This window comes from Saimiri boliviensis, chromosome 20 (genome assembly GCF_048565385.1).
Source record: "Saimiri boliviensis isolate mSaiBol1 chromosome 20, mSaiBol1.pri, whole genome shotgun sequence".
Lineage (NCBI taxonomy): Eukaryota > Metazoa > Chordata > Mammalia > Primates > Cebidae > Saimiri > Saimiri boliviensis.
In genome coordinates this window covers 35,119,332-35,260,702 of record NC_133468.1, presented here as the reverse complement: position 1 = coordinate 35,260,702, position 141,371 = coordinate 35,119,332, and the positions used below count along the sequence as shown (strand labels likewise).

Below are 141,371 nucleotides of genomic sequence, written 5' to 3'. Positions count from 1 at the left end.
CTATCTCTCTTCAGCTTCTCACACTCTTCCTGGGCACCCCCATGAGGGCAGAGTTCTGGTCTGTCTTGTTCTCCACTCTGTCTTGCATCTAAAACACTGACTGAAGAAGCTCAATAGATTTTTCAATCTTTTTTTTTTTTTTTTTTTTTTTTTTGAGACGGAGTTTCGCTCTTGATACCCAGGCTGGAGTGCAATGGCGCGATCTCGGCTCACCGCAACCTCCGCTTCCTGGGCTCAGGCAATTCTCCTGCCTCAGCCTCCCGAGTAGCTGGGATTACAGGCACGCGCCACCATGGCCAGCTAATTTTTTGTATTTTTAGTAGAGATGGAGTTTCACTATGTTGACCAGGATGGTCTCGATCTCTTGACCTTGTGATCCACCCGCCTCAGCCTCCCACAGTGCTGGGATTACAGGCTTGAGCCACTGTGCCCCGTCAATAGTTTGTTTTTTTTTTTAAAGACAGCCTCGCTCCGTTGCCCAGGCTGGAGTGCAGTGGCAGGATCTCAGCTCACTGCAACCTCTGCCTCCTGGGTTCAAGCAACTCTCAGCCTCAGCCTCCCAAGTAGCTGGGATTACAGGTGCATGCCACCACGCCTGGCTAACTTTTTGTATTTTTAGTATAGAGGGGGTTTCACCATGTTGTCCAGGCTGGTCTCAAATTCCTGACCCCAAGTAATCCACCTACCTCAGCCTCCCAAAGTGCTGGGATTACAGGTGTGGGCCACCACGCCCAGCCAAATTTAAAAGATTTGTATTGATTAAATGAGGGGTCGTGTGTGGGCCTGTCTATGGCCTTGCTATGGTTTGAATGATGGTATCACCTCCAAAATACATGTTTAACATCTCCGTTGCAGTGGTATTGGGAGGTGGGGCCTTTTGGGGTAAGTGATTGAGGGCTTTACCCTTATGAACCATGAGGGCTCTAACCTTGTGAATGAATTAGTGCTTTACAAAAGGGCTGGAAAGAATGAGCTTAGGTCGCTTATTGCCGGTCCAGCCCTCCTGCCACGTGAGGACATGGTGTGCAAGGTGCCATCTTGGAAGCAAAACAGCGGCCCTCCCCAGGCACTGAACTTGTTGGCACTTTGATCTTTGCATTCCCAGCTTAGAGATTGTTAGAAATAAATTTCTATTATTGATGTAGATTACCCAGTTTCAGGTATTTTATTATAGGAGCACAAACAGACTGAGACCAAAACTGGTACCAGGAGTGGGGTGTTTGTCTAACCAACACCTAACGATGTGAAACTTGGAAACTGGCCAATAGGTAGAGGCTGGGCTGTAAAGGGTTATTCTGGTGAAGGCTCAGAAGAAAAGGAAAGCTGCAGGGACAGCCTTAATGTTCTGAGAGATTACTTACGTGCTCATAATCAGAACGGTGGTGAAAATACGGATGGTAAAGGCAATTCCGATGAGGTCTTAAACAGAAATGAGAAATTTTTTATTGGAAACCAGAGAAAAGGTTATCCTTTTTACAAAAATGGCAAAGAACGTGGCCGAATTTTGTCCATGCTCTAATACTTTGTGGAAAGTAGAATTTAAGATTAAGAATTTAAGAAACTAGGATATTTGTTGGATGAAATCTCTGAGCAAAGTGTTCTGGGTACTACATGGTTTCTCTTAACTGCTGATAGTAAAATACAAGAAGAGAGGAATTAACGAAAGACAGAATTTATAATCAAAAGGGAGGCAGAATAAAGATTTGAAAAATTCTCAGGCTGGCCAGGTTGTAAAAGTGTGTTTAAGAGAAAATACCAAAGGTAATAAAAGAAGATTCGTATGAGGCTGAGCACAGTGGCTCATGACTATAATCTCAGCACTTTGGGAGGCCGAGGTGGGCGAATCACTTGAGCCCAGGAGTTCGAGACCAGTCTTGAAACTGGCAACATGACAAAACTCTGTCTCTACTAAAAATAGAAAAATTAGCAGGGTGGGGTGGCTCATGCCTGTAATCCCAGCTACTCGGGAGGCTGAGGCACCAACCGAGATCACACCACTGCACTCCAGCCTGGATGACAGAGACTCTGTCTCAAAAAAAAAAAAAAAAAAAAAATCCAGGTGTGGTGGTGCATGCCTACAGTGCCAGCTGCTCTGGAGGCTGAGCAGGGAGGATTGCTTGAGCCCAGGATTTTGAAACCAGCTTGGGCAACGTACCAAAAAATTTTTTAAAATGTAGTTGGGTATGGTGGCATCTTCTTGTGATTTCAGTCACTCGAGGCAGGAGGATTACTTGAGTCCAGGAGTTTGAGGCTGCAGTGAGCTGTGATAGCACCATTGCACTCCAGCCTGGGTGACAGAGCAGGAAAATGTCATGTCGTTTGTCCTGTTGGGTTTGGGATTCACTTAGGATCTATTATCCTTTCCTTCTTTCGTTGTTCTGTTTTTTTTTTTTTCAATCCTTTCCTTCCGAGGTGGATAATATTTAGATGAGACTTTGGACTTGGACTTTCAAGTTGATGCTAGAATCAGTGAAGGCTTCTCAGGGCTACTGGGATAACCCGAGTAGTCTGTTTCATTTTGTGACAGGGTCTCACTCTGTCGCCCAGGTTGGAGCCATCATGGCTCACGGCAGCCTCAACTTCCTGGGCTTAGGTGATCCTCCCACCTTGGTATCCCCAAGTGCTGGGATTGCAGGTGTGAGCCATCGTGCCCAGATGGAATCAACGTGTAGATGGGTTGTTGTTGTGTTTGTTTTGGGGACGAAGTTTTGCTCTTGCTGCCCAGGCTGGAGTGCAATGGCGCAATCTCGGCTCACTGCAAACTCTGCCTCCCAGGTTCCAAGCGAGTCTCCTGCCTCAGTCTCCTGAGTAGCTGGGATTACAGGCGCACACCATCACACCCGGCTAATATTTTGTATTTTTAGTAAAGATGGGGTCTCACCACGTTAGTCAGGCTGGTCTCAAACTCCTGACCTCCTGATCCACCTGCCTTGGTCTCCCAAAGTGCTGGGATTGCAGGCACAAGCCACCACGCCCTGCGGTATTTTGTCTTTTTTTTTTTTTGCTCACCTTCTACTGTCTTCATTGAGTTATATATTTTGTCTTTTAAAATATTATTTATTTTGTGTTTTTATTTTTATTTTTTTCAATATAATTTTTATTTTTTTATTTTTTTGAGATGGGCTCTCACTCTGTCGCCCAGGCTCGAGTGCAGTGCTATGATCTCAGCTCCTTGCAACCTCCCGCTCCCAGGTTCAAGGGACCCTCCCACCTCAGCCTCCCAAGTAGCTAGGACTACAAGCATGCACCACCACGCAGGGCTAATTTTTGTATTTCGGTAGAGACAGTTTTCGCCATGTTGCCCAGGCTGCTCTCAAACACCTGGGCTCAAGGGATCTGCCCACCTTGGCCTCCCAAAGTGCTGAGATTACAGGCATGAGCCACTGTGCCCAGCCTCAGGCATTTTGTTACAGCAGCACAAACAGCCTGAACCCAGAGCACTGGGGAGGCTCTTCCATGGCTCACCTGGGGCTTGTCCTGCAGAAGCTTTGGGCAAGTATACACGTCAGCGCCGGCCAGCGCTCAGAGAACCCTGAGGGTCCTACACAGTGGCCACCTGGGTAGGTGTCTTCCCTGCCTTCTTGTCTGCCCGGCAATGCTCTGTTCACCTCTGAGGGCTCAGCTCCCAGGTCACTGCCTCCAGGAAGGAGGCCCTGATCTCAGGCTGGTCGGTGCCTGTCTGAGCCTCCCAAGCCCACAGTGCTTTGAAACCATCTGCCTTCCCTACTGGAGCATGAGGTTCTCGCCAGCAGGGGCCCTGTCTGAGGGTTCTCAGAGTCCCTGCACTCAGCAGTCCGCCTGACCCAGAGTCTGAGGCTGCCAGGGCTTTGCTGAAGCAAGTGACTGAGGAGAGGAAGGCGAAGTGTCTGGGGGCTCGGGAGGGACACCCAGGGCTGGGCTCTGACTCTCCACTCCTGGTGTCCACTCAGGAGAAACAACCCAGAAGGCCGGGAGGGAGACTGCTGTCCAGAAGCTGTCTCCACCGCCGGCCGGCTCAGCTTCCTCCCCGGAACACCGTAGTAAGAGTCAGTGTTCTCCCCGTCTCTATTTAAAACATAAAAAAAAAAAACAAAAAACAAAAAACAAAAAAAAAAAACCACCACAAGACCAGAACGAGGTTTCTCTGTCAAGAGAACAGAGCCCCTCCTCCTCAGCCAGCCCGGACTCTGCCGCCCACACGGCTGGATTCCCTGGTGCCCAGGATCCCAGCCTGCCCCAAATATAGCAGAAATTTTGCCGCCTCTTCACTACAAGCCCTAGGACGGGGTGGGTCTGGGGGCAGGAGGCCCCTCCTTATTCTAGTTTGCCAAGAACTGAATAAGGAAAACCACCCAGCTGGTGGAGACTCACGCCTGTAATCCCAGCACTTTGGGAGGTCGAGGCAGGTGGATCACTTGAAGTGAGGAGTTAAAGACCAGCCTGACCAACATGGCAAAACCCCATCTCTGTTAAAATACACAAATTAGCCAGGTGTGCTGGCAGGCACCGGTAATCCCAGCTTCTCAAGAGTCTGAGGCAGGAGAATAGCTTGAACCCGGGATCTGAGCTGAGATCGTGCCACTGAACTCCAGCCTGGGTGACAGAGCAAGACTCTGTCTCAAAAAAAAGAAGAAAAAGAGACTGGTGCGGTGGCTCACGCCTGTAATCCCAGCACTTTAGGAGGCCAGGGTGGGTGGATCAGGAGGTCAGAAGTTCGATACCAGCCTAACCAACATGATGAAACCCACATCTCTACTAAAATTCCAAAAATTAGCTGGGCGTGGTGGTGCGTGCCTGTAATCCCAGCTACTCAGGAGGCTGAGGCAGGAGAATCACTTGAACCTGGGAGGCAGAGGTTGCAGTGAGCCCAGGTTGTGCTACTGCATTCCAGCCTGGGCAACAGAGCGAGACTCTGTCTTAAAAAAAGAAGAAAAAGAAGGAGGAGGAGGGGGAGGAGGGGGGGAGGAGGAGGGGGAGGAGGGGGGGAGGAGGAGGGGGAGGAGGGGAGGGAGGAGGAGGGGGAGGAGGGGGGGAGGAGGAGGGGGAGGAGGGGGGGAGGAGGAGGGGGAGGGGGGGAGGAGGAGGGGGAGGAGGGGGGGAGGAGGAGGGGGAGGAGGGGGGGAGGAGGAGGGGGAGGAGGGGGGGAGGAGGAGGGGGAGGAGGGGGAGGAGGAAGATCACTGAAAACATGCTTCTCCCTTCCTATCCTGAATGGTGCAGGCCCAGGGCCAGGGCTGGCTACATCACCACAAGAGGAAAGAAAAGCTGGGCATAGTGGCTCATGCCTGTAATGTCAACACTTTGGGAGGCTGAGGTGGGCAGATCACCAGGTCAGTAGCTTGAGACCAGCCTGGCTAACACAGTGTAACCCCGAATCTATTAAAAATACAAAAAAGGCCAGGAGCAGTGGCTCCCGCCTAGAATCCCAGTATTTTGGGAGGCTGAGGTGGGTGGATCACGAGGTCAAGAGTTCAAGACCAGCCTGACCAATAAGGTGAAACCCCGTCTTTACTAAAAACACAAAAATTAGCTGGGCGTGGTGGTGCGTGCCTATAGTCCCAGCTACTCGGGATGCTGAGGCAGGAGAATACTTTGAATCTGGGAGGCAGAGGTTGCAGTGAGCCAAGATCACGCCACTGCACTCCAGCCTGGGTGACAGAGCAAGCCTCCATCTCAAAAAAAAAAAAAAAAAAAAAAAAAGGCAGGTCAAACATGGCCTTGAAGGTACTGAAAAACAAAACTTTTTCCTTTCATCCTTGGGCTGACTCTCTCTTGACATCATGGTTTTGAAAATGTTTGCTATTTAATGTAGTTCTTCGTGAGGAAGCATTAAAATGCCCATTTATCTTTATACCGTTCAATGCTGGCTTTAAGTGTAGCTATAAGAGCATTTTACTCGTGAGCAGAATTGCCAAATCTATGCAATTCATATTGTGTCTCGCGTGCAAATAATGTATTTCATTCCTTTTTTTTTTTTTTTTTTTGAGATGGAGTCTGGCTCTGTCGCCCAGGCTCCCTCCGCCTCCCAGGTTCAAGTGATTCTCTGCCTCAGCCTCCCAAGTAGCTGGGATTACAGGCACCTGCCACCACGGTCGGCTAATTTTTTGTATTTTTAGTAGAGACGGGGTTTTGCTGTGTCCCAAACTCCTGACCTCAGGTGATCCATCCCCTCAGCCTCCCAAAGTGCTGAGATTACAGGTGTGAGCCACCGAGGCCGGCCTCACTCTTACTATTTTACAACACGGTGCAAAACGAACTCAACTGTTTTTATTTCACTTTTTTTTTTTTTTTTTTTCTTTTTTAGAGAGAGGGCTTTGCTCTATCTCCCAGACCGGAGCTCAGTGGTGCAATCACAACTCACTGCAGCCTCAACTTCCTGGGCTCAAGCAGATCCTCCCACCTCAGCCTCCATGCCCAGTTAATTTCTGCATGTTTTGTAGAGACAGGGTTTCACCATGTTGCCCAGGCTGGTCTTGAACTGCTGGGCTCAAGCAATCTGCCTGCCTTGGCCTCCCAAAGTGCTGGGGTTACAGGCATGAGCCACCGCGCCTGGCCAATTTCACGTCTTGATATGCAAACGTTTAACACTTCTCTATCTTTTGCCTGTGATGCAAAAGGAGGGAATGAAGGTAAAAGAACTGAGACCTGCCCCGTCTTTTCTTTCCTTCTGCGCCATCATTTTCTGTGTGTTTGGCTGATATGGAAGTAACCAGTAAGAAAGAACATGATGGGGTCCCGTGGCCCTTTGGGTTTCTGAGAGCACCACTGCTTTCTGTATTCCAAGCAAGTTCTGGTTTGTTTTATTTTCTTATTTTATTTTATTTTTTGAGACGGAGTTTCGCTCTTGTTGCCCAGGCTGGAGTGCAATGACACAATCTCGGCTCACCGCAACCTCCGCCTCCTGGGTTCAAGCGATTCTGCTGCCTCAGCCTCCTGAGTAGCTGGGATTACAGGCGTGTGCCACCATGCCTGGCTAATTTTTGGTATTTTTAGTAGAAACGGGGTTTCACCATGTTGGCCAGGCTGGTCTTGAACTCCTGACCTCAGGTCGTCCACCCGCCTCTGCCTTCCAAAGTGCTGGGATTATAGGCGTGAGCCACCGCACCTGCCCCAGTTTTATTTTTAGCGTGTTTTAAGACTGAGCCTCACTCTGTGGCCCAGGCTGGAATGCAGTGGCATGCTCTCAGCTCACTGTAACCTCCTCCTCCCAGGTTCAAGCAATTTTTGTGCCTCAGCTTCCTGAGTAGTTGGGATTACAGGTGTGCGCCACTGTGCCAGGATAATTTTTTTGTATTGAATAGAGACAGGGTTTTACCATGGTGGCCAGGCTGGTCTCCAGCTCCTGACCTCAGGTGATCTGCCTTCCTCAGCCACGGCGACTGGCCTGAGGGCCCTAACTTTCTGTTCAAGCCAGAGCTTGGCTGGGTGCAGTGGCTCACGCCTGTAATCCCAGCACTTTGGGAGGCCAAGGTATGAGGGTCACTTCAGGCCAGGAGTTTGAGACCAGCCTGGGCACCACAGAGAGACCTTGTCTCTACAAAAAATACAAAACATTAGCTGGGTGTGGCGGCATGTGCCTACAGTACCAGCTGCTCAGGAGGCTGAGATTCGAGGGTCACTTGACCCCAGGAGTCCGAGGCTGCAGTACTGCACTCCAGCCTGGCTGACAGAGCAAGACCCTATCTCAAAAAAAAAGGTCTTCAAGGTTCTCAGTGGCCTCTTTTTTTTTTTTTTTTTTTTGAGACAGAGTTTCGCTCTTGTTACCCAGGCCAGAGTGCAATGGCGCGATCTCGGCTCACCGCAACCTCCGCTTCCTGGGTTCAGGCAATTCTCCTGCCTCAGCCTCCTGAGTAGCTCGGATTACAGGCACGCACCACCATGCCCAGCTAATTTTTTGTATTTTTAGTGGAGATGGGGTTTCACCATGTTGACCAGGATGGTCTCGGTCTCTTGACCTCATGATCCACCTGCCTCGGCCTCCCAAAGTGCTGGGATTACAGGCTTGAGCCACCGCGCCCGGCCCTGTTGGTTTTTTTTGAGACAGTGTCTCATCCTGTAGTGCAGTGGCGTGACCTCAGCTCGCTGCAACCTCCACCTCCCGGGTTCAAGCAATTCCTGTGCCTCAGCCTCCCAAGTAGCTGGGATGCCATGCGTGCACCACCATGCCTGGCTAATTTTTGTATTTTTAGTAGAGACGGGGTTTCGTCATGTTGGCCAGGCTGGTCCTGAACTCCTGACCTCCAGTGATCCCCCACCTCGGCCTCCCAAGGTGCTGGGATTACAGGCATGAATGGCCTCTTGACAGAATGTGTTTACCTAATACCTATTTTGAGTCACAGGCTCAAGTTTCTGCGTGAGGAGCCCGTTTGCTGTCCTTCTCTTCTGCCTGGAAATGAACAGCCTGCTCCACTCCTGCTGTTTATAAACTGTGCCACCCCAGGTGGCCACCCCCCTCTCGGAGCCTCAGTTTCCCCAGAGCGCCAGCAGAGGTGACCGAGGGCTGCCTGATCCTCTTGTGAGCTCGCCGTCTGCCAGGCCACAGAAGCAGAGTCCTTTTCTCTCGTCCGCCCCTTTGCCACACTCGGGGACCTTTAGGGAACTGCGGGTGCTCACAGTCCCGTAGGTGGCCCTGGCTGGGGGCAGCCCGGCCCCTTTCCTGGCGTGGGGGGATGGCGTTAATCCCAAAGTGCAATTTCTCTCCCACCCAGTTGGAGTTTCCGCTGACACAGCCGTGTTTTCAGCACCGGCATTGTGCTTTTCTATTTAGGTCAGGCCTATTTTAATGCCACTGGGGACTCGTGCCGGGCTGAGAGCGCCTTCCAGGCTTGACACACAGGAGGGCTGGGTCGGTCCCGCCCAGGTGGGCTGCTGAGGGTTTGGAGAGGTTGGAGGGATGAGGGTGGAGGGAGGCAGGAAGTGGCAGGTGGCCTTGACCCCCAAATCCTGGCCCGTCTGGGGCCCCTACGCCCCGTCCCTTTCTTTTTTTCTTTTATTTTGAGACACAGTTTCGCTCTGTCCCCCAGGCTGGAGTACAGTGGTACGATCTCGGCTCACTGCAACCTCCGCCTCCTGGGTTCAAGCGATTCTCCTGCCTCAGCCTCCCGAGTACCTGGGATTACAGGCGCCCGCCACCACGCCTGGCTAATTTTTGTATTTTTTGTAGAGACGGGGTTGCACCACGTTGGTCAGGCTGGTCTTGAACTCCTGACCTCAGGTGATTCACCCGCCTCGGCTTCCCTAAGTGCTGGGATTTCAGGCGTGAGCCACCATGCCTGGCCACACCCCTCCCTTTCTGGCAAGGATCCCCACGCCCACATACACACACTTAGTCTGGTGAGGAGGAGAGAGAGGCCTGCACTGGGCCTCAGAGGACATGGTCGACATTCCTCCAATGTGGGGTATGATTTTGGCAAGCGATGCCCTCTCCTGCCTCAGTTTCCCCATTTGTCCATGGAAGGGTTCCTTTGATGAGGCAGCCCAGCTCCTCTGGGACCTTGAGAGCACAGACTGACAGACACGGTGACTCACACCTGTAATTCCAGCGCTTTGGGAGGCTGAGGTGGGAGGATCACTTGGGGCCAGGAGTTTGAGACCAGCCTGGGCAACATAGCAAGATCCCCATCTCCGGCCGGGCGCGGTGGCTCAAGCCTGTAATCCCAGCACTTTGGGAGGCCGAGGCGGGTGGATCACGAGGTCAAGAGATCGAGACCATCCTGGTCAACATGGTGAAACCCCGTCTCTACCAAAAATACAAAACATTAGCTGGGCATGGTGGCGCGTGCCTGTAATCCCAGCTACTCAGGAGGCTGAGGCAGGAGAATTGCCTGAACCCAGGAAGCGGAGGTTGCGGTGAGCCGAGATCGCGCCATTGCACTCCAGCCTGGGTAACAAGAGCGAAACTCCCTCTCATAAAAAAAAAAAAAAAAAAAAGATCCCCATCTCTACTAAAAAATGAGCTGGGCATGATGGCATGTCCTTGTAGTCCCAGATACTCAGGAGGCGGAGACAGAAGAATCGCTTGAGCCCAGGAGTTCGAGGCTGCAGTGAGCTGTGGTCACGCCACTGCACTCCAGCGTGGGTGTCAGAGCAAGATCCTGTCCTAAAAATAAATAAATAAAAATAACAAAAATTAAAAAGAGCCCAGGCTGGTATCCCAGCACTGCCCCCTGCCAGCTGTGTGACCCCATCAAATTACAAAACCTCTCTGTGCCCGAATGTCCTTAGCTGCAAAGAGGGGGTAAAAATAGAACCTGTTTGTCAAGGCTTTTGGGAGTGAGATGACATCAGGCGTGTAGCCGTGGCATGTGGCTCCCTGCCTGGAACTCGGGAAGCGCTGGGCGGGAGGCGTCTAGTAGCGTCGATGTTATTTTCATCACGATTTGTCCTCCCAAGGTGCCCCACGTCTGCCCAGCCCGTGCTCAGCCCAGGGCCCCGAGCCGAGGACCCCGGGTGTTCATTGATATTCTGGCCACCAGGATCCTTACCGGGCCTGAGTAAACCTAACCCAAGCCTATCTCCAGATCTGGTAATTAATACCCTTGGCGGTTTTTATTGGAATGAAGCAGGATCCGTGCATGACTTGCTTTTTAATGAATAACCAGCCTCCCTCCACATGCCCCTCCCATCCCCCAAGCGCCCTTGAGGACAGGATGAGGTTGGGGTGTGGGGGGAGGCCCAAGTCACCAGGGCCCGGTTCAGCTGTCTCTGAAGGGAAGGTGCAGGGCAGGGCACAAGGACGCAGCCCTGGGATCATCAGGATGGAGGAGCTGGCTGGCGGCTGGGCCAGGCCCAGGCGATGTCCTGGACACCGCTTCTGATCGCAGGGAACATGGAGTCTAAGACATCCAAACCCATGGACACCTCAATCCCAAGAGCATGTACTACAGGAGAAGCCTCTGGAAGGTGCTGGAGAAAGGCCAGGCATGGTGATTCACATCTATAATCCCCACACTTTGGGAGGCCAAGGTGGGCAGATCACTTGAGGCTGGGAGTTCAAGACCAGAACTGGCCAACCTGGTGAAGCCCGGTCTCTTCTACTGAAAATACCAAAAAAAAAAAAAAAAAAAAAAAAAAAATTAGCCAGGCGTAGGGGTGCATGCATATGATCCCAGCTACTCCGGAGGCTGAGGCAGGAGAATCCAGGAGGCGGAAATTGCAGTGAGCCAAGATATCACCACTGTACTGCAGTCTAGGTGACAGAGCGAGACTCCATCTCAAAAAAAAAAAAAAAAAAAAAAAAAAAAAAAAAAAACAACTTAGCCAGGTATAGTGGTGTACACCTGTAATCCCAGCCTCTTGGGAGGCTGAGGTAGGAGAATCGCTTGAACCCGGGAGGCAGAGGTTGCCGTGAGCTGAGATCCCTGTACTCCAGAACTGGGTGACAGAGCAAGACTGTGTCCCAAAAACAACAGCCAAAAAAGGCCAGGTGCAGTGGCTCACGCCTGTAATCCCAACATGGTGGGGTGCTGAGGCAGGCAGATCATGCAGTCAGGAGTTTGAGATCAGCCTGGCCAATATCATGAAACCCGTCTCTACTAAAAAGTACAAAAATTGGCCAGGCACAGTGGCTCACACCTATAATCCCAGGAGTTTGGGAGGCCAAGATGGGCGGATCACCTGAGGTCGGGAGTTCGAGACCAACATGGAAAAAAACCATCTCTATTAAAAAAAAAAAATATATATATATATATATATATATATACCAAAAAAAAAAAAAAATTAGCCGGGTGTGGTGGCCCACACCTGCAGTCCCAGCTACTTGGAAGGCTGAGGTAAGAAAATCACTTGAACCTGGGAGGCGGAGATTGCAGTGAGCCAAGACCACCCACTGCACGTCAGCCTGGGTGACAGAATGACCATGTCAAAAAAAACGAAAAAACAAAAAAACAGTAAAGCCAGAAGCAACCAGCGTGGCCTGGAGGCACCAGAAAGTGCCTTTGAACCAGGGCCTGAGAGACGATGTCACTGTCATGGTGACAAAGGGGAGCTGCTGTTCCAGGCAGGCAGCAGGAATGGCCTGTGCTAAGGCTCAGAGTCAGGGCGAGGCCAGGGGATCGGAAGGGAAGTGCTGGCAGATGGAGCTCCTGGTGGGGCTGAGATGTGTGGGGAGACAGGCTAAGAGACCAGGCAGGACGGGCCTGAGGGCAGGACTGAGAGCCTGGCTTTATCCTGAGGGCAATGGGGAGCCTTAGCAGCTTATATACAGAGGACTGACAGAGTCAGGTCTGACTGAAAAAACAATTTTTTAAAATATTTTCATATGAGACAGGGTCTTGCTCTGTCACCCAGGCTGGAGTGCAGTGGTGTCATCTCAACTCACTGAAGCCTCAGCCTCCTGGGCTCAGGTGATCCTCTGGCCTCAGACTCTCGAGGAGCTGAGAATACACATACTGACTATCACACCCGGCTAATTTTCATATTTTATTTTGCAGAGATGGGGTCTCTGTTGCTCAGGCTGGTCTTGAATTCCTGGTCTCAAGCGGTCCTCCCAGAGTGCTGGGATGACAGGTATCAGCTCCCGATCTGATCTTTCTATTTGTTGCTTGGGTGCCCAGCGTGAGCCAGGGCTGTACTGCAGGAACCAGGGGCACAGGGCGGCCGGGGGCGCTGCAGGCTGCCAGAGCCAGGGTCCACGCTCAGCCTCCGAGGCCTGACACGACCCTCCCGGGCCCCATGGACCCGGACCTCTTAGGACACAGCGCCTGGCATCCTCCCTCTAATCCCAAACTGAGCTCCTTCCTCTTGATATATATATTTGAGACAGAGTCTCGCTCTGTGGCCCAGGCTGGAGTGGAGTGGCACAATCTCGGCACAATTCACCCTGTTGCCCAGGCTGGTCTCAGACTCCCGGGTTCCAGCGATTCACCCACCTTGGCCCCCCAGAGTGCTGGGATTACAGGCGAGAGCCACCACACCAGTCCCGCCTTGCTATTTTTAATGCAGCCACCTTGTTGAGATTCAAATGAGCATTTCCAATCTGGGCCCCTTCGCATAATTTACCTCAATGAAATGTTAAATCCCAGGTGCCATAGAAGACAGCAACTCTCCCCTCCCCAAGTTGGGACCCCGGTCCCCCACTTCACCACCCCGCCCCTGCGCCTCCCGCCACCAACTCTGGGAGGAACCCAGCTTCCCAGGAGACGCGCGCACTCCCTTCGTCCCAAAGGCCCAGCCACAGGTACTGCTTGTGGAGCCTGATTGAGCCCAGGAGAATCGCTTGAACCTGGGAGGCGGAGGTTGCAGTGAGCTGAGATCTTGCCATTGCACTCCAGCTTGAGCAAAAGAGTGAGACTGTCTCAAAAAAAACAAAAAAAACAGCAAAGCCAGAAGCAACCAGCATGGCTGGGAGACACCAGAAAATGCCTTTGAGCCGGGGCTTGAAAGATGCTGGGGCCGGGCACGGTGTCTCAAGCCTGTAATCCCAGCACTTTGGGAGGCTGAGGGGGGTGGATCACAAGGTCGAGAGATCGAGACCAACCTGGTCAACATGGTGAAACCCCGTCTCTACTAAAAATACAAAAAATTAGCTGGGCATGGTGGCGCGTGCCTGTAATCCCAGCTACTCAGGAGGCTGAGGCAGGAGAATTGCCTGAACCCAGGAGGCGGAGGTTGCGGTGAGCCGAGATCGCGCCATTGCACTCCAGCCTGGGTAACAAGAGCGAAACTCCGTCTCAAAAAAAAAAAAAAAAAGAAAGAAAGAAAGAAAGAAAGAAAGATGCTGTAGCCGTCCCCGTGATCTCTGCCTCTCTGGGCCTCTGTTCCCTGATCAGTGAATTAGGGGGGCTGGATGGTGTGATCGCTGCTCACCTCTGACTCAGAAACGACACACCATCTCCCTAGCCTCGCAACAAATGTGTAAGTTTAAGGTGCACGTGGAGCCCGTTTAACAGATACGGACACGGAGACAGCCGGGCGCGGTGGCTCACGCCTGTAATCTCAGCACTTTGGGAGGCCGAGGCGGGAGGGTCACGAGGTGAAGAAATCAAGACCAGCCTGGCCAACATGGTGAAACTCCGTCTCTACTGCAAATACGAAAATTAGCCAGGTGTGGTGGTGCTTGCTTGTAGTCCCAGCTACTCGGGAGGCTAGGGAGGGAGAATCCCTTGAACCAGGAGGTGGAGGTTGCAGTGAGCTGAGATTGTGCCACTGCACTCCAGCCTGGCGACAGAGTGAGACTCCATCTCACAAAAAAAAAAAAAAAAAAAAAAAAAAAAAAAAAAAAAAAAAAAAATTACAGTAATTTTTTTTCAAAAAATAAATAGTAAGACTGGGGTCTCACTATGTCTCGCAGGCTAGCTTTGAACTCCTGGGCTCAAATGACCCTCCCTCTCTCAGAGGGAGTCTGGCTGAATGCCAGGGGGATACCCTCAACCACTGTGGGGTGGGAGCTGACAACCACATACACCCCTACAAGCCTGAGGCATCCCGTCCCCAGCCTCATGGAGGGTTCCCAGCAAGACCAAGCCCCAGCTGCCCCCAAAGGTCACCTGCTCATAAACACACTCTTTTTATTTATTTATTTTGAGACAGAGTTTTGCCCTGTTGCCCAGGCTGAAGTGCAGTGGCACGTCTTCGGCTCACAGCAGCCTCTGTCTCCTGGGTTCAAGCGATTCTCCTGCCTCAGCCTCCTGAGTAGCTGGAATTACAGGCATTCGCCACCTCACCCGGCTAAATTTTTTTGTATTTTTAGTAGAGATGGGGTTTCGCCATGTTGGCCAGGATGGTCTCAAGATGCTGCTGACCTAAGATGACCTGCCCACCTCGGCCTCCCAATGTGCTGGGATTACAGGCATGAGCCACTGCCTGTAAATTAAATTAAAATTTTAATGTTTAAATTGTATTTATTACTATTACTATTTTTTGAGACAGGGTCTCACTGTGCCACCCAGGCTGGAGGGCAGTGGTGCAGTCACAGCTCACTGCAGCCTCAACCTCCTGGGCTCAGGTGATCCTCCTACCTCAGCCTCCTGAGTGGCTGGGACCACAGGCATGAGCCACCACTCCCAGGAAAGTTTTAAAATTTTTAATAGAGATGGGTTCTCACTGTGTTGCCTCGGCTGGTCTTGAACTTCTGAGCTCAAGTGATTCCCCCGCCTCGGCCTCCCAAAGTCCTGGGATGACAGGTGTGAACCGCTGTGCTCAGTCACAAATGCCCCCGTTAGCGGCTTCCCTGTCCCACCCCTCACAGGTATCCAGGATCACCTTCCAAACCGCTGCACCCACATTCGCTGGCTCTGCTTTTGGGGAATCCAAACCAAGACAGCGGAATTTCCTATTTCTCTGAGAACAGGGTTCTGGAGAGGTGGATTTGTCACACTTCACCGTGGCATGTCGCACTTCTCCTTGAAGAGGGAGCCGAGCAGCCGCTCCGAGCCCTTCTCTCCCTTAGCTCTGCCCTTTCTTCTCCAAAGCATGCCCTCAGCCGGGCGCAGTGGCTCATGCCTCTAATCCGGGCGTCCCCAAACTACGGCCCGCGGGCCACATGCGGCCCCCTGAGGCCATTTATCCGGCCCCCCGCCGCACTTCGGGAAGGGGCACCTCTTTCATTGGTGGTCAGTGAGAGGAGCACAGTATGTGGCGGCCCTCCAACGGTCTGAGGGACAGTGAACTGGCCCCCTGTGTAGAAAGTTTGGGGATGCCTGCTAATCCCAGCTTCCAGGGAGGCCGAGGTGGGGCCCGGCATTTGAGACCAGCCTGGACAACAGAACGAGGCCCTATCTCTACAGAAAGTTAAAAACTTACAAAGTTGGGCGTGGTGGCTCACGCCTGTAATCCAGCACTTTGGGAGGCCGAGGCGGGTGGATCACGAGGTTAAGAGATCCAGACCATCCTTGCCAACATGGTGAAACCCCGTCTCTACTAAAAATACAAAAATTAGGGGGGTTTAGCAGCACACGCCTGTAGTCCCAGCTACTTGCGGGGCTGAGGCAGGAGAATCGCTTGAATCCAGGAGGCGGAGGTTGCAGTGAGCCGAGATCGCGCCACTGCACTCCAGCCTGGGCAAAAGTGAGACTCCATCTCAAAAAAAAAAAAAAAATCACATATAAAATAAAAATAAAATGAAATAATTATATCTATTTATATCTATAATTTTATATATTTATATATATTTAATATTTTAAAAAATATTTATTTTTTGGTAGAGGCTGGGGTCTCGGTATGTCTCCCAGGCTGGCTTTGAACTCCTGGGCTCAAATGATCCTCCCACCTCGGCCTCCCAAAGTGCTGGGATTACAGGCATAAGCCACTGCACGTGGCCAAAAAATTTAAAAATCAGCTGTGGGTGGTGGTGCGTGCCTATAGTCCCAACTACTCGAGAGGCTGAGGCAGGAGAGAGCCGAGATCGCACCATTGCACTCCAGCCTGGGTGACAGAGCAGGACTCTATCTCAAAATAAAGAAGGAAAAAGAAAAAGGAGAGAAAAAATAAAGAAAAAGAAGGAAGAAGGAAGGAAGAGAGGGAGGGAGGGAGGGAGAGAGGGAGGGAGGGAAGGGGAAAGAGAGAGAAAAAGAAAGAAGGGAGGGAGGGAGGGAGGGAGAAAGGAAGGAAGGAAGCAGTATCAGTTAACAGAGTTACTCAACAAAATTAACTACGTAAATGAAGAAAACAATAGCCGAAGCTTGAAGACTTCAGATCAAGATGGTCTTAAGAAACTCAAATTACACACATTAAAAAAAAAAACCAAAATGAGGACAGTGAGGTGACTTGGGAAGGGAACAGAAAGAGGACAGTTTGTCAGGATGTGAGTGCGCCTTGGCGGCGTGTGCGCTCTGGGACGGTGGTTAAGGAGGATATGGGGGTGGCAGGGGTGGCACATGTGGGCAATCCCAGCACAGTGGAGGCGGAGGCAGGCCAATTGTTTGAGCCCAAGAGTTCGAGACCAGCCTGGGCAACAGGGCGAAACCCTGTCTCTCTAAAAATACAATTAGCTGGGCACGGTGGTGCACACCTGTAGTCCCAGCTACTCGGGAGGCTGAGGAGGGAGGATGGCTTGAGCCCGGAGGTGAAGGCTGCCGTGAGCTGATTGCACCACTGCACTCCAGCCTGGGCAGCAGAATGAGACCCTGTCACGCACACGCAGGGAAAAAAAGACACAACGTTTCAGTTAGGAGGAGTAAGTCCAAGAGATAAATGTACAACACAAGTCCAAGAGATAAATGTACAACACGGTGGCTGTCCTTGATAGCAACGTGTTCTAAACTCGTACAGCACCAGCAGAGTGGATTTGAAGCGTTCTCAGCACACTCCCCACAAAAAGATAAATGAGGTAATGCATATGCTAATTAGCGTGCTGCAGCCTGTCCACACTTTGTACGTACTTCGAAACATCACGTTGCATACCATAAATAGATACAATTTTTGTCAATCTAAACAAAGAGGTTAGCTCTACGGTGCACAGCGCTCCCCTCTAGAGAGACAGGTGTGAAACAAGTCCCCAGTGGGCGCGACTCTGCAGGCTGTGGAGGACAATTGGGTGTGTGTGCAGTGTGTGTGTGCACAGGTGTGGATGTATAGGCATGTATCTGTGTGTATGCATGTGTGTCTATGTGTGTCTATATATGTATGTGTGTGTATACATATGTGTGCATGCGTATTGTTTCTGTGTATATAGGTGTATGTGTCTACATCTCTTTGTACGTAACTTGTGTGTACGTGTGTGTCTCTGTGTTTGCATCTGCATGTTTGCATGTGTATATATTTGTGTGTGTCTGTGTACATGTGTCTGTATTGTTTGCATATGTGTCTATGTGTTTGTGTGTATATGCGTATTTTGTGTGTATGTGTGTACATATGTTGGGTGTGTTCGTGTCTATGTGTGTTTGTGTATGTGCATGTATTTGTGTGTGTGCACGTGTCTGTACTGTTTGTGTATGTGTTTATGTGTATGTGTGTATGTTGTGTATGTGTTTGTATGTATGTGTATATGTGTGTATGTGTTGTGTTTCTGTATGTGTATGTGTGTGTAATACATGCAGATGTATGTACATGTGTACATGTGCATATATGTACAAGTATGTGTGTGTAGTTTTGTGTGTCTGTGTACATGTCTGTAGTGCTTCTGCATGTGTATGTATTTGTGTGTCTGTGTACATGTCTGTAGTGTGTATATGTCTATGTTTGTGTGTATAGTGTCTGTGTATAACACCTGCATATGTATGTATGTATATGTGTGTGTACACGTGTCTGTAGTTTGTGTATGTTTGTGTGTATATGTGTATGTATGTATGTGTGTGTACACGTGTGTGTATATATTATGTGTACGTCTCTGTGTATGTGTATATGTGTGTCTGTGTATGTATGTGTCTGTATGTGTGTATGTGTGTATATGTGGATGTGTGGATGTGTCTCTATGTGTGTTTCTGTGTGTGTATGTGTGTATCTGTGTCTGTGTGTCTCTGTATAGGTGTGTACACGTGTCTCTGTGTGTGTCTCTGTGTATGTGTGTATGTGTCTCTATGTATGTCTGTGTGTGTACATGTGTCTGTGTACATGTGTCTCTATGTATGTGTGTCTGTGCATGTGTGTGTGCCTCTGTGTATGTGTGTACATGTGTCTCTGTGTATGTGTGTCGCTGTGTGTGTGTGTGTGTGCGTGCATACGTGTGGTCACTTGGAAAGGCCTGAGGGTGTGGGGTTGGAGGCAGGATCGGAGGCCTGAGCTGGGGACAAGAGACAGAGCCCAGAGTACGATAAACATGAGCCGTGAAGGAGCTCCTGGTGAACTCCAGGCTCAGGGCTGCTGGAAACTGAGGCACGGCTGTGCGTGGGGCCAGCCAGAAGGGGCAGCTGTGGCATCGGGAGAGGGCGGCCGCAAGGGGGTCTAGATGGGGCTGGAGTTGCTCTGAAGGCAGCAAGTCCTTCCCTCTGCTGGTAGCTCCAGAGAAAGGGCCCACAGCCTTGCCCAAGGTTCCAGAGAAGCTTCTCGAACTAAGCGTCCTTGTTATTCGTCCTATACGCTGTTCCTCCTGAGTCTACACTGGACCCCACCTTCAGTCCCAGACACTCCCCAGCCTCTCTTGGGCAGTGGGAGCGGGCCCAGGGTGAGTGCCCAGCTGAGATCGGCCAGGGGGACGGGATGGGGAAGGTTGAGGACAGAGAGGGCAGGCCGGGGCAGCTCTGCGGAGGGAGCCCAGCCTGCGGGCAGGGGAGGCAGCGCTGTGTGCGAGGAGGGAGGCCGGCGTGGTCCGGGAGAGGGAGTCAGTGTCCACGTCCTGGCCGGCCACGTCCCACGGATGCAAGTGTGGACACACACGGTTACTCACAGAGAGGCCTGAACCAAGCCTGGGAGGCCACGGGGACAGGGAGCTGTGGGGCCAGGAGGCGGGACACCTGGGTCCCCGTTCTTGCTCCCGTGTGCAAACCTGGCCTGTGTCTCCCTCTGCAGCTCTAAGGCCCAGCTTGGACCGGAGGGTGCAATGGACAAGCTGCTGTGAGAGGGCCGAGGGTGACACCTGGTGGTGGATGGGAGGCATCGCAGGCGAGACTTGGCTGCTGGGTGTCTAGCCGCCCTGGGGTGCGCGGTATCACCCCCTCTCCAGCCTCTCCTCCCGTTCTTCACCCCAGGGCCCCAGAAAAGGAGAAGGCCAATGTCCCCCCATCGGACCTGGAGAGTTTGATCAGTGTCTCCCCAGCAGACAGAGCAAAGAGAAGAAGTGGGGCAAGAGAAGTCCCCGTTTTGATTTTTTTGAGACGGAGTCTCGCCCTGTCACCAGGCTGGAGTGCAGTGGTGCGATCTCGGCTCACTTCAGCCTTCGCCTCCTGGGCTCAAGCCATTCTCCTGCCACAGCCTCCCGAGTAGTTGGGACTGCAAGCGCCTGCCACCACCTGACTAATTTTTGTATTTTTAGTGGAGACAGGTTTTTTTACCCTGTTGGCCAAGCTGGTCTTGAACTCCTGACCTCAGGTCATCCACCTGCCCCGGTCTCCCAAAGTTAGCTTGGCATGGTGGCAGACACCTAGAATCTCAGCTACTCAGGAGGCTGAGACAGGAGAATCGCTTGAACCTGGGAGACTGAGGTTACGGTGAGCCGAGTTCACACCACTGTACTCCAGCTTGGGCAACAGGAGCAAAACTCTGTCTATCGTCTATCTATCTATCTAATTATTATTATTATTTTTGTAGAGGTGGGAATCTCACTATGTTGCCCAGGCTGGTCTCGAACTCCTGGCCTCATTCGATCTTCCCGCCTCGGCCTCCCAAAGTGCTAGGCTGACAGGCATGAGCCACCACACCTGGCTGGCGCTGCCTCTTGATCACAAATCCATGGCCCTGTGAGTCGTAAGGCAGTAGTGGGCATTTCCCCTACATCAGTGGGTATCAAAGGAGGCCCCAGCTGCTGGCAATGAGAAAAAATTAGTGAGGAGGATTGCTTTAGAGCAGGCGTCCCCAGACTTGTTACACAGGGGGCCAGTTCACTGTCCCTCAGACCGTTGCAGGGCCGCCACATACTGTGCTCCTCTCACTGACCACCAATGAAAGAGGTGCCCCTTCCTGAAGTGCGGCGGGGGGCCGGATAAATGGCCTCAGGGGGCCGCATGAGGGCTGTAGTTTGGGGACGCCTGCAGACGTTGCCAAATGTCCTCTAGAGGGCAAGAGAACCCCCGGTTGAGAATTACAGACTGGGACAGAGCAGCGTGGTGAACCCCACCTTCCAGGTGAGGGTGGGGTTGCTAGCTCCCAGCTGAAGCCTCATAGGCGGGGTGGGCTGTAGAAAGACCCCGTGGAGAGCTTGCTACCCCTCCCTGGTGGTGGGCGAGTGCCTAAGATTTTAGGTCCTGAATTGAGGCTGTGTTGCAATTCATTTTCTTTCTTTCTTTTCTTTTTCTTTCTTTCCTTTCTTTCTCTCTCTCTCTTTTTTTTTTCTTTGTTAAGAGGGTCTTGCTCTGTTGCTCAGGCTGGGGTGCAACGGGGTGGTTATAACTCACTGCAGCTGGCCAGGCACCGTGGCTCATGCCTGTAATCCCAGCACTTTGGGAGGCCGAGACGGGAAGATCACCTGAGGTCAGGAGTTCGAGACCAGCTTGGCCAACATGATGAAATGCTGTTTCTACTAAAAATACAAAAATTAGCTGGGCATGGTGGCTTGTGCCTGTAATCCCAGCTACCCAGGAGGCTGAGGCAGGAGAATCGCTGGAATCCGGGAGGCAGAGGCTGCAGAGAGCCAAGATCACGCCACTGCACTCCAGCTTGGGCAACAAGAGCAAGAATCTGTCTCAAAAACAAAAACAAAACAAAAAACCTCACTGCAGCTTTGAACTCCTGGCCTCAAGTGATCCTCCTGTCTCAGCTTCCCTAGAATCTGGGACCACAGGCATGCAGCACCATGCCCAGCTAACTTTTGTCTTTCTTTTTTTTGTTGTTTTGTTTTGTTTTAGATTTTAGGGACTGGCTATGCTGCCCAGGCTGGTCTCGAACTCCTGGCCTCAAGCGATCCCTCCACCTCTGCCTCCCAGAGTGCTGGGATTACAGGCACGAGCCATCGCATCTAGCCTCGCCTACTTTTTGAGAGCCTGGTGAAGTGGAAGGAAGGGCCTGTCCAAGCCTTTCTCCAGAAACAGGGGCAGGACAAACCCGACTTGCAGAGGTTTAAGGACAAATTGGGAGAGAAAAAGGGAGTTGCTGTTCAGATTCTGCCCCACGAATCCTGCTTGGATCTTTGTCTTTGGCATTCTGCCAAATATATTTCATATAATGCACCTATGTGTAGATTGCTTTTTATTTTCATTTATTTCTTTCTTTATTTTTGAGACAGAGTCTAGCTCTGTCACCCAGGTTGGAGTGCCATGGCACGATCTCGGCTCACTGCGACCTCTGCCTCCCGGGTTCAAGCAATTCTCCTGCCTCAACTTCCTGAGTAGCTGGGATTACAGGCATGCACCCCCACACCCGGCTAATTTTTGTATTTTTAGCAGAGACCGGGCTTCATCATGTTGATCAGGCTGGTCTCGAACTCCTGACCTCAAGTGATCCGCCCACCTCGGCCTCCCAAAGTGCTGGGATTACAGGTGTGAACCACCACACCTAGCCTGGATTTCTTTCTATTTATAATGTTTGGAGTTCTTTGTACTTCGCATTCACATCTTTCATTAATTCTGGAAGTTTCTCAGCTGTTTCCTCTTGAAATAATGCTTTTCTCCAATTCTGTCTACTTTCTTTGCAACCCGATTAGATATATGCTAGACTTCTTATTTTCTTTGTGTCTTATTTATTCAACAAAAATCTGTTGAGCATGATTCTAGGCACAAGTCTAGGCGTTTGGAATACATAAGCTCCCTGTGGGGCTTACATTCTAGAGTCTTTTGTTTTTAATATTTTTATTTAGAGACAGGGCTTCACCCTGTTGCCCAGGCTGGAGTGAGGTGGCATGATCACAGCTCACTGCAGCCTCCATTTCCTGGGCTCAAAAGATCCTCCTACCTCAGCTTCCAGAGTAGCTGGGACTGTAGGCATCTGCCACCATGCCTGGCTAATTCAAAACAAAAATTTGTTTATAGAGATGGGATCTTGCTATGGTGCCCAGGCTGGTCTGTAACTCCTGTGCTCAGGTGGTCCTCCCATCTCAGCTTCCCAAAGTGCTGGGATCACGGGCATGAGCCACTGCGCCCAGCCATCATGTCACTTTTTTGCATAGCTCACACTAAATAAAGATGATCCCCACACCTGGGTTTCTTCCATACATAATGCTTACAATTTTCAAATGTCTGAGATGCCACATCTTCTAGATTTTCCTGGGAAAGTATTTTCTTTTTTCAAAAAAGATGTTTTTATAGAGATAAAGTTTTGTTCCGCCACCTAGGCTGGCGTGCAGTAACACGATCATAACTCACTGTAGCCTCCAATTCCTGGGCTCAAGTGATCCTCCTGCCTCAGCCTCTCTAGTAGCAGGGACTACAGGTGCACACCACCGTCCCCAGCTCATTGTTTTTTTGTAGAGATAGGATCTCATCAGGTTTCACAGGCTGGCCTCAAACTCCTGGGCTCAAGTGATCTTCCCACTTTGACCTCTCAAAGTGCTGAGATTACAGGCGTGAGTCACCACACCCAACCTCTGGGACAATATTTCATAAGAGGCTGCTTTATCTGGGTATTTTTCACTGTGGAATCTCAAGCAGGGTCTGGGCCATCTTTTCATTTTCTTTTTCTTTTTTTTCGAGACACAGTTTCACTCTGTCACCCAGGCCAGGGTACAGTGGCTAGATCTTAGCTCACTGCAACCTCGCCTCTCGGGTTCAAGCAATTCTCGTACCTCAGCCTCTCGAGTAGCTGGGACTACAGAGGTGCACCACTGCGCCCAGCTAATGTTTGTGTTTTGAGAGGGAGTTTCACTATGTTGGCCGGGCTGATCTCAAACTCCTGACCTCAAATGATCTGCCTGCCTCAGCCTCCCAAAGTGCTGGGATCACGGGCATGAGCTGTCCCGCCTGGCTAGTCTTACCATTTTCTTCTGCCTCAGATGTCAGCATTACGGTGAAGGCGAGGGATAAGAGCAGATAGGAGCACTCTGCAAGGCTTCTCTCATCCCTTCATTAACACCCTACTGCACAGTGAAACTGCGGGTGAGAAAACAAAACAGATTGGAGCCCGGCCCCAATCCAGGCTGATCTTGCTGAACCACAGACCCAGCTAGCTGCTGCCTGCCCCCAGATCCGCATTCAATCCCCTACTATTTTTTTTTTTTAACAGTTTCACTTTTTTTTTTTTTTTTTTTTTTTTGAGACAGAGTCTCACTCTGTCACTCAGGCTGAAGTGCAGTGGCCTGACTTTGGCTCAATGCAACCTCCACCCCTGGGTTCGAGCGATTCTCGTGCCTCAGCCTCCAGAGCAGCTGGGATTACAGTTGCCTACCACCACGCCCAGCTAATTTTTTTGTATGTTTAGTAAAGACGGGGTTTTGCCATGTTGGCCAGGCTGGTCTCGAACTCCTGACCTCAAGTGATTCACCCACCTTGGCCACCCAAAGTGCTAGAATTACAAGCATGAGCCACCGTGCCCAGCCTCCCCGTACAACTTTTATTTATTTATTTATTTATTTATTTATTTATTTATTTATTTATTGAGACGGAGTTTCACTCTTGTTACCCAGGCTGGAGTGCAATGGTGCGATCTCGGCTCACTGCAACCTCCGCCTCCTGGGTTCAGGCAATTCTCCTGCCTCAGCCTCCTGAGTAGCTGGGATTACAGGCACGCGCCACCATGCCCAGCTAATTTTTTGTATTTTTAGTAGAGACGGGGTTTCACCATGTTGACCAGGATGGTCTCGATCTCTTGACCTCGTGATCCGTCCGCCTCGGCCTCCCAAAGTGCTGGGATTACAGGCTTGAGCCACCGCGCCCGGCCCTCTGTACAACTTTTAAATCAAGTGACATCAAACGGAGTCATTCGCCCCCTGCCTGCCCCCCACCACCCTTCAGTCTAACGCAGCCGCTCCAACGGTTCTTGGTGGGTTTTTCCTACTTTATTCGGTTAACATGATAAATTGCACCAATCAAAGTTTTTCCCTGAAATTGTTTGAACCATTAAAAATATCCACATATCACTATTCCTGTGTTCCTAATACACTCTAGTGTTCATATTAACAAATCACACCCCTCCTAATCATACTGGTACACGTGTGAAACCATGGCAACTCTCTAATGCAAGGTGATTTTTGTTTTCTTTCTTTTTTGAGACAGGGTCTCGATCTCTTGCCCGTGCTGGAGTGCAGTGATGAAATCATGGCTCACTGCAGACTTGAACTCCTGGGCTCAAGCCACCCTCTCATTTTCGCCTCCCAAAGTGCTGGGATTACAGATGTGAGCCACCACACCTGGCTAGATTTTCCCTCCCTTCCTCCCTGCCTCCTTTCCTTTTTGTTCTTTTTCTCTCCTTTCCTCTTTCTCTTAGACAAGGTCTCCCTCTTGCCCAGGCTGGAGTACAGTGGTACAATCACAGCTCACTGCAGCCTCAGTCTCCCGTGCTCAGGTGATCCTCCCATCTCAGCCTCCAAAGTAGCTGGGACCACAGGCATACACCACCACACATGGCTCCTTTTTTTTTTTTTTTTTTTTTTTTTGAGGTGGAATCTTGCTCTGTTGCCCAGGCTTGAGTGCAGTGGTGTGATCTCAGCTCACTGCAACCTCTGCCTCCTGGTTCAAGTGACTGTCATGCCTCAGCCTCCCAAGTAGCTGGGATTACAGGTACCCGCCACCATGCCCCGCTAATTTTTAAAAATATTTTCATATAGAGATGAAGTTTCACCATGTTGCCCAGGCTGGTCTCAAACCACTAAGCTCAAGTGATCCACCTGCCTCCGCCTCCCGAAGTGCTGGGATTACAGGCATGAGCCACCACGCCTGACCCAGTTAATTTTTAATATTTTGTAAAGAGAGGTCTCATTATGTTGCCCAGACTGGTCTTGAATTCCTGGGTTCAAGCAGTCCTCCCGCCTCAGTCTCCCAAACTGCTGGGATTACAAGCATGAGCCGCCATGCCCAGCCTTTTCTTCTTCTAAATTTCCTTGTTAGTAGGCAAGGACAGATTTCTTTTTCAAAAAGTAAGTTAGGTGAAGTGCACATAATGTTAATTTAATCATTGCAGAGCGGCACCAGGACAATCACAGTGTCATACAACCGCACCTCTACCATTTCCTTCCTTTGTGGTGTTGTTTGAGATGGAGCCTCGCTCTGTCACCCAGGCTGGAGTGCAGTGGCACGATCTCGGCTCACTGCGGCCTCCACCTCCTGAGTTCAAGCGATTCTCCTGCCTCAGCCTCCCGAACAGCTGGGATTACAGGCACCCGCCACCAAACCCGGCTAATTTTTGTGTTTTTAGTAGAGACGGGGTTTCACCATGTTGGCCAGGCTGGTCTCGAACTCCTGACCTCATGATCCATCCTCCTTGATCTCCCAAGGCTGGAGTGCAATAGCTTGATTACTACAATCTCCACCTCCCAGGTTCAAGCGATTCTCTTGCATCAGCCTCCTGAGTAGCTGCAATGACTGCAGGCAGCCGCCACCACACCTGGCTAGTTTCTGTGTTTTTAGTAAAGATGGGGTTTCACCACGTTGGTCAGTCTGCTCTTGAACTCCTCACCTCCTCATCAGCTAACCTCCGCCTCTCAAAGTGCTGGGATTACAGGCCTGAGCCGCCGCACCCCGACCCAAATGTTCATTTGCTAGTTTGGGTCATTGCGCTGCAGTTACGTGGGATGTTAATGTCATGGAGAACTGGGAAAGAATGTACGGGAATGCCACTGTGTTTTGCAATTATTCTGTAAGCCTAAAATGACCTCAGAATGAAAGAGTTAAAAAAGTTGGGCAGGCGCAATGTCTCACGCCTATAAACCTAACACGTTGGGAGGCTGAGGTGAGAGGGCTACCGGAGCCCAGGAGTTGGAGGCTGCAGTGAGCCTGTAAAATCAAGACTTTGCCTTCCAGCCTGGTGACAGAGCAAGGCCCTATCTCAAAACAAAAAACAAAAAACAAACAAACAAACAAAAAAGGCTGGTGCTGTAGCTCATGCCTGTACCACCACCACTGTGGGAGACTGAGGTGGGCAGATCACTTGAGTTCAGGAGTTTGAGACCATCCTGGCCAACATGGTAAAACTCTGTCTCCACTAAACAAACACACACACACACACACACACACACACACACACACACACACACACACACACACAAATTAGCCGGGCGTGGTGGCTGGCGCCTGTAGTCCCAGCATGAGAACCCAGGAGTCAGAGGTTGAAGTGAGCCAAGATCGCGCCACTGCACTCCAGCCTGGGAAAGAGAGTGAAACCCTTGTCTCTACGAAAAATTTAAAAAACATATTTTGAGGAACGGATGCAGTGGCTCACGCCTGTAATCCCAGCACTTCGGGAGCCTAAGGCAGGGGGATCACTTGAGGTCAGGAGTTTGAGACCAGCCTGGCCAACATGGTGAAACCTCGTCTCTACTAAAAATACAAAAATTATTTTGTATTTTTAGTGGCTCCCGCCTGTAGTCTCAGCGACTTGGGAGGCTGAGGCAGAATTGCTCCGGGAGGCGGAGGTTAAAGTGAGCCAAGGTCGTGCTACTGCACTCCAGCCTGGGCGACAGAGCGAAACTCCATCTTGGGGTTAAAAAAAAAAAAAAAAAAAGAAAAAACACACCTTTGTTCCATCTCCCAGGGAGGCAACCTCCACTCCAAAGCCTGTTTGACTACAAAGTTTGCAACTCGTTGTGCTGGTGATCTGATCTGCAGAGATCCTGCTGCGGGAACCAGAATTTGCCTACTGAGGCTGGAAACCTCATCAGACGCAGCGTCACACGTGCGTGAGCGTCACACGTGCGTGAGCGGGTCCGTCGCTGATTCCGTCGATTTCCTTGCAGGCCCTACTTACTCCTCCAGAAGTCCAAACGCGAAACAGGCACCGGCCCTCTCCGGCGGCCTCCCTGGGCCTGCCCTTGCTAAGGTGCCTCTCCTGGGACAAGGACAGCCCCAGATATCTTCAGCTCCTGCCCCTCTGAGGCCGTGCCTACCTGGGAAGGAACGAGCTGGCAGAGGGCAGGAGTGGGGGCACCAAATTGGGAGAGACTGAGGAACCCAGGGTCCCCACGGAGAGGAGCAGATGAGCCAACTGCAGGGGACCTGGACCTGTCACAAGCTTTATTGTCCCGAGCACAGACTCGCCACACTTCAACAATTCCACTGTGGGGAGGGGCGGGGCGTGGGACGGACCTGGGGAAGGGACATGGGTCAGTGGCTGAGCCCCGCCTCCGGGCAGCCACACCGGGTGGCTGCAGCGGCCCATGGAGGAAGAGACTCCCAGGGAAACCCACCACCTCCTCCCGGTGCCCTGCGGGGTGGATCTCTGGCTGTTAGTACACTAATCGGTGCCCCTTCGGGTGGGGCAGAGCTGCCTGACTTGGCTGGAAAGAGCTGTATCTGACCCTGGGTTAGGCCACCAAAGCATGGCTTCTAGACAGCTGTTAATAGGACTGCATGCGAGCTACCGAAAGCCGACGGGGACTGGCGGGGGGCCCGGAGGACTGACTCTGACTCCCACTTGGGCTGCACGTGGGCAGGAGCGTGAGCGCCAGCTACCTGTGCCGGGCGGAGCTCACGAGGGCGACCTGGGCCGTTCCTATGAATTGCACACGCATCCTGTGCGTTAAGGGCAAGCCGGAATGGGGCACTGGGCTTCTCCCTCTGGTCCCCTGGTGGAGGAGGCCTCACAAGAAAACTCCCTGAGCTGCCGGAGCGTGAGGAGGACCCCCTGTGCTGATGCCGGGTGGTGGGGGGCAAAGCTGTAAGCAACCCGTCCGTCCCCAGCGGAGAGGTGGCGGCTGCAGGGCCGAGGCTGGCTTCTTCCAGCACGCACAGGCCTGGGATAACTTAGCAGGCTTGAGGGGAAGATGGGCTGGGGGTCAGGGGGCACGGGACAGTTAGATTTGTCTTTCCCCCAGCCCCCGCGAGGAGATGGGGCTGGAGGCGTGCTGTGCAGGTGACTGGTGAGACCAGGAAGGGCTGTTCCGTGTGGCACACACACCCCCAAACGCCCGGCTGCGTGTACCTGGTATGTGCGCACCTCTCAGCGGTAGGAATGTCTGTAGTGTGTGTGGGTACCGTCCTGCCAGGCCTGGGTCTCAGTCCCAGAAGCCAGTATGTGTCTCTTGTGTGGCCTGAGCGTGGTTCACGGCGCCACCCACATGATGGTACGCACCCGAGGTCCCTCTGAGTGTGTGTGTGTGTGTGTGTGTGTGTATGAATGCGGTGTGTACATAAGGGCCCGCTCAGATGCATTTGCAGGTGGATACAGATGATTTCGAAGATCTGGTCAGCCCCAGGGGACGCCGTATTACTGACATCTGTCAAACCTGCCTAGAGCCTCCAGCCTGGGCTCCCCCTGCCCCGGGCTCCGAGCCAGGGTTTGCCCAAGGTCATGGTGGGAAGTGAGGAGAGGGACTTTCAAAGCTTCGTAATACTGTGGCTCTGGCCTTGGTGACATCCTCCGCCAGCAGCTTAGAGGGGTGTGTGTGTGTGTGTGTGTGTGTGTGTGTGTGTGTGTGTGTTGGTGTTGATGGCGGGGGAGGATCCTGTCCCCCACCCACCAACACCTTGAACCTGGAGGCCTCGCTGGGCAGGCAGGCAGGCTGAGCGGAACCGGTACCACTGTTTGAAGATTCAGAAGGTAGGGACAAGAAGCCTTGGGGACTGCCTTGGCCTGGAAGTGGCTTCAGAAAAGGGGCTCCCACTGGACTCTTAAAGACTGGACTTTCCTCCTTGGTGCCTGTAGGGACAAACTGATTCCCCCTCCCTGGTGCCAGGGAGACCCGAGGGAGAACAGGCGGAAAAAGAGCACAGGGGCGCTCAGATGGTCATCAGGGCAGCTCCTTCTGGGCCTGGCTGGACCCCTCTGCCTTCACCGACAAACTCCAGGAGCTGCCAGGCATCCGGGCTGAAGGTCCCCGGGTCAGGCCAGAGCTGCGCTGCTCTCACTCTCTGTGGAAGGCCGGGCTTGAGGAAGCTTCCTGTTCTGGCAGGGGATCGGGGTGGGGGATTGTCCACGGCGGTGAGTACGTTATTGTTTCAAACACTGTTTTGTCTCCAAAGTGAGAGTCCCAGCTCCTGCCTGGAGGAGGTGCCACCGGGCAGCTTCAGGGGGCTCTGGTGTGGACTGGGCCGCTCCACAGGATCCCTTCGGGGTCAGTGCTTGTCCTAGAGAGAGAGAGGGAGGACATGGTCAGCAAGGGTCTCTGGGAGCCTGGAGGGACAGGTCAGGGAGGAAAGGAGGTGGGGCCGGGGTGGGGGAGGAGGGAACAGCAGCATAGAGAGAACAGCACGTGCCGCGACCCCGAGGCAGGAAGAGCCTCCCTGCTGTGCATCTGGGGCTGAGAAAGAAAGTGGCAGGTGGGAGGAGCTGATGGGAAGCTGAGCAGAAGCAGCAGATTTTACGGAGCCCTGAGTGCCTGTGCAGCGCTGGAGCAGATGACATCAAACTGGGGACGCCAAGCTTCAGCTTCACATCTCTGTCTCTCTCTTTTTTTTTTTTTTTTTGGAGATAAAGTCTTGCTCTGTTGCCCAGGCTGCAGTGCAGTGGGGCGATCTTGGCTCACTGCAACCTCTGCCTCCCCGGTTCAAGCGATTCTCCTGCATCGGCTTCCCATGTAGCTGGGATTACAGGCATGTGCCACCATACCCGGCATCTCTGAATATGTGTGTGTGTGTGTGTGTGTGTGTGTATATATATATATATATAATTTTTTTTTTGGTAGAGAGAGGGTCTCGCGATGTTACCCAGGCTGGTCTCAAACTCCTGGGCTCAAGTGATCCCCCACCTCAGCCTCCCAAAGTGCTGGGGTTACAGATTCCCTTCTTAGAAAAGTTACAACATATAACTTTTTTAAGAAGAGAAGAAAAAGCCAAGCACGATGGCTCACGCCTGTAAACCCAGCACTTTGGGAGGCAAAGGTGGGCAGACCACCTGAGGTCAGGAGTTCGAGACCAGCCTGGCCCACATGGTGAAACCCCATCTCTACTAAAAATACAAAAGTAGCCAGGCGTGGTCGCACGACCTGTAATCCCAGCTACTTGGGAGGCTGAGGCAGGAGAATCACTTGGACCCGGGAGGTGGAGGTTGCAGTGAGCCAAGATCGCACCATTGAACTCCAGCCTGGGCAACAAAAGCGAAACTCCATCATCTCAAAGAAAAAAAATTAAGAAGGGAAGAAAACAAATCAAAAGACTAGGGTGAATCTGGAATCAAGTTTGCTGCAACCACGCCCTCCCCAGTGGCCCTACTGTAAAGCGTCTTGCAGAACGCATCTTTGTCTGGTTTTTTGGTGACGTTTCAGGGATTTTCTCTAGAGAGGCCTGCGGCACGGGAGGGATGTGAGGGGGCCGGGGCGCGCCTCACCTCTTGCTTCTGAGCTTTGTCCGGCTGGTGGATGCCGTTTGCAGAACCGGAATTTCCGATGGTCTGGAAGAGTCAGGAAAGACCCTGGAGCCGGGCGCACGAGGCAGCAGTTCCCGGTTTGCCCACTAGATGGCGGGGTCTTCCCACGGGATCTTCTCCCGCTCCAAATTCCAACCCCTTCAGCCCGGGGCTCCCAGCACCCCAAATCCCCAAGCCTGTTGGGGCAAGGCTGCATCTGCCTTCTTATTCTAAGCTCCTCAGGGCAAAGCTATGTATCCCTTCAAATAGGGCTCCCAGAGGGCAGGGCTGTCTCCCCTTTCAGACTGGGGTTCCCAGGACAGAGCTGCCTCCCCCTTCAGACTGGGGTTCCCAGGACAGAGCTGCCTCCCCCTTCAGACTGGGGTTCCCAGGACAGAGCTGCCTCCTCCTTCAGACTGAGGTTCCCGAGACAGGGCTGCCTCCCACTTCAGACTGGGGTTCCCGAGACAGAGCTGCCTCCTCCTTCAGACTGGGGCTCCCGGGACAGAGCTGCCTCCCCCTTCAGACTTGGGGCTCCTGGGACAGAGCTGCCTCCTCCTTCAGACTTGGGGCTCCCGAGACAGAGCTGCCTCCCCCTTCAGACTGGGGTTCCCAGGACAGAGCTGCCTCCTCCTTCAGACTGGGGTTCCCAAGGCAGAGCTGCCTCCCCCTTCAGACTGGGGTTCCCAAGGCAGAGCTGCCTTCCCCTTCAGACTGGGGCTCCTGGGACAGAGCTGCCTCCTCCTTCAGACTGGGGTTCCTAAGACAGAGTTGCCTCCCCCTTCAGACCAGGGTTCCTGGCACAGAACTGCCTCTCCCTTCAGACTTGGGTTCCTGGGACAGAGCCACCTCCACCCTCAGATCGGGGTTCCTGGGAGAGGACTGCCTCTGCCTTCAGACAGGAGTTCCCAACACAGAGCTGCCTCCTGCTTCAGACCAGGTTTCCTGGGACAGGGCTGCCTCCCCTTTCAGATTGGCATTCCCAGGGCAGGGCAGCCTCCCTCCTCAGAGTAGGGTTTTAAAGATAAGGCTGCCTCCCCCTTCAGACGGAGGCTCCGAGGACGCTGCCCTGTGGCTGGTCTCCTGGTGGGCCCTGCCGGCCACGGCTCACCTGGGCCTTGTCGGGGCAGCACCTCATGGCCTCCATCAGCTTCTCCACCTGCTGAGCCTGGTCCAGCGCGTCCCGCAGGGCGTCCTCCGTGCTCATCAGCTGGTGCTGCAGCCGCAGGAGCTCGGGCGTGGACGACGGGTCGATCAGGGAGTAGCGCCTCTGATCCGACAGGGACTTCTCCTTGTCCTGGAAGCGGCAGGAGAAGGGAAGAGTTCATCAGTGTGTGTGTGTGTGTGTGTGTGTGTGTGTGCGTGTGCGCATGCACCTGCACATACCTGAGCGCGCGTGTGCATGCGCATGCATGTGTGTGTGTGCACGCGCGTGCGTGTGTGTGTTGGTGGGATCTCGCCTCCAGGCAGGAAAGTCTCCCAGCCTCACTTTGTCTCTGGTTTCCAAGCCTGGGCATCACCCGGAGGTCCCTCAGGCCTCTGTGAGGTGATTCATGTTCAGATCAGAAACCCAGGCCCTCCTCCCTCTTCCCTTGTATTTTTTTATATTTATTTATTTACTTTTTTTGAGACGGAGTTTCGCTCTTGTTACCCAGGCTGGAGTGCAATGGCGCGATCTCGGCTCACCGCAACCTCCGCCTCCTGGGTTCAGGCAATTCTCCTGCCTCAGCCTCCTGAGTAGCTGGGATTACAGGCACACGCCCCTGCACTCGCTGAGCCCACAGGAGGGTTGCGGGGGCTTCAGGGCAGCTTTCCCAGACTCAGCCCTGCCCTCCTGGACCCCATGCCCTCCATATCGTGACACTGACCAGGCACGGGCTTGTCCCGAGTCCTGAATGCTGATCACAGGATGGGATGGGGATGGAGATGGGTTTTTTCCCCTTTTTCTTCGTTTGAGACGGGAGTCTCACTCTGTCATCACACAGTGCAGTGGCGTGATCTCGGCTCACTGCAACCTTCGCCTCTTGGGTTCAAGCGATTCTTCTGCCTCCGCCTCCCAAGTAGCTGGGATTATAGGTGTGCACCACCATGTCCAGCGAATTTAGGTGTTTTTAGTAGAGATGGAGTTTCACCATGTTGCTCAGGCTGGTCTCGAACTCTTGATCTCAAGTGATCCGCCGCCCAAGTGTTAGGATCACAGGTGTGAGCCACGGCGCCTGGCCAAGGGATGGGGATGGTCCTGTCCTCTGCTACCAGTATACCTGCCTACCCCAACCCATCTCTGAGGACTCAGGGTCCTATTCATAACAGAAAAGAAATCTCAGCCTCTCAGAATCCCAGGCCCGCCGTAGGCTTTCAAGTTCTGGTCTGCTTCCTGAGACATGTGTGAAGCCCCACTGCAGGAGCCTGAGCAAGGAACCACTGTCCTTGGTTGATTACTCCTCTGCACGGGGAGCTCATCACTTGTATTGGCTCATCCTGCCTCTGGACAGGTCACACAGGAAGTTTTCCTTTGTACAGTGTCGCAAGGACTGCCATGTAGGCCGCCATGTCTGCAGGAGGGGCTGGCCCAGGTCCCGCCACCTGCCTGTGGTCCTAGATTTCAAATCCTCACCATGACTCAGTTGTCCCTGGGGTCACTCCAGGAGGTCTCCAGTCTCCACGGCCTGACAGCCAGGCTATCCCAGCCCCACGAAGACCACCCTGCCCCTAGGCCACCCCTACCCCACATACCAGCCCGGTCAGCTTTTCACGCAGGCCCCGGATGTCATCCTTGAGCTTCTGCTCCTTGATGCGCCATTCAGCCTTGTGCACCTCGCGGCTCAGGTCCCTCTCGGGCCCCGGGGAGTGGCGATTGGCTTCCAGCAGCAACACCCGCAGTTCGTTCAGGCTCCTGGGGGTGGGGCGGGCACAGAACCACTGCATTCAGCCCCCCAGCTCCCACATGTGCCAAGTGCCCAGGGACTGACCAGCTGGTGGGGGGGCACGGGCCACTAGATGGCGTCCGTGCCACAAGGGGCCACAATGAACACAATTCAGCCAAAGCCCAGGAGGGGCCAGGTTTCGGGGATGGGATAGTCCTGAGGACCTGACCTTTTTTTTTTTGAGACGGAGTTTCGCTCTTGTTACCCAGGCTGGAGTGCAATGGCGCGATCTCGGCTCACCGCAACCTCCGCCTCCTGGGTTCAGGCAATTCTCCTGCCTCAGCCTCCTGAGTAGCTGGGATTACAGGCACGTGCCACCATGCCCAGCTAGTTTTTTGTATTTTTAGTAGAGACGGGGTTTCACCATGTTGACCAGGATGGTCTCGATCTCTTGACCTCATGATCCACCCGCCTCGGCCTCCCAAAGTGCTGGGATTACAGGCTTGAGCCACCGCGCCCGGCCTAGAATGCTTTTTAAAGCTTCTCTTGGGGGAGGGCCAGACCCAGTGGCTCATGCCTGTAATCTCAGCACTTTGGGAGGCTGAGACGGGCAGATCATTTGAGCTCAGGAGTTTGAGACCAGCCTGGCCAACATGGTGGAAACCCCGTCTCTACTAAAAATACAAAAATTGGCTGGGCATGGTGACTCACACCTGTAATCCCAGCACTTTGGGAGGCTGAGGCGGGCAGATCACAAGGTCAGGAGATCGAAACCATCCTGGTCAACATGGTGAAACCCGTCTCTACTAAAAATACAAAAATTAGTGGGTGTGGTGGCGCGTGCCTATAATCCCAGCTACTTGGGAGGCTGAGGCATGAGAATTGCTTGAACCCAGGAGGCGAAGATGGCAGTTAGCCAAGATTGTGCCACTGTACTCCAGCCTGGTGACAGAGTGAGACTCTGTTTCAAAAATAAATAAATAAAAACACAAAAAATAGCCAGTCATGGTGGTGGGCACCTGTAATCCCGGCTACTCGGGTGGCTGAGGCATGAGAATCACTTGAACCTGGGAGGTGGAGGTCACAGTGAGCCGAGATCACGCCACTGTGCTCCATCCTGGGTAACACAGCAAGACTGTCTCAAAAGAATAAATGAATATATAATAATTGTCTTTTTAAGAAAACAATATATTTGTTTAATTTGTTTAATTAAAACACACACACACACACACACACACACACACACACACACACACACACAAAATCCCAAAACATTTACCCAAGAAATCTCATGAGACAAGACATTTTATCCTTTTTTTTAAAAAAAAGACATCCTTCTAACAGGCCCCCCCCCAAAAAAAAAAGAGAGACAGGGTCTTCCAATGTTGCCCAAGCTGGTCTCGAACTCCTGGCCTCAAGTAATCCTCCCACCTTGGCTTCCCAAATTGTATTTACTATTATTATTATTATTATTATTACTAGAGAGTCAGGTGGGTCACCTGAAGTCATTCGCTTCTTACTACTCAGGCTGGAGTGCAGTGGCGTGATCCTGGCTCACTGTAACCTCCGCCTCCTGGGTTCAAGGGATTCTCCTGCCTCAGCCTCCTGAGTAGCTGGGACCATGGGCATGTGCCATCATGCCCAGCTATTTTTCTTTTCTTTTTTTTTTTTTTTTTTTTTTTAGAGATGGGGTCTTGCTATGTTGCTTAGGCTGGTCTTGAACTCCTGAGCTCAAGTGATTATTCAATTTCTGCTTCTCAAAGTGCTGGGATTGCAGGTGCGAGCCACCATGCCTGGCCAGATCGTCCCATTTATTAAGGGAATCCAGAGAAATCTGGATTTTCTGTGACATCTTCTGATTTTTATTTAATTATTATTTTTTGAGACAGTTTCGCTCTTCTTGCCCAGGCTGGAGTGCAGTGGCACAATCTCAGCTCACCGCAACCTCCGCCTCCTGGGTTCAAGTGACTCTCCTGCCTCAGCCTCCTGAGTAGCTGGGATTACAGGTGTACTGCCATGCCTGGCTACTTTTCCTGTTTTTAGTAGAGATGGGGTTTTGCCATGTTGCCCAGGCTGGTCTCAAACTCCTTGGCTCAAGTGATCCTCCCGCCTCAGCCTCCTAAAGTTCTGGGATTACAGGCGTGAGCCACCACACCCATCCTAGCTTCTTATTTTAAGATGGATTTGTATCTTACAATTTCTGTCTTAATTCTAACATGGTAAATATAGAATAAACAAACAGCTCTTTGAGATCCTCAGTAATTTTTAGGAGTTTAAAGGGGTCCCTGAGATCAGACATTTTGGGAGGCATTAATCTTTTCTTTCTTTTTCTTTTCTTTTCTTTTTTTTTTTTTTAAAGAGACAGGGTCTTGCCTGTTGCCCCGGCTGCAGTGCAACTGTACAACACAGCTTGCTGCAGCCTCAAACTCTTGGGCTCAAGAGATCACCATGCCTCAGTCTCCCAAGCAGCTAGGACTATCGGTGTATACCACCAGGCTTGGCTAATTTAAAAAAAAAACAAACTATTATTATTTTTTTTTTTTTGAGATGGAGGCTTCCTCTGTCACCAGGCTGGAGTGCAATGGCGTGATCTCAGCTCACTGCAGCCTCCTCCTCCCCGGTTCCAAGAGATTCTCCTGCCTCAGCCTCCTGAGGAGCTGGGACTACAGGTGCCCACCACTACACCCTGCTAATTTTTGTATTTTTAGTAGAGACGGGGTTTCACCATATTGGCCGGACTGGTCTCGAACTCCCGACCTTGCGATCCACCTGCCTCGGCCTCCCAAAAAGTGCTGAGGTTTCAGGCGTGAGCACTGCGCCTGGTGGCCCTACTCTTTATAAACTCTGCTTGGAGAACCGTGTGGAGGCGCTGGAGGCGTTCTTGGAGCCTAGAGGAGAGTAGGGTGACTGCTGGTGATCAGACCCCTCCCTGTCCCGAGATCACAGAAGCTAATGTCAAGAAGCGGAGCAAGGGCCAGGGCACAGGGAGGACCCGCCGCCCACGGCCGCCTCACCGCTCCTTCCGAAGCAGCTCCTGGCTGATGAGGACCAGCTGGCCCGAGGCGTCGTGGGTCTTCCGGGACACGGCCTCCAGCTCCGCCTCCAGGCGCCTCTTCTCCTTCAGGAGGGCGTCCACCTTCTTCTCGCCGGACTTGCACTTGCTCTCCAGCGCTGGGGTGAGCCGCAGGGAAGGGAGGAAGGGGGTTGGGAACACGTGAGCCTCTGTCCCACCCAAGGGCAAAGGCCTGGGCAGGCGCTGATTCTCCAGGGCCTGAAGGTGACACACTCCGCTGCATAGTTTTGAGGGGTTTACTATTATTATTATTTCATTTTAATTTTTTTTTCTTTTTTTTGAAACGGAGTCTCGCTCTGTCGCCCAGGCTGGAGTGCAATGGCGTGATCTCAGCTCACTGCAACCTCCACCATCCGGGTTCAAGTGATTCTCCTGCCTCAGCCTCCTGAGCAGCTGGGATTACAGGCACACACCACCACGCCTGGCTATTTTTTCATATTTTTAGTAGAGATGGGGGTTCACCATGTTGGCCAGGCTGGTCTCGAACTCCTGACCTCAGATGATCCAGCCGTCTCAGCCTCCCAAAGTGTTGGGATTACAGGTGTGAGCCATGGTGCCCGGCCACATTTTTTTCTTTCTTTCTTTTTTTTTTTTTCTTTGAGACAGTCACTGTTGTCGGCCTGGGCTGGAGTGCAATGGCACGATCTCCGCTCACTGCAACCTCTGCTTTCCCAGTTCCAGTAACTCCTGCCTCAGCCTCCCGAGTAGCAGGGAATATAGGTGCCCACCACCACACCTGGCCAACTTTTTAATATATATTTTTTTCTTCTTTTTCTTTTATTCCCAGCATGCTAGCATCAAAATTTTTTATTTTTAATAGAGATGGGGTTTCACCATGTTGGCCAGGCTGGTCTTGAACTCCTGACCTTAGGTGATCCACCTGCCTCGGCCTCCCAAAGTGCTGGGATTACAGGCATGAGCCACCATACCCAGCCCTGGCCAAATTTTCATGTTTTGTAGAGAGGAGGCCTCATTGTTTCATAGGCTGGTCTCAAACTCTGGCCTCAAGCAATCCTCCCTTTTTGGCCTCCCAAAGTGCTGGGATTACAGGCATGAGCAGCTCGCCCAGCATCCACTGCATCATTTTAAAAGCACCGTGGGTCTCAACTGTCCCTACAAGGCAGGTGGCAAGGGGCCTGAGAGAATAGGTACAAGAAACAGATCAGCCCTCACCAAGCACAGTGGCCGCCTGGGCTCCCGGTGTGGGAAGCAGGACTACACATGTGTGTTTCCACTGCCGCCTGGATCGGGAAAAGCTTCATCTTCACCTTGGCCTTGGAGGAGTCTTAAGCCCACTGACCTTTCTTGGGACCAACTCTGCCTTGCACCGGGGAATGGACAGAAGAGGGGGTGGCGACCATTTCCGAGGAGCGTGGCTGTCTCATGCCCACCACCGCTGGCATTCTGGTGAACAAGAAGCAGGGCCAGGGGCCGGGCGTGGTGGCTCATGCCTGTAGTCCCAGCACTTTGGGAGGCTGAGGCAGGTGGATCACCTGAAGTCAGGAGTTCAAGACCAGCCTGGCTAACATGGGGAAACCCTGTCTCTCCTAAAAAAAAAAAAAAAAAAAAAATATATATATATATATATATATAAATTAGCCGGGCGTGGTGGCGTGCACCTGTAATTCAAGCAACTTGGGAGGCTGAGGCAGGAGAATCACTTGAGCTGGGGAAGTGGAAGTCTCAGTGAGCTGAGATTGTTCCACTGCACTCCAGCCTGGGCTGTCAACTGAGTATGACCCTGTCTCAAAAACAAAAACAAAAAAGGAAAGAGAGAGAGAGAGACTAGAAAGTCTTCAGGACCAGAAAGAGGGAACCCGAGATGGAATTTCAGGACACAGAGAACACAGAGCAGAAACTGGTGGGGAGCCACCGTAAGACAGACTGTGGGCCGGGCATGGTGGCTCATGCCTGTAATCCCAGCACTTTGTGAGGCCAAGCTGGGTGGATCACCTGAGGTCAGGAGTTGACACCAGCCTGGCCAACACATACTGCAACCCCGTGTCTACTAAAAATACACAATTAGCCGGGTGTGGTGGCTCACACCTGTCATCCCAGCTACTTGGGAAGCTGAGGCAGGAGAATCGCTTGAACCTGGGAGGCGGAGGTTGCGGTGAGCTGAGGTTGTCCCATTGCACTCCAGCCTGGGCCACAAGAGTGAGACTCGTCTCAAACAATTGACAAACAAAAAGCTGAGTGCGGTGGCTCACGCCTGTAATCCCAGCACTTTGGGAGGCTGAGGCAGGCGGATCACCTGAAGTCAGGAGTTCCAGACCAGCCTGACCAACATGGAGAAACCTAAAAATACAAAATTAGCCAGGCGTGGTGGCACATGCCTGTAATCCCAGCTACTTGGGAGACTGAGGCAGGAGAATCTCTTGAACCCCAGGAGGCAGAGGTTGTGGTGAGCCGAGATCACACCATTGCTCTCCAGCCTGGGCAACAAGAGCAGAATTCTGTCTCAAAAAAAAAAAAAAAAAGACAGCCCGCGTGTGGGCACTCAGTTCTCCCCAGGTGAATGTCTGTCTGGTGCAGGTGACCTGGCCCTGGCCCTTTTCTTCTTAAAGCAGCGTCGGGGAGGGGACCCTGAGCCAGACACTGACCCACTCGACACTCAGCTGGCAGCTGAAGCAGCTTGGCCCAGTGAAAGCCCCTGCATCTGCCCGCGGGAGGGAGACTTACCACTTACTTGGGCCCTGAGCATCTCGGTCTGGGAGGTCAAGGCTGTCACCTCTTTGTCCCTCTTGTTCAGCTTGTCCTGCAGGCCTAGGGGAGAGAGGAAAGATGAGAAGCATCAATCTCCTGGACCAAATCGGCAGTGGGCAGGGGCATGGCCCTCCCACAGGAGCGCCGCGACGGGGTCACGCTTGGCCTCCAGGGTCCAGGTTCTTCCTCATCCCAGCCATCTTGCTGGGTAATCTGCCCTGAGGAAGACCTGACACTGGCCGGGCATGGCTCACGCCTGCAATCCCAGCACTTCGGGAGGCTGAGGCTGGTGGGCCACCTGAGGTCAGAGGTTCGAGACCAACATGGTGAAACCGTCTCTGTAAAAAATACAAAAATTAGCTGGGCGTGGTGGTGTGCACCTGTAATTCCAGCTACTCAGGAGACTGAGGCAAGAGAATTGCTTGAACCCAAGAAACAGACATTGCAGTGAGCTGAGACTGCACCACTGCACTCCAGCCTGGTGACAGAGTGAGCCCCCGTTTCCAAAAAAACAAAAACAAAAACAAAAAACATTTATCTGGGCATGGTGGTAGATGCCTGTAATCCCAGTTACTAGGGAGGCTGAGGCAGGAGAATCATTTGAATCTGGGAGGCGGAGGCTGCAGTTAGCCAAGATCACACCACTGTCCTCCAGCCTGGGTGACACAGCAAGACTCGGTCTCAAAAAGAAAAAAAAAAAAGAAGAGAACGTGACACTGTGTGGTCTTAGGCAATGTGTCACAGCCTTAGTCCCCTCAAGTGAAAAACTGAGAACAACATAGTGGTGCCTGGGTCACCAATCATGAGTATTCAAGCCGGGGCGCTCCTCTTGGCCATGAAGAACAGAGGCATGGCAAGTATCTGGAAATATCTCCAGCCCCGCAAATTAATACAACTAAAAATAAATATCTCCACCTCCGCAAGTTAATACAACTAAAAATACCAAGACAATTTTTTTTTAAACACAGTGAGGGCTCGTCTCTACAAAACATAAAAAAAATTTGACAGGGGCTGGACATGGTGGCTCACATCTATAATCCCAGCCTCTGTCACCCAGGCTGGAGTACAGTGGTGTGGTCTCCGCCTTCCGGGTTCAAGTGATTCTCCTCCCTCAGCCTCCCAAGTAGCTGGGATTACAGGTGCGCGCCACCATGCCCAGGTAATTTTTGTATTTTTGGTAGGGATGGGGTTTCACTATGTTGGCCAGGCTGGTCTCGAACTCCTGACCTCATGATCTGCCCGCCCCCACCTCCCAAAGTGCTGGGATTACAGGAGTGAGCCGCTGTACCTGGCCACCAACAAGATTTTAACTTTTTTTGTGTGTGACAGCTTCTTGTTCTGTTGCTCAGGCTGGAGTGCAGCGTGAAATCTTAACTCACTGCAGCCTCGACCTCCTGGGTTCAAGTGATCCTCCTGCCTCAGCCTCCTGAGTAGCTGGGACCAGAGGCATGTACCACCACATCTGGCTAATTTTTTATTTTTATTATTTTTAATCTTTATTTTTTTGGAGATGAAGTTTCCCTCTGTCACCCAGGCTGGAGAGCAGTGGCGCCATCTCGGCTCACTGCAACCTCCGCCTCCCAGGTTCAAGAGATTGTCCTGCCTCAGCCTCCCAGGTAGCTGGGATTACAGGTGTACATCACCACACCTGGCTAGTTTTTTCTTTTTTGTGTGTATTTTTAGTAGAGACAGGGTTTCATCATGTTGGCCGACCTGGACAGGAACTCCTGGCCTCAGGTGATCCACCCACCTTGGCCTCCCAAAGTGCTGGGATTACAGACGTGAACCCCCGCCCCCAGCCTAATTGTTTAGTTTTTGAAGAGGCAGGGTCTCACTCTGTGGCCCTGGCTGGTGTTGAACTTCTGGGCTGCAGTGATCCTCTTGCCTGGGCCTCCTAAAGTCCTGGGGTTACAGCGTGAACCACTGCGCCCAGCCTGATTTTAAATTTTGGTGTAACTAGATGTGCCTGTAAAAATGAGCAAGACTAGCCAAAAGAGTCTGGCAGTTCCTCAAAAATTTAAATGTAGAATTTCCATATGAGGCCAGGCATGTTGGCTCATGCCTATAATCCCAGCACTTTGGAAGGCTGAGGCTGATGGATCGCTTGATGCTAGGAGTTCAAGACCAGTCTGGCCAGCAGGGTGAAACCCCATCTCTACTAAAAATCAAAAAATTAGTGAGGCGTGGTGGCGTGCACCTGTAATCCCAGCTACCTGGGAGGCTGAGGCAGGAGAATCACTTGAACCTGGGAGGCAGAGGTTGTAGTGAGCCAAGATCACACCACTGCACTCCAGCCTGGGTGACAAGAGTAAAACTTCACTTCAAAAAAAAAAAAAAAAAGAAGAAAAGAAAAAGAAAAATGGCTGATTGTATGTTATATTAATTTTTTTCATGTTTTAAATTTTATAACAAACCTGCACATGTCTGTTAATCTCAGCTTAATTTTTTTTAACAAGAATAGCCAAGAAAATTTTGATAAAGCAGAGAACAACAAGCCATGCCAGAAATTAAAACACAGACAAAGCTTAACTAATGAAAACATTATAGAATTGTCACATGAAGAGAATAACAAGGCACTGGAATGGAACAAAGGTCCAGAAATAGAGTCAATTATGTAAGTGAATTTGAAGACGATAAGGTTAATAATTCCAATCAGTGAGGGTTTCGGGGAGAAAATAACCATTTTCAAAAATAGTGTTGGATAAGTGGGTACTCCTTTGGGAAAAAATAAAAATGGGTCCTTACCTCACACCTTATATAAGGATGATTTCTAGATGGTCAGAGATTTCAGCATAGAAAATAAGATAAAAAAGTACCAGAAGAAACCACTGGATGCATTTTTAAGATGATTAGCCAAGAAACTAACGAAACGATTTTTTTTTTTTTTTTTTTTTTTTTTTGGTGACAGGGTCTCACTCTGTCGCTCAGGCTGGAGTGCAGTGATGTGATCATAGCTCACTGCAGCCTCCACTTCCTGGGCTCAAGTGATCCTCCCTCCTCACCCTCCCAAGTACCTGGGATGATGGCTACATGCCACCATACCTGGCTAATATTTTGGGGGGACAGGGTCATTTTTTGTAGAGACATGGTCTCACATGTTGCCCAGGCTGGTCTTGAACTCCTGAGTTTAAGCAATCCTCTTACCTCAGCCTCCCAAAGTGCTGGGATTACAAGTGTAAGCCACCATACCTGCCCTAATTTTTAAAATATCTGCATGGTCAACACCACCATAAGAAAAAAGTCAAAAAACAAACCACAAAAGGAGGGAAAATGCCTACAATGTCATACATAAAGAGCTTCTAAAAATCAGCAAAAAGGTCAATAACCAAATCAGAAAAAATGGTCAAAAGACCCAAGTAGAAATGCTAATACAAATACCTCTTAACTTCATCCACATTAAGAGAAAGATGAGTTGAAGTCACATCAGATAACACCTTTTACCTTAAAGATCCGCAAAGATCACAGAGTCTGATCAAACATTTTGTTGTTGGAGTTTGAGGGGAGACAGGCTTTCAACCACAGCTAGTGGGAGTTAAAATTGGTGTGCCCAGTGGAAGTCAAGGTAATCTGCGACAGTGGCATTTGTAATTGACCAAGACTGGAAATAACCTACCATCTTTGTAATTGACCAAGACTGGAAACAATCTGTGATTGTTACTGGAAACCAGCTAAATACACAATGGTACCTCCACACAATGGAATATTCTGTACTCTATGAAAGAATGTACTACTGATAAGGAACCGTCTCCAAGATCCGTTGTTAAATGGAATACATGAAAGAATGGAAAATATGGTACCATCTGTGTCACTCGGTTGCTCGTACCTGCACAAAATATTTCTGGAAAGGGGATATAAAACAGCTAACACCGTGCCTTCAGGGAGGGAAGAACAGAGAACAGGGAATACTTTGCTATATGCCCTTTGAATCACTTGAAGTTTAGACCTGCTTTTAAAAATAAGGTTTAAACCAAGCAAATAATAAAGTACCTGGTGCCTATCCCTCTGTAAACTGGCCTCCTTCCCTGTAGGAGTAAATGGCTCACTGCACACAGGAGGTGACTCTCACCAAATGGCAGATCATGCAAAACAAAATGTGACCCAGAAGGCAGGCAGAGCCATCCAGCCTCTCCCCAGAGCCCAGAGTCCCACCCAGCCCAGCGGCCACTCACCCTCCACGGTTTCCTTTGTGCTGATCGTCTCCTCTGAAATGTCATTCGACTCAATCATCTGCAAAAAGAGCCCCTGTGAGGGGGATGCTCACCTCGGCCCCCTCGGCCCCAGCCCTAGCCAGCCCAGCCAACACACCTGCAGTCTGCACACCCTAGGAAAAGGGACCTCAGTGATGGACTCAGGACTTGCTGTGGGCAGGGAGTGCAGACGTCCTCAGTCTCACCTCCCTGACAACAGAGGACCCCCATTCTGCCCCCAGCTCCGCTGAAGCCTGCTTGTGCTGCTTATATGTGAATACCTCCTACCCTTCCTTTGTCGAAAATGTTTGTTATATTAAACAGTTGGCTCCTTCCCTGGGACCCCTACAGAGATTCATCCTGGGAATTCATTATTTGTTTCTCTGTGTCCCAGAGACAAGACTTCTGGCCTCAGTTTCCCATCCATAAAACAAGCGTTGGTTGCTGTGGGTTAGCGTATGCGCAGCGTGCTTGGGGCCACCTCCTGGAGGGACTTGATTAAATGCTAGTTCCTTTCTCTCCAACATTTCTTTTTAAAATAAATGCAGAGGGCAAAGAAGAAAAGACTGATTAAAAAAAAAATCAGCCTGGCACACATTACTACAAGAAAAGTCAAAACACAAGCAATAGGCTCCCTGCTGCTCTTGGCGGACGTTTCCAGTCCTCTGCCCAGGCCGGCCTTCCTCAGAGCCAGCTAGAGTCTAACACCCCAGATCAGGGCAGCACAGAGTTGAGTAGGCCGTCACCTCCATCATCCTGCCCCTCATACTTCTGTTCATACATCCCAAGTCCCATTTGAGTTTCAATTAGTTGTAATGAACTAAGCTCCTTGGATCATAATTTACATATAATGCAGTAATGAGGCACACATTAAAATAATTTTTTAAATTCCCATATTTACCACGAGACCAAAAATCCAGTTGTCCTTGGACCTAAACCTCTGAACATGGGGATATATGTGTTTAGACTGAAGCCCCAGGGTGTACAGAAAATCAAGAGACGGGCTTTTTTTTTTTTTTTTTTTTTTTTTTTTTCCCATATGGAGTCTCGCTCTGTCGCCCAGGCTGGAGTGCAGTGGCATGATTTCAGCTCACTGCAACCATCACCTCCCGGTTCAAGCGATCCTCATGCCATAGCCTCCTGAGTAGCTGGGAGGCTGAGCACCACCATTCTCAGCAAAATTTTGTATTTTTTGGTAGAGATTGTACCATGTTGCCCAGGCTGGTCTCAAACTCCTGACCTCAAGTGATCCACCCGCCTCAGCCTCCCAAAGTGCTGGGATTACAGGTGTGAGCCACCGCTCCCGGCTAAGGCTGGGCTTTCTGAGGTCACTACTACTTCTTGGCCCGAAGGCACCTGTAAATGAGGGGTAAGGTGACTTCAGGCCTCTGTCCCCCAAGCTCTGTGAAGCGACAGCAGCCCCAAACCTCCCCGCTCAGGGGATCCAGGTCCTGGGCTGCAGGCTGCTTCTGCTGCCCTGAGCAGCTAATCAGGCCATGTGCACATAAGCTAATTTGGGCTTCTTCCTTTTCTTTCAGCCCAGGATCCTGGGAGGGCACTTGCTAAAAAAAAAATCCCTCCCTGGGAGAAGGGGCAGGAAGGCCATTGCAAGCGATCTCAAGGCACGATGCTGAAAGACTTCCTTTTACACAAAAAAGCACCCCAGATGTGGAAGCCTTGAGAGCTTACTGCCCATATGCTAAATTCTGTTTTTGTGTTTTCTTAAGTCAGAGTCTCACTCTGTCTCCCAGGCTGGTGCGCAGTCATAGCTCACTGCAGCCTCCAACCCCTGGGCTCAAGTGATCCTCCTGCCTCAGCCTCCACAGTAGCTGGGGACTATGGGCACACTACCACCATGCTTGACCATTTTTCATTTTTGTAGAGATGGGATCTCACTATGTTGTCCAGGCTGGTCTCAAACTCCTGGCTGGAAGCAATGCTCCTGCCTCAGCCTCTCAAAATGCTGCAATTATAGGTGTGAGCGACTACACCCAGCCCTAAATTCTGGTTTAAATATACAGGTGGCCAGGTATAGTAGCCCCTCCCTGAAATTCCAGCACTTTGGGAGGCAAAGATTGGCAGATGGCTTGAGCCCAGGAGTTCGAGTACAGCCTGGGCAACATGGCAAAACTCCCTGCCTACAAAAACTATAAAAATTAGCCAGGGGTAGTAGGGCGCACCTGTGGTCCCAGTGACTTGGGAGGCTGACATGGGAGGATCGCTCAAGCCCACAAGGTTGAGGCTGCAGTGAGCCATGATCATGCCACTGCACTCCAGCCTGGGAGAGAGAGCAAGACCCTGTCTTTAAAAAAAAAATGGGCACTGGGCATGGTGGCTCATGCCTGTAATCCCAGGACTTTGGGAGGCCGAGGCGAGCGGATCACCTGAGATCAGGAGGTCGAGACCAGCCTGACCACGTGGTGAAGCCCCGCCTCCACTAAAAATTAGCTGGGCGTGGTGGCACATGCCTGGCATCGCAGCTACTGGGGAGGCTGGCACAGAAGAATCGCTTGAGCCTGGGAGGCGGAGGTTGCAGTGAGCCAAGATCGCACCGCGGCACTCCAGCCTGGGTGACAAGAGCAAAACTCCATCTCAAGAAAACCCAAAAAACAAACAAAAAAATGTACGTGGGGAACTGAAAACTCCAGAATCCCTGAGTGCAATCCGTATCCAGGCAAGAGTCCGTTTCTAGCCATCCCTCCTGTGAATTATCCCTATTGTCCTGGGTACCCTGTTAGCCCCACAGGCAAAGGGGTTGGACACGTCTGCCACTGAGAAGCTGGGGGCCTGGGAAAGTCTCGGCTTGCTCACCTGTGAAACGGAGCCAGTATCAACCTAAGGGTGTCAAGTGAAATGGAGCCACATGGGGCCTGGCATAAGACATGATGCCCAGAGCCACTCAGAAGGCCCGTCCTGGCCCTGGTGGAGCGGGCACAGCTCACCTGGGTGTGGACGTCCTCAGAGGGGCTGGGAGGCTGGACTCAGCTGAAGGAAGAAGGGGTAGATGCTCAAGGAATTTCTAGATTTGGAGCAAAACTGACACTGGTGACAGTGACCTCTTTAGGGCCACCGCCCTCTAGCCTTCCAGGCCCCACTCTGGGAACCCCCACATTCTGGGGAAGTACTTGCTGCACCACTGCTGAAGTTTCACTAGGACTGGCAGAAAGGGGGCCGCCCCTGGCTCCCCAGGAGGGCATCTGCGTGGGAGATGGAAGCCCCCAGGGGGAGAGGCAGAGATTGCTCTCAGGTCTGTGCCAGCCCGAGGCGCAGGGTCCGAGGTCCTGGGTCGCAGGAGCCTGTACCCTAAGACACGTGTGGGCAAAGGAAGGCTTAGGGACTGGGCACCGAGCTCCCATCTCTCCAGGTGTGCTCCGCGGGGGGATGCAGCTGGGTCGGCTCAGACCAGCTCGGGTTTTCCCTGCTCACTGGGGCTCGCTGCCCCTCTAAAAGAGGGCCAGGGAGCTCCTCTTCTGAGCCAGGTGCCCCCTTCGACTGCCCCAGGCATCCTCTCGGGGACAAGGAAAATGCTTCCCGCGCTGCTAAACAGAGACCGGCAAACGCCCTCGCCCTCGCCAGCCCGACCCTCCCGCCCCAGCAGGCGGGGCAGGCGCCTACGTGGGTGTGCTGGGAGGCGCACAGGGCCTCCACCGCCTGGAGTCTGTTCTCGGCCACCAGGAGCTTCTCCCGCAGCCTCTCGGCCTCCTGCTTGCTCTGGGCCTCCGCCCGCTGCAGCCGCTCGTAGTCCAGCATCTTCTTCTCGGCCAGCGCGATCTGCTCCTTGAGGAACTCGATGGCCTGCGCCTGGCCCCGGTACTCCGCGTCCAGCTTCTCCAGCTCGTGCACGCGCAGCTCGGCGTCCCGGCGCTGCTCCTGCGCCTCCTGCAGCTCCAGCCGGTGCCGGCCGGCTTGCACCTCCAGCTGCGCCCGCCAGTGCCGCTGCAGCCCGGCCAGCTCCTCCTGGGCCTCCTGCAGCTTCTCCCGCAGGGCCTCCTTCTCCTTCACGTGCACGGCGGTCTCCAGGTCATGCTTGGCCTGCAGGTTACCCAGCTCCAGCTGGTGCTCCATCTTGATGCCCTCCATCACCGCCTTCAGCTCGCCGATCTCCTTCTGCTGGGCGCCCGGGCCCGAGTTCAGGGTGGCCTTGAGGTCCTCCAGGGACTTCTGGTGGTCCGAGGCCAGCGAGTCCAGCTTGGATTTCCAGTTGTCCATGAGCCCCATGTTCTCGCTGGTGGCCTGCTGAACCTTGTCCTTCAGGCCCGCCACCTCCTGCGCGTACTTCTCGTTGGCCGCGCGGAGCTTGTCCACCTCCGCCTGGTAGGCCTTCAGGGCCTTCTCGTATTTATCCCGCAGCACCCCACTCTCCCTCTGGTGCTCCTTGCTGGCCGACAACAGCCGCTCCCGCAGCCGCAGGGTCTCGGCGGCGTCGGGGTGGTCCGGGGGCGGGGGTCCCGAGTGCAGCAGGCACTGCTGTAGCTCCTCAATCTCACCGCGCCGCAGGGTGAGCTCCTCCTCCAGCTGCAGCACCCGAGACTTCTCGGCCACTGTGGTCAGCTGCGGGGAGAGAGGGAGACAGGGGTCAGGGGGCTGGCTGGCGGCAGCCTGGAGGGTGAGGGGGGGCACAGTGGTGGTGGGCGGGGCATCCACTTGAGGGCACCAGCCCCAGCAGGTGGAGGTCATGGGAAGGGAAAGACGCCCACTCCCTCCTGAATGCCGGAGGACCCGCCCATCCCAGCATCCAGACAGACGGGTCCCCTAGCTGTACCCCAAAGATTCACAGAGCCAGCTGTCACCACTGCCTTACCCAGGTGGCTTGGACAAATTGGTAGTTAAAATAAACCACCGATTTGAGGTTACAGCTTTTTTTTTTTTTTCTGAGACAGAGTCACACTGGAGTGCAGTGGCCTGATCTTGGCTCACTGCAACCTCTGCCTCTCAGGTTCAAGTGATTCTCCTGCTTCAGCCCCCTCAGTAGCCGGGACTAGAGGCGTGCACCACCATGCACTCGGGGAATTTTCATATTTTTAGTAGAGACGGGGTTTCACCATGGTGGCCAGGTTGGTCTCAAACTTCTGGTCTCAAGTGATCCACCCACCTCGGCCTCCCAAAGTGTTGGGATTACAGGCGTGAGCCACCTTGACCAGACTTTTTTTTTTTTTTTTTTCAAGAGACAGGAGTCTTGCTATGTTGCCCAGGCTGGAGAGCAGTCGTGCAGTAACGGCTCCGTGCACCCTCAAATTCTTGGGCTCAAGCAATCCTCCTGCCTCAGCCTCAAGTGCAGCTGGGACTCTACAGGCATGAGACACCATGCCACCACACCCAACTGAGTTGAAGTTCTTTGTACTTTTATTAAGAAATTTTTTTTTTTTTTTTGTTAACGTTCTTTGTAAAGAGCAGAGGCCACAGTGAATTTTGCATTATCCTGCCCCAGGAAGGTCTCCAGCCAAGGGGCTGGCTGCAGGCAGTGGCCAAGAAAGGTCCAGTTTAATGCTTAAAGCGGAAGAGAGTGAGTGCTCTCAGATTCATCTTTCAACAAAAACTCTCAGCGGCTTCATTCTCCAGAAAACCACCCTGATCACCTTGATGGTCATCGATTTGGAAACAACATATTTTTCAAGCTTTATATCTATTACAAGCTTTAAACATTTTGTTTCTGAAGGTATCCTTTAGTTTGATAAACCTATTTTTGTTTTTTCCGAGATGGAGTCTTGCTCTGTCGCCCAGGCTGGGGTGCAGTGGCGTGATCTTGGCTCACTGCAACCTCCGCCTCCCCGGTTCAAATGATTCCCCTGTCTCAGCCTCCGGAGTAGCTGGGATTACAGGCTCCTTCCACCACGCCTGGCTGATTTTTATATCTTTAGTAGAGACGGGGTTTCACCACATTGGCCAGGCTGGTCTGGAACTACTGACCTCAGATAACCCCAGGTGATCCACCCGCCTTGGCCTCCCAAAGTACTGGGATTACAGGTGTGAGCCACCACGCCCAGGCCTGTTTTTGTGTCTCCATCAGGTTGAACCCTAGACCAGGATGCATTTGGAGGGCTCTAGCCCGTCCGCAGTGACTAGGTCAGTTTGTGCATTCAGTCTTCATGCACGTGAGTGTGTACAAGCACGTGGTCACTGGGCAATGGCCAGTGTGTGCAGATGGACCCTGTGTGTCTCCGGACACATGCACACAGCCACCTGTGCACTGAGGCCACCGTGCAGAAACTGACCACTGCTCCTTCCAACACCTACACGCTGTTTACTATGGGTGCTTTTCCCAGCAATCGCTTGCTGCCTGTCTAAGCTTCCTCCCAGGGGAACTGCTGGGGGGGCCAGCTGGCTGTTTGGATGTGAGTGCCTGCACAGAGTGCCAGACCCCGGCAAGCATGGTAAGCCTGGACGGGACTGCTGGGCCCAGAACAGGGACTCGGAACCATGTCCTGTACTCTGGAAGCCTCACCCACAGGCACAGCTGTTCCATGGCTCCGGGATCCATCACAGTCCCCTTTCCTGGGGACACCTTCACTCCCGAAAAAGCCCCACCACTTCCTCAGCCCCAGGGCCTTCAGGCCGGCCCCACCTGCCCCCACGTTTCAGGCTCCCTGGGCCAGAGAACCCGGGAAGGGATTTGCAGCTCTCGACCTCCTTCCTCTCCCCAGCCTCCTCAGCCGGGGAGACAGGAGGCATGGATCCGTAGTTTCTGGGTCAGCCTACAGGACAGGCATTAGGGGCAGTACATTCCCAAGGGCCCCAAAACCTTGTTGTGGCGATGCGTAGCGGGCGGTCTCACAGGACATTCTCAGCTACGGGGCCATGAGCTGGGGAGCCAAGTCCCCAAAAAACAGACCACCCCCGCCCCCAGCTCCACCCCAGTGAGCAACACTTAGCCAGGGAACAGAAGCACATTTCTTTTTCTTGGTTTGTTTTTGAGGCGGAGTCTTGCTCTGTCACCGAGGCAGACCGTGCGGTGTCAGGATCTCGGCTCACCGCAACCTCCACCCCCGGGTTCAAGCTATTCTCCTGCTTCAGCCTCCCAAGTAGCTGGAATCACAGGCATGAGCCACCACGCCCGGCTACATTTTATATTTTCAGTAGAGACAGGGTTTCACCATGTTGGCCAGGCTGGTCTCGAACTCCTGACTTCAAGTGATCCACCCACCTCAGCCTCCCAAAGTGCTGGGATTACAGGCGTGAGCGCCCAGCTGCATAAGCACATTTCTAAATCTTGACTTCCTTCCTTCAAGGGGGTACAAAAGAAAAAAAAAAAGATGACAGCAGCTAAAGAAAGTCAATAATGAAACAGAGAAGCCGGAGGGGGCATCAGAGGGCAAGGTGGCTGGCAGGCCAGGCGGGCGCGGTGGCGCGGTTACCCTGTTGTCCGCTAATTCTCGGAGCAGCCGCTCGGCCTGCGCCTTCTCCAGTAGCAGGCTCTGTTCCAGCTCCCCAATGCGCGCGTGCTCCAGCTGCGTCTGGGTCTGGTCCACCCAGGGTGGACACGGTGGGGTGGGGGCGGGGACGCAGGGAGGGAGGCACAGGGAAGAAGAAGCCGGAGAAAGAGAGAAGGAGAGAGAGAAAGAGAGGAGGCGTCATCTTCCGTGAACAAGGCGAGGAGAGCAGATTCAGGAGCCAGAATTGCTCAGGGAAAGAGAGGAAGTCTGGGGAGGTGGGGCCTGACCCCACCCCTCGCTGTGTCCCGCTTGGGTCTGTGTAGGGCAGGGGGGGAGGCTGCAGCCATCCTCCCTCGCTGGCACCTGCTTGGGACAGCAATGGCCACCTGGATTCTTTTCTGTTGCCCGCTCCACCCCCAACCAGCAGCCCTTGACCTGCTCCTGGGGAGGGGCCCATCCCGTTCCCGTTCCCGTTCCCCCGCAGGCTGTCACTGGTTATAGGCAAAGCATTCTGCGCATAGGAGACTCCCCCAGGATGAGAAATAAATAAAGGACCCCAGGATTCCCGATCCACTCTCCCCAGGCCCGTGCTAAAGGTGCAAGAACCCGTAACACAAAAGATGTTTCCAAAGTGTACCCGCCCCCTCCCGATTCGCTAGGCCCCAGCCTCCTCGAGGGAGGCTGGGCTGTGCCTCCCACTGCCGGGCCCCATCGGTGCCCACCCCCCAGACCCCACAGAGGATGCCTGGTCTCCAGAAATCACAAGGGCACTTTTGTCCCAGCCTGACAATATCCGCTTCATCTGCTGACAAAGGCCAGCATTCTCAGGGTGTCAAGGCTGGCATTTCCCAGAACAGATCTTGGAAGGGAAGCCGGGGAGGGGTGAGGACTTTCAGAGCCGGCTGAACACCCAAGTTCATCTTAGGGAGACGCGAGAGGGTGCTCGTTATTCTCCAGGAGAGAAGGGGTTAATCAGCGGGCCGGGCAGTTCCGAAGGAGCGGGGCTTAGCTAAGCAGCCTCTAGTGTGAAACCTGGAGTCAGAACCCGGACCTCTCCTGTTGGTGAAGGTGTGAACAGACACCACCTGATGAGAAATCCTCCTGCGATTCACTAAGAGACACTGAGATGATGACGTCCTTTGGCCTATTTTATTTCCTGAATTTTCCTTAAGGAACAACAACAACAAAGGGTCTCTCTCCCCTCCCCTTCCCACTCTCTTCTCTCCTGTCTCCCCATCCTTGTCTCTCTCCTTCCCTCTCTCTCCCTCCCCTTTCCCTCCCTCTTTCTCTCCTGCCTCTCTCCTCCTCCTCTCTTTTTCTCTCCCCTCCCTCTCTCCCCTGTCTCCCTCCCTCTCCCTCTCTCTCTCTCTCTCTCTCTCCCTCTCTCTCTCTCTCTCTCTCCCTCCCTCCCCCACTCTTCGCCTCCCTGGCAGCGAGCTCCAGTACCAACAAAAAGACAGCCTGTCTCTTCCAGAAAATCGAAAGCTCTGTCCCAGCCTAGCAGAGTCCCAGCCTCACCTCCCCACTAGTGGGCACAGCAGCTCTGCCTGGAACCCGCGTAGATGGTGCATGATGCCCGCGGACTGGTAATCCCCACAGGCAAGAAAACGCCCGCCCGCTTCCCAGTTTCAAGGGCAACTTCATTTGGTCCCACCCCGAAGGACTCCTTCCCTCACTGTCTTCCTTTTTTCTTTTGTTTTCTTTTTTTGAGATAAGAGTTTCCCTCTGTCACCCAGGCTGGAGCGCCGTGGCGCGATCTTGGCTCACTGCAGCCTGCACCTCCTCTCTAACCTCAGCCGCCCAAGTAGCTGGGACTATAGGTACCTACCCCCATGCCAGGCTAATTTTTGTATTTTTAGTAGAGACAGGGTTTCACCACATTGGCCAGGCAGGTCTCGAACCCCTGACCTCAGGTGATTCACCTGCCTTGGCTTCCCAAAATGCTGGGATTACAGGCTTGAGCCACTACACCCAGCCCCTCAAAGAGTTTATATTCTGGAGTGGGGAGGGGATGATGGAAACCATAAAAGAATAGTGAAGAGCATTCGAGATTGTGATCTGCACTGTGAACAGAGAGCACTGGGGACAGAGTAGCTGGACTGAAGGTGAAATAGAGGAAACATGTAATTCACACAAGCCCTGAAGGATAAGGGACTCCCCGTACCAGGTGGGGGCAACCAGCGTGTACAAAAGCTCAGAGGCAGGACACAGCTTGTGGTGTTCCAGAAACAGAGAAAAGCCTGGAGAATGGTAACTTAGGGGCAGGGGTGTGAGACAGGGCTGGGACCAGGAGGGTGGTTGGGCCCTGGGGTCTTCTCTGGCTCACTCTACAGAGCCTAGGTGATATCTAGTGTAGTGGTGCTAGATGTGTGAGCAGTTAACAGGCAGGATCTGGTTTCCATTTTAATTTTTTTTTTTTTTTTTTTTTTTTTTAGACAGAGTCTCGCTCTGTTGCCCCAGGCTGGAGTGCAGTGGTGCAAGCCTGACTCACAGCAACCTCCACCTCCTGGGTTCGAGAGAGTCTCAGCCTCCCAAGTAGCTGGGATTACAGGCAGGCGCCACCACACCTGGCTAATTTTTGTATTTTTGTATTTTCACCATGTTGGCCAGACTGCTTTGGAACTCCTGACCTCAAATGATCCACCTGCTTTGGCCTCCCAAAGTGCTGGGACTACAGGTGTGAGCCGCTGTGCCTAGCCATATTGTTTAAAATTTTATTTATAACCAGGCGCAGTGGCTCACATCTGTAATCCCAGCACTTTGGGAAGCCAAGATGGGCAGATCACCTGAGGTCAGGAGTTTGAAACCAGCCTGACCAACATGGAGAAACCCCATCTCTACTAAAAATACCAAATTAGCCAGGCATGATGGAGCATGCCTGTAATCCCGGCTACTTGGGAGGCTGAGGCAGGAGAATCACTTGAACCCGGGAGGTAGAAGTTGTGGTGAGTTGAGATCGCACCATTGCACTCCAGCCTGAGCAACAAGAGCAAAACTCCATCTCAAAAAAATATATATATATATTTATTTATTTTTAGAGATAGGGGCTTGCTCTGTCACCCAGGCTGGAGTGCAATGGTGCCCTCATAGCTCACTGTAGCCTCAACCTCCTGGGCTGAAAGGATCCTCCTACCTCAGCCTCCCAAGTAGCTACAACTACAAGCATGTGTTACCATGCCTCGTGAATTTTTTTATTTTATTTATTTTGTTTCTTTGTTTCTTCTTCTTTTTTTTTTTTTTTGAGACAGAATCTCACTCTGCTGCCCAGGCTGGAGTGCAGTGGTGCGATCTTGGTTCACTGCAACCTCCATCTTCCAGGTTCAAGCGATTCTCCTGCCTCAGCCTACTGAGTAGCTGGTAGGAGTGCCTGCCACCACTCCTGGCTAATTTTTTGTATTTTTAGTAGAGATGGGGTTTGACCATGTTGGCCAGGCTGGTCTGAATCTCCTGACCTCAAGTGATCCACCCGCCTTGGCCTCCCAAAATGCTGGGATTACAGGTGTGAGCCACTGCGTCCAGCCAGAATAATTTTTGTAGAAATGGGGTCTCACTTTGCTGCCCAGTCTGGTCTCTAACTCCTGGCCTCGAGTGACCCTCCTACCTCTACCTCCCAAGTGCTGGGATTGCAGGCATGAGCCACCGCACCTGGCCTGACTTACATTTTTAAAAGATTGGGCCATTTGACGTCTGGGTGGGAGGAGGTCCTGGGTCAGGGCATGGCTGAAATAGGACTAGCAGTGTACTGACTGTTGAAGCTGAGTGATGGATAAATGGAAGTTCATTATACTGTCTTCTCTATTTTTGTATAGGCTTAAAAATTTCCAACATTAAAAATGAAAAAGATATTTTTAAAAAGACTAGATTCAGTGTGGAGAATGGGCTTTGGAGGAACAGAAGATGCAACAGAGCTGTCCACGGCTGTGGGGATGTGTGTTATTTTGAAGGCAAGGTCAAGAGGATTTTTTTTTGAGACGGAGTCTCGCCCTGTCACCCAGGCTGGAGTATACTGGCGTCATCTCAGCTCACTGCAACCTCCGCCTCCCAGGCTCAAGCGATTCTCCTGCCTCAGCCTCCCAAGTAGCTGGGATTATAGGCGCCTGCCACCACGTCCAGCTACATTTTTGTATCTTTAGTAGAGACAGGGTTTCACCACGTTGGCCAGGCTGGTCTCAAACTCCCGACCTCAGGTGATCCACCCACCTCAGCCTCCCAAAGTACTGGGATGACAGGCGTGAGCCACTGCATCTGGCTTTTTCTTTGAGACAAGGTCTTGCTCTTGTTCTGTTGCCCAGGCTGGAGTGCAGTAGCGTATTCATAGCTCACTTCAGCCTCAACTGCCCAGCCTCAAGCAATCCTCCCATCTCAGCCTCCCACGTAGCTGGCACCATAGGCATGCATTGCTATACATGGGTAACTTTTCCATTTTGGGTAGAGACAAGGTCTCCCTATATTGCCCAGGCTAGTCTTGAACTCCTGAGCTCAAGCCATCCTCCCGCCTTAGCCTCCCAAAGTGCTTGGGTTATAAGCGTGTGCCACCACCAATGCCTTATTTTTTTTTTTCGGAATGCCTTATTTTTTAATATTTTTGTAGACACAGGGTCTTGCTCCGTTGCCAGGCTGATTCTCAAATTCCTGGGCTCAAGCAATCCTCCTGTCTCAGGCTCCCAAAGCACTGGGATTACAGGCATGAGCCACCATCCCCTGAAAGCTTGTGGATTTGGGGACCAATTCCTGAGACAGGAACTGTAAGGTGGGTGGTGATAGGGAAGGCATGGATAGAGGACATGGAACCGAGAGACGTGGTTGGGACACATTCCATCTGGGATGGGGTCCCGGGTTGAATAGTGTCCTCTTAAATTTCATGCCCACTCAGAACCTCAGAATTTGACCTTAGCCAGGCATGGTGGCTGACACCTATAATCCCAGAACTTTGGGAGGCCGAGGCGGGAGATCACTTGAGCTTAGAAGTTTGAGACCAGCCTGGGCAATATAGTGAGACCCCATCTCTATAAAAATTAAACAAAATAAAGAACAAATGTGACATTTGAAATAGGGTCTGGACATGTAATTAGTCACAATGAGGTCTACTGGATTAGGATTGGATTAGAGTGGGCCCTAAATTCAGTGACTGGCGCCTGCATAAGATGGTGAAATGCCACACGGGGGAAGGTGGCAAAGGGACGCAGGCAGAGACTGGCCTGATGCAGTTATACAGGCCAGGAAGCACCAAGAACTGCAGGCAATCCTACTGGAGGCTGGGCCAGAGGCTGGAACAGATCCTCCAACTCCTGGATTTCAGACTTCTTTTTTTTTTTTTTTTTTTGAAATGGAGTCTCACTCTGCCACCCAGGCTGGAGCGCAGTGGCACGATCTCGGCTCACTGCAACCTCCACCTCCTGAGGAAGTGATTCTCCTGCCTCAGCCTCCAGAGTAGCTGGGATTACAGGCACCTGTCACCATGCCTAGCTAATTTTGTATTTTTGGTAGAGATGGGGTTTCGCCATGTTGGCCGGGCTGGTCTCAAACTCCTGACCCCAAGTGATCCGCCCGCCTCTGCCTCCCAAAATGCAGGGATTACAGGTGCGAGCCACCGCGCCTGGCCTTGACTTTAGACTCCTGGCCTCCAGAACTGCAAGGGCCTATGTCTGTGTTGTTTTAAGCCACAAATTTCTGACCGTGAGTTACTGCAGCCCCAGGAAATTGATGCAGATGCTTACTTCTTCCTCAATTGGTTGGAGATGTCAAGTGGGCATGGCAGAGGGAGCCTGGGGAGGACTGTGGAACTCAGGGGAGCTTATCCAAGGCATGGAGGCCACAGACTGGAAGCTCTCAGGGTGAACAGTCTGGGAATGAGCCCTTGGATGGGCCAACGTTCAGAGATCAGGAAGGAGGAGATGCCAGCAGAAGAGGCTGGGGAGTTGGAATGGGGCATCTCGTTGTGTAGCTAGAAGAGTGTGGACAGGAGGGAAGATCATGAGCCTGAGAAACTCCCGAGGAGTTCTGCAATGAAGACAGGCAGAGAGGTGGGGTGATAAACCTGGAGGGGACCAGGAGGTCAAGGAGGGGCTCTAGTTTTTCTTTTTGACTTTTAAGATGGAGGGGAGCAGTTGTGATGGCTCATGTATGTAATTCCAGCCTTTGGGAGGCCGAGGATTGCTTGAATCAAGAGTTTCAGTGAGTTTCACACCCACCTAGGCAATATAGCAAGACCCCGCCTCCCCCCACCCAAAAGAAATTAGCTGTATATAGTGGCACACACCTGCAGTCCCAGCTACTTGGGAGGCTGAGGCAAGAACATCACTTGAGCCCAGGACGTAGAACCCAGATCATGCCACTGTACTCCAGTCTGGGCAACAGAGTGAGATTCTGTCTCCAAAAAAAAAAAAGGGTGGTGATAAAGGGATGAGTGGGACTTTGGTCACTTTGCCTTCCGGTTGCCATAAGTATGATCACAATTCAGTTTGTTACAATAAAACGTCGTGTGGGGATTTTGCAGCCCTTTGGACTGACTTAGCTGTCTGTCAATGTCTGTCCCACCCCCTGCCTCTCTCAGCCAGGGCCGATTGGATCCCGGGTGGACGCCTACTCAGAGCCAGCCGGCCCATTGGCTACCCCTGGGACCAATCAGAGCCTCCCTTTATGACAGCTGGTAGGTAGTGGGCGGGGCTGGGAGAAGCAGTGAGCCTGGGAGACACCGTGGGAAACATCGTGTGACCCCCGGCACACATGGCACACATCGGAGGGGGGCCCTGAGCAAAGGGGATATGGATGCGCTTAGCTCCTGATGCTGTTTCTGGCTCCAGTCCTCTGAACTGCCTGCCCTCGGGGGCTGTGAACTTTCCTACAGCCCTTCAGGAAGCCCCCTTGGTGACTGGAGCTGGCACAGGGGGGTCTCTGTTCCTGTCAACCACAGGTGCTTTTCCCATAAGCACCCAACCCTGCAGGAGGGCAGCTGCCAATGGAAAAGTCAGCCAGGAGCAACCACGTGGCCTTCCCCTTGGCTAAGAGGGAAACTTAATCAGAACTTGCTGAGCTGGGCTGAGGCTCTGGCACCAGGTTGTGCCTCAACATTCTTTTTTTTTTTTTTTTTTGAGACGGTCTCAAAACAAAACAAAACAAAAACAGACACAATCGTAGCTCACTGTGGCCTCCATCTCCCAGACTCAAGCAATCCTCCAGCCTCAGCCTCCTGGGGTAGCTGGGACCACAGGTGCACACGACCACGCTCGGCTAACTTTAAAACTTTTTGTAGAGGCAGGGTCTTGCTATATTGCCCAGGCTGGTCTTGAACTCCTGGACTCAAGTGATCCTCCTGCCTTGACCTCCTGAAGTGCTGGGATTACAGGCGTGAGCCATCACACCTGGCTCCCCCGGTCTCTGAGCCTGTTTTCCTACCTGTAAATTCTGTGACTCAGCAAGCTACTTTCAGCCAAAATTTTACCTGGAACCCAAGATGAACGAAGACGCACCTTTAGGGTTACTGCCCAAGAAGGGACAGGGGACCTCAGTCACTACATCCTGGGGCCCAGCCTCCCATGGGCCCTGCCCTGGGTTCATCCTGCCAACCCCACACAGCCCCCCTGGAGGCTCCTGGGGCTGAGCCACTCACACCTCTGCCACTCCACCTTTGATCTTTCCCTATTCTTCCCCCCAGTCCCTTCCCCAGGGGGATCAGAGTTGCTGCTAGACCTCACGACCATCTGCACTAGCAAGGGCCGGCCCCGGGGCTTGAGCGCGCCCAGGGGAGGGGCCTCTGACTGTTACCTCCAGGTCTCCCTTGGTGATGGACTCCTCCTCCACGCGAAACTGCAGATCCTCCACCTTCCTGCAGGAGAGGGAAAGAGCCGGCTGACCTGGCTTTGCCCAGAGCGATGGGCTTCTCCAAGTGAGCAACAGCAGAGGGGCGAGGCCAACAGAATGGCCCAGAGTCCACCGTCAAATGATGCAGAGGGAACCGTCCCAGCAGGACAGGGACCTGCCCAGAGTCCTATGGCTGAGCCAGGCACAGCGTCCTGGAAAGCTCTAGACCTCCCAACCTGCTGACCTGCACTCAAGGAAGAACCACCAATAACTCTTCCTCCCCAGGGTGGTGGGAAATAAAATAAAGGACAGGGTGGCCTAGGGATGTGAGTGACAATACTGTTTCCTTCCCCCCGTCCCTGCCTCCCTCCCTCCCTCCCTCCCTCCTTCCTTCCTTCTCTCTCTGTTTCTTTCTTTTTTCTCTTCTTTTCTTTCTTTTGAGACAGAGTCTGGCTCTGTTGCCCAGGCTGGAGTGAAGTAGCATGATCTTAGCTCACTGCAGCCTCCGCCTCCACCTCCCGGGTTCAAGCGATCCTCCTGCCTCAGCCTCTGGAGTAGCTGGGGTTACAGGCATACACCACCATGTCCAGCTAATTTTTTTTTTTTTTTTTTAATAGAGTCTCGCTCTGTCACCCAGGCTGGAATGCAATGGCATGGTCTTGGCTCACTGCAACCCCCACCTCCCAGGTTCAAGCAAGTCTCCCGCCTCAGCATCCAGAGTAGCTGGGATTACAGGTGCCCACCACCATGCCTGGCTAATTTTTGTATTTTTAGCAGAGACGGGTTTCACTATATTGGCCAGGATGGTCTCAAACTGCTGACCTCATGATCCACCCGCCTCGGCCTCCCAAAGTGCTGGGATTACCGGTGTGAGCCACTGCACCTGGCCCTAATTTTTGTATTTTTAGTAGAGACGGGGTTTCACCATGTTGGCCAGGCTGGTCTTGAACTCCTGGCCTCAAGTGATCCACCCACCTTGGCCTCCCAAAGTGCTGGGATTACAGGCGGGAGCCTCTGTGCCCAGCCGACTGTGCTGTTTTCATCACGGAAAGGAACAGACAATGCCACAAGGACTAAGCCCTGGGGAGGAAGGAAGGGAGGGGAGGAAGGTGGGCTTCCTTCACTGTCGACCCTGTTCTCATCACGGGCCTCAAAACTGGGGGTCAGGGTCCCAATTCCCACTCCCAGGGCTGCCTCTGGATGTGGAAGGTCCAGGCCTTCAGGGCTGGCCTCAGGGAGACACACTCAGCCACACACCTGTCAGGAGGGCACGGGGGAGATGCCCAGGCCCACCCCTCTGTATGGGCACACATAAGCTCTCAAAGCTGCTCTCCCTGAGTCCTCCCAACAGCTCTCAGCCTAGCAATGAGGAATGAGGCCCAGAGAGGGCAAGTGACCTGCCCAAGGCCACACAGCAAGCACAGGGCAAGGCAGAGACTTGCACCTGAGCCCCTTCTGATCACAGCTCCACAATGCCTTCAAGATCCGCGTTTGTGGCTGAGCACAGTGTCTCATGCCTGTAATCCCAGCACTTTAGGAGGCTGAGGCGGGCAGATCACTTGAGTCCAGGAGATAGGCAACCTGAGCAACATGGCGCAACCCCGTCTCTACTAAAAATATAAAAATTGGCAGGGCATGGTGGCGAGAGCCTGTAATCCCAGCTACTCGGGAGGCTGAGGCGGAAGAATTGCTTGAACCCAGGAGGCAGAGTTGCAGTGAGCCAAGATCGTGCCACTGCACTCCAGCCTGGGTGACAGAGTGAGACTCTGTCTTAAAAAAAAAAAGAGGGGCCGGGCACAGTGGCTCAAGCCTGTAATCCCAGCACTTTGGGAGGCCGAGGTGGGTGGATCACGAGGTCAAGAGATCGAGACCATCCTGGTCAACATGGTGAAACCCCGTCTCTACTAAAAATACAAAAAACTAGCTGGGCATGGTGGCGCGTGCCTGTCATCCCAGCTACTCAGGAGGCTGAGGCAGGAGAATTGCCTGAACCCAGGAGGCGGAGGTTGCGGTGAGCCGAGATCGCGCCATTGCACTCCAGCCTGGGTAACAAGAGTGAAACTCCGTCTCAAGAAAAAAAAAAAGAAAAAGAAAAAGATCTGTGTTTGTTTGTTGGCATCAGGCACGTTGCCATGGGAACCAGATGTGTGGGCCCCTACGGCTGTCTCAGGCAGATATAAATACACCCTCATCTCCCTGAATCCGACCAGAACGACGGCTTATGGAACACAGGTGCCAGCTGAAAGCCCACAGAACAGACCCAATTGGGGGTGCTGGGGATGGGGGCTGGCTGCTGCCTGCAGACTCGGGAGGAAGATGTAGGCATCTGGGCATCGTCTAGGAGGTAAAGAGGATCCCAGGCCAAAGCAAACTCTGTCCGCTGTCAGCTTCGTGTCCTGCCAGGTGGCCCAGGGCTGAGCTGGCCCGAGTCCCCGCCTGGCATCTTTGGTTGGAAGACTGCCAGGGAGATGGGTCCTGCTTGTGTCTTTTCTTTTGAGGTGGAGCCTCACTCTGTCACCCAGGTTGGAGGGCAATGGCACAATCTTGGTTCACTGCAACCTTCGCCTCCCGGGTTCAAGTGATTCTCCTGCCTTAGCCCCCAGAGCTGCTGGGATTAGAAGTACCCACCACCAGGCCCAGCTAATTTTTGTATTTTTGATAAGAGACCAACGGGTTTCACTATACTGGCCAGGCCCGTCTCAAACTCCTCATCTCAGGTGATCCACCTGCCTTTTTGGTTTTTGAGACAGTCTCACTCTGTTACCCAGGCTGGAGTGCAATGGTGTGGTCTCGGCTCAATGCAACCTCCACCTCCCAGGTTCAAGCAATTCTCCCACTTCAGCCTCCCAAGTAGCTGGGATTGTAGGTGTGAGCCACCATGCCTGGCCAAGTTTTGTATTTTCAGTAGAGACGGAGTTTTTCCATGTTGGCCAGGCCGGTCTCAAACTCCTAACCTCAGGTGATCCACCTGCCTCGGCCTCCCAAAGTGCTGGGATGACAGGCGTGAGCCACCGCGCCGGGCCAGCTGTGACACTGAAAATGATGACGCCAGCAAGCACGCGGCACAGGGCTGACACCTGGACACAGGGCATTTCAGGAGCTCCTTGGCTGCTATTTCTCTTAGCCTCAGTTTCCTGGTATGTAAAATGGGAATGGATATAAAAAATTAGCTGGGCTTGACGGCATGTGCCTGTAGTCCCAGCTACCTGGGAGGCTGAGGTGAGAGGACTGCGTGAAGCCGGAAGGTCAAGGCCGCAGTGAGCTATGGCCGGGCTCCTGCACTCCAGCCCGGGGGACAGTGAGACCCTGTCTCAAAAAGAAAAAATAAAGAAAGGAGGCCGGGCACGGTGGCTCATGCCTGTGATCCCAGCACTTTGGGAGGCCAAGGCGGGCAGATCATCTGAGGTCGGGGGTTCAAGACCAGCCTGACCAACATGGAGAAACCCCGTCTCTACTAAAAATACAAAATTAGCTGGGTGTGCAGGCACGTGCCTGTAATCCCAGCTACTCAGCGGGGGCTGAGGCAGGAGAATCGCTTGAACCCAGGAGGCGGAGGTTTTGGTGAGCCGAGATCACGCCATTGCACTCCAGCCTGGGCGACAAGAGTGAAACTCCATCACAAAACAAAACCAAATGAGCTGGCACGGTGGCATGCGTCTGTAATCCCAGCTACTTTGGGAGGCTGAGGCAGGAGAATCGCTCAAACCCAAGAAGTGGAGATTGCAGTGAGCCGAGATCGCACCATCGTACTCCAGCCTGGGCAACAAGAGTGAGACTCCATCAAAGGGAGGGGAGGAGAGGGAAATGGAGTCCCAGGACATGGTGACATGAGTGCCACTCATGGGTTTTGGCCCAGGGTGGGGGCGGGGCGCACTGTGGGTGTGAACTGGCTCACAGCGGAGGGGTAGGGGCCTTACGCCTTCTTCCTAGCGCATGACTCTCCAGGGACACCAGCTGTGAGAACCGACCTCCCTCCCTTCCACCACCCCAGCTATTATCTTCTCAATATTCTGCTGGAGAGAGCAGGAGCAGTGACCTCTGTGCAATGAACAACTGGTGTTCCAAGGCCGGGCGCAACGCTTCATGCCTGCACTTTGGGAGGCTGAGGCGGGTGGATAGCTTGAGGTCAGGAGTTCGAGACCAGGCTGGCCAACGTGCCAAAACCCCATCTCTACAAAAAATACAAAAGTTAGCCAGGTGTGGTGGGGCACACCTGTGGTCCCAGCTACTCAGGAAGCTGAGGTGGGAGGATCCCTTGAACCCAGAGGTCAAGACTGTACTCCAGCCTGGGTGACAGAGCGAGACTGTTTCAAAAAAGTTTAAAAATGTGGTGTCCCTGTGTGCCCGGCACTGTGCTGGATCCTTTACTGTAGTTATATGACTTCTCCCAGCTGCCTGCAGAAGACAGGACCAGCATCCCACTTTACAGATGGGGGGTGACATAACCAGGCATGGGGGCGGGGGCAGGACTGGAAGCTGGGTCTGCTCTTCCCAAGCCTGCCCTCTTCCTCATCCTCCTTAAGGGGGCTCAGGGAGAACGTCCTCCCAGGGCGAGGGTGGGCCGGCACGTACCTCCTCTCCTCCTCCAGCTGGTTGGACAGGTCGACCTTCTCTTTCCGTACGCTGTCCACCAGCAGCCGAGCTCGCTGCAGCTTCTCCTCGGCTTCTGCAACATACTGGGCCCCCAGGGAAGGGCCAGGACATGGTCAGCATGCTCTGGGGTGTGGGGTCCAGGTTGGGGGTGTGGTGGGAGAAAGGTAAGGAGCCGGAGCTGGAACCCCAGTCATCCCGACTCCCCTGGTGGCCTCTGCAGGGCATGCACAGTGGGCCTGGGTATGAAGGAGGGGACCCAGCAGGAACAAGAGAGGCAGAGGCAGGACCCTCAGGCCCACATTCCTCAGCACCTGCCGCCCCCTCAACCCACAAGGGCCTAAGACCTGTTATCTTGCAAACCTGTCGTCTTGTCTGTGCCTCATCAAAGCACAGCCATGAAATTGGCCTTATTGATCCTGGCGTCCAAGGAGGGGCAAGCCAGACCCCAGATGGGGACAGAGGCCCAGGAGGGAGCTCTCCCACCGGAAACAAGTATCAGAGAAAAAAAAAACAGACACGAGACAGCGGCAGACCCAAGGCTCGGAGCAAGGAGTCACTTCCCTGAAATCCAACCCTAGAATCTGCTCAAAAGAATAATCTGAAATGTAGACAGACAGTCATGTATAAATAATTTTTTTTTTTCAGACAGAGTCTCGCTCTGTCACCCAGGCTGGAGTGTAGTGGCGTGATCTTGGTTCACTGAAACCTCTGCCTCCCGGGTTCAAGTGATTCTCCTGCCTTAGCCTCCCAGGTAGCTGGACTACAGGCATGCAACATCACACCTGGCTCATTTTTTATATTTTTAGTGGAGACAGGGTTTCACTGTGTTAGCCAGGATGGTCTCGATCTCTTAACCTCGAGATCTGTCTGCCCTGGCCTCCCAAAGTGCTAGGATTACAGGTGGGAGCCACTGCGTCCGGCCGTAAAAAAAAAAAAAAAATATTTACTACAGCAATATATAGAAAGACTGAAAGATTGGCCCGGCACAGTGCTTCATGCCTGTAATCCCAGCCTTTTGGGGGGCTGAGGTGGGCAGAGCACTCAAGGCCAGGAGTTTGAGACCAGCCTGGCCAACACGGTGAAACCCCGTCTCTATTAAGAATACAAAAATTAGATTAGCTGGGTGTCGTGGCACACACCTGTAGTCCCAGCTACTAAGGAGACTGAGACAGAATCACTTGAATCCGGGAGGCAGAGGTTGCAGTGAGCCGAGACTGCATCACTACACTCCAGCCTGAGTGACAGAGCGAGACTCCATCTCAAAAAAAAAAAAACACAAGTGAAAAATTGGAAATAATCTAAACAGCAGGGGACTAGTCACATCAGACAGCAGTAAGGACATCGCCTGTGATAGACAGCAATGCAGCCATCATGACAGGGAAGACGTGGGGCACGGTGGCTCATACCTGTAATTGCAGGGCTTTGAGAGACCAAGGTGGGAGGGTCACTTGAGGTCAGGAGTTTCAGACCAGCCTGGGCAACATAGCAAGACCCCATCTCCACAAAAAATACAAAACTTAGCTGGGCATGGTAACATGCACCTATGGTCCTAGCTACTCAGGAGGCTGAGGTGAGAGGATCGCTTGGGGCAACAAAGCAAGGCCCTGTCTATTAAAAAAAATAATAAAAAATAAGCCGGGCGCGGTGGCTCAAGCCTGTAATCCCAGCACTTTGGGAGGCCGAGACGGGTGGATCACGAGGTCAAGAGACCGAGACCATCCTGGTCAACACGGTGAAACCCCGTCTCTACTAAAAACACAAAAAATTAGCTGGGCATGGTGGCGCGTGCCTGTAATCCCAGCTACTCAGGAGGCTGAGGCAGGAGAATTGCCTGAACCCAGGAGGCGGAGGTTGCGGTGAGCCGAGATCGCGCCATTGCACTCCAGCCTGGGTAACGAGAGCGAAACTCCGTCTCAAAAAAATAAATAAATAAATAAAAATAAAAATAAAAATAAAAATAAATTAAAAAATAAAAAATAAATAAAATAACAGGATAATGAAGAATTTTCCATAACCTAGAAAATGCTTGCAGTACGGTGGTAAGTGGGAGCGGGGGTGGGGGTGGGAAGCAGGCAGCACGTTGGAAGGTCAAGCATTGCTAGAGGCCAGGAGTTCGAGACCAGCCTGACCAACATAGAAGGACCTCATCCCTACAGTTAAAATATTTTTAAAAGATTAAAAAGCAGAACTAAGCATGGTGGCTCCCCTGTAACCCTAGCACTTTGGGAGGCTGAGGCGGGCAGATCACTTGAGGTCAGGAGTTCGAGACCAGCCTGGCCAACATGGTGAAACCCTATCTACCTAAAAACACAAAAATTAGCTGGGTTTGGGGGCAGGCACCTGTAATTCCAGCTACTTGGGAGGCTCAGGCAGGACAATCACTTGAACCCGGGAGGTGGAAGTTGCAGTAAGCCAAAATTGCGCCACTGCACTCCAGCCTGGGTGACAGAGCGAGACTCCATCTAAAAATAAATAAATAAAAAATAAAATAGGGCATTGCTTATAGCCGTCATTGGAAAATAAATAAATAAATAATAAGATAGGAGAATATACAAGTTTAGAGCCAGATTCTGAAAGCAGGTGTACATATCCTTACACACAGGCAGAAAAGAGTGGAAGGAAATTCACCAGGTCACTGAGGCTTATCTCTGGAGAGTGGGGACGGGTACTGCCTGTGTTATCTTCATACTTCTCTTCGCTCATCCCCCACGGTCTCTGCTCTGGGGTGGGTGAGATGCTATGAGGCTGGCTGGAGAAGGTCCGCCCCCCAGCCCCACCTGCCACCCACCTGCTCATGCTGTGCCTTGAGCAGGGCGATCTCCTTCTCCACCTCACAGATGTGGCTCGTGGCCTTGGCCACCTCGGCCCGCTCCAGGTCCCGTTCGGCCAGCAGCTGCTCAATGTGCTGCTGCTTCTCCTTCAGCGCCTCCTGCAAGGCCGTGGTGCCCGAGATCTTTCGGGCGTAGCGTGAGGAGGTCTCCGTGAGCTGCAGGAAGGCGTGGGTGCAGGCGGGTCTCAGGGATCTGAAGCACTGCGGGGCAGGCTGGCTCTGTCCCGCCTAACCTAAAGTAACCCAGCAGGTGGGGCCCCAAGTGCCTTGACCCCCAGGGTCCCGCTCTTCCCCTCCCAGTACTCTGACATCCTGTCCCCCTGGCCTGCTGTCTCACCCCGAGGGTGGGGGGGTGGAATCCTAATGTTTGAGATTCAGGAAACTCCCCATCTCAGGAGAGTCAGCTCCTGATAGCCACAGCCTCTGACTCCCTCACTTTGGCCCCTTTTTTTCCCGAGGCAGGAAGAACCTCAAACCCTAGATTGGGTTTGGACAGAAGACAATCTGCCCATAGCCACCGAGCAGCCGCCTCTTTTCCCTTCATCCAGGGTCCAATGCCAACCTTTCTGGACCCCCTGCCCTGCATCTGTATAACCCTCCTTAACTTCCAGAGAAAGGCTCAGGCTAAATAAATTACTTATATAAAAACAACAATAAACATAAATGGCTCAATCTTCCCTATTAAAAGACACGCACTTTCATCTTTGTTCAAAAATCCGAAACTGGAACTGTAAGTCAGGGGCAGATCGGGACACCTGGATCTCTATACATCCTCACCCCTCCCAAAATGCACACCAGAGAACCCCCTTCTGCAGCCCCACCCTCACCAGGCCACTGCGGCTGGGCCGGCCCCCCACGGAGGAGGCCACAGAGCTGACAGAGCTGATGGAGGAACTGCTGGGACTGTGGGTCAGTGCGGACACACCCATGGCCATACGCTTGGTCTTCTTGGCCTTAGCTGGGCTGGTTGATGGGAAGCCAATACGGATCACCTTGTGGATGGGTGCAAAGAGACCAAATTTGGGTGGGCACTGGAAATACCTGTGGAAGCAAGAGAGACCCACACTGCTGTCACGGCCCCACAGCCTGGAGCCTCCACTCCCTCCTCTGCCTCTTCCGTGCCAGGCACAAAGAGAGAAAGACCCCTCCTTGGGGCCCATCTGGAAAGACACTCCAAGGTGGAAATCTTCCAGATGGATAGATAGGACTCTCACAAAGAGGACAGGGGTGAGTAGGGTCTCAGAGTCTCTGCAGCTATGAACAGCCAATGAGGATACTCTTGGAAGTAGGAAATAATTACTGGGACTCACTTTGTGCCGAATACTCATCTCCATTCCCCATAGTTAACTACATTCACAAATGAGAAAATTAGACTCAGAGAGGTTAAGTAACTTGCCCACAGTCACACAGCTGGTGACGTGGCTAAGCTGGGACTAGACCTCCAGTTTGCTGGGCTCCAAAACCCACAGACTGCTCAGAGACCCCAGCCACAGCTGCAGCCTTACTCTCAGGCTACCCTCAGACCACCCCCAGAATGAAAGAATCCCATCAGCTGTCTGCCCACAGAGTCCCTGTATGGAGGAGAAAAATCTTGAGACACCTTGGGGTGGGGTGGGGGCTGCTGTCCAACCAGCCCCTGAATTCTGAAAGCAAAAGTGAGTCAAGAGAAACGTTCATTTTGCTAGCAGGAAGGCAGAGCACTGCCTTGGGAACCCGGGATTCTCGTCTTCTCTCAAAACTTCTCTGGTCATGGATTCTACACTGGACCACGAGAAGTGGGATCATCCAGTTTCATTTCTTTTCTTCTCTCTCTCTCTCTCTCTCTCTCTCTCCCCCCGGCCCCCAACAGGGTCTCGCTCTGTCACCTAGGCTGGAGTGCAGTGCCACGATCATAGCTCACTGCAGCCTCCACCTTCTGGGTTCATGAAATCCTCCCACCTCAGCCTCCCGAGTAGCTGAAACCACAGGTGTGTGCCACCACACCCAGCTACTTTCTGTATCTTTTCTAGAGACAGGGTTTTGCTATGTTGCCCAGGCTAGTCCTGAACTCCTGGCTTCCAGTGATCCTCCAGCCTCAGCCTCCCACAGTGCTGGGATTACAGACGTGAGTCACCATGCCTGGCCCCCATCCAGCTTCTGATTCACCTTGAAACTGCCGCCCCATCCTCCCTTTTCCCACCGCCAGGTCTTTGTCCATCCTATCCTCTCAGCCCCTGCCTATCATCACCCCTCTCAAGCCTCTTCCAAAAGGAAACCCTACCTTCCTTCAAGGCCTGGCCCACGCCTGGCTCCTCCCCGTGCCTTGGTGACCACTCCTGCTCAGAGCAGTCACAGCCTCATCTCTACCACAGAATCCAGCCAGGGACTGCACAGGCACTCAGGTGGCCTCACCGTAGTCCACACCCGCGACAGACATGGTCCACTTGCCACAATGCTCCCCCACCCACCACAAGCCCACAGACAGCTTCAGACCCTCCTAACCCAGCAACGCCCGCAGTCAGTTCCTCTCCATCAGAGACGGCGTGAGGCCTGGAACCCGTCTGTGAGGCCTGCCTTTGGCCATACAGGGCTGAGCACTGTCTGATTATTTCATGTGTCATCCAGGGGACCCGAACGCCAGATGGCAGGGACTGCTGCCTCTTTTTGTTTGTTTTTGGAGACAGAGTCTTGCTCTGTCACCCAGGCTGGAATGACAGAGTGGGGCGGTCTTGGCTCACTGCAACCTCTGCCTCCTGGGTTCCAGCAATTCTCATGCCTCAGCCTCCCAAATAGCTGGGACTACAGGTGAGCACCACCATGCCTGGCTAATGTTTTTGAGACGGAGTCTCACTTTGTCACCCAGGCTGGAGTGTAATGGTGTGATCTTGTCTCACTGCAACCTACGCCTCCCAGTTCAAGAGATTCTCATGCCTCAGCCACCCAAGTTCTGCAATTACAGGTGTGCACCACCACGCCCAGCTAATTTTTTATATTTTTAGTAGAGACAGAGTTTCACCATGTTGGCCAGGCTGGTCTCGAATTCCTGACCTCAAGGGATCCACCTGCCTCAGTCTCTCAAAGTACTGGGATCACAGGCATGAGCCACCGCGCCCAGACGCCCTCTCCTTTTTGAGGGCTCCCACCCCACTTAGCCACGAGCGACATGAAGATGAGAGCATGGGGACAGATTCTCTTGGTGTTTGCCTGTGACTATGCGACCTTGAACAATGACCTCTCTGGCCTCCATACTCTCATCTGTAAAATGGGATGATAATCCCACTACCCACCTTAGTGGGCTGTTGGGAACGAGGGAACAGGGAAGGACGTATATTACGGACACTGGCTTCCTCCAATGTCCCATCTCTGTCCCCTGCGCCCACCCTGGGGAGAGGAGCCCCTTCCCATACTCCCCAGAAGAAACCCTCCATACCTGGTGCCTGCCACCGCCCCGTCATTCTTCCCAAGAGGCTCGTCCAGCTCCACGCCACACCACTCGCCCTTGGCAAAGTCTGTCTCCCCCACGTACCGCACCACGCCGGTCTTTGTCCCGCCGACCTGTCGGCGCACAGGGACACGCGTGTCTGGAGGATGCAGCGGCAGAGGCAGAGACGGCAGGGGCACCCAGCCCAGGCTTACCCCACCCATCCCTTCCAGGACGCAGAGGACACAGGAGACAGGAGAGGGGGAGGGGGAGACACCCAAGGATGACTGAGACGGACACAGGTTAACCAGTGCCTCCCAGGGCCGACCCATGCAAGAGCAAAGGCTTTGGAGACAGACCCGCAGACCCGCATTCAAACTCTGCCACTTAGAAGCTGTGTGCACCTAGGCAAGTTACCTAACGTCTCTGAGCCTCAGCATCTTCATCTGTAAAAAGGGTTTACGTGGCTGGGTGCAGTGGCTCACGCCTATAAGCCCAGCACTTTGGGAGGCCGAGGCGGGCGGATCAACTGAGGTCAGGCGTTCAAGACCAGCCTGGTCAATATGGCGAAACCTGTCTCTACTAAAAATACAAAAATTTGCTGGGCCTGGTGGTGGGCACCTGTAATCCCAGCTACTTAGGAAGCTGAGGCAGGAGAATCATTTGAATACGGAAGGCAGAGGTTGTAGTGGGCTGAGATTGTGCCAGTGTACTCCGGCCTGGGCAACAGAGTGAGATTCTGGCTCAAGAAAAAAAAAAAAAAGTTTTCATGAGAATTAAGTACAGTATATACGGTGTCTAGTATAGACCAGAGCTTCGATAAATGTTCACCCTAAAATCAGCCTTTCTTTTTTTCATTGTTGTTTTCTGGTGGTGGCTTTTTTTTTTTTTTTTTTTTTTTTTTTGAGATAGGGTCTTGCTCTGTCGCCCAGGCCAGAGTGCAGTGGCACACTCATAGCTCACTGCAGCCTCGAACTCTTGGGCTTAAGCAATCCTCCCACGTCAGCCTCCTCAGTAGCTGGGACTATAGGTGTGTGCCACCACACCCAGCTAAGCTTTTAGAAATTCTTTGTAGACACAGGATCTTGCTGTGTTGCCCAGGCTGGTCTCAAACTCCTGGCCTCAAGCAATCCTCAGGCCTCAGTCTCCCAAAGAGCTGGAATTGATAGTTGTGAATCACCACACCTGGTCTGTATCTAATTTTTTTTTTCACTTTTTGAGATGGAGTCTTGCTCTGCCATCCAGGCTGGAGTGCAGTGGCACGATGCATGATCTCAGATCACTGCAACATCTGCCTCCCAAGTTCAAGCAACTCTCCTGCCTCAGCCTTCTGCATAGCTGGGATTACAGGCGTCCGCCATCATGCCTGGCTAACTTTTGTACTTTTAGTAGAGACAGGGTTTCACCATGTTGGTCTTGAACTCCTGACCTCATGATCTGCCCACCTCGGCTTCCCAAAGTGCTGGGATTACAGGCATGAGCCACTGTGTCCAGCCTAATTTTTTTTTTTTCTTGAGACAGTGTTGATTCTCCTGCCTCAGCCTCCTGAGTAGCTGGGACTACAGGTGCGCACCGCCACACCCAGCTGATTTTTGTATTCCGTATCTAAATTTTGATTTGGCTCCAGGCTTATAGTACTATGACTCAGTACACAGTACTCATAGATGAGGATGAGGCATTGCAGTTACTTTTCCTTTCCAGGAAAATTTTTCCCCTATAAATATCTTTGACGATTGTCTGCCTAGTCTTTTATTTATATTTATATTTATTCATTTATTTTGAGGCGAAGACTCTCTCTGCTGCCCAGGCTGGCATATAATGGCGCTATCTCAGCTCCCTGCAACCTCCGCCTTCCAGGTTCAGGCAATTCTCCTGCCTCAGCCTCCTGAGTAGCTGGAATTACAGACACACACCACCACGTCCAGCTAATTTTTTTGTATTTTTAGTAGAGACAGGGTTTCATCATGTTGTCCAGGCTGGTCTCGAATGTTTGACCTTGTGAACGGCCCGCCTCGGCCTCCCAAAGTGCTGGGATTGCAGGTGTGAGCCACTGCATCTGGCCTCTCTTTTTTTTTAATGGAGGTATAAATTCACGTAACGTAAAATTTACCATTTTAGCCATTTTTTAAAATACAGGGCCAAACATGGTGGCTGATGTCGGTAATCGTGCCTGTTTTGGGAAGCTGAGGTGGGAGGATCACTTGAGGCCAGAACTTTGAGACCAGACTGAGCAATACAGTGAGACCCTTCATCGCTATAAAAATTAAAATGAAGCACAACAATAAAAAATAAACATATGGCCGGGCGCGGTGGCTCACGCCTGTAATCCCAGCACTTTGGGAGGCCGAGGCGGGTGGATCACGAGGTCGAGAGATCGAGACCATCCTGGTCAACATGGTGAAACCCCGTCTCTACTAAAAATACAAAAAAAAAAAATTAGCTGGGCATGGTGGCGCGTGCCTGTAATCCCAGCTACTCAGGAGGCTGAGGCAGGAGAATTGCCTGAGCCCAGGAGGCGGAGGTTGCGGTGAGCCGAGATCGCGCCATTGCACTCCAGCCTGGGTAACAAGAGCGAAACTCCGTCTCAAAAAATAAAAATAAAAATAAATAAATAAATAAATAAACATATAAGCCGGGCACAATGGCTCACGCCTTTAATCCCAGCACTTTGGGAGGCCAAGGTGGGTGGATCATCTGAGCTCAGGAATTTGACGCCAGCCTGGGCAACATGGTGAAACACCATCTCTACTAAAAATACAAAAATTAGCTGGGCACGGTAGCAGGCGCCTATAATCCCAGCTACTTGGAAGGCAGAGACAGGAGAATTGCTTGAACCCAGGAAGCGGAGGTTGCAGTGAGCTGAGATTGCACCACTGCACTCCAGCCTGGGCGGCAGAGCGAGATTCAGTCTCAAAAAATAAAAAATCATAAAAACATGTAATTCAGCAGCTTTCAGTACATTCACTGTCATTGCCACTATTTCCAGAACCATCATCCCAAAGAGAAGGCCCGTACCCAGGAGAAATCGCATCCTATTCCATCTTCCTGGCAGCCCCTGACAACCGTTAGTCTATTTCTGTCCTATCTCTACAGATTCGCCTATTCTGGACACTTCATAGAAGTGCAATCACACGGCTGGGCGAGGTGGCTTATGCCTGTAATCCCAGCACTCTGGGAGGCCGACGCAGGTGGATCACTCGAGGTCGGGAGCTCGAGACCAGCCTGGCCAACATGGTGAAATCCCGTCTCTATTAAAAATAGAAAAAATCAGCCGGGCGTGGTGGTGCATGCCTGTAATCACAGCTACTCAGGAGGCTGAGGCAGGAGGACCCGGAAGGCAGAGGCTGCAGTGAGCCGAGATCTTGCCATTGCACTCCGGCCGGATCAAAAAGTGCAAACGTAGGCTTCAAAAAATAAAAGAAAGAAAGAAACGCTCTTCCCAATTTGAGGAATTTTCTTGAATTTATTATTTGATTCTCTCCCCTCCTTTTCTCCTTCTCCCTCTCTGTAAACAGGTTCTCTAATGTTCTTCTCTTCTGGTTCCTGTTTTTTGTCTTTTTTTTTTTTTTTTTTTTGAGACGGAGTCACTCTGTCGCCCAGGCAGGAGTGCAGTGGCGTGATCTCGGCTCACTGTAACCTCCGCCTCCCGATTTTCCTGCCTCCGCTCTCAAGAAGCCGGGATTACAGGCACCCGCCACTATGCATGGCTAATTTTTGTATCTTTAGTAGAGATGGGGTTTCACCACATTGGCCAGACTGGTCTCGAACTCCTGACCTTAAGAGAGCCACCTGCCTCAGCCGCCACAAGTGCTGGGATTACAGCCGTGAGCCACCGCACCCAGCCTGTTCTCTTTTTGTTCTGGTTCCCGAGATATTTTCTTCGCTTTATCTTCTAACACTTGGTGCAGTTTCTTATTTCTGTGATATTTTTCATTTCCCAGAGTGTTTTTGTTCACTGAATATTTACACATACATGAATATTCATACTCACATATTGAGTGGTGTTTTTGTTCATATTTAATGCCTGTATCACCTTCTCTTATTTCTCAGAGGACCAGCCGTTTTCCCCAGAGAAGTCTCCTATAATCTCCACTGTGGAGGGAGTAGGCGTGGTCGCCAGGGCTCAGGGAGCCGAGTGGGGGTCGGGGTGGGGGACTTAAAATAGACATATTCACTTCACTTCCTGTTGTAGTCCCATCTGCCTGGGATCCCTCTATCCAATAATTCTCTGTGATCCAGGCTAGGGGAACAGTCGCCAGGCAAGGCAGGAATGGGGACGGGGCAGGGGATCTAAGGTTTTTTTTTTCTTTTTTGTTTTTTTTCTTTTCTGAGATGGAGTCTTGCTCTGTCACTCAGGCTGGAGTGCAATGGTGTGATCTCGGCTCACTGCAACCTCCACCTCCCAGGTTCAAGCAATTGTCCTGACTCAGCCATCCAAGTAGCTGGACTACAGGTACGCGCCACCGCGCCCGGCTAACTTTTGTATTTTTAGTAAAGATGGAGTTTCACCATGTTGCACAGGCCGGTCTTGAACTTCTGGCCTCAAGTGATTGGCCCACCTTGGCCTCTCAAAGTGCTGGGATTATAGGCATGAGCCACCGTGCCTGGCTGAATCTACAGAGTTTTAAACCAATTCTGTTCCTGGCTCCAGCGGCAACCTCATTTTTAGAGGCCGACATGTGGCCAGTTACTGAACGCCCAGGGTTTCTGAGAAGGACTTTGCTTCTCCTCTTCCCCCACCACTAGCTCTTTAAAAAAACATTTCTCTTCGTAGCTGAGTGTGGTGGCTCAAACCTGAAAATTCAACACTTTGGGAGACCTAGGCAGAAGAATGACTTGAGCCCAGGAGTCCAAGAACAGCCTGGGCAACATAGCAAGACCCTTCTCTACAAAAAATTAAGGGCAGGGCTCAGTGGCTCATGCCTGTAATTCCAGCACTTTGGGAGGCCAAGGCAGTGGATCACCTGAGGTCAGGAGTTCAAGACCAGCCTGGCCAACATGGGGAAACCCCATCTCAACTAAAAAATATAAAAATTAGCTGGGCATGGTGGCAGGCACCTGTAATCCCAGCTACTCAGGAGGCTGAGGCAGGAGAATTGCTTGAACACGGGCACTGGAGGTTGCAGTGGGCTGAGATTGCACCAGTGCGCTCCAGTCTGGGTGACAGAGTGAGACTCTGTCTAAAAAAAAATAAAAATCATGAAATGTTAACTTCTCTTGACACCTCAAGTATGCCTCAAGTGTGCCTAAGCTAATCCAGCTCCCCAATTAAAACCAGCTCCTGCCCCACCATCTCCTAGGGCCAACTAGGTGCGCCTGGCACATGAAAGACATGAATTCCAAATCTGACATTTCCGTGAGGTGGGCACTGTTACCACATTCACAGAAGAAGAGACTGAGGTTCAGAGTAGTCAGGGAGTGAAAGAGCCAGGCGGACCTCTTCTTACTAGACTCCACAGCCTTCTCAACCCCAGCTGGGCTGGATTCCAGAGCCCACCCTCCTGTGTCTCCTCCTTGGGTAGGGCCCTGGGGTCTCTGCCGTGGAGGCCTGTCTGTGAGTCTGGGTCGGTTCTCTCTGGTCTCTGGCCTTCAGGCAGGGTTGCTTTCTCAGCCCCTCTGCTCAGGCACCAGGTCTCTGCCACTGTCTCCACACAGTCAGTCTCGGATCCTGCTGCGCTGTAATTCCAGCCTGGAATGTCCTTTTCTTCCCTAACCTAAATCCTAAACCAGGCTGGGCTCAAGTGGCTCATGCCTGTAATCCCAGCACTTTGGGAGGCTAAGGCAGGAGGATTGCTTGAGGCCGGGAATTTGAGGCCAGCCTGAGGAACATAGAGAGACCCCATCTCTACAAAATAAAAATTAAAAAAATTAGCCAGGCATGGTGGTGCACGTTTGTAGTCCCCGCTTCTCAGGAGGCTGAGGCAGGAGGATCGCTTGAGCCCAAGAGTTTGAGGCTGCAGTGAGCTATGACTGCACGACTGCACTCCATCCTGAGCAACTGAGCGAGTCCTTGTCTCGAAAACAAAAAAAGTGGGCCTGGTGCGGTGGGTCACGCCTGTAATCCCAGCACTTTGAGAGGCTGAAGTGGGTGGATCACCTCAGGTCAGGAGTTCAAGACCAGCCTGACCAACATGGAGAAAGCCCGTCTCTACTAAAAATACAAAAATCACCCAGGTGTGGCGGCACATGCCTGTAGTCCCAGCTACTCGGGAGGCTGAGGCAGGAGAACTGCCTGAACCCGGGAGGTGGAGGAAGCAGCGAGCGGAGATTGCGCTACTGCACTCCAGCCTGGGCGACAGAGCGAAACTCCGTCTCAAAATAAAAAAATTAAAAAGAAAAAAAAGAGCTAGGCACGGTGCCCAGTGTGAGCTATGCCTCCCAGAAAGCAGTGTTTCAACCATAGGATGCAACCTTCCTAAAGGTTGAGAAGTCAAGGTCAAGGTGGCCCAGCCCCCTTGCTGACGCCGACCCTGCAGACAGGCTGGAGCCTGGCAGACACTTCTAGAGCCGTGGCAGTGCCCACCTGGTGCCCTGTCTTGCACACCATACTCAGAGATGGTCAGAAGTTCCCACTCCCTCCAGGGAGAGCTGGTGCAGTGGGCATCCCAGGCAGAATCAAACGGGGTCAAACCAGCTGCTCCCCAATCCAGGGACCAATTTGGGCTGGTCAGTAACCCCCAGAACCTCCACTTTCCACCCCAACAGAGTCACAGGCCCATGCCCAGGACAATTCCACGACATCAGCCAGACTCTGCACAGCCATAGCTCCTTGCAGACTACGACACATTCTCACATTCACCAGTTCTCTCTCTCTCTCTTTTTTTTTTTTTTTTTTAAGACGGAGCCTTGCTGTCGCCAGGATGGAGTGCCGTGGCACGATCTGATCTCAGCTCACTGAAACCTCCGCCTGCCAGGTTCAAATAATCCTCCTGCCTCTTCCTCCCGAGTAGCTGGGACTACAGGCACGTACCACCATGCCCAGAGAGGTTTTTTTTTTTGTATTTTTAGTAGAGACGGGGTTTCACCATGTTGGCCAGGATAGTCTCGATCTCTTGACCTCGTGATCCACCCGCCTCAGCCTCCCAAAGTGCTGGGATTACAGGCGTGAGCCGCCGCGCCCGGCCCCCTCGTGCCCCCTCCAATCCCATCTCCACCAAGCAGCAGGTATGATTTCCTTAGCCCATGAATCTGTCACGCAGCTTCTGCAGCTCCCTCGGCTCTTAGAGCAAAGCCCTGACTCCATCCCAGGTCCCTGGCCCTGTGGGGTCACCCAGGTCAGCCTCTGGGTGTGATCTTTCCCTGGCTTCCCCGACTGCCCGCTCAGCCAGCCTCCCTGCTCTTTCGAGTTTCTGGGGGGTTTTTTGTTCTTTGTTTTTTTTGAGACGGAGTCTTACTCTGTCACCCAGACGGAGGGCAGTGGTGAGATCTCGGCTCACTGCGACCGCCTCCTGGGTTCAAGTGATTCTCCTGCCTCAGCCTGCTGAGTAGCTGGGACTACAGGCGTGCACCACCACGCCCAGGTAATTTTTGTATTTTTAGTAGAGACAGGGTTTCACCCTATTGGTGAGGCTGGTCTCGAACTCCTGACTTCAGGTGATCCACCCGCCTTGGCCTGTAGGGAGACACCGATGTCTGCCACCACTGGCCTGTGGTCTATCCTGTAAGCTGGAGGCGGCTGGAGGGCAGGGACCATATCTGGCCATGCTCACCACCAGGTTACCCAGGGGAAGTTCAGGCATGGAGGCATGAGCCTGTAGTCCCAGCCTCTTGGGAGGCTGAGGCAGGAGGATCGCTTGAGTCCAAGAGTTTGAGGCTGCAGTGAGCTCTGCACCACCGCACTCCATCCTGAGTGACGGAACAAGACCCTGTCTCAAAAAAAAAAAAAGCAGAGCCCTCACCCTCGCCAGGGCAGTGAGGGACACGGCTCAGTGAACAGTAGGCAGGCACTTGCCACTTGTCACGGCAGACAAGTTATTAAACTTCCCTGAGCCTCGGTTTCCCCATCGGTAAAGTGAGGATGATAAAATCACATCACAGCACAGGCTTGAGGATTCAACGGAGCCATGGGTGTAAATACTTACTCTCGTTCCCCTGCCCGCAACCCCAAAGCTCTTCCCAGAAAGCTCCAGGAGAAACCTTCGCCAGGTCCCCAGGGCAGGGAGGGAGGACTCCAGGCAGCAATCCCCTTTTGGGGTCCCTGCTCTGGGTCCCCAGACCCCCTGCCCTTCTCCACTGGGCCTTGCAGCTCCGAGCCTGTGCTCTTCCTCTCAGGTTGGAATAACCTCCCACGTTCCCAAGGAAGCCTTGCAGACTGGACACAGGGACTCCTGTCCCCTCAACAGCTCCTCACACCCCAGGCCCAGAAGGCCCCATCAGGGACTTCCCTGTACCCTGCAAGTCACTTCCCAAGGACAGCAAGACACAGCCCTGTCCAGTCCACCTGACCACCACCAGCCCAGGTCGCTGCTGTATTCAGACTCCAGAAGACTGGGGGGTGACCGTCCCCTTTCCAACCTGGCCCCAAAAGCGGGGACTAGTGGAGAGAAGAGGGGTCTCGGCGGGAAGCTCTCAGCTTCAGTGACCCGCTTCTCTCAACCCCAACAACTCTGATCCCTCCGGTTGTAACTGATAAGGCATCTGCACCCCCTGGCCCAGCCCGGGATGTCCAGCTTGGCCATGTGGGGTGGAGCAGGGGAGGGAAGGGAGGCCGGGCCCAGAGCCCGTAGCGCCCGCACTCACCAGCACGCGGTCCCCCAGGCGCAGGTCTTTGTCACCCCGCTTCACAGAGCCGCTGTCCGAGAGGTTGGAGCCCGACTCGTTGCCCGTCTTCACGGAGCTGTTGAGGACGCTCTCCCGCAGGGGGATGACGCGGCTGGTCAGCGGGGGTGTGGCCGCGCCCGAATGCAGGGACAGGTTCTGGGCGGTCAGCGACTCCACCGAGTGGGCATCACTACCTGAGCCCTCGGCCGTGGGCTGCCGGGTCAGCTTGGAGGGCCGCGTGAAGATGCCCTGGAGAGCCGGGCACTCGAAGTAGCGCACGCCGCCCACCGCGCCGTCGTTCTTCCCCACCGGGTCGTCCAGCACCACGCCCGCCCACTGGCCCGGCGCGAACTGCGTCTCGCCCAGGTACCGCACCACGCCTGGCTTCACGCCGTTCACCCACACCCGCTCGCCCACCACAAAGTCCCCCAGGAAGTCATCGCCCACTTCGGCCGCCTTCGGGCCTGGCTTCTCGGGGGCGGCAGCTGCGGCCGGGGAGGAGGAGGGTCCCGATGACTGCTTGTGCAGGGGGGAGCCTGCAGAGGAGGAGGAGAGGGAAGAGGGTGGCTGTTAGGGCCGGCCCGGGACTGGGCCCTGGGGGGCCCCAGGAGCACAGAGTCTCGGGTTGGGAGGGGGCTGATTTGTATTTTTGGCAGAGATGGGAATTCACCATGTTGGCCAGGCTGGTCTCAAACTCCTGACCTCAAGTGATCTGCCCACCTCGGCTTCCCAAAGTGCTGGGATTATAGGCGTGAGCCACCACACCAAACCCATATTTATTTACTTTTTGAGACAGGGTCTGGGTCTGTCACCCAGGCTAGAGTGCACTGGCGCGATCATGGCTCACTGCAGCCTTTGCTTCTGGGGCTCCACAATCCTCCTACCTCAGCCTCCCGAGTAGCTGAAACCACAGACAGCTGCCACTACGCTGGGCTGAGTTTCGTATTTTTTGGAGAGATGAAGTCTCACCATGGAAACCGAGGCAGGCATGGCGGGCTGTCTTCCCCACTATTCCAGCCCTCCAGACGGTCTCCAGGAAAGGTCGCCCTCAGCAGCAGTGTTTCCAGGCTGGGTGCAGTGAGTTATGCCCATAATCCCAGTATTTGGGAGGCTGAGGCGGCCGGATCACCGGAGTTTGAGACCGGCCTGACCAACATGATTGATGAAATCCTGTCTCTACTAAAAATAAAATAATTAGCCAGGTGTGGTGGTGCGTGCCTATAACGCCAGCTACTCGGGAGGTTAAGGTGGGAGGATCACTTGAACCGGGGAGCTGGAGGTTGCAGTGAGCTGAAATCATACCACTGCACTCCGGCCTGGAGGAAAGAGAAAGACTTCATCTCAAAAAAAAAAAAAAAAAAAGCAGCAGCAGCAGCAACGGCTCAAGGAAACTCCAAGTCCCCGGCCAGGGATGAAGCCGTGCTCAAGGATTACAAGCCACCTCCCCACTGGGTGGGCTCAGGTCCTCAGCTGTTGACCTGAGACACCCCCCCCCATGGCCTCCTTGTGGGGTCCAGGTGTTGTGCAAGTGGTCAACGAGACCCCCATCCTCGTCCACAGACAGTGACAGGACCCACTGAAGGCTCCCAGCCTGTTTCCTAACAGAGGGACACAGCCACAGACTTCCCGCATGAAGACGTCCCCTTCTGTCTTTCTTGGGAAAGGAAAGAAGACCCGAGTAACTCTCTCCTGGGCCTCCCCATCTGTCCCCTCCCCAAGCTGCAGCCCAGCCTAAGGCCTCAGGGTCCACAGACCCAGGAGAGTGGAAGGGTGGCGAGGGTCAAGACCAGTGTGGGCAGCATAGCAAGACCTCGTCTCTCCAAAGAATAAAAAATATATAGAACGAGGGCCGGGCGCGGTGGCTCAAGCCTGTAATCCCAGCACTTTGGGAGGCCGAGGCGGGTGGATCACGAGGTCGAGAGATCGAGACCATCCTGGTCAACATGGTGAAACCCCGTCTCTACTAAAAATATAAAAAATTAGCTGGGCATGGTGGCGCGTGCCTGTAATCCCAGCTACTCAGGAGGCTGAGGCAGGAAAATTGCCTGAACCCAGGAGGCGGAGGTTGCGGTGAGCCGAGATCGCGCCATTGTACTCCAGCCTGGGCAACAAGAGCGAAACTCCGTCTCAAAAAAAAAAAAAAAAAAAATATATATATATATATATATATATATGTATATATATAGAACGAAATAAAAGAATTAAAACGGCAGCTGCATTTATGTAGTGCTAACTGCATGCTCCTCGATGGATGGGGCCCTTTTTTTTTTTTTTTTTTTTTGGCAACTGTCTCGCTCTGTCACCCAGGCTGCAGCACAACGGCACGATCTCGGCTCACTCCAGCCTCTGCCTCCCAAGTTCCAGCGACTCTCCTGCCTCAGCCTCCTGAGTAGCTGGGACCACACACATGTGCCACCACGCCAGGCTATTCGTTGTAAGCATACATTATATTCTTATCTTGCAGATTTGGAAACAGAGGATAAGAGACGTGCTCAGGTCACCCAGGCCGAGGAGGACCCAGCTGAACTGGCTTTGGAATCCTCCCTCTTTTTTTTTTTTTTTTTTTTTTCTTTGAGACAGTCTCACTCTGTTGCCCAGGCTGGAGTCCCCAGGCTGGAGTGCAATGGCGCGATCTCTGCTCATTGCAACCTTGGCCTTTCGGGTTCAAGCCATTCTCATGCCTCAGCTTCCTGAGTAGCTGGGATTACAGGCACGAGCCACCATACCAGGCCATTTTTTTTCTTTTTAACTTTAGTAGAGATGGGGTTTTGCCATGCTGGCCAGGCTGGTCTCAAACTCCTGGCCTCAAGCAATCCTCCGGCCTTGGCCTCCCAACGTGCTGGGATTATAGGTGTGAGCCACTGCGCCTGGCCAGAACCCCCCCCACTTGACCACTCGCACAGGGGGTGCCTGGCAGGTACCAGCTCCTACCCCATATCCATTTCTTTTTTTTGAGATGGAGTTTCACTCTTGTCGCCCAGGCTGGAGTGCAATGGCGTGTTCTCATCACTGCAACCTCCGCCTCCAGGGTTTAAGTGATTCTCCTGCCTCAGCCTCCTGAGTAGCTGGGATTGTGGGCACGTGCCTCCATGTCCAGCTAATTTTTGTACTTTTAGTAGAGACAGGGTTTTCACCATGTTGGCCAGGATGGTCTCGATCCCTTGACCTCACTATCCATCCCTATCAGTCTCCCAAAGTGCTGGGATTACAGGCGTGAGCCATCGCATCTAGCCCCCCACATCCACTTCTAGGGCCCTTTCCTGTGCAGAGAGAGCTCTATGTAGAACATGGGAGCACAGGTGAGGCCTGTTTCTACGGGGAGCCCCGAGAAGGGTCCCCAGGTGGAAGGTAACCCAGCACGGCTATTCCTGGTGAGACGCTGCCTGCTCAGCTGTCCTGTCCCCAGCTGTCCCGGCCCAGGCAGACGACTCCCACCCCTCCCAGGGGTCACAGGCCCAGGGACCAGTTGTTTCAACAGCTGCAAAAATCCAAGGCACGAGCCGATGGCAACTGCACTTGGGTATTTCGCTTCATTCTTCCTCTTAGTAGGGGGACCCTCAGCTGTCCCCGCATCACAGGGACAAAACCCTCTTCAGATTCCCTGCATGCTGAGGCGTTTTCAGCTTCCTGCAGTTGGGAAACCATGGGAAATTTCCCATCTCTCCAGGGAGTCAGCAGGGACATATTGGCTTGGCCAGGGCAAGCCAAGTTGATGGTTTTCTGTGTCAGTGGCTCAGTTTCCTCATAACATAACGAAGGACGAGGTCAGAAATAGGAAGGGTCGGCCGGGCGCGGTGGCTCACACCTGTAATTCCAGCACTTTGGGAGGCCAAGGCGGGCGGATCACCTAAGGTCAGGAGTTCAAGACCAGCCTGACCAACATGGAGAAATTGTGTCTTTAACAAAAAAATAAAAAAATAAAAATAGCTGGGCATAGTGGTGGGCGCCTATAATCCCAGCTACTCGGGAGAAGCAGGAGAATCGCTTGAACCTGGAAGGCGGAGGTTGCAGTGAGCTGACATGGCGCCATTATGTTTCAGCCTGGGTAACAAGAGCGAAACTCTATCTCAGGGAAAAAAAAAACATACACACACACAAAAAACAAACAAACAAACAAAAAAATTAAAATAAACCTCCTACATGTAGTTGATCCATGCCCAAGACAGCGATTCCCACTCAGACAAGAGGCACAAGGGAATGTACTCCAAGTTTCAAGTTCAAAGCGTGACAAGGGCCTAAGGACACCAGGGAAGGGTGGCCGCAGCTAGCAGTGTGGTCCTGCAGCTGGCGGGGACAATGAGGGCGCCCAGATGACGCAGTCTCCCCTCGGCCTTGGAGGATGCAAGTCCTGCCCTGCCTGAGGAAGACGAGACTGACCTTTTCCATTCCTGCCCAATGTCCAGGGACCCCATTTCCTGAGCATCTACTAGATCAGACCCTGTGTCAGACACTGTGAAGAGCGGGCACGGCCAGACGGGGCCCGGCAAGGGGACAGAGTGCGGATGCCAGCAGCTACAATTCAGCTCGCCATGTCACCTCTGTAAGTGAGGAAGGGACCCGAAGTGTGGGACCCAGGGGAGGTGGAGGGGGGTTCCTCCTTGAATGGAGGTGTGGGCATTTCCCATGCCCTCTTGTCTCAGAAGGACAGAGCTGGCTCCCCCATCTCCTCAGAGGAGCCTTTCGTGACTGCTTTATCTAAAACTCATCACCCCGGCCGGGCACGGTGGCTCACGCCTGTAATCCCAGCACTTTGGGAGGCCGAGGCAGGCAGATCTTGGGGGTCAGGAGATCGACGCCATCCTGGCTAACATGGTGAAACCCTGTCTCTACTAAAAATACAAAATATTAGCTGGGCATGGTGGCAGGCACCTGTAATCTCAGCTGCTCGAGAGACTGAGGCAGGAGAATTGCTTGAACCCGAAAGGCAGAGGCTGAAGAGAGCTGAGATCATGCCACTGCACTCCAGCCTGGGCGAGACAGTCTCAAAAAAAAAAGAAAGAAAAAGAAACAAACAAATTGATCCCCACTTGCTCAGCTCAGTCAAGATCGAGACCCGCCTCCTCGAGGACCTCACAGCCAACATTCTCAACCCGCAGGAGCTCCCTCCTCAGCCCTGGCCAAAGCTCCCCACCATCCTCCCCATCTCAGGAGGCCCTGCACCCACCCGTGCGCTCAGGCTGCAAACCCACTGCTCTACGGGCTCACCCTTCCCCTAGTCTAGCAATTCCACAGAAGAAATCACTCCTAATTCATTTATGCCTCCTTCTCGGGGCTCAGAGGCTCGCCTAACTTTTTTTTGTTGTTGTTGTTTTTTTAGACGGAGTCTCGCTCTGTCACTCAGGCTGGAGTGCGGTGACATGATCTCGGCTCACTGCAACCTCAGCCTCTGGGGTTCAAATGATTCTCCTGCCTCAGCCTCCTGAGTAGCTAGAATTACAGGGGCCCACTACCACACCCAACTAATTTTTTGTATTTTTGGTACAGACGGGGTTTCGCCATTTTGACCAGGCTCAGCTGGAATTCCTGACTTCAGGTGATCCGCCCACCTCAGCCTCCCAAAAGTGCTGGGATTACAGGTGTAGACCCAGCCAGAAATAAAATATTTTTGAAAGAAAAAGTAAAATAAGGGAATGCATTCTTTGGCCTATTTCCAATAATTCAGAAAGGAAAAAAACTGCCTATCTTGACCTTCACACATACACACACAAAAACCTGAATCTCAGTCCCTCCAAACTGAGGAGCAGTGACATAAATTATGTTCACGTCATTCTAATTATTAGGCAACCTTTAAAACATTATTTGTCCAGGTTCTGTGGGACAGGGTTTATGATGTGATTCTTGGGGACACAACAGAGTTCAGGAGCACCCCCACGTCTAGCACAGGGCACAGTGGCCTGGGGTGGGGAAGAGGAACAAAAAATGAATCGATTAATAAACACTGGTCGGGCACGGTGGCTCACACCTGTAATCCCAGTACTTTGGGAGGCCAAAGCAGGCGGATCACCTCAGGTCAAGAGTTCAAGACCAGCCTGACCAACATGGAGAAACACCATCGCTACTAAAAATACAAAAATTGTCTGGGTGTGGTGGTGCACACCTGGAGTGTCAGCTACTTGGGAGACTGAGAGAGGAGCTGGAGGTCGCAGCGAGCCATGATCGTGACACTGCCCTCCAGCCCAGGTGACAGAGTGAGACCCTCAAAGAGGGGAGGGGAGGGGAGGGGAGGGGAGGGGAGGGGAGGGGAGGGGAGGGGAGGGGAGGGGAGGGGAGGGGAGGGGAGGGGAGGGAAGGCACTATGTCAATACCGCAGCCATCAACCAGGCTGTGTGGGTCAAAGCTCCGTCCTTCTGCCTCGAGTACACACTCTCCTCTCGGGATCATCTAAGGAAACCCTCCTTTCTGCCCACAGCAACTCCACAACCCCTCATCTGCAGCCATCCCAAGGGGTGCACTGCGTCTCTCTCCCTTCCAACCCCACAGGGCTCTGTTCCCCCTTTAGTTTGCACGACCTGCCTCCCAGGCTAACTGGGGTGCATGTCTGCACACCCCCGGAACAGGAGCCCCAGGAGATGGACTCTCACCAATGCGCCTCTCATCCCCTGGGCCCCCTGGGCTGAAATGCAGACAGATGGCACAACCTGACTCCCCCTTCCTGGTGGCCCCAGAGGAACATGCATCAATGCCCTGAACATCTCAAACAGCTTGCTCTCCTGAGCCCCCTCTTCTCTCCAGAAGGTGCTCAAAGGCAGAGGTTACGAAGGAAGGAATGGGGTCTCCTTAGCTTCCCTCAAGGGAGCCGCTTTCCCCTCCGCCAGCCCCACGTTGGGTCCACCGCAACCTGGTTCCACCCTTCAGTCCATGCCTCCTCCAGGGAGGCAGGGAGGGGTCCCTCTGAAGCTCACCTCTCTCCTGTGGCCACCCCGGCCCCAGCCTCTGGAGCATCGCCCTAAAGAAGGGACCTCCCTCCATCAGCCCACGCCACCTGAATCCCAGGCCTTGCTCAGCATTCTTCCTGAACCAAACGGAACTCCAAACCCCGCTTCCGTGCGCCCTCCTCCCAAACCAGGAGAACAGAGCCCCTGCCCAGCAGACTCGTCTAGGGAACCCAGGGCAAGAGCGGCCCGGATGGCTTACCCCGAAAAGAACAGAGCCAGCTCCCCATGGAGAAGCCCGTGGCCAGGCCACCAGGCAGGCAGGCAGGTGCTGGCAACCAGGCCCCCGCCCCGTCAGATCGATCCTGGACCACGTCAGGGCATTAGGAGGCAGCCCTGCCCCCACCCCCCGCCGGCCACAGATCAGGCTTGGCTTCCCCGTCCGGATGCCATTTAAAAGTTTAGGATGTGGTCAGTGGAGAGCCGAGAAGCTGACCTTGAAGGGACGAGCTTGCCCAACATCTCAGACAAGTCACTTAAAGTGCGGACAATCCCACCTGCTCTCCTGGAGCTGGGGTGGCTCCTGGAAACTTATGGAAAGGAAAGAGAAAGACACCATCCTCTGGTGGGGTAGGGCCCCCGCCCCAGGCACTTCCGGCTCATGCCAAGGTCTGGAACACACACAGGGTGCGGGGAGATTGCGCTAGTGAGTTAGAACCAAAATGCTGGCGCACACCTGTTACCCCGGCACCTTGGGAGGCTGAGACAGGCAGATCACTTGAGGTCAGGAGTTCAAGACCAGCCTGGCCAACATGGTGAAACCCCAACTCTACTTTTTTTGTGGGGGCGGGGAATAGTGCTTCCTCTTGTTACCCAGGCTGGAGTGCAGTGGCATGATCTCGGCTCACCGCAACCACCGCCTCCCGGGTTCAAGAGATTCTCCTGCCTCAGCCTCCCAAGTAGCTGGGATTACAGGCATGCACCACCATGCCCAGCTAATTTTGTATTTTTAGTAGAGACGGGGTTTCTCCATGTTGGCCAGGCCAGTCTCGAACTCTTGACCTCAGGTGATCTGCCAGCCTGAGCCTCCCAAAGTGCTGGGATTACAGGCATAAGCCACCGTGCCCAGCCTCCGATTCTACTAAAAATAGAAAAATTAGCCGGGCATGGTGGCACATGCCTGTAGTCCCCACTACTTGGGAGGCTGAGGCAGGAGAATCGCTTGAACCCGGGAGGCAGTGGTTGCAGTGAGCCGAGATCACACCATTGCACTCCAGCCTGGGCGACAGAGCGAGACTCTGTCACAAATAAAAACAAAACAAGTTTTGAAGAACTGCCCAACTTTCCTGAAGCAGCTGCACCATTTTACATTGGTACCAGCAACATATGACAGTTGCTTGAACCCAGGAGGTGGAGGCTGCAGTGAGCTGAGATAGCGCCGCTGCACTCCAGCCTGGGCCACAGAGTGAGACTCCATCTCAAAAACAAAAACAAGGCCAGGTGCAGTGGCTCATACCTGTAATCCCAGCACTTTGGGAGGCTGAGGTGGGCGGATCACCTGAAGTCGGGAGTTCAAGACCAGCCTGGCCAACATGGAAAAACCCTATTTCTACTCAAAATACAAAAAAAAAAAAAAAAAAAAAAAAAAAAAAAAAAAAATAGCCAGGTGTGGTGGCCCATGCCTGTAATCCCAGCTACTTGGGAGGCTGAGGCAGGAAAATTGCTTGAACCTGGGAGGTGGAGATGAGGTGAGCCGAGATCACACCATTGCACGCCAGCCTGGGTGACGAGGGCGTAACTTCATCTCAAACAAACAGAAAACAAAAACAAAACGCCCTGGGCCCAGCCCTGTGTGCGCCCTGGAGGGGCAGCTGGGGACAGGACATAGGACCTCACCTCACATGGCCCCGCTCCCCACCTAAGGGTGGGTGACACACACACACTCACACTTGTCCCGAATCTCCTGGATCCTGAGGCAAGGCCATAGGAAAGTTAGGAGACAACGGTGACCAACCTAATGGGAACAGGGAGCTTTTCCTCCCATCCACCTGTCCGGGGCATGAGCCAGCTGTGTGGGGCTGGGACTGGACTCAGGTCCCCAGGCACCCCACCCGTGAGGCAGCAGGGGCTCAGTCTGGCATGAGGCTCAGCTCCTGGCCCTGTAGCCTGGGCAATGCAGCTGAGAGGCCAAGCCTCAGCGCTCTCATCTTTATTTTTATTTTATTTTATTTTTTAGATAGAATCTTCCTTTGTCACCCAGGCTGGAGTAGAGTGGCGTCATCTTGGCTCGCTGCAACCTCCACGTTCCGGGTTCAAGCCATTCTCCTGCCTCAGCCTCCCAAGTGGCTGGAATGACAGGTGCCTGCCAACCCGCCTGGCTAATGTTTGTTATTTTTAGTAGCGACGAGGTTTCGCCACGTTGGCCAAGCTGGTCTCGAACTCCGGACCTCAAGTGATCTACCTTCCTTGGCCTAAAGTGCTGGGATTACAGGCGTGAGCCACCACCCCCAGCCGATGGTCTCATCTTTAAAATGGAAAGAAGAGGAAGTGGAGGGAGAGAGCTTGGCAGTGGCACTTGGCTGGCCTCTGGGATCATCAGTCCCACGAGTCCTCACCCAGGACCCTTCTCACTGCAGCCCAGCGCCCCTGCTTTTTTATTTTTCTCTTTGAGATAGAGCCTCACTCTGTCATCCAGGATGGAGTGCAATGGCCTGATCATGGCTCACTGCAACCTCCGCCTCCCGAGTAGCTGGAATTTCAGGTGTGGGCCCCCACACCAGCTAATTTTTATATTTTTAGTAGACACGAGAATTCACCATGATGGCCGGGCTGGTCTTGACTTCCTGACCTCAAGTGATCTGCCCGCCTCTCTCAAAGTGCTGGGATTACAGGCATGAGCCACTGCCGGGCCTCAGGGCCTTTGTAGCCTCTGCTCCCTTTGCCTGGATGCTTTTCCCTCAACCGCAGCCAGGGTGACTCCAGCTCATCACCTGAATCCTTGCTCTCGTGCCACCCTAGGAGCCAGGCCGTCCCTAACTGCCCTGCCCGCAGCAGCCTCAGGGTTTGCTTGGTGACACGAAGCCGGGTCCCTGACCATGCTGCTCCACCCAGGACTTTGTCCCCTTGGTGGGTCCCAAACCACCCCCCTGCCCACCTGCTCCGACCACCTGCTCCACCTCTCCCGCGTAGCCCTGCGCCACCTCCTCGTGTGAGAGATGCCCTCAAATGCTGCTCCCAGTGTGGCACAGCTCTGAGGACACAGGCCCTCCCCTGTCCACTGGGTGGGCAGCAGGGGCACCAGTCCAGGCCCCGTCCCTTTGCCAGCTCCTCTGCCGGACGCTGAGCTCATGCTTTGGGAGGCAGCCACAGCCCCGTTCCCAGAGCAGACTGCAGCACGCTCCCCTCCCTGAAAACCACCACCAGCCCCGGCCTCTGCCAGACCCATCTCCAGCTGCCCACTGCCCAGGGCTCCGGCCTCTGATGGGTGTGGCCGCCTCCAGCCCCTCAGAGAACAGATGCCATTTGCAGGGGTGGGTGAAGGAGCCCAACGGGCCAACAGGACTGGGGGGACCGTCCTTCCCTGGCTCTTCCACCTGTCGCTCTTCCCGGAGGCTTTTGTATTGTTGTTTTCTGGAGAGCCTGGCACAGGAACAGAAGTGGCCCCGGCAGCAGAGCCTCTCCCTCTCCCCCTCCCAGGGTTTTGTTGCCTCGGCCAACTCAGTTTTGCTCCAGGCTGGCCGCCCCCTTCCCAGCCTGGGAGTCCGGTTCTGCCCGGTAAAGGCAGTGGCCAGGGGGGCAACACGGGGAGAGAGCGCCACGGAGGCCAGCCACAGCCGCTGCTGCCACCATCGCCAAGGTCAGGCACAAGGTGTGGCTCCCCAGGCAATCAGGCATTCTCGGAGGGACGCTTCCTCTCTCTGGGACAGCTTCGCAGGGTGGGGGCCCCAGGCAGCCCGATCACCCGGTCCTCGCCCCCACTCCCAGACCCCCGGGCAGTGTGACCAGGAAGCAAGTGGCGCGTCAGAGGCCACACTGCGGTCCGTTCCCTCCAGGGAACCACTGAAATGACAGCAGGTGATGACACCAGGACGCAGTAAGATGAGAAAAAGCAGAACGCACAATTTAGCTGTTTGAACAACAGCTTGTGGCCGGGCGCAGGGGCTCACACCCGCAATCCCAGCACTTTGGGAGGATTACTCGAGTTCAGGAGTTCAAGACCAGCCTGGCTAACATGTTGTGACCCTATCTCTACTAAAAATACAAAAAATTAGCCAGGCATGGTGGCAGGCTCCTGTAATCCCAGTTACTAGGGAGGCCGAGGCGTGGGAATCACTCGAACTTGGGAGGCGGAGGTTGCAGCGTGCCAAGATCGCGCCACTGCGCTCCAGCCTTGACAACAGAAGGAGACCCTGTCTCAAATAAACAAACAAGCAAACATAGCTAAACACAGAAAAGCTACAGTAAAAATAACGTTTAAAAGGTAGACTGGGTCAGATGGGGTGGCTGACGCCTGTAATCCTAGAATTTTGGGAGGTCAAGGCGCGAGGATTGCTTGAGGCCAGGAGGTGCGTCCTGGTCAATATAAGGAGATCCTGTCTCCTGCCTCTTTTTTTTTCAGACGAGTCTCACTCTGTTGCCCAGGCTGGAGTGCAGTGATCTTGGAGTGATGTGATCTTGGCTCACTGCAACCTCTGCCTCTCGGGTAGCTGGGATTACGGGCACCCACCACCATGCCTGGCTAATTTTTTGTATTTTTAGTAGAGATGGGGTTTCACTATGTTGCCCAGGCTGGTCCGAACTCCTGAACTCAGGTGATCTACCTGCCTCCACCTCCCAAAGTGCTGGGATGACAGGAGTGAGCCATCGCACCTGGCCAACATCCTATCTCTCTCTTTTTTTTTTTTTGAGATGGAATTTCGCTCTTGTTGCCTAGGCTGGAGTGCAATGGCGCCATCTCAGCTTGGCACAATCTTGGCTGACCACAACCCCTCACCTCCTGGTTCAAGCAATTCTCCCGCCTCAGCCTCCCGAGTAGCTGGGATTACAGGCATGAGCCACCACGCCCAGCTAATTTTGTATTTTTAGTAGAGATGGGGTTTTTCCATGTTGGTCAGGCTGGTCTCAAACTCCCGACCTCCGGTGATCCGCCCACGTCAGCCTCCCTAAGTGCTGGGATGACAGGTGCGAGCCACCGTATCTGGCCTTTTTATTTTTTATTTTAAAAAATAATAATAATTGCACTGCAACATGACAATGGCTAAAACTCAGGAACCGCCAGCGTCGGCAACAGGAAATGTTCAGCTCCGCTAGAATCTCCTGGGACTAGGGCAAACAGGGTCCACCATTAACGGAACCCTGGCTATGCTGTAAAGTGATTGGGTTAAGTGGGAAGGGGGAAGGGGGAAGGTTAGAGGCTAATGGACATTTTTTTCTCTTATCACTTGCAAATTTTCCTATAATGAGATGATGCATGGGCGAAAGGAAAAGAAATCAGAAATTAATCTTTAATGAGTTTTCTACCTGCTGGCCCTTCGGGTTCATTAACTCACTTGATTCCATCAGGGAGATGCTATTATCCCATTTGTGACTCAGAGAGGTTAAGTCCCTCTCCCAGGGTCACACAGCAGGAGCAGGGTTAGGAAGGGCGTGAGAGCTGGATCACAGCCAGCACTGGGGCCTCTCTAGATCAGGGAGGAATACAGGGGAAAGAACCACAAGGTTCACTAAGACTGTCTCGCTGCACGCCACACCCCAGCCCCAGGATTGGGCCGGGCCGGCACCCTTCTCCAGCTATTAGGCTACACAGCCCTACGTCTCACTGGACTAGGCTCGGCACACTGGGTGCATTCGCCCACGCCCTTCCCCCACTGCCTGCAGGTCCTTCCTCCTCCTCTGCTCATTTTCAAACTCCATCCACTGCCCTGCACCTATCCTCAAAGGCTGAGCTCACTCAGCCTTCTTCCAGGAAGTCTTCCCTGATTGCCCACTCATGAGCCCACCTGGGCCTCCCAGAACCCAGCTGTGAGCACAGATGTCCTCACTTGGATAGCCACAGCCTGCTCACTGGCATCCCCACCTGGCTCTTAACCCCACAATCCATCCTCTGCACGTGGCCCAGGGGAGCGAACAGGGTGCAGTCACTCCTGCTGGCGCCCTCCAGCCGCTCCCACCATCCTTTCCTTTTTGAGTCAGTCTGGTTCAGTCGCCCAGGCTGGAGTGCAGCGGTGTGATCACGGCTCCCTGCAGCCTCCACCTCCAGGGCTCAAGTGAATCTCTTACCTCAGTCTCCCGAGCAACTGGGACCCCAGGCTTGCGCCACAGTGCCAGACTAATTTTTTTTTTTTTTTTTTTAGTAGAGATGAGGTCTTGCTGTGTAGCCCAGGCTGCTCCCAAACTCTACTGCTCAAGCGATCCTCCCACCTCAGCCTCCCAAAGGGCTGGGATTACGGGCTTGAGTCACCGTGCCTGGCCCCCACCACTCTTTTTTCTTATTCTTTCTTACTTTTTTTTTTTCTTTCAAGATGGAGTCTTGCTTTGTTGCCCAGGCTGGAATACAGTGTCGCAATCTCAGTCCACTGCAACCTCTGCCTCCTGGGTTCAAGTGATTCTCCTTCCTCAGCCTCCCCAGTGGCTGCGATTACAGGCACCCGCCACCACGACCAGCTAATTTTTCTATTTTTAGTAGAGACGGGGTTTCATCCTGTTGGCCAGGCTGGTCTCCTAACTTCAAGCGATCCTCCCACCTCAGCCTCTGAAAGAGCTGGGATTATAGGCTTGAGTCACTGTGCCCGGCCCCCACCGCTCGTAAAACAAACCCAAACCCCGAGTCCTTCAGGTCTGCCTCTGCTGGCCTTCCTCGCCTCTTCACACTCCTCTCCAGCCAGAGTTTCCTTCTTTCTCTCTTTTTTTTTAGGGTCTCGCTCTGTCACTCAGGCTGGAGTGCTATGGTGTGATCACGGCTCACGGCAGCCTCCAACCCCGGGGCTCAAGCAATCCTCCCACCTCAGCCTCCCGAGTACTAGGGACTACAGTCACACACCACTATTCCTGGCTAATTTTTAAACTTTTTTTTGTAGGGATGGGGCCTCACTATGTTTCCCAGGCAGGTCTGGAACTCCTAGGCTCAAGTGTTCCTCTGGCCTCAGCCTCCCAAAGTGCTGTGCTGGGGTTACAGGTGTGAACCACCATGCTGGCTTCTCTTTCCTTTTACTATTTTTTTTTTTTTTTTTTTTGAGACAGAGTCTTGTTCTGTTGCCCAGGCTGGAGTACAGTGGCATGATCTCAGCTCACTGCAGCCTCCGCCTCCTGAGTCCAACTGATTCTCATGCCTCGGCCTCCCAAGTAGCTGGGACTACAGACACGTGCCACCACATCTGGCTAATTTTTGTATTTTTAGTATTTTTAGGGTAGAGACGGAGTTTCGTCTTGTGGGCCAGGCTGGTCTCGAACTCCTGACCTCAAATAATCCGCCAGCCTTGGCCTCCCAAAGTGCTGGGATTACAGGCATGAGCCACCGCCTCAGCCTCCAAAAAAGCTGGGATTAGAGACACGCACCACCACGTTTGGCTAATTTTTGTATTTTTAGTAAAGATGGGGTTTCACCACATTGGCCAGGCTGGCCTTGAACTCCTTACCCTAAGTGATCCTCCCACCTCGGCCTCCCAAAGTGCTGTGATTACAGGTGTGAGCTTCCATGCCCAGCTCAATCACAATTTTTTAAACCCCAGAGAATGGGTAAGAAATTGCTTCTCATTTCTTCCATCATACCGATCGTGGTTTAAAACCCTCCTGTAGCTCTCCATTATTAGGGTGAAAATGAAGCTCCCTGCACACCTCCAAGTGGCCCAGGTCCACCTGCATCACAGCAGACTGCCCCAGCCGCACCCACGTTCTCTCCCGCTTTTGTACTCATGATGCTCCTTTCTGCCTCTGAGACTTCGCACGTGCTGTTCCCTCTACCTGGAATATCCTTCCCCCTTTCTGAGATGAAGCCTCACTCTGTTCCCCAGGCTGGAGTACAATGGCGCGATCTCGGCTCACCGCAACCTCCGCCTCCCAGGTGCAAGTGATTCTCCTGCCTCAGCCTCCCGAGTAGCTGGGATGACAGGCACGTGCCACCATGCCCAGCTAATTTTTATAATTTTTGTAGAGGAGGGGTTTCACCATGTTGGCCGGGCTGGTCTCGAACTCCTGACCTCAAGTGATCCCGCCCACCTTGGCCTCTCAAAGTGCTGGGATTACAGGTGTGACCCACTGCGCCCGGCCCCTATCCTCTTCCACCAGTGAATCTGCTATTCACCCTCCAGACCTCAACTTCCATGTCCCCTCCCTGGGGAAGCCTCTGGTGACCTCCCCGGCGCTGATCAGGCCCCATTACAGGAGCTCATGATGCTCAGCGTCCCCCACCCCCACCAGACTGGTCACAGAGCGGCCCGTGCTCCTGGGGCTCTTCTGGAAGACCGCTCATCCCATGTAGCCTGTCCCGTCACCCCACCGATCCTTGGCACCACGTACCTTCCTTGGAGCCAGTGGCTGCCGCTGCCGAGGATGAAGCTGACCCGGTGGACGTCCGGCCCATAGGACTGGAGTGCTTACCCCCGCGGCCGGGGGGCTTCAGACCACTGGGCTTCTGCATGGCGGTGCCACTGGGCAGGTGGACAAGGGTGAATGTCAGTCACATCCTCTCTGCCACCTTCACTCACCTGCGGGCAGAGACAGAAGACATTGCATCATCACTTCCCAACGGCCCCCAGACCTCAAGGGCCACCGAGCAAGACACATCCCTCCTGATGTGGGCTGGCAGAGGCCACAGCCGACTGAACCTATCAGCTCACTGCTCCCTTGCCACATGAGCCATGTTCCCGTTCCCAGCCTCATCATCCCAGCACCGCCCCTCTATCCCAGGGGCTGGACAAACACAGAGAGGCTCGTGCCTTACGCCCTTACATCCTGGTGTGGGGTCATCTGCTTCAACTCCGCACCAGGACGTCATCTAGCCACGCCCTCTGTCTGCCTTTCCACCAGGAAGGCTTTGTGTCTTTATTTATTTTTGGTTGCAGAAATATATTATAATGGAAAGATGTTGTTTCATCTTCTATGCCACAAGCAACCATCAAGCTGTTTGCAACGACCACTTTTTTGAGACGGAGTTTCGCTCTTGTTGCCAAAGCTGGAGTGCAATGGCATGATCTCAGCTCATCACAACCTCCACCTCCCGGGTTCAAGTGATTCTCCTGCCTCAGCCTCCAGAGTTGCTGGGATTACAGGCATGCACCACCACGCTCAACTAATGTTGTATTTTTAGTAGAAACGGGGTTTCTCCATGTTGATCAGACTGGTCTCGAACTCCCGACCTCAGGTGATCTGCCCACCTTGGCCTCCCCCAAAGTGCTGGGATTACAGGCATGAGCCACCATGCCCAGACAAACCACTTTTAGACTGGGCACAGTGGCCTGTCATCCCAGGAGTCTGGGAGGCTGAGGCTGGAGGATCACGTGAGCCCTGGAGATTGAGGCTGCAATGAGCTCTAGTGCACACCAGCCTGGGCAACAGAGGGAAACCCTCCAAAGAGTGAGCTCCATGCTGACTATGGTCATTAGAAGACCTAAAAGGGGCCAGGCACAGTGGCTCATGCCTATAATCCCAGCACTGTGGGAGACCAAGGTGAGTGGATTAGTTGAGGTCAGGAGTTCGAGACCAGCCTGGCCAACATGGTGAAACCTCGTGTCTTCTAAGAATACAAAAATTAGCCAGGCTGGATAGCACGTGCCTGTGTTCCCAGCTACTTGGGAGGCTGACGCACAAGAATTACCTGAACCCGGGAAGTGGCGGGTGCAGTGAGCCGAGGTCCCACTACTGCTCTCCAGCCTGGATGACAGAGCGAGACTTCCCCCCCACCCCCCCCAAAAAAAGCCCTAAAAAGGCTGTGGGCAGTGACTCACATCTGTAATCCCCACACTTTGAGAGGTCGAGATGGGGGGTCGATTGAGGCCAGGAGTTCGAAACCATCCTTAGTAGCTTAGCAAGACTTTGTCTCTACAGAAAACGAAAAATAAAAAATTAGCTGGGACGGCCGGGCGCGGTGGCTCAAGCCTGTAATCCCAGCACTTTGGGAGGCCGAGGCGGGTGGATCACAAGGTCGAGAGATCGAGACCATCCTGGTCAACATGGTGAAACCCCGTCTCTACTAAAAATACAAAAAATTAGCTGGGCATGGTGGTGCGTGCCTGTAATCCCAGCTACTCAGGAGGCTGAGGCAGGAGAATTGCCTGAACCCAGGAGGCGGAGGTTGCGGTGAGCCGAGATCGCGCCATTGCACTCCAGCCTGGGTAACAAGGGAGAAACTCCGTCTCAAAAAAAAAACAAAAAAACAAAAAAACAAAAAAAAAAAACAAAAAAAAAAATTAGCTGGGCATGGTGGCACATGCCTGTAGTCCCAGCTACTTGGGGGGCAGAGGCAGGACTGCTTGAGCCTGGGAGGCTTAGGCTGCAGTGAGCTATGACGGCACCACTGCACTCCAGCCTGGGCAACAGAGCAAGACTTTGTCTCAAAAAAAAAAAAAAAAATGTTATAAAACAGAACAAGATGATGTCCTTTGCAGGGTCATGGATAGAGCTGGAAGCCATTGTCCTTAGCAAACTAATGCAGGAACGGAAAACCAAACACCGCATGTTCTCACGTAGAAGTGGGAGTTGAACAACGAGAACGCATGGACACAGGGAGGGGAACCACACCCCGGAGGGGGATGGGGGGTAGGGAGGGAGAGCATCAGGAATAATAGCTAATGCATGTTGGGCTTACTACCTAGGTGATGGGTTGATAGGTGCAGCAATCCACCATGACACACATTTACCTACGAACCTGCGCATCCTGCACATGCACCCCAGAACTTAAATTTTTTTTAAAAAAAGGCTGGGCATAGTGGCTCACACCTGTAATCCCAGCACTTTGGGAGACCGAGACAGGTGGATCACCTGAGTTCGAGACCAGCCTGACCAACATGGAGAAACCTCATCTCTACCAGAAAAAAAAAGAAAAAGAAAAGGCCAGGTGAAGTGGCTCATGCCTGTAATCCCAGCACTTTGAGAGGCTGACGTGGGTAGATCACCTGAGGTCAGGACTTCGAGACCAGCCTGACCAATATGGCAGAAACCCCATCTCTACTAAAAATACAATAATTAGCTGGGTGTGGTGGCGGGCACCTGTAGTCCCAGCTACTCGGGAGGCTGAGGCAGGAGAATCACTTGAACCCAGGAGGCAGAGGTTGCAGTGAGCCGAGATTGCACCACTGCACTCCAGCCTGGGTGACAGAGTGAGGCTCCATCTCAAAAAGGAAAGAAAGAAGAAAGGAAAAAGAAGAAAAAAAGAGCCAGGTGTGGCAGCTCATGTCTGTAATCCCAGCACTTTGTGAAGCCAAGGGAGGAGGATCACTTGAGCCTAGGAGCTCAGGAGTTCAAGATCCACCTGGGCAACACAGTGAGACCCTGTTCTCTACAAATAATAAAAATGAAGTATTTTTTTAAAGGCCTAAAAGCAAAGATTACATGTTAATCATGGCCAAAAAAAAAAAAAAAAAAAAAAAGTGTGTGTGATACTTGCTAATAGAGTAACCTCAGAAGCAAAAGAAAGTTTTATGTCTTTTTCTAAAATTTATTTATTTTTGAGACGGACTCTCACTTTCTCGCCCAGGCTGGAGTGCAGTGACACCATCTCAGCTCACTGCAACCTCCACCTCCCAGGTTCAAGTGATTCTCCTGCCGCAGCCTCCTGAGTAGCTGGGATTATAGGCACCTGTCACAATGCCTGACTAATTTTCATATTTTTAGTAAAGACGTGGTTTTGCCATGTTGGCCAGGCTGGTCTCGAACTCCTGACCTCAAGTGATCCTCCCACCTCTGCTTCCCACAATTCAGGGATTATGGGCATGAGCCACCGCACTCAGTCCCTTTTTTTTTGAGACAGAGTCTCACTTTGTCACCCACGCTGGAGTGCAGTGGCGTGATCTTGGCTCACTGCAACCTCCATCTCCTGGGTTCAAGCAATTCTCCTGCCTCGGCCTCCAAGTAGCTCAGACTACAGGTGCCTGCCACCAGGCCTGGCTAATTTTTGTATTTTAGTAGAGATGGGGTTTCTGCCATCTTGGCCAGACTGGTCTCGAACTGATGACCTCAAGCAATCCTCCTGCCTCAGCCTCCCAAAGTGCAGGGATTACAGGCCTGTGTCACTGTTCCTGGCCTTTTTTTTTCCCCCTAAACCTATTTGAGGGACACTGTCACTTGCATTTCCAAAAAGTTCTGATGAATACGGAAGCCAACCTACAATGCTCACGGCAGGAATGCGTGATGTGTTCTCAGACCATCCAATGAGTCAGCAACGCATCCGAGTGAAGGATTACCTCCTCCCTCAGGCTGGCAGCTACAGGAGCAGAGGAGAACGAGCTGCCCCCGGGCACACAGCAGTGGAGCCGACACGCCCTGGTGAGCCCACGAGAACACTGGGCATGTCTGTCAGCCCTGGCCCTCAGGGCCTGGCAAATCCAACATTCCAACGCCCCTGGTGCCCTGGGAATTCTGAGGATCGGGAGTCAATCATGCTAGAGTACGAAGCTGCTCCCTTAGTCCCCAGAACCTGGCCCTCCTGGTGGCTCGTTCACTCAGGGAGCTGGACTGTGGGCTTTGGGCACAGCTCTCTGAGAGCTTGGTTAGGCTGGGTCAGCAACTCCGATGCCAGCAAAGGTGGGTGGGAGTGGTCTCCGGTGACCATAAATGTTCCACCCTGTGGGTGACCAAACAAGCTTCCTGCTCCTGTGGCCCGGTTGGGCCACCCTCTCACCTAGGAATTCCTGATGCAGAGAAGACAGCGCGTTGCCGGGACTCACGTGAGGTGCAAGGAACTCCCTCCGCATCCTGAACCCCCCCGGGGCCTCTTCTCTGCCCAAAAATCCTTCCACAGAGAAAACAGCTATAAATCATATCTAATAACAAACTTGCACTCTTTTTTTTTGGAGATGGAGTCTCACTCTGTCACTGTGGCGTAATTTCGGCTCACTGCAACAACCTCTGTCTCCCAGGTTCAAGCCAGTAGCTGGGACGACAGGCCTGTGCCACCACATCAGCTAATTTTTCTATTTTTAGTAGAGACGGAATTTCACCGTGTTGGCCAGGCTGCTCTTGAACTCCTGACCTCAAAGGATCCACATGCCTCAGCCTCCCAGTGTGCTGGGACTACAGGTACAAGCCACCGTGCCCGGCCCAGACTTGGATTCTTTTCTTTTTCTTTCTTTTGTTTTTTATTTGTCTTGAGATGGGGTCTTGCTCTATCACCCAGGCTGGAGTGCAGTGACACAATCACAGCTCACTGCAGCCTCCAACTCCTGGGCTCAACGATCCTCCTGTCTCAGCCTCCTGAGTAGCTAGGACTACAGGTGCACACTACCGTGCCTGGACAATTGTTTTTATTTTCTGTAGAGAATGAGTCTAGCTACATTGCCCAGGCTGGTCTCAAACTCCCGGCTCAAGCAGTCCTCCTGCCTCCGCCTCTGAAAGTGCTGGGATTTCAGGTGTGAGCCACCACGCCCAGCCAGGGCTGGTATTCAGGAAACATAAGGAATTCTGCAACTCACTAAGAAGACAACAACCCCGTGAAAAATGAGCGAAAGGTCTAAATAAACATTTCACCAAAGAAGATATCCAAACAGTTTGTAAGCACATGAAAAGATCAGATCAAAACCACAAGAGCTACCACTTCCCACCAAGGGGAATGGCTAAACATTTTAAAAGCTGACAATACCAAGTGCTGATGAGGACACAGAACAACCACAATGCCTATAGTGTTATTGGAAATAAAAAATGCTTGGGAGGCCAGGGCGGGCAGATCATGAGGTCAAGAGATCGAGACCAGCCTGGCCAACATGGTGAAACCCTGTTTCTACTAAAAATACAAAACTTAGCTGGGCATGGTGATGGGCAACTGTAGTCCCAGCTACTCAGGAGGTTGAGGCAGGGGAATCACTTGAACCTGGAAGGCAGAGGTTGTGGTGAGCCAAGATCACGCCACTGCACTCCAGCCTGGGCAACAGAGCAAGACTATGTCTCAAAAAAAAAAAAAAAAAAAGTTAAAAAAAAAAAAAAAGGTACAACCACTTTGGAAAACAGTTGGGCAGTTTCTTAAAAAGTAAAAAATAGGGCCGGGTGTGGTGGCTCACGCCTGTAATCCCAGCACTTCAGGAGGCTGAGGCAGGCAGATCATGAGGTCAGGAGATGGAGACCATCATGGTCAACATGGTGACACCCTGTCTCCACTAAAGTACAAAAAAATTAGCGAGGCACGGTGGCACACACCTGTAGTCCCAGCTACTCAGGAGGCTGAGGCAGGGGAATCGCTTGAACCCAGGCAGTGGAGGATGCCACGAGCTGAGATCGTGCCACTGCGCTATAGCCTAGGTAATAGAGCAAGACTTCATCTCAAAAAAAAAGTTAAAAATAGTGGCTGGGTGCAGTGACTCACACCTGGAATCCCAGCACTCTGGGAGGCCGAGGCGGGTGGATAACCTGAGGTCAGAAGTTTGAGGCCAGCCTGGCCAACATGGTGAAAACGTAACTTTACTAAAGATACAAAAATTAGCCGGGCGTGGTGGTAGGCACCTGTATTCCCAGCTACTCGGGAAGCTGAGGTGGAAGAATCGCTTGAACCTGGGAAGCAAAGGTTACAGTGAGCCCAGATTGAGCCACTGAACTCCAGGTTAGACAACAGAGCAAGACTCTGTCTTTAAAAAAAAAAAAAAAAAAAAAGTTAAAAAAAGGAGCCTGACGCAGGCACATAGCTTGAGCTCAGCAGTTGGAGACCAGTGTGGGCAACGTGGTGAAACTCCATCTCTGCCAGAAATCCAAAAGCAATTAGCAGGGTGTGGTGGCGCACGCCTGCACTCCCAGCTACTTGGGAAGCTAAGGCATGAGAATTGCTTGAACCTGGGAGGCAGAGGTTGCAGTGAGCCAAGATTGTGCCACTGCACTCCAGCCTGGAAGACAAAGTGAGATCTTGTCTCAAAAAAAAAAAAAAAAAAAAAAAAAAGTTAAAAATAAACCTACCCAGGCGAAGTGGCTCAAACCTGTAATCCCAGCACTTTGGGAGGCTGAGGCGGGTGGATCACGAGGTCAAGAGATCGAGACCATCCTGGTCAACATGGTGAAACCCCGTCTCTACTAAAAATACAAAAAATTAGCTGGGCATGGTGGCGCGTGCCTGTAATCCAAGCTACTCAGGAGGCTGAGGCAGGAGAATTGCCTGAACCCAGGAGGCAGAGGTTGCGGTGAGCCGAGATCGCACCATTGCACTCCAGCCTGGGTAACAAGAGCGAAACTCCGTCTCAAAAAAATAAAAAATAAAAAAAATAAACCTACCGCGAGGCGAAGTGGCTCACACCTATAATCCTAGAACTTTGGGAGGCCGAGGCGGGCGGATCACCTGAGTTTGGGAGTTTGAGACCAGCCTGACCAACAGGGAGAAATCCCATCTCTACTAAAAAAAAAAATACAAAACATTAGCTGGGCGTGGTGGTGCATGCCTGTAATCCCAGCTACTGCGGAGGCTGAGGCAGGAGAATCACTTGAACCTGGGAGGCAGAGGTTGTGGTGAGCCAAGGTCATGCCATTTTACTCCAGCCTGGGTAACAAGAGCAAAACTCCATCTCAAAAAAAAATACATACATATATATATACACACACCATATAACCCAACCATGCAAGAGAAGCAAAAACATGTGTCCACAGAAAGTTTTTTAAACAAGTGTTCATGCCACCTTTATTTGTAACAGCCCAAAAGTGAAATGTGAAATGGGCATCAACCAGTGCATGTACAAACAAAAGTAGGGCAGCTATTTTATTTTATTTTATTTTTTATTTTTTGAGACAGGGTTTCACTCTGTCTCCCAGGTTGAGTATAATGGTGCAATCATGACTCACTGTAGCCTCAGAAACTCTTGGGCTTAAGTGATCCTCCCACCTCAGCCTCCAGGGTAGCTGGGACGAAAGGCGTGTGCCACCATGCCCAGCTAATTTTTTATATTTTGCAGAGACGGAGTCTCACCATGTTGCCCAAGTTGGACTCAAACTCCTGGACTCAAAGGACCCTCCTGTCTCGGTCTGCCAAAGTGCTGGGATTACGGGAGTGAGACACCACGATCAGCCTTCATTTTTATTTTAGAACGGAGACAGGTCTCTGTCACCTAGGCCGGTGTGTGGTGGCATGATCACGCTGACTGCAGCCTCGACCTCCTGGGCTCAAGCGATCCTTCCACATCAGCCTCCCCAGTAGCTGGGATTACAGGCATGTGCCATGATCTGGAACTCCCAGAAGAGCACACCTACAGCAACCCAGAGGTCAAGGGCCTTTGGGCCACAAATCCCCAGAAACACTCCTCCCAGGGGACGCTCCCATAATTGCCCTCCGGCCCTCCCGAGCGCCCAGCAGTCTCCAGGATGCAGAAGCCACTATCTACCAGGCGTGGCTCAAATGTGGCCTCAGGAGTGCCCCCCCAGCCCCCGGACAAGGCAGTGGGCATCTGATAAGTGGCTGTCCTGGAATCAGACCCGGGCCTGGCCCTTCCCTACCTCCCGTCCCGCCCAGCCCAGCCCAGCCCTGGAATAACATTTGTGAGCCCCCTGGCCTCTGGGGACAGCGTCCGCCTGCCACCGCTCACAAAGGGGACCAAAGAGCTGGCAGGGAAGGAGAACCAAGGCGGCATTCAGCCGGGCCCGGCCGCCCTTGCTGTGGAGGGGAGAAGGGCACGCGGGGGAGGCAGCCCCCTGCCCCGGGGAGCACCCGGAAGGGGAGGGGGAGAATGGTGCACAGGGAGGGGGGGAGGCCACCAGCCCTGTGTGACTCAGCTGCGCTGGTGGGACAGAGGAAGAGAGAGGGAGTCTTGCAAAACCCTGGGTCTCGATGATAAATTGGCCCCTGGCCACAGTGTGGCTGATGTGGGAGGCGGGGAAGCGTGGCGCGCCCCAGCCCCAAACCCCACACCTACCCCGAGTGGCTGTGAGCCCCTCCCTGGCCCAGAGAGAGCTTTTTCATCACCTGTAAAACGGGGTACATGTCACCACCTCCTGAGAGTGAGGCAGAGAAGACACCCCAGGAGCGTGCCCAGCTCTCCGGGAAGGGAACTGTCACTACTCTCTGGAGGCCCTGGTGCCCAGGACAGACAGGCGAGGGCGGGGTGGCATTCAGACCAACAGGACCCCTTTTGTGCCACCCCCCCCCCCCGCCGCTGTTTCCCAGAGACAAGCCCTGGTGGCATTTCAGGGTTTCCATTTCAGCTGCCCGGGGGTGGCAGGCTGCAGCCTCGGAACTGTCTGCCAATCAGAGCCCTGGCAGAGGGGGACAGGTGCCAAATAGAGCAGCGGAAAGCCCGTCTCGGTTTGGCGGGTGAGCCTCCTCCTGGGGCGAGGGAGGCGGGCGCCAGGAAGCAGGCACGCCTGCAGAGACCCCGGACGTGGCTCACTCCGGAGGGGCTGGGCTTGGCAGGGATGCGGCTGCCGGCTGGGTTAGGTCACACCCAGCCTTCACCAGAGCCCATTCTCTCCAGGGCCTTCGGGGGTCCCAGCGGCTGGGGTGCTCATGGCCACCACTTCCTGAGGTGTAACCCGCAGTCCCCACAATCGGGCCTCAGAGGTGGGCTCAGCACAGCCCCTGCCCATAGGCCACAATCCCTAAGGCACCAGGTACAACAGGACCTCGTGGAAGAGGAAGGGCCCCGTAACCAGGAGCCCAGGCAGGGAGCACCCTCGGGGCAGAGGGTCTGAGATCCGGCAAGGGAAACTGACCGCATTCTGCCAGGTGCACCCAACAGCCAAGGATCTGGTGGGGCTGGAAGGCAGCGGGGGCAGCCAGAGAGCATGAGAGACAGGCAGCGCCTCCCGGACGTGCCCCAGCGATCAGGCTGAAGGGATGGGGACCCACAGAGAGGCTCTAAGCCAGGGGTCCTCCACAATCAGACCAGCACGCCAGCAAGACCGCTCCGAGAGCTGAGGGCAGCAGTGAACTGGCAGTGGGGGCAGGGGAGGGCTGCAATTTGGGGAGACAGGCCAGCTAGGGGCTGCTGAGACGGAAGCGGACCCCAAAATCTGGCTGGGTATGGTGGCTCACATCTGTAATCCCAGCACTTTGGGAGGCTGAGGCGGGAGGATTGCCTTAACTCAGTAGTTCGAGACCAGCCTGGTTAACACGGCGAAACCCTGTCTCTACCAAAATACAAAAAATTAGCCGGGCGTGGTGGCGTGCGTCTGGTAGTCCCATCTACTTGGAAGGCTGAGGCAGGGGAATTGCGAGAACCCGGGAGGCGGAGGTTGCGGTGAGCTGAGATCACGCCACTGCACTCCAGCCTAGGCCATAGAGCAAGACTCCATCTCAAAAAACAAAAACAAAAACAAAAAACAGAAAAATTAGCCAGGCTTAGTGGCTGGTGCCTGTCATCCCAGCTACTCGGGAGGCTGAGGCCGGAGAATCACTTGAACCCGGGAGGCAGAGGCTGCTGTGAGCTGAGATGGTGCCACCGCACTCCAGCCTGGGTGACAGAGCGAGACTCCATCTCAGAAACAAACAAACAAACAAAAAACAAAACTAGACCTGATCCGGGACAGAGGACGCTGGGAGGGAGGCAGGGGGAGGCAGAGGCTGCAGAAGGGGACTCAAAGGAACCAGAGGCCACCAACCTGAGGGCAACCAGAGGAAAGGTGAGCAGGAACACAGCCAGCCTTTGCGGGGCAGGCCAGGCTGCTCGACCCACCAGCTGAGGGACAGAGAGTGGCTGGGCCTCCCCAGGAACAGGAACAGGCAACCCCACGGTGCCTCATCCGATGGGGAGGGCAAGACAAAAGGCCTGGCAAGGCCGGGTGCAGTGGCTCACGCCTGTAATCCCAGCACTTTGGAAGGTGGAGGCGGGTGGATCACGAGGTCAGGAGTTTGAGACCAGCCTGGCCAACATAGCGAAACCGTGTCTCTACCAAAAATATAAAAAATTAGCTGGGTGTGGTGGCACATGCCTATAATCCCAGCTACTCGAGAGGCTGAGGCAGGAGAATCACTTGAACCCGGGAGGCGGAGGTTGGAGTGAGCTGAGATCACACCACTGCAATCCAGCCCGGGTTACAGTGCGACACTCGTCTCAAAAAAAAAAGGGGGGGGGGCCTGGTGGCAATGCCAAGTGTTAGAGAGGGGGCAGAGTCATGGGTGGGTAGGTGCGGATGGCAGAGTGCCTGGGCTGGACAGGGGACATAAGCGTACACTGCAGGGCAGGTGGTTCCCCTAGAGCAGGCGTCCCCAAACTACGGCCCGCGGGCCACATTCGCCCCCCTGAGGCCATTTATCCGGTCCCCCGCCGCACTTCAGGAAGGGGCACCTCTTTCATTGGTGGTCAGTGAGAGGAGCACAGTATGTGGCGGCCCTCCAACGGTCTGAGGGACAGTGAACTGGCCCCCTGTGTAACAAGTTTGGGGACGCCTGCCCTAGAGGGTCCTCCCTGGGCAATTGGCCCGCCTCCCCTGGATGCACCTACAGGATGAACTCCACTGTGAGAGCAGGGAGGGGTGCTTTGGTGGGTGGAGCGGCCTGCGGTGGGGTAATTGAGGACTTGATTGATTGATTGATTGATTGATTGAGACAGGGTCACCCAGGCTGGAGTGCAGTGGCAGACTCATAGCTCACTGCAGCCTCAAACTCCTGGGCTCAAGCGATCCTCCCTTCTTAGCCTCCGGAGTGGCTGGGACCACAGGGGTATGCCACCATAGCTGGAGCATTTTTGTAGAGACAGGATCTCACTATGTTGCCCAGGCTGGATTTGAACTCCTGGCCTCAAGCAATCCTCCTGCCTCAGCCTCCCAGAGTGCTGGGATCACAGGCATCAACCACGGTGCCCAGCCTTTGCTTCTATCTCTAAGGTTCGTTTCCTAGCCCGGCGGGATGCTCATGGGTGTTCGATGTATCCTGTCTATTCCTTTGAATATCTAACAGATTTCTTTCTTTTTTTCTTTTTTTTTTTTTTTTCTGAGACAGGGCCTCACTCTGTCACCAGGATGGAGTGCAGTGGCACAAGCTTGGCTCACTGCAAACTCCACTGCCCACGTTCAAGCAATTCTGCCTCAGCCTCCCGAGTAGCTGGGACTACAGGCACCCGCCACCATGCCCAGCTAATTTTTTTGTATTTTTAGTAGAAACAGGGTTTCACCATGGTAGCCAGGATGGTCTTGATCTCTTTTTTTTTTTTTTTTTTTTGAGACAGAGTTTCGCTCTTGTTACCCAGGCTGGAATGCACGTGCCACCATGCCCAGCTAATTTTTTGTATTTTTAGTAGAGACGGGGTTTCACTTATGTTGACCGGGATGGTCTCGATCTCTCGACCTCGTGATCCACCCGCCTCGGCCTCCCAAAGTGCTGGGATTACAGGCTTGAGCCACCGCGCCTGGCCTTGATCTCTTGACCTTTTGATCCACCTGCCTTGGCCACCCAAAGTGCTTGGATTACAGGTGTGAGCCACCGTGCCCAGCCCCTAACAGATTTCTTAATCTTTTTTTTGTTGTTAGTTTTGAGAATAAAGAACTGCAACAAGGCCAGGCTCGATGTAATCACACCTGTAATCCAAGCACATTGGGAGGTAAAGGCAGGCAGATCGCTTGGGGCCAGGAGTTCGAGACCACCCTTGCCAACATTGTAAAACTCTGTCTCTACTAAAAAATATAAAAATTAGCTGGGTGTGGTGACACGTGTCTCTAATCTCAGCTGCTCAGGTGGCTGAGACACAAGAATCACTTGAATCTGGGAGGCAGAGGTTGCAGTGAGCTGAGATTGTGCTGCTGCACTCCAGCCTGGGTAAGAAAGTGAGACTCGGCCGGGCGCGATGGCTCACGCCTGTAATCCCAGCACTTTGGGAGGCTGAGGTGGGTGGATCACGAGGTCAGGAGATCGAGACCATCCTGGTCAACGTGGTGAAACCCCGTCTCTGCTAAAAATACAAAAATCAGCTGGGCATGGTGGCACGTGCCTGTAATCCCAGCTGCTCGGGAGGCTGAGGCAGGAGAATTGCCTGAACCCAGGAGGCGGAGGTTGCGGTGAGCCAAGATCGCGCCATTGCACTCCAGCCTGGGTAACGAGAGCGAAACTCCGTCTCGGGGGGAAAAAAAAAAAAAGTGAGACTGTGTCTCAAGAAAGAAAAATAAATAAATAAAATGAAAAACTGACTATACCAAGTGTTGGTAAGGATACAGAACACCCACAAGGTATAATGCCCCACTAATGGGAGTGTGAGCCAGTTTTAGCAGTTTGGAAAATAGTTTGGCATTCCATGCTAAAACTGAACAGACAAACCCTATGATCCAGCAGTTCTACTTCTAGGCATATCCCCTACAAAATGTGCACATACATGCACCAAAAGATATGGACCATTCCAAACAGTCCAACACTGAAAATAACGCATATATCCATCACCATTTGAATGAGTCAATAAGGCCAGGCATGATGGCTCACACCCATAATCTCAAGACTCTGGGAGGTAAAGGCGGGCGGATCACCTGAGGCCAGCAGTTCAAGACCATCCTGGCTGACATGGTGAAACCCCATCTCTACTAAAAATACCAGAATTAGCCTGGTGTGGTGGTGAGCACCTGCAATCTCAGCTACTAAGGAGCATGAGACGGGAGGATTGCTTGAACCCAGGGGTTGGAGGCTGCAATGAGCTGAGATCATGCCATTGCACTCCAGTCTTAGCAACAGAGCAGGACTCTGTCTCCAAAGAAAAGAAAGAGGAAAGAAAAGAAAAGAAAGGCCTGGCACAGTGGCTCATGTCTATAATCCCAGCACTCTGGGAGGATGAGGTCAGGTGTGGATCAGCTGAGGTCAGGAGTTCAAGATCAGCTTGGCCAACATGGTGAAACCCTATCTCTACCAAAAATACCAAAACACAATGAGCTGGGCGTTGTGTCGGGTGCTTGTAATCCCACCTACTCGGGAGACTGAGGCAGGAGAATCACTTGAACCCCGGAGGCAGAGATTGCAGTAAGCCGAGATCGCACCACTGCACTCCAGCCCCGGGTGACAACAGCGAGACTCTGTCTCAAAAACAAACAAACAAACAAAAAAGAATGAATAAATAAGTTGCGGTTTGTTCACACAATAGAATAACACACAGCAACGAGAAAGAATGAACGCCAACTACATGCAATGATGTGTAAGAAACCTTGCAATTACAATCCTGAGCGAAAGACATCGGACATAAAAAGCATGCATACAAAAGAAGACATACAATCGGCCAAGAATCATATAAAAAATGCTCGGCATCAGGGATCATCAGAAACATGCAAATTAAAATCACAATGAGATACCATCTTACGCCAGTCAGACTGGCTATTATTCGAAAGTCTGAAAACAATGCACGTTGGAGAGGATGTGGCGAGCAGGGAACGCTTAGACACTGTCGGTGAGAATGTAAATGAGTGGCCGGGCATGGTGGCTCACACCTGTAATCCAAGCACTTTGGAGGCCAAGGTGGGCGGATCACCTGAGGTCGGGAGTTCAAGACCAGCCTGATCAACATGGTGAAACCCCATCTTTAAAAAAAAAAAAAAATTAAAAGACAAAAAAAAGAAATTAAAGAGAATATAAATGAGTATGACCTTTATGGGAAACAGTATGCAGATTTCTCAAAGAATTGAACATAGAACAGCCCTTCCATCCAGCAATCCCACTAACTGTCATCTACCCAAAGGAAAAGAATTCATTCTATCCAAAGGATACCCACACTGCTATGTTGATCACAGCACAATTCACAAGAGCCAAGAAATGGAATCAACACACGTGTCCACCGAGAGAGGACTGGATGAGGAAAATGTGGCGTATGTCTACCATGGAATACCACTCACCCATCAGGATAAAATCATGTCTTTTTCCGCAACATGGCTGGAACCGGGAGGCATTTTCTCCAGCGTTAACAGCTCAGAAAGTCAAATACCATATGATCGCATCTATAAGTGGGAGCTAAACGATGGGTATCCATGAACACACAGAGGGGAGTAAGAGATGCTGGAAACTAGGAAAGGTGGGAAGAGGCTGGGCATGGAGGCTCACACCCATAATCCAGCACTTTGGGAGGCTGAGGTCGGGGGATCACTTGAGGTCAGGAGTTCGAAACCAGCCTGGCCAACATGGTGAAACCTCATCTCTACTAAAAATACAAAAATTATCCGGGCCTGGTGGCAGGCGCCTATAATCCCAGCTACTCAGGAGACTGAGTCATGAGAATCGCTTGAGCCAGAAAGTAGAGGTTGCAGTGAGCCAAGATCATGCCACTGCACTCCAACCCGAACAACAAGAGCAAAACTCCATCTCAAAAAAAAAACAGAAGGCCCTTGAGTCAACACCCAGGGTGCTCTCACTCCCACACCTTCTCCTGCAGGCTAGGGTTTGGGAAGAGGCTGAGCCCACTGAGGTTCAGGCCTGGTCCCTGAGTGACATAACTGGCCTCAGCCAGAGGGGATGGGGTGCAAACCAGGGTGTGGCGGCTTGGAGAAAAGATGAACCCAGCAGGCCATGAGCACCCGCTATGCCCCTCAGGGGCAGCCCAGCACTACTAGGGGTGGGGATGGTGAAGGAAGAACAGAACTTGGTGACCCAGGGAGAAGTCATCACTAATAAGTCTTCAAAGACAGGTTGTTGTTGTTGTTTTTGAGACAGGGTCTTGCTGTGTTGCCCAGGCTGGAATGCAGTGGCATGATCACAGCTCACTGCAGCCTTGAACTCCCAGAGTCAAGCAATCCTCCCACCTCAGCCTCCTGAGTAGCTGGGATTACAGACACTGTATCCGAATAATTTTTGTATTTTTTTTTTAATTTTGAGACAGAGTCTTGCTCTGTCATCTAGGCTGGAGTGTAATAGTGTAATCTCAGCCCATTGCAACCTCCACGTCCCAAGTTCAAAGGATTCTCCTGCCTCAGCCTCCCCCGTAGCTGGGATTACAGGGACCTGTCACCAGGCCATTTCTTGTATTTAGACCAGTTATTTTTTGCATTTTCAGTAGGGATGAGGTTTCAGCATGTTGGCCAGGCTGGTCTCAAACTCCTGACATTGTGATCTGCCTGCATCAGCCTCCCAAAGTGCTGGGATTACAGGCATGGGCCACTGCACTCGGCCAATTTTTGTATTGTTTATAGAGTCACGATTTTGCAAGGTGCCCAGGCTCGTCTCCAACTCCTGGGTGCAAGTGATCATCCCGCCTTGGCCTCCCAAGGTGCTGGGATTACAGGTGTGAGCCACCGCGCCCGGCCTCAGCATCAGCCTTTTTCTTTTGTTGCTTCCAGAAGGGAACTGCATGTTAGTCATCAAATTCTGGCTGAAGGCCACAGACACTCACCCACACTCTTATCCACTTGGTCACATGTCCAGGCCTTTGCACGAGCCTCGTCAGGTTCCTAGAATGCCCTTCCTCTCACTGGATGCAACTTTTTTATTTAAATATATTTTTTTAAATAGAGGTGAAGGGTGTTCCAGGCACGGTGGCTCACACCTGTAACCCAGCACTTTGGGAGGCTGATGCGGGTGAATCATGAGGTCAGGAGACTGAGACCATCCTGGCCAATATAATGAAACCCCGTCTCTACTAAAAATACAAAAATTTGGCTGGGTGCAGTGGCTCATGCCTGTAATCCCAGCACTTTGGGAGGCTGAGGCAGGCAGATCACCCGAGGTCAGGAGTCGGAGACCAGCCTGACCAACATGGAGAAACTCCATCACTACTAAAAATACAAAATTAGCTGGGCGTGGTGGTGCACACCTGTAATCCCAGCTACTCGGGAGGCTGAGGCTGGAGAATCGCTTGAACCTGGGAGCCGGAGGTTGCAGTGAGAGGACATTGCCACTGCACTCCAGCCTGGGCAACAGGAACAAAACTCCATCTTAAAAATAATAATAATACAAAAATTAGCTGGCCATGCTAGCGCGTGCCTGTAGTCTCAGCTACTCTGGAGGCTCAGGGAGGAAAATTGCTTGAACCGGGAAGTCAGAGATTGCAGTTAGCAGAGAGTGCCCCACTGCACTCCAGCCTGGCAACAAAGCAAGACTCTGTCTCAAAAAAAAAAAAAAAAAAAAAAATAGAGACAGAGGCCAGGTGCTCATGCCTGTAATCCCAGCACTTTCAGAGGCTGGGGCAGGCAGATCACTTGAGGTCGGGAGTTTGACACCAGCCTGACCAACATGGCAAAACCCCGTCTCTACTAAACACACACACACACACACACAATTAGCCAGGTGTGGTGGTGAGCACCTGTAATACCAGCTACCAGAGAGGCTGAGACGTGAGAATCACTTGAACCTAGGAGGTGGAGGTCGCAGTGAGCTATCATAGCATTGCACTCCAGCCTGGGCAGCAGAATGAAACTGTGTCTCAAAATAAATAAATAAATAAAGTGGCCTGTTAGCACAGTAGCTAAGGTATTTGAACCTGCGAGGTTGCTGGTTCACATCCTCAGTAGAGCCAGTCTTAAATTGAAAAACAAAAAAAATACAGAGACAGGGTCTCACTATGTTGCCCAGGCTGGTCTTGAACTCCTAGGCTCAAGCGATCCTCCAGCCTTGGCCCCCCAAAGTGCTGAGATTGCAGGCGTGAGCCACTGCACCCACTGTTGGGTGGTCAGATCTTTGCATATCTTGTTCATTGCTGGACTCGGTATCTAGGACAGCTCCCGGCCCGTACAGGAGCTCAAAAACACCTGTTTCGTGAATATATGAATGCGTTAAAATGCCCTCCTCTGGATCACATAAGCCCGGGAGGTAGAGGTTGCAGTGAGCCGAGATGGCACCACTGCACTCCAGCCTGGGTGACAGAGCGAGACTCCACGTCAAGAGAAAGAAAAAAACGCCCTCCTCTGCTACTCTCATCTTCCCCACATGGAGCTGGATTCTTACAGCACCTTGTTCACGCCCCATGACCACATTCGCCGGCCTGCTTGGAGCTATCTCTGGCAAGAACAGAGAAGGAGACCAACATTCCGACTGGCACGTCCTGCTGGAAAGGCTGGTGCCCCGAGCACACAAGGCATGGAGTGTTTCCAGTTCAACTCCTCAGCCTCCCGAGAAGCTGGGATTACAGGCGCCCACCACCACGCCCAGCTCATTCACCCACCTCGACCTCCCAAAGTGCTGGGATTGCAGGTGTAAACCACTGCACCTGGCTAATTTTTATATTTTTCTGTAGACAGGGTTCTACCATGTTGCCCGGGCAGGTCTCAAACCCCTGATATCAAGCGATCCTCCCACCTCGGCCTCCCAAAGTGCTAGGATTACAGGTGTGAGCCACTGCACCCAACTGGGGCTGAGTTTTGAAGGACAGCTGGGCAGTTAAGGAGGGCATTCCTGATGGGGACAAAGCAGAGAAGCAGGGGCAGCAGGGAGTAGAGCGTCCATCTGGGGGCTCAGTCAAGAACCCGCCACTCTCCCACGTTGCTGAGTGTGAAGTCGGGTAAGTTACACCGGCGGCGGGGAGACGTGGCGTTGGGCATGGGGGTTTTTTGCCGCCTCATACCTTTCTGTTTGGCCCCTTTTGTAATGTAGGCTGTTCCCTGTACAAACTCATTCATTCGTTCCTTTACTTCGATCCTGGGTCAGGTTCTTCGGAGCCAGGAGCCACAGAGGAGGAGAGGGAAGAAGTCTGAAAGGGGCTTGTTGGTTCTTTGTCTGATTCCAGAAAGGACTTGAGGTGATTTACAAAGATAAACACAGCCTAACCAGATTAAAAGTAAATGAGAAAATTCAGCCAGGCATCAGGGTTCACACCTGTAATCCCAGCACTCTGGGAGGTCAAGGAGGGAGAAGGGCTGGAGCCTAGGAGTTTGAGGCCAGCCTGGGCAACACAGCCAGACCTCCTCTCCAAAGAAAATTTAAAAATTAGCTGGGTATGGTCCCAGCTACTTGGGATGCTGAGGCAGGAGGATCTATTGAACCCGGGAGTTTTTGTTTTCGGTGAGCTATGATCGTGCCGCTGTACTCCAGCCTGAGGACACAGCGAAACTTGTCTCAAAAAAATCAACTGAGCCGGGCGCAGTGGCTGACGCTGGTAATCCCCGCACTCTGAGAGACCGAGGCGAATCACGAGGTCAGGAGTTCAAGACCAGCCTGGCCAACATGGTGAAACCCTGTCTACTAAAAATACAAAAAAAATTAGCAGGGCATGGTCGTGTGTGCCTGTAATCCCAGCTACTCGGGAGGCTGAGGCAGGAGAATAGCTTGAAACCAAAAATACAAAAAATTAGCAGGGCATGGTGGCATGTGCCTGTAATCCCACCTACTCGGGAGGCTGAGGCAGGAGGATTGCTTGAAACAGGGAGAAGGTTGCAGTGAGCTGAGGTCGCACCACTGCACTCCAGCCTGGGCGACAGAGTGAGACTCCGTCTCCAAAAAAAAAAAATTAGCTGGGCATGGTGGCATGGTACTTGCAGTCACAGCTAGTAGAGAGGTTAACTAAGGTTCGAAGATGGCTTGAGCCCAGGAGGTCAAAGCTGCAGTGAGTCGAGATCACGCCACTGCACTCCAGCCTGGGTGACAGAGCCAGGCCCTGCCTCAAAAAAAAACAAACCCAGCCCCAGTTCTATTCCTCCAGGACGCCCTCCAGACTACCCCACCCACCACACCAGAGCCCAGCCTCCCTATATAAGCTTCAGACCAATATGCAACCGTTGCCCACCCAACAGCTGTGCTAAGCATCCAAGTGTGTGGCCTTGAAATGTTTCTGGAAAGGGCTCATATTGTTTACATTGTCGGGAAGCAGGGCGGATGTCTTCCCAATTTAGTAAAGGCTTCCGGAAGCTCAACGCTGCACGTTGTGCGGTGGGCAGGGGCTGGAGCACCCCCAAACGGAGGCGCAGAGGCAGCCAGGCTTAGCTCCAGGCAAGGGCAGACCTCGGGACCTCGGGGTAATGGGGCGAGTTTGAAAAACCAGGCACTCCTCGTGAGCCTGAAATTCCACCCTCCCATCCCACGAGGCCAAAAAGGCAAAGGAGGGAAATGAGTCAGGAGTGGGTGTCCCTCAGGGCTCGGGCTCCAGTGGAAGGTAGGATCCCAGCCACCGAGCGAGAAACGTTCTGTCAAGACAGAAGCCGGTAAGTGGAGAGGGCCCTAAATTCGGGCCTCGTTAATAAAAGCCATCTGGCCCATTCCGCCTTCTACTCAGAAGGGAAACGTTTCATTACCATTTCGAAGCATTTCCTCTGCAAACAGGAGTTTTGCATGACTGCTTCTGTTGTGATGGCCCTACCCTTGAAGCTCAGAGAGAAGAGCCAGGGCCTGGCCTGCAATCCCAGCACTTTGGGAGGCCGAGGTGGGCGGATCCTCTGAGGTCTGAAGTTCGAGACCAGCCTGACCAACATGGAGAAACCCTGTCTCTATGTAAAAACACAAAATTAGCCAGGCGTGGTGGCACGCACCTGTAATCCCAGCTAGTGGAAAGGGCTGAGGCGAGAGAATCGCTTGAACCCAGGAGGCAGAGGTTGCAGTGAGCCAAGATCGCACCATTGCACTCCAGCCTTGGCAACAAGAGCGAAACTCCATCTCCGAAAAAAAAGCTTGAGTCCCACACTGCCGACAGAACCCAAATCTCCACGTCCTGAAAGGAGGGAGCCTCCTCCTGTCCCAGGTCAGGGCCAGGGGACGCTAGGGATGGGCAGCCCTGGTCATCCCACCTGGCCTCTTCTTCCCACACTGGCCTGAACGAATCACACCACAAGTGACCAGTCCCACATCCTGTGGCACGATGGCTAATTGACCATGGGTCTGCCTCCCCCGTCAGATCGTGAGCTCCCTGAATGCCGAGATTCACCGGTCCTCACCTAGCACGCAACCTTCATCATCAATGCAGCCAACCAATTATCCCGGTTGTGCCAGCCCCGTTTCCCACCCCCAGCCCCAGAGACCACGTGGCCTGCCCCCGCTACTAGCTGAGCAGAGGTGGGTGGGCTTCCTCATTCAGGCTGGACCAATCGGTGTCTCTCTGTACCCCAAGATGAAAGAGACTCTCGCTGTGGGTCTCGTCCCACTGGGCGTCCCATGGACTCAGGCTGCAGATCCATTCAGTGCAGCCACGCTCACAACCCGAGGAGATCGAGACTGTCGGGGAAAGGCGGAGACGGGACAGATGCCCTGGGAAAGGCGAGAAAATGAAACCGCAGTCCACAGAGAGGAAAGCCGGAGGAGGAGCTGCCTGCCAGCTTCCGGGGTCCCGGGGGGCCAGGTCGCCTGCAACTGTCGCACACATTCTCTGTCCTGCACTCCCAAGTCCCTCTTTGCTTAACCTAATTGAAGGAGGTTCCTGTTCCTAGCAACAAAATAATCCCAAAGGTATGGGATCGCAGAGCACCCCCACAGCACCCTCAAAGCCAACCCCGCTCCTTAGATCATGCCCACTCCTCACAGTTTATTTAAGGAGCCAGGGCAGCCTTAGGTGAGGCAAGTCTGGGTGTGCCTCGCCTGGGAGCTTGGGGAGAGCCGCAGTGGAAAGATACAACCCACTGGGGGCGGACCCTAAAAGCCAGAGAGCATGTTGGGACTTTGCACCTGAGCAAAAGGGCTGGGTGTCTGAGAAGGCAGGATCATAACTGTTCAGGGAAATGAACCTGAAGAGGGTGGGGTAGAATGGTGTGGCTGAAGAGGGCATGCCTTCCAGGCATACAGTAGGTGCTTAGCAAATGCATGAAGTGGCTGAGAACAGTGTGGCTCACGCCTTTAATCCCAGCACCCTGGGAGGCTGAGGCAGAGAATCACAAGATCAGGAGTTGGAGACCAGTCTGAACAACATAGTGAAACCCCGTTTCTACTGAAAATACAAAAAAGTAGCTGGATGTGGTGGTATGCACCTGTAACCTCAGCTTCTCAGGAGGCTGAGGCAGGAGAACTGCGTGAACCCGGGAGGGAGAGGTTGCAGTGAGCCACACTGCACTCCAGCCCGGGCGACAGTGCAAGACTTCATCTCAGAAAAGAAAGCATCAAGGGCAAACACAGCCACCTCTTTGTGCCAGGATATTCTTATCTGTAAAATGTAGGCAGCCTTATTAAAATATCCACAAATGAAGGAATGAAATTAAAGAGTTTAGAACCAGACTGGGTGCAGTGGCTCATGCCTGTAATCCCAGCACTTCGGGAGGCCAAGGTGGGCAGATCACTTGAGGTTATGAGTTCGAGACCAGCTTAGCCAACATGGTGAAGCCCCCATCTCTAGTAAAACTACAAAAAATTAGCCAGTTGTGATGGCATGCCCTGTAGTCCCAGGTACTCGGGAGGCTGAGGCAGAAGAATCACTTGGTTCCAGGAGGTGGAGGTTGCAGCGAGCCAAGATTGCACCACAGCACTCCAGCCCGGGCAACAGAGCAAGGTTCCGTGTTAAAAAGAAAAAACGCGGGGGAGGGGGTGGCTCAGAACCATTCTCCACAAAGCAAGCACTTAATACTTTTTTTTTTTTTAAACCTTCACAAAAGCTGAGATTCTCCCAAAGAGCCAGTGGGCAGGGAACCAGTGGGTCACAAATGTAGCTTCCCGCCCCTGGGTATAAAAACGGAGGTAGAGCAGGTAGTATCAAGAGGCCAGGACTGGCTAGGTGTGTTGGCTCATGCCTGTAATCCCAGCACTTTGGGAGGCTGAGGCGGGACGATCACCTGAGGTCAGGAGTTCAAAACCAGCCTGGCCAACATGGTGAAACCCCGTTTCTACAAAAAACACCAAAAAATTAGCCAGGTATGGTGGCACATGCCTGTAATCCCAGCTACTTGGGAGGCTGAGGCAGGAGAATTGCTTAAACTCAGGAGGCAGGGGTTGCAATGAGCTGAGATCACGCTATTGCACTCCAGCCTGGACAACAAGAAAGAAATTCCATTTCAAAAAAAAAAGAGAGAGAGAGAGAGAGAGAGCGCAGGACCAACTGTCAGCGTGGCAGGGCCTGAGGAGAGGCCAAGAGGGAACTGGAGGACCACACGTGGGCAGCCTGCTAGGTGGGGAGCAGGGACAGCTGGGGCTGTGCGGAGATGCCTTTCTACTTTCTATCACCAAGGGAGGCGGGGCCGGGGAGGCTGCAGTGAGGCAGAGAACAGCAGGTTCCGGGTCAGGGCTAACCAGCAAGCCTGCTGGAAGGACGAGCAACCTGGAGCAGACATGAGCCTCCTCTCCCTGCAACGTGAGTGAGTGGAGGCTGGGGAGCCACTCTGTGCCAGCAATAACACATACAGGACGTCTACTCGGTCGCAGGGCACACAGTTCGCCCAACAACCCTAAAAGGCAGATCCCATAAGGATCTCACGTTTACAGATGAGGAAGTTGAGGCAGAGAGAGCTGCAGTGTGCAGGATCGCATAGCCAGGGAGTGGCTCCAGCATCTGAACTCTTCACCGCCAAGGTAGACAGCAGATGCTGGAAAGCGAGTCGTGCTCCTTGGAGTCACTCCCGATGCTGGGATTTGGGGCTCTGAGTGCAGAATTCCAGGCGCCACCTTCCCAGCCTCGGGCTGGAGCTTGCAGGTGCACACGGGTGGGTGCAGAGGAGGCTCCTCTCAGGTGCCTCCGCCTGCGGCTTCTGCCTTTGCAGCCCCTCTCTCCATCTCCACCCCTCCACCTGTCCTGAAGTGGAACCCCCACATCTTTCCCGGGCTGTGCATCCTGGGCTCAGCCACCGGTCCAAGTCCTCTAACTCCTACGCCGTTTCTCTAACCCAACAGCCTCCTTTTCTGACTCCAAACCCTTATTCACGCCACTTCTCCTACACGAAACCCCCTTCAAGCATCCTGGCAGCAAACTTCTGCATGATGCTCTATTAAGTTTTCTAGTCTGGCCCACCCTCCAGGGGTCCCCCTCCATGCCCCCTGCTTCCCCACAGTAATGCATTCATCGACCCCCCGGGCTGCACTTCCCGCAGGCACCGAGGCTCCCGTCCCATGTACCAGCCAGCCCCTAGAAGTGCTGAGCCAGGTAACAGCAGCTGAATGAATGAAGGGCTTATTGTTTACATTTACAACCGATGCGGAAGAGCCTTCTGGAGCACACACGTGGTGCTCCCTGCCCCCTCCTCCTCTTCCTCTGCTCACAGCCCTAGGCCACCCCCAACCACCTCTCTATGCCACCGTGCGAGAGTGAAGGCAGCCCCCTTCATCCCAGAGCCCCACTTCTCACCCAGAAGGGAGAGGAGGGGTCTCGGACGTTGGGGAACACACTGCTGGGTGGGTGATTTCCCCTCAAGGTGCTCTCTCTGCCCGTCCTTCCCAGGGTAGCGCTAGGGCCTGCGTGGCAGTGCCCAGTGGGCACCCGCTCGGCCCAAGCTCCGCCTGAAAGGTCCAAACGGGCGGGCCCTGGAGGCTTGGCCAAGCATCCTCCGAGGCCACCGCCCCTGCCCGGGAGGAAGGCAGAAAATCTGCTGCCTCACCAGTCACCGGCGCCAGCTTGGGGGGGCACCCCTGAGGGAAGCCGCCCGCCTCAACCTCCTCCTACCCCTCCTCAGCCATGCACTTCAACCAAGTTTTGCAAAGGGCATCTGCCAGGCGACCCCAGGGCGTGTAGCAGGGAGGAGCCGAGGAGTCCCGGATCTCCCAGACCCCAGGTTTGGAGGTGGGGGTTGCATGGCCGCGCCCACCAGGCTGTGCCCTCCCGGCAGCGCGTCCAGCCGTCTTGCTCTGCCCTTGGGAGGGGGTCGGGCGGTCCCCCGACAGATGGACCAAACCCCCGTCCGTGGGTGGGGACCCCGGTGAGGCCGGTGATGCCTTCGCCAGGGTGACCCGAAGCCCGGGAATCGCCCCCAACCCTGGCACCCCAGCAGCGCCCCCTCCTCTCCTGCAAGCGACGGGGAAGTTGGGGCGCACCCCAGCCAGCTCCCGCCCACGCCCCCCGGCCGGCCTCGAACCCTCCCGCCCCTGCCCACGCCCCGACAATGCCTCCGGGCCGGCCGCCCCGCCGCCCCCCGCATCTCTCCGTCCTTTGTTGCCCGCGCGACCCCCTCCCCCGGGCCCCTCCGCGGCCCCTACCTTCGCCCCTCCAGCGTCAGGCTCCGCGGCGGGAGGCCCGGAGAGCCCCGGCCTCCTCCTGTCGGGCCCGGGCGCAGGGGGCGAGGATGCTGCGGCCCCTCCCTGCGCGGCGCTGCCCACGGCTGCACCCGCTCCTGGCGCCGGGGATCCCCGCAGTCGGCGCTCGGGGCCCGGGCGTCGCGCCCCGTCTCCGGGAAGGCGGGAGGCGCGCACCGAGGCCGCCGGGCAGCCGCCTGCGCGCCCCGCGGCCGAGCCGAGCCGAGCCGAGCGCCCTCGGAGCCCGCGGAGCCCGCGGAGCCAGCGGCCCGGCTCCGGGAGGGAACAAAAGGGGCCGGCGCTGGGGCGGGCGCGGGAGGGCGGGGCCTGCGGCGAGAGGGGGCGGGCCAGGCGCGCGCGGGCGGCCTTGCGGTTCTCAGACCGCGGCTCCGCGCGGAAAGCGGGCGGGCGGGCGGAACACGCGGAGCAACCTCTTCCCCCTCGGCCCCGTCCAGCCCCTTCCCCTCCCGGGCCGCCGCTGTCCTTGGTGGAGCGCCGGGGGTTCGCCCACACCCACCTCCGCGCTGGGCACCTGGTGCCGCTTGCATCGCGTTTGGTGAAACGCAATCTCCAGCCATGCCACGCTTGAAAAGATGTCTCGGGTCTCTGGGAGGGACCGCAGCTTGGGGAGGGGAGACGCTGTTGGCGCTGGACAGAAAGGGATGAGAAGGGGACAGTGCAGCTGGGGCGAAAACTTAAGGTCTGTGTCCGGGCCAGCGTGGGTCGGGAGCTGCGGCAGAGGGTCTCCTGGTTATCAGGGATCTCACAGCCTGGGCAGTGGCTCACGCCTGTAATCCCAGCGCTTTGAAAAGCCAAAGCGGGCAGATCGCTTGAGGCCAGGAGTTCGAGACCAGCCTGGGCAACATAGTGCGACCTCCATCTCTACGAAAAGTACAGAAATTAGCCGGGTGCACGCCTGTGGTCCCAGCTACCGGGGAGGCTAAGGTGGGAATATCACTGGAGCCCAGGAGGTCGAGGCTGTAGTGAGCCGTGATGAAGCCACTGCCCTCCAGCCTGAGCAACAGAGTAAGACTCTGTCTCAAAAAAAAACCAAAAAAACAAAAAACTGCTGGGCTTGGTGGCTCAGGCCTGTAATCCCGGCACTTTGGGATGCCAAGGCAGGAGGATCACAAGGTCAGGAGACCAGCCTGGCCAACATGGTGAAACCCCATCTCTACTAAAAATACAAAAAATTAGCCGGGCATGGTGGTACATGTCTGTAGTCCCAGCTAATCAGGAAGCTGAGCCAGGAGAATCGCATAAACCTGGGAGGTGGAGGTTGCAGTGAGCCAAGATCGTGTCACTGCACTCCAGCCTGGACAACAGAGTGAGACTTCATCTCAGAAAAAAAAAAAAAAGGATCTCATGGGGATTGGCTCCCAAGATACAAATGAATCCTCCCCAGGACAGGATGCATCTACTGCTATTTCAGAGGAGTTGAGACAGCTGCCAGGTCCCCTCCTGGGTGGAGAGACATCAGATGCCAAGTGACAGCTCAGGAACCAAGCAGTGACCAAACCCCAACACCCGTCCGTCCGTGACCAGGCTGCAGTGGGCTTCTGTGGCCTGGTCTCCCTCTGTCTCCCCTTGATAAGCCAGCCCGGACGCCTTTGACTTTGCTGGCCTTTCTACCAGTCCTGCCCTGCCCACTTTCTCTGTTTGACAAATCATACTTCCCCTTCAAAGCAGAGCTTAACTGTTCCTGCTTTTCCCTGCAGTGCAGGGATGTGGGGGTTGGGGGAGGTTGTGGTCTGTATGGTAAGACCGCTGTTCTGTGGCAGGGAGATGCCACATATGATCTTGTTCTTATTCCCTAAGGGACCTAGCGCAATGCTTGGCAGAGGGTAGACATCCAGTAATATTTGTTGAATGAAAGAACTTGGAAAGTCAGCATTACCACCCCTCAACTGTCTTGGTATCCATAATCTTTGAGAAATGAGTGAACCTCTCTTTTTTTTTTTTTTTTTTTTTTTTTTGAGACGGAGTCTTGCTCTGTTGCCAGGCTGGACTGCAGTGGCACGATCTCCGCTCACTGCAACCTCCGCCTCCCAGGAGCGAACCTGTTCTTAGAGAAGGGATCTCACTCTGTCACCCAGTCTGGAGTGCTGTGGCGGGATCATAGCTCACTGCAGCCTCAGACTCCCAGGCTCAAACGATCCTCCTGCCTTGACCTACATAGTAGCTGGGACTACAGACACGCACCACCATGCCCGGCTAATTTTTGTACTTTTTTTTTTTTTTTTTTAATTGAGACGGAGTTTCGCTCTTGTTACCCAGGCTGGAGTACAATGGCGCGATCTCGGCTCACCGCAACCTCCGCCTCCTGGGTTCAGGCAATTCTCCTGCCTCAGCCTCCTGAGTAGCTGGGATTACAGGCACGCGCCACCATGCCCAGCTAATTTTTTGTATTTTTAGTAGAGACGGGGTTTCACCATGTTGACCAGGATGGTCTCGATCTCCTGACCTCGTGATCTGCCCGCCTCGTCCTCCCACAGTGCTGGGATTACAGGCTTGAGCCACCGCGCCCGGCTAATTTTTGTACTTTTTATAGAGATGGGGTCTCATTATGTTGTTCAGGCTGATGAAACCCCATCTCCACAGAAAATGCAGAAATTGGCCGGGTGTGGTGGCACACGCCTGTAATCCCAGCTACTCGGGAGGCTGAGGCTTGAGAATGGCTTGAACCCAGGAGGCAAAGGTTGCAGTGAACTGAGATCACACTATTGCACTCCAGCCTGGACAACAGAGCAAAACTCCACCTCAAAAAATACAAAATAAATAAAATAGGCTAGGTGCAGTGGCTCACGCCTGTAATCCCAGCACTTTGGGAGGCTGAGGCGGGTGGATCATGGATCACAAGGTCAGGAGTTCGAGACCAGCCTGGCCTACATGGTGAAACCCTGTCCCTACTGAAAATACTAAAATTAGCTGAGTGTGGTTGTAGTGAGCTGAGATCACACCACTGCAATCCAGTCTGGGTGACAGAGCAAGACTCTGTCTCAAAATAACTAAATAAAATTAATAAATTAAAAAAAAATAAAATAAAGAGAGGCAGGGATTTGCCGAGGTGACACGAGTCCCGCTGGGCTCCGGCCCCTGCCCAGCAGATATAGCCTCTGACGCCTGTCTCGGGAGGTAGGCAGGGTACCCCAACTCCCACAGGCTCCCCTCCCTCACTGATGGCCCCCAGTATTATTCAGAGCAACGGCCTGCAGCCAGCAGACCTTACCTGACCATGGGTAGGCGGAGCTTCAAAGGGCAACTCACCTGAGAGGGACACCTTTTGTCCTTGCTCTAGGGGAGAGAAGACAGGCTTCTGTCTTGTTAAAGTTCGCATTCGGGTTTTTCTACGTCTTCCAGTAGCTGGAACTGATGCTGTGTGATGTAGAGGTTGGGGGTCCTGGCCTTGGTCCCTGCCCTGGCATCAGACCCCAGTGATGGCTGGGGAGGCAGGTGGGGGGATGGGGGGGAGGGGTTGCTGTCCCAGCTGACCTCTCACCCAGGCCTTTTGTCTCCACGGAAACTGCTGATTTGGTCATTTTCTCGCTGACGAAGGCTGTGACCAGCAGTCTCACCACCAGAGTTTTCCTGGGAAGAGGGAGTCAGGAATAATTTTCAAGCCAGAGCAGAATTCTCTGCGGCTTGCCACGGGCCAGCCATGGGAGAGACGGGCTGCTTTGCAGGCTGCCGTCTCTCTGGTATACTATTTACTTGTTTGTTTGTTATTTTACTTTTTGGAGGTAGAGACAGAGGCTTGCTATGTTGCCCAGGCTGGTCTCGAACTCCTGTTCTCAAGTGATCCTCCCACCTCGGCCTCCCAAAGCGCTGGTATTACAGGCTCCAGGCACCACGCCTAGTCTGTTTTTATTTTATTTTTTATTTTTCATTTTAGAATCTGTGGGATAGCCACAGAAAGATATTTTTGCAGTGTCTGAACTGCTGTTTACAAGGAATTTGTTATAATGTGGGGAAACACTTATGTATGTACGTCCACCAGGAAAATATGCTTCATAAAACTGTGGGGACGGAGCCGGCCTCAGTGGCTCAAGCCTGTCATCCCAGCGAGTGGGAAGGCTGAGGTGGGAGGATCGCTTGAGCCCAGGAGTTGGAGGCTACGGTGAGCTATGATCGTGCCATTGCACTCCAGCCTGGGCAACAGCAAGATCTCGTCTTTATTTTACTTTTTTAAAAAATTGTGGGCAGGCCGGGTGCGGTGGCTCACGCCTGTAATCCCAGCACTTTGGGAGGCCGAGGGGGATGGATCACAAGGTCAAGAGATCGAGACCATCCTGGTCAACATGGTGAAACCCCGTCTCTACTAAAAACACTAAAAATTAGCTGGGCATGGTGGCGCGTGCCTGTAATCCCAGCTACTCAGGAGGCTGAGGCAGGAGAATCGCTTGAACCTGGGAGGCTGAGGTTACAGTGAGCCGGAATCATGTCACTGCACTCCAGCCTGGTGACAGAGCGAGACTCCATCTCAAAAATAAAAAAAATAAAAAATAAAAAAACCTAGTAACTGTGGTAGGCTTTGGGTGGGGGGAATCCGTGGGATTTCTCTTTCTTTTTCTGAATTTTCCTACAACAGCCATGTGCTTGCTGCTTTGGGAACTAAATAAAGAAACTTAAACTCAAACTGCTTCTGTTGAAATGACTGGACATGGCTGTGGCCTTAATGCCTAGCAGAGCAGAGGCTGCCCAGAGCAGCAGGTGGCACAGGCTGGGAATGGCATCACCATGGAGATCCCAGCCAAGGCTATCACGCCCGTGGCCACGCGCTCACTTTCAAAGGCGTGGACTTTGCCTACATCCAGTTCTCCCCGCCTTGGTGAATGTCTGTCTCCGACGCAGCCCCGGCACCTCCCTCCGGCTTGGTACGGTGGCAGGACAGCAGCCCAGTGGTAAAGCAAGGCTATAGTAGCTGTCTGCTGCCGGGAGATAGGGGGAGTCCCCCCAGTTGGGGGTTTCCAGGATGCTGGGGGCTTTTTCTATGCAGCCTCCCCGGATTTCCCCAGGGAAGATAACAAGGCCTCCCCTGCTGGGTGAAGGAAAGCTAGAGTGGCTGAGGATTGTTACAAGAGAGGCTTAAGCTTAAAACCCTGCGTGGGTTGTGGTGAGAAATGAAGACCACCCCAAAGAGAACAGGCAAAGCCAGCTCATTCAGACATTGTTATTGCAGGGGAAGAGGGCCAGCAAAAGCCAGCGTCTTTAAAAGGTTTATTCATTCGTGTTTTGATATAGGGTCTTGCTATGTTGCCCAGGCTGGTCTTGAACTCCTGGGCTAAAGCAATCCTCTGTGTCTCAGCCTCCCAAGTAGCTGGGATTACGGGCACACACGAGCACTCTTCACTTATGGAAATTTTTTAAAATAAATTTATTTTATTTTATTTTATTTTATATTTTTGAGCCGAAGTCTTGCTCTGTCACCCAGGGTGGAGTGCAGTGGTGTGATCTTGGCTCACTGAAACCTCTACCTCCTGGGTTCAAGTGATTCTCCTGCCTCAGCCTGCGGAGTAACTGGGACTACAGGCACTCACCACCATACCTTGCTAATTTTTGTGTTTTTGGTAGAGATGGGGTTTTGCCATTTTGGCCAGGCTGGTCTCGAACTCCTGACCTCAAGTGATCCACCCACCTCAGCCTCCCAAAGTGCTGGAGTTACAGGTGTGAGCCACCAAGCAGGACCCAGAGTCAGTTTTTTTTTTTTTTAAAGGGTCTTGGCACAGTGGCTCATGCCTGTAATCCCAGTACTTTGGGAGACTGAGGCAGGCAGATCACAAGGTCAAGAGATCGAGACCATCCTGGCCAACATGGCGAAACCCCGTCCCTACTAAAAATACAAAAATTAGCCGGGTGTAGTGGTGCGCGCCTGTAGTCCCAGCTACTCGGGAGGCTGAGGCAGGAGAATCACTTGAACCCCGGAGGCACAGGTTGCAGTGAGCCGAGATCGCGCCACTGCACTCCAGCCTGGCGACAGGATAGAGACCTAGGTTGCGCAGGCTGGTCTCAGCCTCCTCCTCTCAAGCAATCCTCCTACCTCAGCCTCCCAAAGCACTGGGGTTACAGGCATGAGCCACTGTGCCCTGTCAAGTCAGTGTTTTAATCACCGCACTCCCTCCCTGCCTGCCAGATGAAGCAGCGGCTGTGACCAAGCATTGGTGGGACACCAAGGACACCACCCTGTGGCTCATGTCTGCAGCAGAAGCCAGAGGCTGAGGCCTGATCGGGGGATGTCTCCCCGCTGGGTAACCTCTGAACTGGCTTTTCCAAACAAGGACCAAGGACCTTGGGAGTGGGAGAACGTGGAAGGAAGAACCGACCCCTCCGCGGCATACAGCGCCAACACTCACCGAGTCACAGGGGACTTTGTAGAGACAAGGGTCTTTTTTTTTTTTTTTTTTTTTTTTTGAGTCAGAGTCTCACACCTGTCGCCCAGGCTGGAGCGCAATGGCATGATCTCCACTCACGGCAACCTCTGCCTCCCGGGTTCAAGCAACTCTCCTGCCTCAGCCTAACAAGTAGCTGGGACTACAGAAGCACGCCACCATGCCTGGCTGATTTTTTTTTTGAGGGGGCAGTGATGGTGTTTTGCTCTCACTCTTGTTGCCCAGGCTGGAGTGCAATGGCGTGATCTCAGCTCATGGCAACTTCCGCCTCCCAGGTTCAAGTGATTCTCCTGCCTCTACCTCCTGAGTAGCTGGGATTACAGGCAGGCGTGCACCACCACGCCCAGCTAATTTTGTATATTTTTTAGTAGAGACGGGGTTGGTCAGGCTGGCCTTGAACTCCCGACCTCAGGTGATCCACTTGCCTCAGCCTCCCAGAGTGCTGAGATTACAGGCATGAGCCACCACGCCCGGCCTAATTTTTGTATTTTTAGTAGAGATGGGGTTTCACCGTGTTGGCCAGGCTGGTCTCAAACTCCTGACCTCAGGTGATCTGCCTGCCTCAGCCTCCGAAAGTGCTGGGATTATAGGTGTGAGCCACGGCGCCCGGCCAGGGGGCCTTTGCAGGCTGCTGGCTGGTTCCTGCTGGGATGGACATCGCTGCCCCCCAAAGCCTTAGGTGCTCATGGCCTCCACTCGTCCTGGGGTCACTTCCTCCCTGGGTTCCAGGCCACACAGCCCCATGTTCCTCCTGCCAGGGGAAGCCCCTAGAAGTTGCTGGCTAAGGGCCCCCCTGCAGTTCGTCAGTTTCCAGCCTCCAGGCCGTTCTCCACAGCTGCTATTCCTCACTCAGCCCAGCAGTCCGAGTCCCATGGTGGCACATCTGTGCAGTTATGTCACCCGGCTGAGGCAGTGACACGCCCTGAAGCTTGTTTATTCTGAATTTCCAGGAGCCGTCTGCCCAGGGACACTGCCCTGGACCGGGCTGGGCTCTTTCTCCCCTGATTCCTGCAGAGCTTCTCCCAGGCCTCCGCTGTAAAGCCACGGTTTCTCTCCCAGGCCAGGTCTAAGGGGACATCTCCTCTAGGCCCTTTTGCACCTTTCTGATACTTTTTTGTTGTTGAGATGGAATTTCGCTCTTGTTGCCCAGGCTGGAGTACAGTGGTTCAATCTTGACTCACTGCAACCTCCGCCTCCTGGGTTCAAGTGATCCTCCTAACTCAGCCTCCTGAGTAGCTGGGAATACAGGCGTGTATCACTACGCCCAGCTCATTTTTGTATTTTTAGTAGAGACAGGGTTTTACCATGTTGGCCAGGCTGGCCTCGAACTTCTGACCTCAAGTGATCCACCTGCCTCGGCCTCTGAAAGTGCTGGGATTACAGGCGTGAGCCAGCACACCTGGCCTGGGCCACAAACTTTTTTTTTTTTTTTTTTTTTTTTTTGAGATGGAGTTTTGTTTCACTCTTGTTGCCCAAGATGGAGTGCAGGGGCGCGATCTCGGCTCATCACTACCTCCACCTCCCGGGTTCAAGTGATTCTCCTCCCTCAGCCTCCCGAATAGCTGGGATTCCAGGCATGCGCCACCATGCTTGGCTAATTTTTGTATTTTTAGTAGAGATGGAGTTTCACCTTGTTTGCCAGGCTGGTCCTGAACTCCTGGCCTCAAGCAATCCTCCTGCCTCAGCCTCCCAAAGTGCTGGGATTATAGGTGTGAGCCATTACGCCTTGCCTGGGCCACAGACATTTAATTCTTTATGTGTAGGGGCTTAAGCTTCCTGGAGGAGGTTATAGCCTAGGTGTGCCTTGAGGGACGGATGTGGCAGGCAGAGGGTGACGGACACTTGAAGAGCTCAAGTGTCCAGGGAGTAGGGACTGAGATGACAGCAGAGGAGAGGCCGGACTCAGTCAGGGAGGGCCTTGTATGGCTGGGCTGTAACACTGGCTTTTTCTCTTTTTTTTTTTTTTTTTGAGACGGAGTTTCGCTCTTGTTACCCAGGCTGGAGTGCAATGGCGCGATCTCGGCTCAGCGCAACCTCCGCCTCCTGGGTTCAGGCAATTCTCCTGCCTCAGCCTCCTGAGTAGCTGGGATTACAGGCACGCGCCACCATGCCCAGCTACTTTTTTTTTGTATTTTTAGTAGAGACGGGGTTTCACCATGTTGACCAGGATGGTCTCGATGTCTTGACCTCGTGATCCACCCGCCTCGGCCTCCGAAAGTGTTGGGATTACAGGCGTGAGCCACCGCGCCCGGCCAAAACTGGCTTTTTCTTAAGGGCAATGGGGAGCCCTGGAGGGTTCTAGGCAGGGGAGAGATGCATTTTACGCCTGAAGCCTGGTTCCCTAGGCCATGAGGGGACTGCATGGCCACAGATGGGAGGAGATGGCCGGGACCTTGGGAGTGAGCTGAGAAAAAGCGAGTCCTTGAGAATGGGCTCCTCACACTCCAAGCTTCTGTCTCCTCCCAGCAACAGGTGGGACCTCAGCCCCCAACGCCTCTGACGCTGAGGCGAGGGTTTTGCTGCCTGCAGTTGAGATATCAGATGGACCTCAGCTGTCTGGATCAGAAATCTCCCAGTGTCCTGGCAGGGGGTAATTAGCCAAGCCTCACAGGGCCAGGGACAATGACATGCTTGTTTTTCCAAGCCTGCTGTCCCCCTGTGGACACCAACATTCTTTTGTGTCCTCAAAGGGATGTTAGACCAGGCGCAGTGCTCACACCTGTCATCCCAGCACTTTGGGAGGCCAAGGCAGGCGGATCACCTGAGGTCAGGAGTTTGAGACCAGCCTGGCCAACATGGTGAAACGTCATCTCTACTAAAAATACAAAAATTACCCAGGCGAGGTGGTGGGTGCCTGTAATCCCAGCTACTGGGGAGGCTGAGGCAGGAGAATCACTTGAGGCCGCAGTGAGCCAAGATCACGCCATTATACTCCAGCCTGGGCAACAAGAGCAAAACTCCCATCTCAAAAAAAAAAAAAAAAAAAAAGAAGGGAGTCACATGTCAGATACTGCAGGGCAGTGGGACTGTTTCTGTACAAAGCATTTCACACTCACCTTTTCATGTTGATTGGGGAAGAAGAAGAAAACCCCGTAATCTTAGTCCGGAGTGGTCAGCTCTGATAAAAGACTTAGCCAAGGCCAGGCTCAATGGCTCACACCTGTAATCGCAGCAGTTTGGGAGGCTGAGGCAGGAGGATCGATTGAGCCCAGAAGTTCGAGAGCAGTCTGGGCAACACAGCAAGACAACACAGCAAGACCCCCATGTCTACTAAAAAAGAAGAAAATCAGCTGGGTGTAGTGGTGCCCAGCAGCAGTCCCAGCTACTCGGGAGGCTGAGGCAGGAGGATTGCTTGAGCCCGGAGGTTGAGGCTGCAGTAAGCCATGATTGTGCCCCTGTACTTCAGTCTGGGTGACAGAGCAAGACCTCATCTGAAAAATAAAAGGTTTGGCCGGGCGCGGTGGCTCAAGCCTGTAATCCCAGCACTTTGGGAGGCCGAGGCGGGTGGATCACGAGGTCAAGAGATCGAGACCATCCCGGTCAACATGGTGAAACCCCGTCTCTACTAAAAATACAAAAAATTAGCTGGGCGTGGTGGCACGTGCCTGTAATCCCAGCTACTCAGGAGGCTGAGGCAGGAGAATTGCCTGAACCCAGGAGGCGGAGGTTGCGGTGAGCCGAGAGCGCGCCATTGCACTCCAGCCTGGGCAACAAGAGCGAAACTCCGTCTCCAAAAAAATAAAATAAAATAAAATAAAATAAAAGGTTTAACAAGGAAGAGAGGAGGAGGTGGCCAAAATGAATTTTTTGTGTCTTCGGCAGGAGGCAGGAGGGTGCCTGTGAATGTCATCAGTGAGTTGGCGCCTGTCCCCTCCACCCTGGAGCTGAAGGCAGCTTCTGCACAAACCCTCCTGAGGCCTGCAGGCCTGCTCTGTGACTCAGTTTCCCCATCATGTGCTGCTGCTGCTTTTTTTCTTTCATTAAGACTCCCCCTGCACCCTCCCTGCAGGGTCACTGGGCTGGTGCCCTGAGCAGGGAGGAGCCCCGTGTGGCCTCGGACCTCAGAGCCCTCTCTGCTGGCTCACTGACCTGTTTGCAGCAACTCTGGACTCATAGCCGACGCTGCAAACTGAGGTTCCCGGAGTAATGCTTTTTTTTTTCTTTTTTTTTTGAGACGGAGTCTTGCTCTGCCACCCAGGCTGGGCTGGAGTGCAGTGATGAGATCTCGGCTCACGCAACCTCCACCTCCCAGGTTCAAGTGATTCTCCTGAGTAGCTGGGATTACAGGCACCCGCCACCACGCTTGGCTAATTTTTTGCTTTATTTTTTAGTTAGAGTCTTGCTCTGTTGCCCAGGCTGGAGTGCAGTGGCCCGGTTTTGGCTCACTGCAACCTCTGACCCCAGGTTCAAGCGAGTCTCCAGCTTCAGCCTCCTGAGTAGCTGGGATTGCAGGTGCACACCACCACACCTGGCTAATTTTTGTATTTTAGTAGCGACGGGGTTTCACCATGTTCGCCAGGATGGTCTTGATCTCTTGACCTTGTGATCCACCCACCTTGGCCTCCCAAAGCGCTGGGATTATAGACTGAGCCACTGCGCCCGGCCAGTTTGTTTGTTCGTTTAAGAGGAAGTCTCACTCTGTTGCCCAGGCTGGAATACAGTGTCACAATCTTGGCTCACTGCAACCTCCGCCTCCCGGGTTCAAGTGATTCTCCTGCCTCAGCCTCCCGAGTAGCTGGGATTACAGGTACATACCACCATGCCTGGCTAATTTTTGTATTTTTAGTAGAGACGGTGTTTTACCATATTGGTCAGATGGTTCTTAAACTCCTGACCTCAGGTGATCTGCTCGCCTCAGCCTCCCAAAGTGCTGGGATTACAGGTGTAGTCACTGTGCCCAGCCTTGTAATCCCAGCACTTTGGGAGGCCGAAGTGGGAGGACTGCTTGATGCCAGGAGTTTGAAACCACCCTGGGTAACATAATGAGACCTCGTTTCTACAAAAATAAAAAAATTCGCCAGGGATGGTGGTGTATGCCTGTAGTCCTAGCCACTCAGCAGGTGGAGGCTGGAGGCGTGCTTGAGCCCAGGAGTTCAAGGCTGCAGTGAACTATGATTGTACCACTGCAACAGAGGGAGATCCTATCTCAAAAAAGACAAGATGAGAGAGAAAGAGAGAGAGAGAGAGTGAGTGAGACAGTGAGAGAGAGAGATTGTTACCTATGATCCATAAAGAAAGAAAGAGCTGGGCGCGGTGGCTCACACCTGTAATCCCAGCACTTTGGGAGGCCAAGGTGGGTGGATCACGAGGTCAAGAGGTCAAGTCCATCCTGGCCAAGATGGTGAAACCCCGTCTCTATTAAAAATACAAAAATTAGCCGGGCGCGGTGGCTCAAGCTTGTAATCCCAGCACTTTGGGAGGCCGAGGCGGGTGGATCACAAGGTCAAAAGATCGAGACCATCCTGGTCAACATGGTGAAACCCCGTCTCTACTAAAAATACAAAAAATTAGCTGGGCATGGTGGCACGTGTCTGTAATCCCAGCTACTCAGGAGGCTGAGGCAGGAGAATTGCCTGAACCCGGGAGGCGGAGGTTGCGGTGAGCCGAGATCGCGCCATTGCACTCCAGCCTGGGTAACGAGAGCGAAACTCCGTCTCAAAAAAAAAAAAAGGAAGGAAGGCAGGGAGGGAGAGAGGAAGGAAGGGAGGGAAGGAAGGAGGGAGGGAGGGAGGGAAGGAGGGAGGGAGGGAGGGAAGGGAGAGAGTAAGAAAATGGGAGGAAACCCCAGGAATTTGCACGCACAGAGGAAGGCCCTCTGAGGACACAGCAAGAAGGCGGCTGCCTGCAGGCCGAGGAGAGAGGCCTCAGGAGCAACCAGCCTCGACAACACCTTGACCTTGGACTCCCAGCCTCCAGAACTGTGAGAAAATAGCTTTCTGTTGTTTGAGCCACTCGGCCTGCGGTATTTTACTATCCAGCCCAAGCTGACTCATGCACCAGGAATTTCCACGGGACTGTGTCACACTTGCAAACGTCATCTGTGACTGTCCCGGTGGGAGGACAGCAGATGTGAGGACGCTGCAGCCTCCCCAAATGCAGCTTCCTGCGATTCCATCCTTCCACCGCGGCAGCCAAATGAGTCAGTGAAGATTTGCAAACACAGAGCTAAAGGAAGATCTGGAGAGGAGGAGGCGCCCTGGGGCGAGTGCAGGGCATCTGAGCCCCGCCCTGACCTTTCCCAGGCCCCTGAAGCCCACCCAGCTGACCACAGGAACTACGGAAATCCACTAGAGTAACGTAAAGGTTAGCCAGGTGCAGTGGCACACACGGTAATCCCAGCTACTTGGGAGGCTCAGGCATGAGAATCACTTGAACCCAGGAGGCAGAGGTCGAAGTGAGCCAAGATCGCACCACTGCACTCCAGCCTGGGGGATAGAGAAAGACCCTGTCTAGAAAATAGAGAGAGAGAGAGAGAGAGAGAGAGAGAGAGAGAGAGAAAGAAATCCACCAGGGATCCAGGATGGAAAATGAATTCAGCCAAACGATATTTTCTTCTTTCTTTTCTTTTTTTGGTTAGACATGGGATCTTGCTCTGTTGCCCAGGCTGGAGTGCAGTGATACAATCATAGCTTACTGCAGCCTGGAACTTCTGGGCTCAAGTGATCCTCCCACCTCAGCCTGCCAGGTAGCTGGGACTACAAGCGTGGACCACACCATGCCTGGCTAATTTTTAAAATTGTTTTGTAGAGACGAGGTCTTGCTATGTTGCCCAGGCTGGTCTTGAACCCCTGGTCTCAAACGGTGCTCCCACATCAGTCTCCAAAGTGTTGGGATTACAGGCATGAGCCACTGCACCTCGCCAGACATTTACTTCTTTTCAGGGGCTTGGTTTAGGTGATAGTCTTTTTTTTTTTTTTTTTTTTTTTTTTTTGAGACAGAGTCTCACTGTGTTGCCCAGGTTGGAGTACAGTGGCATGATCTCAGCTCACTGCAACCTCCGCCTCCCAGGTTCAAGCAATTCTCTTGCCTCAGCCTCTTGAGTAGCTGGGATTAACAGGCTCCCGCCACCATGCCTGGCTAATTTTTTTAGCATTTTTAGTAGAGATGAGGTTTCACCATGTTGGCCAGGCTGGTCTCGAACTCCTGACCTCAGGTGATCCACCTGCCTCAGCTACAGTCTTAAGCTAGGAGCTGAGTCATTCTGATATCGGGCAAAGGGGGGTGCAATGTCTTCCTTTGTGACTCAGTTTCCTGTATATCAAGTCTATACACCCATACATTTATTGAATGTAGATTCTCATTTGAATTCCTCCAGGGACGGTCGTTGAGTGAAAACACAAACCCACTCACTCTGGGAACCCCTGCTCCCCGAGCGCACGCACATGCAGGCTGCAAAGTCACAGTCACATGTGAAACACATGGATCGCTTCAGCCCTGGAATCAGACATCCTGGAAGAAGTCAGAGGGGCTGCCATAAATCAAGCATTTTACCTGCCGAGACTTCAGGATAATAAACACCTATGTGAAGGACACCTGGCTTAAGAAACAGAACTTTCCCGGTACCTTAGAATCCCTAATTTCCCCTCTCCATTACCACACCTCCCTAAACATACCTGCTTTGCTGAATTTTGGTTTTCTTCTCTTTTCTTTCTTTTTTAGTTTATTTTTATTTTTATTTATTTTTTTGAGACAGACTCTTGCTCTGTCACCCAGGCTGGAGTACAGTGGCATGATCTCAGCTCACTGCAACCTCCACCTCCTGGGTTCAAGCAATTCTCCTGCCTCAGCCTCCGGAGTAGCTGGGATTATAGGTGTGTGCCATGACACTCGGCTAATTTTTGTATTTTTAGTAGAGACGGAGTTTCACCATGTTGGATTGGATGGTGTTGAACTCCTGGCCTCAGGTGATCTGCCCGCCTCAACCTCCCAAAGTGGTGGGATTACAGGCGTGAGCCACCATGCCTTTTTCTTTCTTTCTTTCTTTCTTTTTTTTTTTTTTTGAGATGGAGTTTCACTCTTGTTACCCAGGCTGGAGTGCAATGGCACGATCTCAGCTCACCGCAACCTCTGCCTCCTGGGTTCAGGCAATTCTACCACCTCAGCCTCATGAGTAGCTAGGATTACAGGCACGCACCACCACGCCCAGCTAATTTTTTGTATTTTTAGTAGAGACGGGGTTTCACCATGTTGACCAGGATGGTCTCGATCTCTTGACCTTGTGATCCACCCGCCTCGGCCTCCCAAAGTGCTGGGATTACAGGCGTGAGCCACTGCGCCCGGCACCTTTTTCTTTCTTTTTTAGAGACAGGGTCTCCCTCTGTTGCCCAGGCTGGAGTGCAATGGTGTGATCACAGCTTACTATAGTCTTAACCTACTGGGCTCAAGCCATCCTCCTGCCTCAGCCTCTCAAGTAGCTGGGACTATAGGAGTGTGCTACCATGCCCAACTAATGTTTAATTTTTTTGTAGGGACACTACATTGGTCAGGCTGGTCTTGAACTTCTGGCCTCAAGCAGTTCTTCTGCCTCATTCTCCCAAGTAGGACTATAGGCATGAGCTACCGTGGCCAGCTGCTGCTTTTTTGTTTTTTTTTGAAACAGAGTTTTGCTCTTGTCACCCAGACTGGAGTGCAGTGGCACAATCTCGGCTCACCGTAACCTACACCTCCTGAGTTCAAGCAATTCTCCTGCCTCAGCCCCCCGAGTAGCTGTGATTACAGGCGCCTGCAATGACACCCAGCTAATTTTTGTATTTTTAGTAGAGACAGGGTTTCACCATGTTGGCCAGGCTGGTCTTAAACTCCTAACCTCAGGTGATCCACCCGCCTCAGCCACCCAAAGTGCTGGGATTACAGGCTTGAACCACTGCGCCAGGCCAGCTTTTTTTTTTTTTTTTTTTTTTTTAATAAAATTAAGTTTGTTCACTTTACAAAGTGATCCTTCACTTTGCAAAGTAGTTTCAGAAGAGTGGTAAATAAGCTGCCGTTATGCATTTAAAATACAGATTTATTTTTAATCCAAGTTTTCAGGGAAAGTAACTTAGAGTGAGACATACTTGCTTTAAATAACAAATCTATAAATGACACAAACCAGTATGTTAGGATGCTAGAGGACCCTGGAACATTTCAATTCAATTTCTTCATTTTAGGAACCAGAGAACCCAAGGTTATTGCTGGCAATCTGAAGATACCAGGAACCCACCGCAGACCCCCCGGAGATGGAGAGGGAAACAGAGGTGGGTACAGGAAGCCCCTCTTCTTAGGTGGAACTCTTGGACCTGAATGAGTGCACGTCTGGGTGTGGTGGGCTGTGAAATGACCCCTGCCTTGCTGGGTGGAGCGGGGCGGTGGGGAGAGGTGGCAGCCATCTCAGCCTGGGACCTGTCTCCAAGGACCAGCTGCGCCCCTGGGCCCTGGCCTCCTGTACATTTGGTTCCCACCCGTGAGCCTGGCTCTGCAGGTCACCTGCGCTGGGTGTGCCCTTGGCCCTGGTCTCTCTCCCTACCTGTGCCCGGCTGGCAGCCACCCACAGTGCCCCCTGCAGGCAGGTGCCTGTCCCTGCAAGCACAACCCAAGCTTTGCTTCCAAAATCACATTCCAGCCCTCATAAAATAGGGGTTTGGGTTTGGGCACAGTGGCTCATGCCTGTAATCCCAGCACTTTGGAAGGCCGAGCCGGGGGGCAGATCACTTGACATCAGGAGTCCGAGGCCAGCCTGGCCAACATGGTGAAACCCTGTCTTCTAAAAATACAAAAATTAGCCAGGCATGGTGGGGCACGCTTGTAGCCCCACCTACTCGGAAGGCTGAGGCAGTGAATCACTTGAACCTGGGACGCAGAGGTTGCAGTGAGCCACGATCATGCCACTGCACCCCAGCCTAGCAACAGAACGAGACTCCATCTCAAAAACAAACGAAAAAAAAATGTGGGTTCAGGGTTGGGCACGGTGACTCCACCTGTATTCCCAGCACTTTGGGAGACCCGTGCGGGGTGTGCGGGGTGTGCAGGGGAATCACTTCAGCCCAGGAGTTTAAGACCAGCCTGGGCAACACAGCGAGAGCTCATCTCTAAAAATAATAATAATAAGTAAACAAAATTTGGGTTTATCTTCCAGCTAGCTGGACGGTGCAGTGGGTGGGACTGGTGTTGCTGGGGGCGGGACGAAGCGCCCTGCCCATAGGCCCTCCCAGCTTTTTGGCCAGGGCTAAGAAAGAATCCGTGAATCCTGGCTGAGGGTGGAGGCTCACACCTGTATTCACAAGACTGTGGGAGACTGAGGTGGGAGGATCGCTTGAGCCCAGGAGTTGGAGACCAGTCTGGGCAACATAGAAAGACATTATCTCTACCAAAAAAAAAAAAATGAGAAAGGTAGCCAGGCATGGTGGTGTGCACCTGTAGTACCAGCTACTTGCAACGCTGAGGCAGGAGAATAAATCGAATAAATCGCTTGGACCTGGGAGGCAGAGGCTGCAGTGAGCCTAGATGGCGCCACTGCTCTCTAGTCTGGGCAACAGTGCAAGATTCCGTCTCAAAAAAAAAAAAAAAGAATCCATGAATTCTGTTTCCCTAGGAAACCTTCTCCCATGACTGCAACTCTGGAATACTTCTTCCTTCTCCTACCCACCGTCCAAGCAGACTGAGGCCGCAGACATTTGGGACCCCTCATCCCTGTCCCTATTTTTTTGCCTTAAGAAGTCAGGTGACACATCAGACCCAGGTTGCAGGGAACTCCCTGGGAAATCAGACATGGGCAGTCCAAGTGTATTTTTTTAAAGATAGAGGATATGGGATGGGGTGGTGCAGCCTTTCTTTAGAATTCTCATCCTCAAGGTCCAGAAAAAAAAAAAAATGAGTTAAGTCCGGGCTTAGTGGCTCATGCCTGAAATCCCAGCACTTTGGGAGGCAGAGGCAGACAGATCACCTGAGGTCAGGAGTTCAAGACCAGCCTGGCCAACATGGTGAAACCTCCTCTCTACTAAAAATACAAAAATTAGCTGGACGTGGGCGGGCACCTGTAGTCCCAGCTACTTGGGAGGCTGAAGCAGGAAAATCACTTTAACCCAAGAGGTATAGGTTGCAGTGAGCCAAAATTACGCCACTGCACTCCAGTCTGGGTGGCAGAGTGAAGCTCCATCTTAAAAAAAGAAAAAATAGGCCGGGCGCGGTGGCTCAAGCCTGTAATCCCAGCACTTTGGGAGGCCGAGGCGGGTGGATCACGAGGTCAAGAGATCGAGACCATCCTGGTCAACATGGTGAAACCCCATCTCTACTAAAAATACAAAAAATTAGCTGGGCATGGTGGCGCGTGCCTGTAATCCCAGCTACTCAGGAGGCTGAGGCAGGAGAATTGCCTGAACCCAGGAGGCGGAGGTTGCGGTGAGCCGAGATCGCGCCATTGCACTCCAGCCTGGGTAACAAGAGCGAAACTCCGTCTCAAAAAAAAAAAAAAAGAAAAAATATATTAAGCAAAATCCAACCCCACTGGAAATCAGGAAAAGATTACAGAAAAAAAAAAAAAAAAAAAGAATTCTGGTCCTGTGTCCAGGTGTGGTGCTCATGCCTATCCCAGTGATTTGGGAGGCCAAGGCCAGGGCATCACTTGAGGCTAGGAGTTTGAGCCAGACTGGGCAACATAGCAAGACCCCCATCTCTCCAAAAAAAAAAAAAAAAAAAACACTTTTTTTTTTTTTTGAGACTGAGTTTCGCTCTTGTTACCCAGGCTGGAGTGCAATGGCGCGATCTCGGCTCACCGCAACCTCCGCCTCCTGGGTTCAGGCAATTCTTGGGCCTCAGCCTCCTGAGTAGCTGGGATTACAGGCACGCGCCCCCATGCCCCGCTAACTTTTGTATTTTTAGTAGATACTGGGTTTCGTCATGTTGGTTAGGTTGGTGTCAAACTCCTGACCTTAGGTGATCTGCCCACTTCAGTCTCCCAAGGTGCCGGGATTACAGGCGTGAGCCACCATGCCCGGCCAAGAGCTCATTTTTCCTTTTTTCTGTTTTTTGTTTTTGTTTTTTTTTTTTTTTTTTTGAGAGGGAGTCTTGCTCTGTTGCCCAGGCTGGAGTGCAGTGGCGTGATCTCAGCTCACTGCAACCTCTGCCTCCCAGGTTCAAGCGATTCTCCTGCCTCAGCCTCCCAAAGAGCTGGGACGTGAACAAGGGCACATCTGGGTGTGGTGCCCTGTTCAGGCCCCAGCTACAGGGACACTACAGGCGCGCGCCACCACGCCCAGCTAATTTTCGTATTTTTCGTAGAGACGGGGTTTCACCACGTTGGCCAGGCTGGTCTATGATCTCTCGACCTCGTGATCCACCCGCCTCGGCCTCCCAAGGTGCTGGGATTACAGGCGTGAGCCACCGCGCCCGGCCAAGATCTCCTGTTTCTGTAGAGCTCCTCTCGCCGTGCCTGGCTTATTGAAAGTTTTCAGTAGATCACAGGGATTGTTGATCTCACAGAGCCAGGATTGCCAGGGATCTGTTCCTAGCGAAGGCTGGAGTGGAGGTAAGGAACCCACAGGGCATTCCTAGCATCTAACAAGTCAGCGCCAGCCAGGCTTTCCTTTTGGTGCAAACACCCAGGCGGCTGACTCATCCCCCAACCCTGAGGTCTGCGCCCCCCGCATCCCTCCCCCCGCCCCCCGGCCACACCACTTCCCCATTAGCACGGCGGCCCCCTGGTCTCTGTCTTTCTAGCTTCCTGTCCATGCCTCCTGTTTGAGCCCATATGTGGCCACGGCCCATCCTCCACTCCCCTGGGGGAACAGACCTGGCCCAGGGCGGACTGCCACCTGGAATCCCTGTCCCCTCTCCTCTGAAGCCAGGGGGAAGCACACACCACACAGCCTGGCCCACAGCGGTACTGACTCTAGCACATTCCCAGATGGTCCATGTCAGCTGGGAACGCTTGACTTCCTGTTTGGTTTTCCGTCAGCAATCCTAAACCAGAACTTTCTTTCCCATAAGAACCCTTTCAGGCCGGGCGCGGTGGCTCAAGCCTGTAATCCCAGCACTGTGGGAGGCCGAGGCGGGTGGATCACGAGGTCAAGAGATCGAGACCATCCTGGTCAACATGGTGAAACCCCGTCTCTACTAAAAATACAAAAAAATTAGCTGGGCATGGTGGCGCTTGCCTGTAATCCCAGCTACTCAGGAGGCTGAGGCAGGCGAATTGCTTGAACCCAGGAGGTGGAGGTTGCGGTGAGCCGAGATCGCGCCATTGCACTCCAGCCTGGGTAACAAGAGCGAAACTCCGTCTCAAAAAAAAAAAAAAAAAAAAAAAAAAAAAGAACCCTTTCTTCAGGTTGCTGACGCGGTGATGCCACTTTGAACAGGAGAGAAGTTTGGAACGCTTTTTATTCAGATCACAATTTAAAATGAGGCCGGGCAGGGTGGCTCACGCCTGTGATTCCCACACTTAGAGAGCCCAAGACAGAGGCCGGGGGCGCGGTGGCTCAAGCCTGTAATCCCAGCACTTTGGGAGGCCGAGGCGGGTGGATCACAAGGTCGAGAGATCGAGACCAACCTGGTCAACATGGTGAAACCCCGTCTCTACTAAAAATACAAAAAAATTAGCTGGGCATGGTGGCACGTGCCTGTAATCCCAGCTACTCAGGAGGCTGAGGCAGGAGAATTGCCTGAACCCAGGAGGCGGAGGTTGCGGTGAGCCGAGATCGCGCCATTGCACTCCAGCCTGGGTAACAAGAGTGAAGCTCCGTCTCAAAAAAAAAAAAAAAAAAAAAAGGTGTAAAATGAAAGCCTGTCCAGGAGGCAAAGGAGGTTAGAAGTCCTGGTCTGGTGGTTCAAATCCCTCCTGAGGCACCTGCTGGCTTCCTGGTTTGAGGTAAATCTCTTCAGGTTTTACTCTGCTTTTCTCATCTATAAAAATAGGACTAACTCAGGTGCAGTGGTGTGAGCCTCCAGTCCCAGCTACTTGGGAGGCTGAGGTAAGAAGATGGCTTGAGTCCAGGAGTTCAAGCCTGAAATGAACTATGATTGTGCTACTGCAGTCCAGCCCAGGCAACAGGGTGAGAGTCTGTCTAAAATAAACAAATATGCCAAGTACAATGGCTCATGCCTATTAATCCCAGCACTTTGGGAGGCCGAGGCAGGAAAATCACTTGAGCCCAGAAGGTCAGGACCAGCCTGTGCAACATAGTGAGACCTCATCTTTATATTTTAAAAAATTGGCCAGGCGTGATGGCTCACGCCTGTAATCCCAGCATTTTGGGAGGCCGAGGTGGGCAGATCACGAGGTCAAGAGATCGAGACCATCCTGGTCAACATGATGAAACCCCATCTCTACTAAATATACAAAAATTAGCTGGGCATGGTGGCACGTGCCTGTACTGCCCGCTACTTGGGAGGCTGAGGCAGGAGAATCGCTTGAACCCGGGAGGCGGAGGTTGCAGTGAGCCGAGATCGCACCACTGCACTCCAGCCTGGAGACAGAGCAAGACTCCGTCTCAAAAAAAAAAAAAAAAAAAAAAAAAAAAAAAAGAAGAAGAAAGAAGAAGGAGGAGGAGAAGGAAGAGGAGGCGGAGGAGGCGGAGGAGGCGGAGGAGGCGGAGGAGGCGGAGGCGGAGGCAGAGGAAGAGGAAGAAGAAGAAGAAAAGAAAAAGAAATCGGCCAGGCACAGTGCTTCATACCTGTCATTCCAGGTGTGATGACTGGGCCAAGGTGGATGAATCTCTTGAGATCAGGAGTTCAAGACCAGCCTGGCCAACATGGTGAAACCCCGTCTCGACTGAAAACACGAAAATTAGCCAGGCATGGTGGTGCCCACCTGTAATCCCAGCTGCTCAGGAGGCTGAGGCAGGAGAATTGCTTGAACCTGGGAGGCAGAGGTTGCAGTGAGCCGAAATCACGCCACTGCACTCCAGTCCGGGTGACAAGGTAAGACTCTGTGCAAATAAATAAATAAATAAATAAATAAATAAATAAAATGAGGGCACTGGACAAGGTTATCTCTAAATAGCACACTCTGGCTTGACTTGGACAACATTTCAGGATAAATGAGTTTCTCAGGAAACAGACCTATAGATTAGGCTCAGTAGTTTCCTTCTAGGACCCCCAGATAGCAGTGTAGAAAATGCACCCCGTCCTAACACAAAAAATAGTCAAAATATTAGCCAGGCATGGTGGTGCGTGCATGTAGTCCTAGATACTTGAGAGGCTGAGACGGGTGGAGGCAGGATCTTTTGAGCTGGGGAGTTGGAGGCTCTAGTGAGCTATGATCGACACAGCACTTCAGCCTGAGCAACAAAGCAAGACCCTGTCTCAAAAAAAAAAAAAAAAAGTTCAGGCACGGTGGCTCACAGCTGTAATCCCAGCAATTTGGGAGGCTGAGGCTGGCGGATCACCTGAGGTCAGGCGTTCAAGACCAGCCTGGCCAACATGGTGAAACTCCATCTCCACTAAAAATACAAAAAACTTAGCCGGGAGTGGTGGCAGGCACCTGTAGTCCCAGCTACTAGGGAGGCTGAGGCAGGACAATCCCTTGAACCCGGGAGGCGGAGGTTGCAGTGAGCCGAGACCGCGCCGTTGCGCTCCAGCCTGGGCCACAAGAACAAAACTCCGTCTCAAAAAAAAAAAAAAAAAGGAGAAGCAAAGTCTCCGGCCCAAGTCACCTTGACCCGCCAATTAAAATTTCCTCCAAATACCACGCGGGAGGCGACAGCAACCGAAGCATTAAACTGCCTCTGGTTCCTACCAGCTGTCGGGGGTTTCGTTCCTTCTTGGCTCGGCCTAGAAACTCATATTTTATTCATGAAAATTGAGGCCCTGGGAGGCCTGGGCATAAACAGGATGTAAATATTTGCGGGTGGTGGCGGTGGAGAGGTGGTATTTGGGCAGTGGCTGGCTAAAGCAGGGACACCCAAGACAATGCTTACCTGGGGACCCGCCCCCCTCCGTGCCTTCCCTGGGCTGGGGGTGGGGGCACGTGCGGACTGTTCCGCTGATGGAACATCGGTCTGGGACTCCGGTGCCCTTGAAGTGAGCCCGGGGATATTGATTGCTTAACCTTCCCGGTGCATTCCATTTTCCCAATCATCGGGGTCCCTTCTTTTTTTTTTTTTTTTTTTTTTTTTTAAGACAGGAGTCTGGCTCTGTCACCAGGCTGCAGTGCAGTGACGCGATCTCGACTCACTGCAACCTCCGCCTCCTGGGGTCAAGCAATTCTCCTGCCTCAGCCTCCCTAGTAGCTGGGACTACAGGCGCTAGCCACCATGCCCGGCTAATTTTTGTATCTTTTGTGGAGACAGGGTTTCACCATGTTGGCCAGGCTGGTTTAGAACTCCTGACCTCAGGTGATCTGCCAGCCTTGGCCTCCCAAAGTGCTGGGATTGCAGCGGTGAACCACCGCGCCCAGCCTTGTTTCTTGATCATGACTTTTCCCACCCCCTCACTCCATACCCATAAGCCTATGCAGTGCGTCCCTGCACTAGGACAGTGCCTAGAGCAGGTGTCCCCAAACTACAGCCCCCTGAGGCCATTTATCCGCCCCCCCACCCCCGCACCCCCGCCGCACTTCAGGATGGGGCACCTCTTTCATTGGTGGTCAGTGAGAGGCGCACAGTATGTGGCAGCCCTCCAACGGTCTGAGGGA

The 141,371-nt window shown here is 53.0% G+C and overlaps 1 protein-coding gene across 3 annotated transcripts; it reads right to left on the bottom strand.

Annotated features, from left to right (window-relative positions):
- Positions 1-29,226: 29,226 nt before the first annotated feature.
- Positions 29,227-118,670, bottom strand: CLIP2 (CAP-Gly domain containing linker protein 2). 3 transcript variants are annotated; one of them, XM_074390501.1, is made up of 18 exons: positions 118,347-118,670; positions 95,266-95,359; positions 93,839-94,026; positions 78,432-78,988; positions 69,702-69,826; positions 67,120-67,333; positions 66,251-66,448; positions 63,442-63,545; positions 58,834-58,894; positions 51,052-51,156; positions 47,315-48,250; positions 43,682-43,739; positions 39,489-39,572; positions 36,748-36,904; positions 33,603-33,762; positions 31,981-32,166; positions 30,852-30,914; positions 29,227-29,653 (listed from the first exon to the last, which is right to left on the bottom strand). In XM_074390501.1, exons 3-18 carry the CDS (start codon positions 93,957-93,959, stop codon positions 29,642-29,644), a joined length of 3,141 nt encoding a protein of 1,046 aa, XP_074246602.1. In that variant the 5' UTR covers positions 93,960-94,026; positions 95,266-95,359; positions 118,347-118,670; the 3' UTR covers positions 29,227-29,641. The 3 variants fall into 3 exon arrangements, with proteins under 3 accessions (XP_074246602.1, XP_039316574.1, XP_039316575.1); XM_039460640.2 differs by lacking the exon at positions 95,266-95,359; XM_039460641.2 differs by lacking the exons at positions 51,052-51,156; positions 95,266-95,359.
- Positions 118,671-141,371: the final 22,701 nt, after the last annotated feature.

Coding starts and splice junctions, on each gene's coding strand:
- CLIP2 (XM_074390501.1), bottom strand. CDS start 93,959: ATGCAGAAGCCCAGTGGTCTGAAGCCCCCCGGCCGCGGGGGTAAGCAC. Junction 66,449..67,119: donor GGCCCAGCCGCAGTGGCCTG/GTGAGGGTGGGG, acceptor GCCTTCCTGCAG/CTCACGGAGACCTCCTCACG. Junction 43,740..47,314: donor GCGCCTCCCAGCACACCCAC/GTAGGCGCCTGC, acceptor CTCTTTTTGCAG/ATGATTGAGTCGAATGACAT.